Source organism: Mustela erminea, chromosome 1, assembly GCF_009829155.1.
Source record: "Mustela erminea isolate mMusErm1 chromosome 1, mMusErm1.Pri, whole genome shotgun sequence".
Classification (NCBI taxonomy): domain Eukaryota; kingdom Metazoa; phylum Chordata; class Mammalia; order Carnivora; family Mustelidae; genus Mustela; species Mustela erminea.
Genome location: NC_045614.1, coordinates 131,439,138 through 131,583,316, shown reverse-complemented (window position 1 = coordinate 131,583,316; position 144,179 = coordinate 131,439,138). Strand labels below are relative to the sequence as shown.

The following is a 144,179-nucleotide window of genomic DNA, read 5'->3' as shown; positions in this document are numbered from 1 at the left end:
AAAATGCTGAAAGAGGATTTCTAATATATATTTTTTTAAATCCATGTATGTATAAAACCTTACCAAAAGCAAATGAAGTGAAATTTTTGGAGGGAACTATGAATGGTGATTGTGATCTATCATTTTCTCTGGCTCTAAGCAGTCTGGATTTTTTCCTCCAACCACTCAATATCCAGAAGGCTCTTACATATCTTTCAGCCAACCTTACCTTTGTTATGGCAACAGATATAAATTAACAAATAGAGTTTTAAACCTTACCTAGTTGCAATTTTGTTTGCTTTAGTTAATTATCATTTGTTTCAGGATAATACTTGAGTTCTTATTATGTACTGTTGAAGGACGTTATTTTCCCTCTACCTTTCAACGTTTTCCTGGCTAGTCTGAGGATTAAATTGACAGTAGGCAGATTATCAGGAAAAAAGATCAAATTTAATTTTGTACATATGGGAATCCCACATACATGAGGGGTTCAAAGACAGCAAGGTCAATTCCTGAGCTAAGGAATAGGATAGGTGCCTATGGCTTTAACAGAGGGGACAGCACTTTACAGGACAAAAAGCAGAGCAGAGGTGTAGTAGTTAGATGTTTGCCCTACCATAGAGAAGGTTCACTAGATAAAATTTGTCTCTGTTAATAACTCTAATTCTGGAAAAGACACTTATTTTAGATTCTTCAGTTAGTTAAGGGAAGGGCAAAACGGTCTCTTGAGTCCTCAGGGTGTCAATTGCCTTTAGCTCAAAATAATGCACAGGCCAAAGTCACACATTTTTTAAAATTTATTTTTTTTTTATTTTTTAAAGGATTTTATTTATTTATTTGTTTGTTTGTCAGAGAAAGGGAGGAGAGATAAAGAGAGAGAGAGAGGACAAGCAGGGGCAGTGGCAGGCAGAGGGAAAAGCAGAGTTTCTGCAGTACAGGAACCCAGATGTGGGACTTGGTGCTAAGACCCCATGATGTGAGCAAAAGGCAGACGCTAAACCCACTGAGCCACCAGCTCCCTCCAAAGTGGCACATTTTGAAGCGAATGGTTTTGAATCCCTTCAGTACCCTCAACCACTTTAAGTACTCTGCAGAGATGAATAATACATGGTGTCTGAATTTAAGGATTTTAGTTATCAGAACAAATAAACACATAAATAAATGAGTTCATAAACAAATGATTTGGTGAAGTATATGTGCTAGCACTGGTAAAAGTCTTCGGGATATATGGTAGGTAATATAATTCTGAGCAGGTGATTAAGTTTTTTTTTTTTTTTCACTATTAAAATAATACTTGTGTATACCTTCCAAAAATTCATTAATGCTTGGCTCATAAATACAAATGTTTTATTTTATATATAATTTGTAATGCCTAAGTAATTTTTATTTCCTCTCAGTTTGTCATTCTGGAAGAAATCAGGCTGTCTTAATTTCAGAGTCATGAATATAGATTCATTACTGAGCTAGTTATAGTTTGCCCCCATTGTAAAACAAAACAAACAAAACAAAAACAGTGTGTTTTTATAGATCAGTTCTGAAAAACTAAATGTATATTATAATAGACTCATAGGAAGTAAAAGATGGCATCAGTCTTTGGGACATAAGAGATATGAATTAGTTTAGAAGTGTATCTAAATTGCGAAGTTTTTTTGGGTGACCAGAATCAACAGAGCAAAGCAAATTGTTAGAATATAAATGGCTGCTTTTGATGTAATGTAATAGAACTTAGACAAATGTAATAATTTTTTCTTAATTTTGATGCTTATAAGATGATTGAATATAAAAATTACTTCTATATTATGTCACAGTAAATAAAAAACTTAGAATATTAAACTTTATATGATGACCAAGAACAAATTTATTGGTGAGTTTTTATTTTCTTAATATAAAAAATTGATCTGGAATGTCTAAATCTTTGATGCTATTAATTCAAAGAAGCATCAGTGAACCAGATTCTGTTGTGCCAAACCTTGTCCCTCAATTTCCATTAGGCTCTTTAGGAAGTTGTGTGTATTTTTTGGAAATATTAAGACATTATTCTAAAATACAGCTTTAGTGTTTTGGCATTCTTTGGTTCACGGTCAAAGTTAATGCCTTATTTGCAACTGGAAAATAATTATACCCTATGAAAATCTGAATCAATAAGTATTAGAGAATAAAGAGTATTTACCTCTGAATGTAAGTACCAAGCCCAAGGTACATTATCTCTTTTCACAAAGTCTTAATATTATTTTATTGTTTCTCTTCTTGTTCTTTCTGCATTAGGTAAGGACATAGGCAAGGTACAGTCATAACATGCTTTGTCTCCAGTTTAATGGGAAAATCAATGGATACTAGTAATTTTAAGGATGTTAGAGACAACCATTGTCTTTGATAGAGTTCTTGGACTGAGACTCTACAACAAAAAGTAATTGAATATTAATATAAATCTCAAAAATGAGGTTTCATTTGACCAAATTAAACATAAATAATACATTGCTTAAATTATAATTTCTAAGTGTACTGGCCAGAGATATTAAAGCAAATGTTTATTGACTTTCTTGTCCTCGGGATCTATTGTGAGGATCCTGCATGAAAATAGTTGTCAGCTTCTTAGAATATTTTCTAACTTACTTCTGTAACAAAGGCTTTACCTTGTTTCTCTTTCCCTGTGTCTTTTCTTTCCCAAAATATGGAGATGAGGTCACTAATTTCATTATCTGAAAACTAGGCTGGATACCAGCAGAAAACGAAAAGCCCAATAAATAAGACACATTCATGGAAACATGCAAGAAATTGAGAAGGAAGGCCATGAGATCCATGTGGATGGCTTAAAAAGTCTTAAAGAATTCCTTAGTCACACCCATATTCTGGCAGTGACAAATAACCTCATCCCCTGATCTCTCTTCCCAGCTCCTCCATTCAGTGCACCACAGATTCCACCAACATGAACGGATACATCCATTCTGGCAGAAGCTGGTGATCCAAAAAATGATGTCACACTGTTCAACTGCTTTCCTTTCAAGGATAAAGAAATTCTCTGCTGGATCATCATGATGTGCATACTGCTTTCTGGTCTACTTTTGCATTCTTTAAGCATTAGGGAACACTGTGGACACCTGAATTGCTTCTCAAAGTTACACTGCCCTCTTCCTCCTAGGGTTGCAGTTCTTAGCAAGAGGCTACCTTTGTAATTAAGGGTTTTCCAGTATTTAATTCCTTTGTATAGTGGTCCAACAGACAGTGGGTACATGGATCCTGGGTAAAACCTTCACGTATAATTGTTGACTCATAACTGTTAGCTAATGCATTGCTGTCAGTTTTTGGTATTCCTTCTTCAACTCCCCAGTTCTACCTCATGTTTGGGACTAGTGTGGTTTTGGAAGATGGAGCAAAATACAGACAGTGCTTCCATCCGCTTCTTCTAAAACCACCTCAGTTGCACGGTAGCTTCAACATATTAGGATTATTTAGATATGGACCCAGATTTTGGCTCACTCATGCCTGTTACATATTGCCTTCGCAACAGTTCTAATTCTCAGTGAGAGAAGAATGTATATTTGTAACTATCACTACCAAGATTTTCTTGGCCTTTACAGTGGCTTCATATTTGTGTAAATGTTTTTTACATGTATTTTCTTTTCTCTGGTATTTTTATGATATCTACTTTTCTTGTCTTTGTACCAAACTTTCTTTCATTTTCTCTTATTAAATAGTGCACATTGGTTTCTTTTTCCATTCTGTGGAAACATTTCTATCAAAGGGATTAAGAAATTCTTTCTGTAAATGGCCAGAGAGTAATAGTTTAAATTTTGCAAGCCATAGCATATAACCTTTGTCACATTTATCCAACTTTGCCCTTGTCATGAAAAATGAGCCACAGACAATATGCAAATAAGAGAGCAAGGCTGTGTTCTAATAAAACTTTATTGACAGGAACAGATGGTAAGCCATAGCTTGAAGATTCCTATTCTATAACACATGTTTCTATGTAAGGAAAAAAAAAAAGAATTAAATTCTCAGGATTTTATTACCTTGAAGAAAACAGTTAGAAAACCAATCTCTTACCCCTGAGGGGGGTAAGAAAAATTTTCTTTTTACTGGGACATTTTGGATTCTCTAATAAAATAAACAAGAAAAAATAACAACAATGAGATTGCAGCTATATGACAAGAATCAAAGTAACCATAATTTCAAGTCTATTAAAGTCCACAAATGACAGTTATCACACAATGTACAAAACACATGCGACATCTAGTTGTTCAATTGCAAATAGCCTACATTTGTCAAACAGTTGCTCTGATAAACAAATTGTCTCACCAAACCATCATTATCTTTGGAAAAATTGATTTAAAAATATAAATAATCTTCTATTCTGCCACATTTTAAAACCCTTAATTTTTTTTTGCCTGGTTCCTACAAGGCTGGCTTTGAATTTTTGCGTCATTTGTATTCTAACATTTGTGCGGCATCAAAGTCTTCCAAGACCTAATGAGCTTTTGAATTACTCTGCAGGTAAAGAGTGACAGTGGGTGAATGGGACAAGGGGAAAAAGCAGACAAAAGAAAAAACTTTATTTCAGTATAAAAATACTTGTCTAGACAAAGATATATGGGTTATGAACATTGGGAAGGTATGTGCTATGGTGAATGCTGTGAAATATGTAAGTCTGATGATTCACAGACCTGCACTCCTAGAGCAAATAATACATTATATGTAAATAAATAAATAAATAAATAAGTAGAAATTATCATAATAAAAAAAAGAATTGTTATAATTGGAGTTATGGACAATTTAAAGAATGTATCTACCCTTTCTGTACTTGTTATTTGGTATAGTATATAGACGAATACTATAAATGCTACCAACTTAAAAAAGTAGGAAATCAAATTTATGGATAACAATGCATTAACTGTTGTTTAAAATAAATAAAAATTTCCTTGAAAATAGAATATTTTGGGACACCTGGGTGGCTTAGTCAGTTGAACATCTGCCTTTGGCACATGTCATGATCCCAGGGTCCTTAGACTGTTTCCAATATCAGGCTCCCTGCTCAGCAGAGAGCCTGCTTCTCACTTTCCCTCTGCTTCTTTCCCCGCTTGTGCTCTCTCTCTATCTCTCTCTCTCTAATAAATAAATAAAATCTTTTAAAAAAATGGATTTTTTTTCTAATTCTGCATCCCAAGTGCCTTATACATGGTAGCACTCATTATTAGTTATAAATGAACAACTTTACGGATTAATTTTTTATTAGATATACATCTCCCTTGATGGTGTAATTTGTGATTATGTAATATAATTTGAAAACTGCTTCTAACTTTCTCTATCCTGAATAGAGATAATATCACATAAATAAAAAACACTGATCCTACCCTTCCTTTCTACATAACTTATGTGTTCAATTCTTAGTGGGCATATTGCTCTTTGAATGTTGTATAAAAGAGCTAAGACCATTGTATCCAGAGATGAGCAATATATTGGTGTTTGCATCCAAATTATCATGTATTGTTATATGTAAAATTAATTTAAAAACCTCTTAAAACTACAAATGTTGAGCTGAGATAAATTTTAGTCTGGGCATAAAAAGGAAAGCCACAGTGACAAGTGATGTCACTGAGTAGACACAAAGGATGGTGGGCACCTAAGTGATATAAGTTTGGGGGCACTAGGTGAGAATTAAAGAGAGGTACTGAAGTATTTACATTGCATGACATTTCTTTCAGTTTTACAAATAGTTTTATCTAATATAATACATTTTAATTATCATTCAAGGAAATTGGAGAAGCTTACGTATACTCCAGTTATATATTTAAGGTCAGGAAATCACTAACTTGGTTCTATTGTTAACTTATTTGTGTTTCAAAGTTCCTGATGTTCTCTTTAAAAAAAAAAAAAAAAAAAGATCTTGATATTTTCTCTGAAGGCTAGAGCTTTTTAAGAAGAAATTTAGTATTCTAACAAGACATTTGTCTTTGTTTAAGGTCATCTTTACAACTTTGAAGAGAGAACATGCTGACAATTTATGAAGCAAATGTCGTCTAACTACCCATAGAATAGGGCAAACTTACATTACCTGTCAAAGCTACACTGAGAAATTGCAGGAAAAGACAACTGTACAGAGAATGTATCTATAGTCTTGTCATTTTTTCCCTTTATGCCGAATATACCACTAGAGAGTTAGAAAGAACCAGATTACTTCTCTGAATTGAAAATTATCAATGAGAAATCTAACAAAGATGTGTAAGTCATCATTTTAACTTATTTGAAAAGATAATCAAAGTCTTAATACATATCAATTTTAGTCATTAATCAAATGATCCAATTGGGGAAAAAAAAAAAACACACTCAAGCACAGTTTAAGTTCAGTTGGTGGAAGAATATCACAAGTGCCTGAAACAGTACTTGGATTTCTATAAATGATCAATACATATATAGTTGATCAAATAACTAATAACTAATCTACTCAAAAATTGAATGGGTTGGGGTACCTAGGTGGCTCAGTCGGTTAAAGCCTCTGCCTTCGGCTCAGGTCAGGATCCCAGGGTCCTGGGATCGAGCCCACATCGGACTCTCTGCTCAGTGGGGAGCCTGCTTCTCTCTCTCTCTCTCTCTCTCTCTCTCTCTGCCTGCTTTTCTGCCCACGGTGATCTCCCTCTGTCAAATAAATAAATAAAATCTTTAAAAAAATTGAATGGGATGTCTTATATGTTAGCAAAATTTCTTGTTGCTAACAGTTCTCAATACTGAAGGTATTACAGGAAATCTTGTATGACTGCCATCGGGTATGAAATATAAGGTTTTTTTGACCTGAGCCAAAGGCTAACTCTTAACCAACTGAGCTACCCTGGCATCTCAGTATAAAGAATTCTTTCACTGAGCTTCTATTTGAGCTAGATATCGTGTTTATTTTTTTTTCCTATTCTAGGACTTTACAGTTTCAGTAATAGGTTGATAATTCTGAATACATACAATCAGAGACAGCATTATATTCTGAATATATATGTAGAATGGCCATTTTGCTTATGGTATCAGTATCTAAACAGTTAAGTCTAACTTTCATGTTCAGATGGATAACAAAGAATAGGTAATTATGGTTGCTTACAAATAATCAAGAGCTACAACATATAAATGAAAAATTATTTGAATTATGTGAGTCCTTAGAAAGCATGCATTCTACTTCTACAATTTTGTGGTGTAGGAGTTGTATAAGGAACATACCCTACTGAAGGCTTCCAGCTGGATAAGAGAACAGGACTGTATGACTGACTCCTGGTTCACTGTTTTTTCCTTTTTTATTAGCATTTTCCTAGTGTATCTAATACATTTTATTACCTATACCGTCAAGTCTATATTTGAAACCTTTGAATAAGTAAATCTTTAGTGAAAACTGCATTTAAAAGTATATATGCTACCATAAATAAGTAAATCTTTAGTGAAAACTGCATTTAAAAGTATATATGCTACCATAAATATAGGCTACCATAAATATATATGCTACCATAAATAAAAATAAATATATTTTTATTTTGATGAAGATGAAGCAAAAGGCAATGGTAAATGAATAAGTATTATGACTCAAAGGTCTAAAAATGAAAAACTAATAATCACGTAACAACCTGGACCTTCAGCAGGTCAAGAGGCAGACTTGCAGACCACAAGTGACTGGATTCAGCACCTATGCAGGAATTAAAAACATCTAGTGATTACATGACAATGGGAAGGAATTCCAGCATCCATTAAAATCATGAGCATGAAACCAAATTCTAACTCCTCACTGGATACTGTGACAAAGGCACAACAGCTTTCAATTCCTCAAAACCAAACCATGAAAGGAAGAAAAACATTAAAACCATGTCAAACCCTGTGCATTAAATATCTAGTTGTAAAGGTTGCCATACCAAACACAGATGGAATGACAGTAGACTGCCTATTTAAATCATACAAATTTAACTACGTGTCTAATAATATTTCACAAAGTTTATTGAAGTTTATTAAAGGGGAAAGTGGCTTCCAAGTTTGTAACAGCTTGGAAGTGACTCAACTACTGGTCTATCTGCGGCTTATCTGGATTCAACATATCTTAGCTTGACTATATTATAGGTGTCATGATGCTATCTTATCTGTCCCCAGCCAGGAAAGTTTTTTTTCTCAAATTTCATTTTCATTGCTATTGTTGTTACATAGGTACAACTCTCTGTTTCTCTTTCTTTCTTCCTTCCTCTCTTCCTCCCTCTCTGTCTCCCTCTGTCTCTCTGTCTCTCTTTCTCTCTCTCACAAACACACACACACACACACACACACTCCCCCCCTCCCTCTTCCTCTCTAGTTAATTGGTATATGGGAGGGGTTTCCATAACATGCAAGGAACTGAGGGTCACTCACTGGAAACCATGAGCCATATGGTTGCCAAAATGTGTTTACCCATGCGAAATTAGAGACTCACATGTGAAGTCAAGAAGGCTTCCAATCAAAATTCCAATGTTTGAAGGAACTGAATGAAAAGTGAACCCTGGAGGAATAATTGTAAGTCACATTCATGTAATTTTCATAGGTTTTTTTTTTTTTTAATGCATTGCTTCTGGATTAGAGTACTGAGATTTGCTAAATGTTCTAATAGCATAGGGTTTCCAATCAAGTGCATGGCTGCCAACTCATTTTTAATGGGTTGTGGTCTGCCCCAGGTTGACAGATAGATGCTACCTGTCCCTTCAAGTGGTCTTGATAGTGCTACTGTGATGAGAAGTTCTGTGAACATTCTATCTAACATTGCCCAGGTGCAAACCCACTTCAGACCCTCATTGTGTGCCTCTCACTTTTTGTCACAAGCTTGCTCTTAATACCCCGAGTGCTTTAAAAACCCACTGAGTACTCATAGAATGTGCAAACCAAAAATGGTTGCTGCTATACCAATGGAACCATTCTTAGCCAATAGGGAATAGAAGCCAATAAACAAACAAATTAATACTCTCCTGTTTTGTGCACCAAGTAGACAATTTGTGATTGAGCTTCCACAGCTCATAGTAATGGCCAACATGGTGAAAAGCATCCTTTCTTCCCTTTTTAGTCACCTGTCACTAATTCTTATTCCCTAATGTCACTTCCCAAATAAACTACCTATAGCCCTATTTCTCAAGATATACTTTTGGAGATCTCAGCCTAAGACAGCCAAGATTTATTGCTCACAATCTTCACTGTGGTTAGGTAGGTCCTTTCTTAGCTGGAGTCCTCTTGCCAATCACCTACTGGTGAAAGCATACTCAATGTTTATCCAAGTGTGTTGTGCAGATCTTATCATTTTTTAAGTGTGCCATGACCTGAAAAGGTTCAGACACACTGCAATAAGCTATAAATGCATGATGGCTTGCTATTTGACTATAGGTCCCATAATTTACAAAGAACTAACCGAAAAAAAAATACAATTTATAGAATTTCATTTCCAAAAACAAAGTGCTCTTGGTTATTACTCTATGCAATTACGTTACTAATTTAGAGGATGATCTGGCTAACAGAGTAAGACAAAAGGAAATTGAGTGTCTAAGGCACATAGAGGAATGTAATGATAAAGCATGAACATTAATAAGATGACAGACTACAAAGTAATCATGAAACATTTGGATTTTAGCTTAAGTGTGACTTGGTATTACCTACCATGTAGAATAACTAGACCATAGCTTTTGCATTATATTTTAAATACTAAAATGAAAATACTTACTTTTTTGGGGGGGAGAGCTAACACTTGTAGCATAACCACACTACTTTCTGTTACCCTGTTTTCACTATTTATATGGATTCCTTATGCTTTGAAAAGGTAACTCTTAAATACTTCAAAATCACTATTGGCACACCTCCGAGTCATGTCTGCTTACATCAGACATGAAGTTCTATAAAATTTAACCTTCCAGGTTAAGAGCTTATAGGGCAATACTCCCAATTTTCCATTAAAAAAACAGTACTTCCACATAAAAAAACCCAAGTTTATATATAGGTAAATATTCTTTCTACACTGATCACTAGACTTTAACTAAATTTGATGAGAATTACATTTCCACTTAAAAAGGAAAAATCACTCTCATTGTATTCACAATCTGGTTTTATATGATAAGTCCGGCCAGAGCTCCCACTGCTCCTTATACAGTCTCTACAACAGATTATACATATATGTGTGTGTACATATATATACACACACACACACACACACACATATATATATATATATACCTATCTTTATTTATAATTACATGTGGATAAGTACATATATACTTGTGTGTGTTTAAAATACATTTATTTGTAAAACATGTATGTAGTATAATTTTTGTACATTTTAAAAGAAATTTTTGGAGTTTAGAAAAAGTGTATTTTCTTCTCCCCTAAGAAGAGATTGTCTTGTGCATTCCTTGAAGGCTCCTGCTAAGCTAGGTTCTTCTTTGTCATCTCACATGGGTTGGGTTCAGTGTGCCTATCCTTGATTGACATGAACACTGTGGTCATAGGGTATAGAATCATTGGGTTTGAGCAACTGCAGTCAAGAGCTGAGGAAATTCTGCCTTGTTTGACCCACTGAGGGCAAAACTCTGAGCTTATCTTTCATGTGGAAATTGATTTTGACATCAACCCCACTCTTTAAGTGTCAGATTTGACCCAGGGTATCACTGGAGTTTCCAGGGAAGTATTCTTTAGGTTCTAGTTTTTACAAATGAATAGTTTTCCAAGTTGCTTGGGACCTCAAAAGTGTAAACAGTCTGTTTACTTGTTCACTTTGCAAATTAGCAACTCTTATTGCTTTTACAAGCTTAGTTATCTAACCTAGAATCAAGGAGATATCTTTATCTTACTATCAAGCTGAAAAATGTCTTTCCCCTTAGATTAAGGATTAAGAGGGGCACCTGGGTGGCTCAGTGGGTTAAAGTCTCTGCCTTCAGCTCAGGTCATGATCCCAGGGTCCTGGAATCGAGCCCCACATTGGGCTCTCTGCTTAGTGGAGAGCATGCTTCCTCCTCTATCTGCCTGCCTCTCTGCCCACTTGTGATCTCTCTCTCTGACAAATAAATAAATAAAATCTTTTAAAAAATATTTATTTGTCTATTTGAGAGAGTGAATGAGAGAGGAAGCTGGAGGAGGGGTAGAGTGACAGGGAGAGAATCTAAGGCAGACTCCCCACTAAGTGCAGAGCCCTATGCAGCGCTCCATCTCAGAACCCAGAGATCATGAATTGAGCTGAAATCAAGAGTTGGATGCTTAAATTTCTGAGCCACTCAGGCACTTCCCCCAAATTTTGTGATCTTCTAAAAAGCAGTCTTTGGGTGCTCTAAAGTCACAAAGAAGCTCTTTTATGTTTTCTACTGGAAGTTTTATTCTTTTACTTCTTTAAATTTGTTTTAAAGTTTGGTTTATTTATTCAACAGAGAGAAAGAGCACACGTAGGCAGAGCAGCAGGCAGAGGGAAAGGGAAAAGCAGGCTCTCCACTGAATAGAGAGCCAGATGTGGGGCTTAATCCCAGGACCTGAGACAATGACCTGAGCCGAAGGTAGATGCATAACTGACTGATCCACCCAGGCGCCCCTTATTTTATTTTTCATTTAGATTTTCAATCCATCTGAAAATGACTTCTGTATGTGATGTGAGGTATGGGGTCAAAAGACCTTTCTAAAAAAAATACATCCTCTCCCTTTTACACCACATTGTTAGCTTTGTTGTAAATTAGGTGACCATATATGTATGGATGTATTTCTGGACTCTCTCTTCTGTTCCACTGGTCACTTTGTCTATCTTGAAGTTAATACAAAATTGTCTCACTATTAGGAAATAATGTATTCTGATATCTTTAAATTAGAAAATATAATAAAAAGGGGGACTTTATAATTTTTTGTAAAAGGAAAAATATGTTATGAAAATGAATATGAAAAAATAAATTTGTTATATACAATTTTTGTGTAGGCCACAATATATAGATTATTTTAACAAGTCATAAAAATGCAGATTAGTAGAAGTATTCTAGTGATATAACAATATTCTTTTTTTGAATTCAACTTTATTAAGATGATTTCCAAGTATTTTTCTGATGTATTTTAATTCTTTTGAACATTTCTGTACTTTTTGGCATGAGATATTACAGGTTCATATTGTAGTTTTCCTTGCATAGAAATAGGTATTTCTCCAATGAGATCAGGTTCTTTTAGGAAAGAAATGAATTTGGAAACAGATCTTGGTATTTTTTTTGATTATGGCTGCTTGGTGCTCTGTGGTCCTTCCAGAATGAGAACAAAATATGTATGTATGTGTGTGTGCATATGTGCATGCATTAACTATATGCATACATATACAAAAATATATGTGTATACATATAGATATATATAAAGGTACAAACACTTTCACACACATGCACATACACCTATGTGTATAATTTCACACTAACTCCAATTCCAATCCAGCACCTTGAGATTCATTCCAGATTTCCCTCTTCTCATGTTTGTAATTCCTTTTGCTAACACTGAGGAAATTGTCTAGAAATATCCAATATCTTTAATTTATTTTCTCTATCCCCCTTTATATAACTAATATCTGGCAACTATTTTTCCCACCTCATTTGGCTTCTTTCCTTACATGGGCCTCAAACCTCACTGTGCCTCTCTTTTTGTTTTTGTCATCTTAATGGTGCTAATAAAATTGAGGAAAGAAGAAAGAATAGAAGGAAAGAGAAATCCTATTTTTGGGGAGACTAGTTTTGGGAAACAAATCTAATTTTGCTTTAAGAGAAGATCAATGACAAAAAAAAATAAGAAAAGAGAAAGAAAATGCTGTAATCTGTTTTTTTATATCATGAAGAGGGATAAGTTCTTCCTTCTGATCTTTATTACATAATATTATTATTGCTTTTGGTAAGGGATGGCACAGGGATTACCAGTGATCCCATTTTAATCTTGATCTGATCATATTTTATTAAAAAGTATCACATATTTATCAGCCTCCAAAATACAATTTAAGAAAGATTATTTTTATGTGTTTTATAAGATCTCAAAATAAAGGTTAGTAAAGTGAAGTCTATATTTAGTTTATTTTTATTTTCTTATGCCCTCTAGCTGGAAATAAATATCAGCCCTCTGTCCTATAGAATGATATTGCACTTCTAAAAATATCTTCTTTCTTTTAGTTTCTACAATCATCATCCTGTCACTATTCTCACAAAGTTGAGTTATTAATCTTTTAGGTATTATATTAAACATTGAATAAGACATTAAATAGGCAGGGTATTTGACTTCAGAAAACATTTATTCTACTGAGCTCTTACATGCAATATGAGTATTATTAGATTAATATTAGCTATATAAGAAATGAATCCCCCAAAATACAGCAGCTTAAACAGAACATTATTTTTTTCTGTGAAATAATATTTCCAGATGAGTTTTCCTGGTCAACAGGAAGATTCATCTCCCCACAATCAGTTAAATTTGCAGAACTTCCTCAATCTTAAGCTGGCTTCACTTCGTTGTGATGGTCTCCGTTGGGTCAACCAAAAGGTGGATAGGTCGGGGAGCAAGTACATGTGGGAGGCTTTCATGGGGCAGAATTGGAAGGGGCTGATCTTATTTACTCTGTTCTCATTCCATTTTAGAACTCTGTTATGTGGCCCCATGAAAAAGAAAGGGGATCTAGAATATGTAGTATTGATATATGCTCAGGGAAAAGGAGAAATATTCTGGTGAATAGTTAAGAATAGCTGCCATAGCAATACATCGATGTATGAAAAGCAGACCTGCTTTGGTTGAGACACAAGTGAGCCATATGTGCAACTCAGTAGATATTTCCTCAGCCCCTTAAAAACATCGAAACAAATAACATCAACAACAACAACAAAACCTTCTCCAAAAACCTAGGTTTTCACAGAATGTCTTTTGGAAATTATTGCATGAAAATATACACATTTACTCAGCAATCTCATTTAGAACTCTATACTGTAGAAATAAAAACATATTTCAAAAACAGTTGCATTACAAATGTACCCATTGATTCAGCAATCTCATTTCTTGGACTACATACTATAGAAATAAAAGTATATTTTAAAAACTATTGTATTAAACACATACTCATTGTCTCAACAATTCAATTTCTGAGACTATACCAAAAAATGAAAGAATATCATGTTGGAAAGCCCTGTTCTCAGCAATTTGCTCTCTAGAATGTCTTCTGAAGTGGTATTTGTAGCAAAATAAAATGAAAATCAAACTAGAAAGAAAATGGGAATACTTTAATAGGAAGGTAACAGAAGGAATTCATAAATATTTTAAGACTGTGAAATATTATGTGGCTATTTCTTAGAGCTAATTCTAGTTGGAGTGTAGGAATTTCCACAATGTACTGACAGATAAGAAAAGCAAGATGCTGATAATTGTACATAATATGAGCTCATTTTCCTCAGGTAATTAGAAAGTAACCAATATTTCTAAGTGCAGAGGACGTGTGTGAGAGGGAGTTATAACACAAACAGAGTAAAATGTATCATTGTGTTTAATCTTTTACAGTTTTTACCTGTCACAGTGGGAGTAGATTGAGTACTGGGAGCAAGAAAAACATAAAGACCACATGTTTATTTTACCCACTGTAAGGACATTGATGATACAATAGATGAGATCATCAATGGGAACACCAGAATACACACATGGCAAAATTGCCAAAGAGACATTCACAAAAATTATCATGACGTGTGTCAGTGTGGTATGATCAAAGGTAGATTTTATTTGTTCCTTTTTAATTTTACCTTTATATGCTTTCTAATAAATGTATAAAGTCTCATAAAAAAACCTCTTTTTTATAGATTTTCTTTTTCTTTTTAATGCCATCAATATAAATAACGCTGGGTGACAAAAGGCCAGAGATGAAATTCAAATTAGAGCCTTTTTATTCCAATAATCCTTGCAGAATTCATGTATTTTTTCCTTGTTTAAAATAAGAAGTTCTGGCACTTCCTACAGTAAATCTCTCTTTGGGCCCACTGAGTTTGGTGTTTGGCTGGTAAGAACCTGATTCTGTGTGTGTGTGTGTGTGTGTGTGTGTGTGTGTGTGTGTGTGTTTGCTTCAGATAACTAAAATGCCTTGCCTAAATGTAGGTGACTAAGCCATATATCATAAAAATGCCAAAAATATGAGACATATTTTAACAACATTTCAAAGATGCACTTTTGTTTGCATTCATTATTTCATTTATTATTTATTATTTTTATTTTTTACTTTTTTAATTGAGGAATAATTGACATACGATATTGTATTCATTTCAGGTGTACAATATAATGATTCAGTAGTTATATATGTTATGAAATTGTCACCACAATAAATCTACTATCATCTGTCATGATACAAAGTTGTTAATGTTATTGACCATATTCCCTATGCTGTATGTTACAACCCCATATCTTAACTTGATAACTGAGAAATTGTACCTTTAAACCCCTTCACCTATTTTGCCACGCACGCAGTTTTAGTAATGATTCATAAGAATAACTTTTATACCAATACTCTGTTTGCTGATGATTTTCGAAGAACTTAATGACCCCAAGGGAAGACTTTAATTTCTCACTGTTTGGCAATACAAAAAAAAATGGTGTGTATGTACTTCTACAACTGTAAATAATTCAGATGAGTGTTATGACTTTTGATAAGGGTTTCTCATCAATTTTTTTCCATTTAAATATTTTTAGTACATTATGAATATGTTTTGGTTTCTTTTTACTCATTGTGCCTTGCATTGAAAAGAGATACACAACAATTTAACAATTCTGTAATAGATTATTACATTTTGAAAAGTCAACTCAATTTCAGAGAAGTCAAATTTATCTATTTGCCCACCCCTCTGTCAATCTTGTGATCTATTATCTATCTATTTATCTGTCTATCATCTATCATCATCATCTATCTGTCATCATCATATATCTGTCTGTATCTATCTAATCTATCTAATCTTGGTAAACACAGCAAGTTTCCTCTTTTAGGGCAACAATCTGATCGAGTCAGGGACATTTTGATGATGGCACTCCTGAGTCTGAGAAAGGAATCTCCTGATGAAGAGGTCAAGAGTGGTCAAAGAATTATCTAACTAAGACAGAATTTTAGACTATTTCCAAAGACTGTGAGGAGTTTTTTGTTTTGTTTTAGTTTTTCTTGAGAATGCCAAAGGGGTGGCAGATGTCTTATTATTGCTCCTATGGAAACCAATGTCACAAGAAGAGGTGGGGAAAATCTCCCCATGACAAACCTGGAAAATGTGGTGGAGAACCACTCCAAGTTGGAAAATTAAGTGCTTTTTTTTTTTTTTTTTGTAGTCATAGTCTTAGGTGGTTAAAGTTCTTGGAATTTTGATACTCAGAACTACATGAAGTCTATCTTAAAGAAACCACCATTAACTTTCTTTCTCCATTCTTTTTTGAAACCACACTATAAACTTGATCTTTTCAAACTATTACTTAAATTTCCCTTTATCCTTGTAACACACAGATAAAATCACAATTCCTTGGTATAAATTTTAAAGGCCAATATATATAGAAAATTTGTGATTCTATGCTTTCTCATTCATTTGTTCACTATTTATTGACCAATTGCTGTATAAAATTTCTTTCAAGTTTACAGAGGATCCAAAATATCTTCCTTTGCTTCTCTTCAACTTCTTTATATTCTATCCGAACTCTTTTCTGACTCAGAATTCCTCCTGCTTTTATATACTGCTCAAATCCCATGGAACTATTAAAATAAAAACAAATATAATTACCATTATGTTCATGATATGTTGTTAGGGGAAAATACTCTCTTTATTCCATGAATTATTACACATGTCACAGTTCTCTGCATTACTATTATTTAGGTATAAACCTTATCTACCCTATAAAATTACAGAATCTAGGTCTAGGGTCTGTTAGTTCCTCTCACATTGCCTCTAAAGAATTTACACTTTTATTTTCTTTTCTGAATTTTTAGTATTCTATAATATTTTGTTGTTGTTGTTAACTGGTAAATTTACCTTTTCCTCTTACCTCTTTTAGAATATAAGTTTCATGAAGATAAGGAAACTGGCTACAGATACTGTCCTATTTTTTACCCATGCTAAACAAAATGTCTGTCAAAAAAATATTTGTTGAAATACAGTTATTAAACTAATTGAAGACTTATAATCCATGTTTTACCAGATAAATAAAATATTTGTGTCTAGGGAAACTTGAGCTTTTATTTGACACTGTCAAAACCCTGCATCAAAATGTCTATTTGGTCCTTCACCTCTCCCATTACTAGTATTCTCATAGTTAAATACTGCTTAAATTCCTAAGGAATGTTGCAAGACTTTGGTAATATTCCTACAATTTCAGTTACCATTTTATACTTTAATTTTAAAATAATTTTATATTTACAGAAGAATTGCGAGGATATTACAGAGCTCCTGTATATCCTTCACTCAGCTTCCCGTAACAGTAATCATTGTACATTCATCAAAACTAAGAATTAAACATAAATACAATGCTATTAACTAAAACAGTGATTCCAACAGGCTTTCCACTAAGGTCCTTTTTCTGTTTCAGGATTTGGTCCAGGATAAAAGATTTACTTTAGTTAGTATGTCTCCTTATCTCCTCTAATCTGTGACAGTTTTTTGATCTTTCCTATTTATTCATGACCTTGGTACTTCCGAAGAGTACTGGTTATATATTTTGTAGAACACTCATCGTTTGATGTCTTCCAATGTTTTCTCATTAAAATTTAGGTTGTATTGGGGTGATAGATTTGGGGGAAAGACATAAGAAAGTAAAGAGGAGTATATACTTTTATTTTATTTATTTATCTTTAAAGATTTTATTTATTTATTTGACACACAGAGAGAGAACACAGCAGGGACAACGCCAGACAGAGGGAGTGGTAGAAGCAGGTTCACCCAGCAGGGAGCCTAATGCAGGGTCCAATGCGTCCAATCTTAGGAATCTGGGATCATGACCTGAGCCTAAGGCAGAAGCTTAACAACTGAGCCACCCAAGCGCCCCAGGAAGATATACTTTTAAATACCATCAAGTAACCTGTGTCTACATGAAAACATTCCAGAGAAATAGAATATATTACCTAGCCAAAATAGTGAAGCAAACACCAAACCTGGCAACAGCATGATGGTTTCAAAGCAGAATATGAAAACAAAAACTTTGCGACTCTGGTGGAGTTGTGTGTTTAACACACAATACAAGGGAAAGATGAAAGGAAACAACATAAAAAAAGTGTTAAGTTTTGAAAACCCATTATCATTAGTTTACATAGAAATAACTATCATAGTTTATCATAGAAATAATTTTATAATAACCCAGGTTTCAGAGCATTGTGAACCTTTATGCATTTCATGAATGTTTAAATAAAATTTCCACTAAAATCTTTTCACAAGTATTTAATCCAAAATTCTACTAGGAAACGAATTGGATTTTTAAAATAAATTTTATTTAATATATAGTAAGTTATTTTGGTCACTTGTTAAATATTTAAATGATTTCCTGAGTTGCAATTATTCAAGATAAACTAATTTATCCAGCTGCCAGCAGTTTGTATTTCTTTATAGTCATTGCATGTCAAAACAAGAAAAGACAGACAATATTGATTTTCCATATTCAGAATTAATTTCATAACAATTTGAAACAGTTGTGGTAATTTTAAATTACATACCTCATCTTAAGTTTTCAAATTATTTTAGATACATGTTTTAGAGACCAGTTTTCTACAACTTTCTTTTTTTTATAAGAAACTAAATTTGTATTTCTACAAAAGCCACTTTCAAAATAATACTTACATATTGTTTTTCTAAGTTATCTGCAAAGAGAGAGAGTTTGGCTTCTTTGCCAATTTTTTTTCCTTTTTTTTTCTTTTTTCTTTTGTTTATTTTTTTTTTTTTTTTTTTTTTTTTTTGTCTGATTGCCAAGGCTAGGACTTTAGTGTGATTGGGCTTTCGAAACATGTTCCAGACTTTTAGGGAAAAGATCTCAGGTTTTCCCAATTGAGAATGATATTTGCTGTGGGCTTCTCATAGATGGCTTTTATGACATTGAGGTGTGTTCCCTCTCCTACACTGTGAAGAGTTTTGATCAATGCTGTACTTTGTCAGATGCTTTTTCAGCATCTATCGAGAGTATCATATGGTTCGTGTTCTTTCTTTTATTAATGTATTGTATCACATTGATTGATTTGCAGATGTTGAACCAACCTTGCAGCCCAGGAATAAACCCCATTTGGTCATGGTGAATAGTCCTTTTAATGTACTGTTGGATCCTATTGGCTAGTATATTGGTGAGTATTTTGGCATCCATGTTCATCAGGCATACTGGTCTGCAACTCTCTTTTTTGATGGGGTCTTTGGTTTTGGGATCAGGGTAATGCTGGCCTCATAGATTAAGTTTGGAAGTTTCCTTTTTATTTCTATTTTTTGAAACAGCTTCAGTAGAAGCTTATTTCTATTATATTTTCTTCTTTAAGTATTATTATTTAAGTAGTATTATTTCTTCTTTAAATGTTTGGCAGAATTCCCATGGGGAGCCATCTGGTCCTGGACTCTTGTTCTTTTGAGAGATTTTTGATTACTGCTTCAATTTCCTTGCTGGTTATTGGCCTGTTCAAGTTTTCTACCTCTCCCTGTTTTAGTCTTGGCAGTTTGTAAATTTCTAATAAGGTATCCATTTCTTCCAGATTGCCTAATATGTTGGCATATTTTTACTCTAACATACTCTAGTATGTTCTAACAATTCTCTGTATTTCCTTGGTATTGGTCATGATCTCTCTTCATTCATGAGTTTATTAATTGGGTCTTTTCTCTTTTCTTTTGGATAAGTCTGACTAGGGGTTTATCAATCTTATTAATTCTTTCAAAGAACAAGCTTCTAGTTTTGTTGATTTGTTCTACTGTTCTTCTGGTTTCTATGTTATTGATTTTTGCTCTAATCTTTATTGTTTATATTCTCTTGCTTGGTTTAGGCTTTATTTGCTGTTTTTAATCCAGGTCCTTTAGGTGTAAGGTTAGTTTTGTGTATTTGGGATTTTATCACTTTTTGAGATTCGCTTGGATTGCTATGTACTTCCTTATTAGGACTGTCTTTGCTGTATATCCTGGGTTTTGGACCAATGTGTTTTTCATTCTCATTAGTTTGCATGAATTGTTTAAACTCTTCTTTAATTTCCTGGTTGACCCACTCATTCTTTAGCAGAATGCTCTTTAACCTCCAAGTGTTTGAGTTCCTTTCAATTTTCTTCTTGTGATTGAGTTCAAGTTTCAAAGCTTTGTGGTCTGAAAATATGCAGGGAATAATATCAATTTTTGGGTAACAGTTGATACCTGATTTGACCCAGTATGTGATCTATTCTGGAGAAAGTTCCATTGCACTCAAGAAGAATGAGTATTCTGTTGATTTAGGATGGAATGTTTTGTATATATCTGCAAAGCCCATCTGGTCCAGTGTGCCATTCAAAGCCCTGTTTCTTTGTTGATCTTCTGCTTAGATGAACTGTCCATTGTAGTGAGTAGGGTGGTAAAGTCCCCTACTATTAATGTATTATTATCAATATATTTCTTTACTTTGTAATCGGCCGCTCCCACATTGGGGGCATTGGTTTTTACAATTGTTAGATCTTCTTGTTGGATAGACCCTTTAAGTTGATACAGTGACCCTCTACAAATTTTATGACAGTTTTTAGTTTAAAATCTAATTTGTCTGATATGAGGATTGCTACCCCAGCTTTCTTTTAAGATCCATTAACATGATAAGTTGTTCTCCACCTCCTCACTTTCAGTTTGGAGGTGTCTTCAGGTCTAAAATGAGTCTTCTGTAGACAGCATATGGATGGGTCTTGCTTTCTTATCCAGTCTGATTACTCTGTGTCTTTTGGTTGGAGCATTTACATTCATAGTAACTACTGAAAGATGAATTCAATGCCATTGTATTCTCTGTAAAGTCCCTGTTTCTGTAGATGTCTCTGTTACTTTCTGGTCTATGTGATCTATGTGACTCGGGGTATCTCTTTACTAACAGAACCCCCCTTAATATTTCCTGTGGGCTGGCTTAGTGGTCTAAGTTATCTATTGTTTTTATATAGATACAATCCATTTAAAATTTATAATCATATATCTAATACATTTAATGTCCCTAATACCCAAATGTTATTTTCTTATTTTAACTATTTTTTTTTCTGTGAACACGAGGCTCAACTTCAAATTATAATGCGATTATATGACCCCATAAATATTCAAGATTAAGATGTTAGCTCTTTGAAAGTTCTCCATTGCAATAAACTACATGTCCCAGAATATGATTGTATGCTTATATCCATGTGTAACTTTAACTCTTTATCCAATAATGAGTAAACTGTCTTAAAATGTAGATTTATATGATTTAAAATATGAAGCCTAGTGTTGCAATATAAAGGACTCTGATTCTAGGAAACCTCACCTACAAAATGGGTGTGATATTCACACTTCCTACTTTAAATCATTTTTCCTACAACCTCTGCTGTCTAGACTTAGCATTTTTACAGGGTTGTTTTTTTTGTTTTTGTTTTTTAAAAGAGAGAGGGAAAGGGAGAGAGAGTATGCAGAAGCAGTAGGTGTGGGAGTTGCAGAGGGAGAGGGAGTGAGAGAATCTTAAGCAGGCTCCACATCCAGCACAGAGCCCCAACTGGGGTTTGATCTCAGACTCTGAGATCATGATCTCAGCTGAAATTAAGAGTAGGATGCTTAACCAACTGAGTCACCCAGAGACCTCAACATTTTTACTGGAATTTTTAGAAAAAGTGATAAAATAAAGACTAGAATCTTTCATTTAATTGAATTTACCCATAAATAATATATTTAAATCCTGCTTTTTTGCATAATTTATTTTAAAAGCTTGAAAATATTTCATAGATTTGTCTTTCATAAAGGTTTGTTGAGACCCAATTTAGCTCTATCTGCACAATTTAATTCTCCCAATGGAGCAGGTAACTATATTAAAACATGTGCATTAATAATTATTATCATTGTGTAATAATTTAAATCTTATACAGTTTTTATCTCTAAATAATGACATTTATATGTATAAATATGTATATGAGTTAAATATTCAGATGAACACCTTTTTTGATCCCCTTCCAGTTGACCATTCCAACTTTTCCTTCAAGAACTAATAGGTGATTTGTCAAAAAATTATTTTATATTTTATTTTTAACCCCAGTTTGCCTGGGGTTTCTGTAACTTTTAGAATCTGGACACTCAGATGAATAAGTGCATAAAATAATAGCTATCTTTTGTGATTAAAGAAAAATCTGTAATTCATGATTAGAAATATTGTTGACTGTTGATTTACCTGAACTTATTTCAGCCACAAACAACAGAAAAACCTACTAAAAGTGTCCTAAATAATAAAAGGTATATAATTTCACAATAGTAATTCCCAAGTGTTTAATCTGGATGGTTTGATAATGCACTTCTAGTATTGATTGCAGATATCTGAAAATCTCAGAAAAAGAGATAGCCAGGAAATCTAAAATTTTAATAATAACACTGAGATATTATTTAACTATTTCATTAATTCTCTTATTTTTCAGGGGCTACATTATATATGCTAACACAACTAGATGAAATGTACAAAAGGATGTGAGAATCTGGGCAGCTTTTAGCAAGTAAAAGTCTGAAAAGGTTTGCAAAAATGTGAAGTAATGCTACCTTTCACACAATTATTTTATTTTAGAATTTACAGTTATGACTCATAAAAACATGTTATTCATGGTAACATGTAATGACTATATTCATTTTAAATAAATTCATAAATAATATTTTAAAACATATCATTTTAAAATTTATTTTTTTAATTAAAATGCAGTTTAGAAAAAAATCCAGTTTAGTTAACATAGAGTATATATACAATCAGTTTCAGGGGTAGAATTTAGTGATTGATCAGTTGCATATAATACCCAGGGCTCATTATATCAAGTGTCCTCCTTAATGCCTGTCACCCAATTGCCCTCATTTTAAAATTCTAATATAAAAAAAAAAATACTGATAGATATAGTCCACAAAAACAAAAGCTCCTTGGAGTCCTTACTAATTTTTAAAACTATAAAGAAGTCCTGAGTCTTGGAATTTAAGAGCCACTGGCTTAATAATACAGATCATTGAGAGTTGGTACTTTTCACCAACTAGTTCTCTAATTACCAAAGGCATTAATAATTTCTCCTCCATGATCCTCTTTATAGTTAGGAATTTCTTCAGTAATCCCAGGTATCACATGCAGTTCTGGAATGCAGCAAAGAAGACAATCAATTACTCCTAAATTCTTTCTTTTATGAGAGAGGCAAAAGTTACTCATGTCTCCCAACAGAATTTAGTGCATGCCCCATTGGCTGGGAAAGGATAAATGACTATGTTAATCAATCACTCTCAAAGGGAATGACTTCACTATGGCTGAGTCCAACAGTCATCCATTTCTGGGTAGTGAGATCGACTTCCTGGAATTTTTGGTCAAGAGGAGGATGAATATTCAAACTCACTATGAATTCAAAAAACAAGTCACACTCTTAGTTTAGGGAATGTATGAAGATAAATTGAGCGTATCATTTACATTTGTTGTGCTAAATTTATTCTTGAAAATCAGGCAGATATTAGACACTGACCATCTCATACATGACTCTGGCCAGTCTTTGTCAAACTACTCCTATTCTGAGATTCTTGGTATTTAAAATTGTAACCTTTATAATTAACAATTAAAAAATTAATTAGGTAGTAAATGTAGCTGGCAAAGTGGGTAAATAATTTCTAAAAAGGTAGCTTGAAACAATAGTTTGGTGGTAGGCATTCAAATGCTAAGAGGTAGAAATTTCAAAGTAAAATTAAGTCCACAGATCTCAAGAGTTTTCAGTATATTTGAAAAAAGAATATTTTATTCCTTCCTTAAGAAATGAACCTTTTCCCAACATACTGAAAATAAAGTATATACCCAAAAGTCTGTACAGATTGTAAAACACTAAAAAGCAATATCTTATTATGTCTGCATTATAGTTGCTTATTTATAATTATGTTTATTGTTTTTATGTGTTTTTGTAAAGATTTTGTTTATTTATTTGCCAGAGGGAGAGAGGGAGAGAGAGAGCGTGCACAAGCAAGCACAGGCAGACAGAGTGGCAGCAGAGGCAGAGGGAGAAGCAGACTCCCGGCCGAGCAAGGAGCCCGATGTGGGACTCGATCCCAGGATGCTGGGATCATGACCTGAGCCGAAGGCAGCTGCTTAACCAACTGAGCCACCCAGGCATGCCTATGTTTATTGTTTTAATTTGATGTGATTCTGAACCTTCCAAAAGCATTGGACTGTGTGTTTGGCTACTAATCTTGGTCCTGTGCTAAATTTCTAGGCCTCCTTTCATAAAAAGTTTTGATCTTCATTTTCTAATTTGCATAATCTATTTATAAAATGATTAGATTAAGAAAAATGACACCTAAAATATTCAGAGATATTAAGCTTTCTTCAATAAATATAGTCTTCAATGTTTGCAAGAGCTATAATAACTTGACTTGAATTAGTTGACCTTGTGATTATTTTTTTCAAGAAGAGATTTAAAGACTACATGTGCTAAAGAAATGGTATTTTAGATGTCTGTCACAACTGATGTGCATTACAACTTCATAGGCATTTAATTATTTTTTTTAAGATTTTATTTATTTATTTGAGAGAGAATGAGTGAGAGAGAACATGAGAGAGGAGAAGGTCAGAGGGAGACTCCCCAAGGAGCTGGGAGCCCCATGCGGGACTCGATCCTGGAAGTCCAGGATCATGACCTGAGCCAAAGGCAGCTGCTCAACCAACTGAGCCACCCAGGCACCTGGCATTTAATTATTTTGTCTATTTTAGGTGTGGACATAACCTTTCTTGACAAATATTTTTTAAAATTCTTATAAACATTTGATATTCTTCTGAAAAAACATGGACTCAGTTTTTTAGTATAAAGATTCCAAGTAATCTACATTATTATTATAACATTCTTAATTTTTTTTACATTTTTGAAAAATGTAAATTAAAACTTTGGAGTTTTTTTCAATATCACTTCAAATATATTTGCATATATATGTCATATAATGTTCAAGAGACAGTGCTGATTCTCCCACTTTTCAGTAGACTATAAGCAGTAATAAGAGTTCTTTATTGGTAAGTATTATACATTTTGTTTTGTGGATCACACACATATAAGACTGAAACATTATCATATATCAGACTAAACATAAAATATTTAATGTTATCTCCAAATTAAATATCAATTTCCACCGTTGACAATATTTCAGAGTATCTCCAAGCATAATTGTGTTTTTGGTCCCATTTTCAGAATAGTTTTGATTCATAATATCCTCAAACTAGTCTCTCTCTCTCTTTTTCTCTCTGGTTGTAGTGATAAATCATCCATTGGAAACAAACAACAAATCTGATTTAAAATGGAAACATTATATCCAACTTATATCCCTCCAAAAGTGAGTACATAATAACCAGATAAATCAGTTATACAGTTGAATTGAATAGCAGTTATAAGAATTTAGTCAAATCAGTCAATTCAACTGTATTGGTGAAATAATTTATGATTTTTTCAATAAATCTGAAGTTTCCAATTTATGTTTAATTCTATCTCAAACATCCCCCATAGAGAAGTTGCTTTGCTGGTGGCAAGTTAGTATTACCCATATATTCAAGGGAATTAGTTCAGTGTGGTGATACATTACACCAAAATTAAAATTAAATTTCAGTTGTCTCATAATAGTTTTTCATAATCATCTGACAACCTAGTTAGTTAATATTACCAACATATTTTCTCTCCTGAAAGCCTAACAGGTGTTTGGTAGATTTTCTTCATCTGTTACAAATCAGTACTGATTCCAACTGGACATGTTCCATTCAATAGATGGACATTTTTTATACTTGTAGATATCCTGCACCTGTTCAAACAGTATCAGATCCAAACCTGTCTCCTTAGTTGATGCTGGCTGTTCTGTTCTTGACACCTGGCCCATTGGATCCACATCATTGTCTCTATAGAAGAGATTTATTATACACATACTTTTGCACCTGTCTCAAATTATCTAAATCCGTCTATGTCTGGCACAACATCAGCCTTTGTGGGGCTGTGGAGGGATAGGTTGACCTGTACTGAATCACTATTTTTTGTTTCATGACAAAATGATATATTAATTCTCTAAAAACTTTATAACTTTATCAAAATAAATTTTAGCTATGTTACCATTAGAAACTATCTTAAACTGAGGATTTCAAGCTTGAATTTTCTAATTTTCAGAAAAAAAAATGAGACATATTTTGAAGATTGAAGGGGTGCTTATTATATAGGCTGGGAATAAGTTGACCTCATTACCTTTAGTGCATCTGTGATAGGGAAGATAAACCTCCTGGGGTGCAGGGTAGGAGACATGCATTTTTGTAGTCCATGAAAATTCAAGTTAGCCAGTATTCATCTCCCTGGGAGGGAAAGAATGGAATAAATGGAAAGAACAAAAATGAAAGAGAGACGAATGAGTTCTAGGTCTTCTACAAAATGATATTTGTGGTTAATATATGTATTTTTCTCAATGAAACATTAACAATTCTGAAGACTTGACTATTTTATCATTGTTTGGATGACTCCTTTCTTTGCTATGAAAACTATGGGAATTGCAAATAAACGTTAGGTGCCTAAATTTTTGGCTTTTCTGTAAATCAAAAGAGAATTTTGTTTCATAATAATTAGTCATATAACCAAAAGTGATTAAAAAAAAAAGAACCCACTTTGCATTGTCACAAAATAGATTAGTTTAGTTTTTAAAAGAAGGATTCCATTAAAAACATGACAAAAGTCCAGTTTTAAGAAGATAATTTCAGTGCCACAGTTCTGAATGTTCTAAATTCCTGAAAAATAGTAGAAGTGATATAATGAGGAAAAACAAATAGGCATATCATCAACGAAGTGAGCTGATAGACAATCCCCAGATACCTGAGAATGTAGGTGGATGTTACCAAAATATCAGTGGGGGTAGGACTAACTCAGGATCAGCATGTAAATCAGGAAAATAGTGAGGCATGAAAGGATATTACTGACAAATTCAATGAAACAAAGACTCTGATATTATCAACAAATATCTACAATAAAGAGGACCCAATTCTGAGTGGGTAAACTTGCTCAGTTGAACCTAGAATGATAGGTAACACTGACAGAAATCCTTCCATGGTATGATTTGAGAGTTAGTCTCTCTCTTTCTCTCTCTCTTTCTCACACCCACACCCACACACTATGTCTGTTGTTAATTAAGTGGCTATGTATGGATAAAACAGTGCTGATGTTGCATAAACCTCTGAGGATGTTAGAGATATTCAACAAATATTTCCTTCTAGAAAGCATTTCCTGTTGAGACAAAACTCCTGGGAGAATGAACCACAACTGAATACAGCAGGATTACTAGGGATAAGGAAGAGAAAGTTCAGATAGCAGGGAAAAATGTAGACTCAGAAGAAGTAGATTCCAGAACATACTGTGACCACTATACAAAGTATATGAAGGTGAAAACACTAATATGGAAGGCAAGTAGGTAACAAAGCTGAAGACAGATTGTTTGTCGCAGGCTTACTTCTGAAAGAAAGAATGGGGGCTACGCAAGGCTTCAGGATAATAAAAGAAGAAATCTTAGAAGAAGGAGGATGAGGAAGAGGAGGAGGAGGAGAGAGAGAGATGAGAACATACTAGCTTGGTCCATAATCTTTGCTTCTTCAGGAAAACCAGACTCAAACATTGAGCAAAAAAATAAATGAAATAAAATGCCATATAGGTACTATAAGAAGAGAGATGTCAATGAACCAAATAATTTTGTTAGAGATAATAAAAACATTCTTATTATGTGACTGTAAAACACATGTTAATTGAAAACTTAATATTTTAAATGAATAGAATTCATTAATAAAAAAGTGAAAGTTTGAAGAGCAGTATACATCACATAAACTCAGAGCAAGGTGGCCAAATAACAAAAGAATGTTAAATAAATATTAGAACTTAAGAAAACTATTCTAAAAGAAATTCAGAAATGAGGACTAAATTAGAATAGAGCACATATAGACTTCTGAAAGCAGTGTAAAAAAAACAGATTAATATGTAGAAAAATAATGAAAATATAGAGATCTAGAGAAAGTGAAAAGGTTTCAAAGGAAAGTTATATAAGAAGACACATAAAGTCAATTATGTTTAATTCCAGCCACCATCCCCTTTCCCCACAAAAAGCACCCTCCTTTCCCTAAAATGTGCAAAAGAAATCAAAGTAAATATAGAGAATTAAATTAGGAGAACTTCTTGTATTTCAGAAATATGTTGATACAGCATACTGTCTACCTGGTATAAATAATAGCAAGTAAATAATAGCAAATATTAGAAACAGTTTAAATATGCATAAGAAATTGATTGAATTAGCAATAACATATCTGCCCATACACCAAAAGAAAAGGAAAATACATCTATTTGGTAATATGGAGTGGTTTCCAAAATTTTTGAGTGAAAAAAGCAACTTTAGTTTCTCTCACTACATACAGATCAGTACATATGTAGGTAGATAATAGAAGATAGATGCCTGATAACTTTCTGAGTCTTGCTGGATAAATGGCAAGAAAGTTGAAGAAATAGATATGCTTTTTCTTTATTTTGCATTTATGTGTGTATTTGTATGTATATATAATATAATATATATAATATATGCACACATATATTATATATATTCATTGTATATTATATATATTCATTATATATTATATAATATATGTTATATATTATATCCATTGTATATAATCTATATAAAGAGTATATGTATTTGTATACATCTGTATCATCCAATTTTTCCTAATATTAATATAACTCATAGGATACTTAACCAAAGTAAGAATTTAACATTGGTGTAATACATAATTTTTAAAGATATTTTTTTAAAAAACATTAGAATAACAAACAGTGCTATTAAAATGGTTAACTATAGTGAAAGGGAAGAAAAGAGGATGAGAGGGAAGGAGACCCTGAAATAGTAAAGTGGGGCAGTTTTCAGGTTCTTTAATTCCCTGATGCATTATCACACCACTCCAGTATGCTGAATTGATAATGCTTCTTGGATGATTTTGTACTGAATTGTGACAGGCGAGAGTTCAGAATCACTTCCCTGTGCTTAAGGGTTAATGAAGACTATAGAAAAAGTATAGAACATTGAAAATTATATCTGTTCTTAAAGGCTGACTGTATCAATACCACAGAGAACTCTGGCCACTACTCAGAGGAAAAAAAGGATTTTTATCTTGTCATTGATTGTTGGTTTCCCGTTACTTCTACTTAATGGAAGATTTTGAAATGCACCCTGAACACCTACCCCAAATACCTTCTCTACAATTTGCTATCTAATGTTTAGAATCTGGTACTTAAGCCTATCCACCAAACCTTGAAACTTATACCTGAAGCATAAACATATTTGCCTGTGGCAAATATTTAGAGTACTAACTTGATAAAGACTTTAAGTTTTATGATGTGTATAAAATATGGCATATTTAAATATACATTTCTGAGGTTAGATATTATTCTCAATAATCATTAATAAAATATTTAATAATTCAACTATTTAAAATAAAAATGTTCTGAAGTACTGTTTCTTTATTAATAGTAGGAAGAACTAATATATGCTCACAATCTTATAATAACATCCTTGAAAATTTAGCTAACATCAGTATTATTGAAAATCTTTAAATGTGGATAATTGCTATTGTGAATGTGCCTGTACATTTTCAGTGTCATATACCAGTTTTTAAAAGATCTATGCTTACTTATAAAGTGGTTTTGCCTAATTGTCAAAGCAGCACAAATTCTTTTCAGGAAATTCAGCAATACAGCCTGGAAAAGTTCAGTAATATAGGCTAAGAAAAAAAAAATCCACAATTAAGTTATTTTATCTTTTAGAGACATTTTGTAATTGTCTGGTCTTTAGTAAACTATTTAATGCATATGAACCTTAGTCTAGTCACTTATCAAATGGGATTAGGGATTTAGTATCTGCCTCATGGAGCTGTTGGGATGATCACATGACACAACTCAAAACACTTGCAACACTATGAATAAAGAATGTTACTGTTATATCCTTATAATCTTTTCTTTCTATTTCTAATTTCATAATGTTGGGATCCTAACATACATAATGTGTTTTTTTTTCTTTTTTCTTAAGATTTTATTTGTCTGTCAGAGAGAGACAGAGAGAGAGAGAAAGCACAAGCAAGGGGAGCTGGCAGGCAGAGGGAGGAGAAGCAGGCTCCTCACTGAGCAAGGAGCCTAATGCAGGACTGGATTCCAGGATGCAGGGATCATGCCTGAGCCACAAGCAGATGCTTAAACGACTGAGCCACCCAGGTGTCCACATACATATTTTGAACTCAATTTTATTCATCTAATTGCATTGCAAAATTTTCTACACATATATAAACTTTAAAGTAAAATATTTTAAGTAGTTTATTTTTTAGAGCAATTTTAGGGTCACAAGAATATTATTTTATAAAAGTCTATTGTGTGGAAATTACCTAACAAGACAATTCAATTCTATAAAGTAGATAATTCATGTTTATCTTTGTTCCATTGTAAATATTCCTATAATGATATTGTAAAACAAATAGTTCTGTGATATTCTCTGATTATTTACCTTAAAATGAGTATGTATGTGTCATATGACTGGGTCAAAAGTAGTGAGATGAAATTTCTTTGTTTTGTTTCTTTCACCAAATGCTCTTCCATAAATTTGCATCTGTATGTACTTACACTTAAATTATCATTCTTTTTTTTTTCTAAATTGGTTGTTGAACAAGGATATATGGAATATGCTTTGTGTATTTACTGATCACTGATATTTATTTTTGGTAAGCTGATTAGTTTATCTTTTGGGGGCTCCTTCACAAATTTATTTTAACTATGGAACTCATTTAACTTCTATAAGAACACATTCACATCAAACATTTAGATCTTTACCATTTAACTAGTTGCTAATTGTATGCCACTGATAATCATTTCAGAGATTTCCCATAACATTACTAAATGGAGAGGCTGGAAATTAATTTTCCTTTTTACATATTAATCATGACTTACTGCATAGGATTTCTTTTAATATATATGATAAAAAATTTTACTGTAATTATTCTACTTTAAAAATTTATTTTTAAGTATTTTTTTCCCGTCTTAGGAAATGAAAAGTAGGGGCACCTGGGTGGCTTAGTCATTAAGCCTCTGCCTTCAGCTCAGGTCATGATCCTGGAGTCCTGAGAGCGAGCCCCACATTGGGCTCCCTGCTTGGCAGGGAGCCTGCTTCTCCCTCTCCCACGCCCTCTACTTGTGTTCCCTCTCCCGCTGTGTCTCTCAGTCAAATAAATAAATACAATTTAAACAAAAAAAAAAAGGAAATGAAAATTAGGCAAACTTTTACAATATTTCAGATTCAGTGAACAGAGTAGGGGAATGCCCTTCTTTTGACTTACTTGGGGACTTCAATGAAACACATACAAATTGGAAATATGCTTCTTCCCAACAGCCTTTCTGCCTACCTAGAAAAAGGGATTTTTCTATACATCTCCATTATGTTTATTTATTAAAGGAATGCATTTACCCAAAATTCTTTTTTTTTTTCTGAACGACTTTCAAACCAGACTTTCCTGAAGACAAAGACTTTCCCTTGTAACTAGGTCAGCAGAAAAGAGATGCTTGCTTTAAAACAAACCAACCAACCAAAACAAGAAAAACAAACAAACAAAATAAAAGCTTTTGAATATCAGCCATTTTAATTAAAATTAATTCAACACAGAATCCTTAGCAGTGCTATTTCTGGGAACACTTATAATAATTGTAATTATTTAAAGAAAAAGAAAGAAGGAAGGAAGGAATGGAGGTAGGAAGGAAGGAAAGAAGGGAGGGAGGGAGGAAGGAAGGGAAGGAAGAAGGGGAAAAGGAAGAGAAGGAGGAAGGGAGAAAGGAAGGAAAATGTCTTGATGTTAATGTGTGTCCTAACCATTCATGGGGGTTGGGGGACAGGGTCAATTATTTCTTATCAAATTATTGAAAGTATTTGACAATGACATTTATAATTTTTTTTAATTTTTTATTTTTTATAAACATATATTTTCATCCCCAGGGGTACAGGTCTGTGAATCACCAGGTTTACACACTTCACAGCACTCACCAAAGCACATACCCTCCCCAATGTCCATAATCCCACCCCCTTCTCCCAACCCCCCCTCCTCCCAGCAACCCTCAGTTTGTTTTGTGAGATTAAGAGTCACTTATGGTTTGTCTCCCTCCCAATCCCATCTTGTTTCATTTATTGTTCTTCTACCCACTTAAGCCCCCATGTTGCATCACCACTTCCTCATATCAGGGAGATCATATGATAGTTGTCTTTCTCTGCTTGACTTATTTCACTAAGCATGATACGCTCTAGTTCCATCCATGTTGTTGCAAATGGCAAGATTTCATTTATTATAGGTTACATAACACAAAAATAAGCTATACAAAAATATGCAGCAATTCTATATGACATGTCTCTTAAAATTAAGGTCAGAGGTCACTTTAAATATACATAAATTTTTAAGACATTATATTTATTTATTTATTTATTTAAGAGAGAGAGTGAGCAAGAGAGAGAGAGAGAGAGCATGGGCAGGGGAGGAGCAGAGGGAGAGGGAAAAGCTGATCCCCCTGCTGGGCAGGGAACCTGATGCAGGACTTTGATCACTTGGGACTCCAGAATCATGACCTGAGCAAAAGACAGACTCTCAACCACCCAGTTGCCAGTCACAAATTATTTTTACTGTCTAAGCCATACTGGACATATTCTAGAAATTTTAGTCAGAAATTGTATATCAGAGATTGATTATCTAAATTTTCCCTTTAGGGATCTCCAGGTTTGAGAGATAACAAATCTACTGTAAGTTACCTTTTCAATAAAGCATTAGGTAGACTTGACTTCTCAGCTTATTTACTTCCCTTTGGAAGTGTCACCCTTTTCTGTACGCTTAGATTCCATTCACCTCTATGTTATATGACATATACATATTTTCCAGATGCATGATTTTTTATCTATCTATCTATCTGACAGAGAGAAACAGAAACAGAGAGATGCTAGCTCAGTGCTTAGAAAAATTTGGGACTTAAGAAGTAGCACAGAATGACTTGGTGTGCTAAGAACAAAATGCTATGTTACTTGAATGAAAAAAGTTCTTCCTATTATTTACTGAACATGGCTGAGTGGCTGAGTGCTCTTTTTTTTTTTTTTAAGACTTTACTTTGTTCATTTTAGACAGAGACAGAGAGCGGGGAGGGACACAAAGAGGGAGAAACTATCTAAAACAGGCTCCATATTGAAGGCAGAGCCCAACATGGGTCTTGACCCACAATGGTGAGTTGGTGACCTGAGTTGAAACCATGAGTCTGTGTCAAGGGGCTTAGCCACCCAGATGTCCCAGTGCTCGTTATTTTCTAACAGTAAAACAGTCAAGGAGATAAGTAAGTACAGCAAAAGATGGTAACCAGAAATAATCAACAAATTCTCAAAACTAAAAATAAAAGTGGACACTCAATGTGAAAATGTCCTCTGATGGATTATATAACAAGTAAATTATCAGAAATAACACTATTGATCATAAGTACATTATATAAATGTTTATAATCCTTTCTTATGAAATATGAGAAATATCTTTCAATTTTTAAATATCCCTTGATTATGTCCATGCTGATAAATACTTATAGTAAGAATGAAATAATTAGCAAAATATGGGGACCTACAGAGGAGGAGAAAACTCATAACTGTACTTAAATGTACTTAAATATTTACTAGAAATGTGGTTTGTCCTATTTAGTATGGAATCCACTGGGCCTAATGGAGGCCTGAATGACAAACTTCACAATTTGAAGAAACTATTAAAAGGTAAATTTCAACTCATCTATGAAAATACTTGTGACTCTAACGAAAAACAGGGACAGTAGTATAGCCAAAAATCATTTTCTGTCTTGGAAAAATAAATAAGGATTATAAGGATTTCAAGAAATAAGATGAGTAGGACAGAAGCAAAAGGACAATTAACAATTTTTAATTATTAATAATCCTGGACAATTAACCAGAACAAACTAAAATTTTGATGTCTGAGGTAATACAAGAAAAGACATCATAATACTGATGCTGCTCAGAAACCCCAGTGCAGATTTATCAAATAAGAATTACCCAGCAGAATTCTAATTTGGAGAAACTGATTTCAATGAGCATTATACTTAGACCTGGAAAATAACAAATGCTTGATTATATTGTATGGTGCCAAGATTTAGTTTAATCAATAGTTCCAATTAACTTGGTTAAACTTGAATAGTACTTTTCTCTTAATAAAATTACAATATAAGATTGACTGTTAAATCTTTTATCTCATTTGATGTGCATCAATTTATTTCTTTGGAGGAAACCCATAATAAGAAGAGTAATGGATATGGGTCCTAGATGAGGCATGTGTGTGAAGCTGGTAGAAGCTCATGTGACCACAGTCACAGTCCTGCAGCAATGGGGGTTAGAGAACTAGATAAGCAGTAAGTATAAAATGTTTATGTAAATTGATAAAACGGGAAAGGCCTCTGAACCCATAGAACTTATAATCAAGTGGAGTAGGTAAGAAAATAAAGACTAATCAAATGAAAAGATAATTAGAAATTGTGATGACTGCTATTGACAGAATAACAAAGGGGTATGACTAGAGCACAGTAGGAAGAGAGTTAATTTGATAGAGTCATCAGCAAAGATCTATGGAAAACTCCATTAAAGCTAAAACATGGATGATTAAGAGGAAGCAAAGGAAAAAATATTTTGCAATCTATCAAGAAAAACATAAAGGAAACCGTGTTTCTAAAATACCCGCTTGAGAGTAGAAAAAGAAATACCCAGCTCACCCAACAAACAGATGATGAGTCATTATAGTCATTCTATCGATTCAACCACCAGTGTTGCCAAGAAAAGGGATCCTTGAAAGATTTATACAGTTGTTAAATCTCTATCATATTTTTCTTGGTAGGCAATAACTGTGAAATTTCTTTATTAAAGAAATGAAAATATATGAACCTTATACTGAAAACTGAAAATAGTTGAAACCATAAATTTTGTTTTTAACATTGATGGCAGGAAGCATCTTTAAAATGGTAAATTGTGGGGCGCCTGGGTGGCTCAGTGGGTTAAGCCGCTGCCTTCGGCTCAGGTCATGATCTCGGGGTCCTGGAATCGAGTCCCGCATCGGGCTCTCTGCTCAGCAGAGGGCCTGCTTCCCTCTCTCTCTCTCTGCCTGCCTCTCTGTCTACTTGTGATCTCCCTCTGTCAAATAAATAAAAATTAAAAAAATAAAAATAAAAATAAATAAATAAATAAATAAAATGGTAAATTGTTCATTGAAATTACAACAACAAAGGACCATGAAAGCTGGAAGAGAAGAAAAAGTATTTTAAGAAAAGACAGTTAATTTACTTGCATATAACAGAGAAATGAAAGTGGGGGTCTCTTTTGATCACTGACACATGAAAATTTGACAGATTTCAAAATAGAATCTGACAGTGCTAGAATAACATTACTGAATTTTGGTGGCTAAATTAATTAGATTCTCCTTGGGAGTATAGATTATCTTTGCTTTCTAATATCTCAGTATGAAAGATTTAATGCATTTACTTGGATAAATTAAATTTAAGATAACAAGTAGAATGTTTGAGCCAAGCCGAGGTATCATTTACCAAGTAACAAATCATAAATTTAGACTTCAACTTTTTGAAACTATGCTTTATAGAACGCTGATCTCTTCCCTTCCAACCCTGGAACATCTATCCCTGGAACATTTTATTGTACAGGAAGAATTGTCTTTAAAATCTTCCCAGGTGGGGCTCCTGGGTGGCTTAGTCCACTGGACATCTGCCTTTGGCTCAGGGCATGATCCCAGGGTTCTGGGGTGGAGCCCCGCGTCCAGCTTTCTGTTCAGGGGTAAGCCTGCTTCTCCCTCTGGCTGCTCTGCCCCTGCTCTCCCTGCCTGTGCTCTTTTGAGCTCTCTCTTTCTCTTTCTGTCAAATGAATAAATAAAATCTTGAAAAAAAGTCTTCCAATAAAGTTACCAAACTATCAAATTTAAATTAGTAGCAAATGTTTTGTTCAAACTTTAAGTTGCACTCTCATTCTGATCCTGTAGTAGTCACTTTTTAACAAACACAATTATCATGGAAAAATGTATATGTGTGTATATACACACACACACACACATATGTGTATATGCACAGACACATATGTAAATATAATCTTTATATATATCTTTATATATATACACATCTATATATACATTTTATAAATAAAATCTTATAGATATGAAATATTTTATTTAGTTATTTTTGAGAGAGATAAAGTGAGTGCAGGGTCAGATGGTGAGGGAGAGAGAGGAAAAAAATCTCAAACAGATTCTGCACTGAGTGTGGAGTCCCACACAGGGCTTGATATCAGGACTTTGAGATCATGACTTGAGCTGATATCAAGAGTCAGGCACTTAACTGAGTGAGATATCCAGGCTTAGCCCCAAATATATATATATATATATATATATTTATATATATATATTTATATATATATATTTATTTATTTATATAATGCTCACAGCAAATTTATGAAGTAGACACCATTTTTAACTTAGTTTTACAGAAGAGAAAAATGAGGCAGAGATGTTCAGTAACTTCTCTATTTTGTTCTGCTGTGTCCTTAGAAACTCTAACAGTGCCTGACACAAAACACTTGCTTAAAAATTGTTGCTGACAGTAACTTTTGACTGATCAACTCACTTTTTTATGTGTCAGTCTGTAAATGCTAAAGAAAAACTCATGGTTTTAGCTTCTTCCCACAGTATACCCACAACAAAGCCTTCTCATTTTGTATTCTCCTTTTCATATATTCTCCATTTGGTATTCTCCTTTTCATATACATATATTCACCATATTGGACCTGATCTGAAAAAACACTCATTCCTTCCAGCCAAAAACCTGAGTCACCTTTTAGTATTTTCAATATCTTATGCCCTACATCTAATCGATTTATCACATATTCAGTAGTTTCTTCTTTTAAAATACATTCAAAATTTGTTTCTTTCTTTCCATTTTTATTGCCACTCTGGTCCAGGCCAATATCTTTAATTTCATAGAGTAACAATAGTCTCGTGGTGTCACTCCTTCAGAACATTTATTCTGGGGTGCCTGGGTGGCTCAGTGGGTTGAGCCTCTGCCTTTGGCTCAGATCATGATCTTAGGGTCCTAGGAGGAGTCCTGCATCAGGCTCTCTGCTCAGCAGGGAGCCTGCTTCCTCCTCTCTCTCTGCCTGCCTCTCTGCCTACTTGTGATTTCTGTCAAAAAAATAAAAATCTATTCTGTCCATTCTCCTCACATCTACCAAGCTATTCTTTTTAAAACATCAAACAGAAATTCCCCAGAACTTCAAATTAATATCATGATTTATGAACTATGCACAATTTTCACTTTGTTTCTAAAGAAGCATTTCAATTTAACATGTCTGAAAAGTAACACCTAGACATTCCCCTTAAACCTGCTCCAGACTTTATTCTTACCTTTTCTGTAATATCCCCCTCTACCATCACAATAAAATTTGCAAGTCATTCCCTGTGGGTCTATTCCCTATTTCCTGTTACTGTTAAATTTCTTTGTAAACCATCTATACCTTGTCAATAAACTAAATATTTTTCTCATTTATTGTATTTATTATCTACTTTCTCTCACTTAACATCTACATAGACAACATTCTCCAGTGACAAGAATAGTTCCTGGCACATGATAGTACTTGATAATCATTTGTTGAATAATTGGATGGATCATTTAGTCATGAATAGTCTTACCAGATACTGTGATATTCTGTGCCCTTTCTACCTCTTTAACCTAGTCCAGTGGCATTCTCTTTTCATTTTCTATAGACACCCATGTATTTACTCTGCTTGGTGATTCCTCACATGACTGGGTATGTTTAAAACTCTCAGGATTCAATCTAAAGTTCATAGTCTCAGAGAAGTCTTCCTATACTATCCCATTAAAATATGTTTCTACTCTGCATCACTAATAATCCCTAACCAATATCCAGTTTGTGTCTTTCATAATAGTTATTACAATCTGTAGATTTTTTAAAAAAAATTTTTCTTGTATGTAATTCTTAACTCTTTCCCTAACAGAATGTATGATTCTTAAGGGCATGAGCTACCAAGTTTATCATTTTACCTTCAGTGATTGACCTCTTGCCTGAAATACAACTGGAATAAATTTGTTGGAGAGGGAGAAAGAGAACTTTATTTGTTTGTTTGTTTGCTTGTTTGTTTTTTATTAACATATAATATTGGCTCCAGGGGTACAGGTCTGTGAGTCATTAGGCTTACACATTTCACAGCATTCATCATAGCACATACCTTCCCCAATGTCCATTTAATACTTATCTCTGTAAGTTGGAGTTATTGGAGGCATTTCTAAAATATTGTTTTTCTATTTAAAATTATCTATATTTAATTGATCTACTTACTATACAATTTACACATTTAAAAAGACAGTGATATTGATTATAAATATTATATTTTTCATCATTTTCTGGGTCTTCTTCACACCATGTATATTTGGAAAACTAGTTTCTAGGCAGGTAGATCCTAGTACACTGGGCTAGATCTACTCTCAAGCAGAAACCAGCACAACAGTATGGAGCAACAGGCTCTTACCAGGCTTTATTCTTGGCAGAAGTCTTGCAGCTTTTGTCCTTGTAGATCTTGTTGATTGGTACGATTTAAAAAAAAAAAAAAATTTATTTAATTTACTTTTTTATTTATTATTCATTTACTTTATTTGCTGTTTTCTCCAAACAATTCCAGCATATTCTTAAAAAAAAAAAAAAAAAAGAAGGTACACGTTTTATGTGACTTAAAATTCCCAAGGTTATTTCCTGCTGTTTGGCAGAATTCTGATAGGTCCTTTGCTCCTTTTCCTCTTCTTCCTCCATTCCCCCCCCCCCCCACTTTCTCCTATCTTTCTTTAAGGGAAAAAAAAAAAAAAAAGTATAATTGACATGCAATGTTATATTAGTTTCAGGTTTTCAAAATACTGGTTTTACAATTCTATTCATTATAAAATGCTCACCACATTTAAGCATAGTTACCATCTGTCATCATACAATATTATTACAGTAGTATTGATTATATTCCCTATGCTGTTCTTTTCTTCCCCAAAACTTATTTATTTTATAACTGGAGGTTTGGACATCTTAATCCTCTTTGCCTATTTTACCCATCCCTCCCACCCTTTCCTTTCTGTGGCCCACCAATTTGTTTCCTGTATTTGAATCTGTTTCCTTTTTTTGTTTGTTTGTTTGGCTGATTTTATTTCACATTCTACATTAAGTGTAATAATATGGTATTTGTGTGTTGCTGTCTGACTTGAATCATGACTTGTTTCACTTAGTATTATACCTTCTAGATCCATCCCTATTGTTGCAAAAGGCTAGATTTCATTCTTTTTTATGACGAGTAATATTTACATATATTATATACGTGTGTGTGTGTGTGTGTGTGTGTGTGTGTATCCCATTTTCTTTATCCATTTATCTATTGATGAACTCTTAGGTTGCTTCCATATCTTGGGTATTATAAATAATGCTGCAATAAACATAAGAGTACATATATCTTTTCAAACTAGTGTTTTCATTTTCTTTAGGTACCTAGCAGTGGAATTACTGGATCATATGATATTTCTATTTTTCGTTCTTTAAGGAAACTCCATACTGTTATCCACAGCGACTGTACCAATTTACATTCCTACCAACAGTACATAGGGTTTCCTTTTCTCCACAGTTGTTATTTCTTGTCATTTTGATACTGGACATTCTGACAGGTATGAGGTGATATCTCATTTGGTCTTAATTTGCATTCCCCTGCTGCTGAGTGATATTGACATTTTTTCCATGTGTCTCCTTACTTCTTTTTATCATAAAGTTTGCTCTCTGTGGCCCTTTGGTGGTAGCAAAGAGACAACCCAATCACCCATGTTTTAATATATGAAGTGACAACCTCTTTGCATAACCCAATTTATTTATGAGGAAAAGCTCATTTTTCTGAACAGGCCTCATTTCTCTCTTCACTAACCTCTTTTGTAATTCCATCAATATTTTCACCACTCCTTGCAAGTGTTCATGATTTAATATGATATTCTCACTGTTTTGCTCTTTCACTAGTTTTTATAAAATCACTTTAAGTATTATATCTCATTCCCATTTCACACTTTGTTTTTTCATGTGTCTGGTATGATGTGTCTGCTTATTTCTCAGACATATATTTCCACTCTGAATCACTTATGACAAAAACATAATTCCCATTCAATTTCTTTTCATAGCAAAAGTACAGAAACACAAAAGAGCAAAAGGCACATCTTTTAACAGTTTACTCACTTTGCTACTATGTGAAAAGACAAACAGTTTTGTGTATAACATGAGTTAAAAATTCAATACGATTTAATTTTGATATGGTTTATTTAAAACATAAGAGGATTAACACAGCTCATTTTATATGCAAAGAAAAATTGTAGATGACTATTTTTGTCTTGTTTTTCAAAATAGAAAATGCTCCAGTTATCTGTTCTTTGCATACAAAATAAAACAAGAACCCACCATCAACATGTAGTTTGAATTAATATGTTCAAAGGAAAGGTAATATATTTTCTTGAGTGTTATAAAATAATTGAATTTTATTTTACTACATCTAACTAGCAGTTATTGAACAGTAGGAAAATAATTGAAATAGATGCAAAATAGCTAGATTTTAGTTTATTTGCTTATTCAACATATTTGTTGTTGTAGTTGAACTGCTTTGTTTTTTGTTTCTACTGCTGGTCTGTTCAGACACCATGTTAGTTACTAAGGTTGTGAACTGAGCAAGATATAACATTCTTAGGCCTCAGTTGTTACCCTTTGACTCAAACGTTTACTTATTTATCTCCAGTATGAATCAGTGATTTACAAGATATCTGGCCAAGACTTGATGTGTGGAGACCTGTGCAGTGTCTGATACTTTGCTCTGTTTATATGGTAAAAGTCAGCCAGTCCATTTCATTTACGCTATCAGAAGACAAAAGATTCTTAGGTCTGAGAGGAGAGACTTTCCTATTCATAACACAGCAAGAAACATGAACTTCACACATCTGCGTTGGTTGACCTTGACTTGCACAAGTCCAACAAGGGCTTAGCACAGGTGGATACTATAACTTCAATGGGTTTGGGTCACAGCTGAGGTGAGGAAACTCCCAATCTTTTAAACAATGTGCTGGCAAACCTGGGAAAATTGGGGCTAGAAAAAGATATTATTGTTATCATCTTTACTTGGAAGGAAATATATCCTGTACCCCAGAAAGGTGACATTATCTCTATCATTTAAGGTCATTTGCTATACAAATTCCCTTGTAAGCATAATCCAGAATATAACCTGATCCAATACTGCAGAAATATCAGAAAGCATTGTCCCTTACTACATTACTTCAATAACATGTTTATTGACAATGAGGTGTTCACAACACAGTAAATGTGAAAAGAAAATAAAAGTGAAATAAGTTCGGGGCACCTGGGTGGCTCAGTCAGTCAAGTGTCTGCCTTCACCTCAGGTCATGATCCAAGGATCCTGAGATGGAGCCCTTCACATCAGAGTCCTTGTTCTGTGGGGAGTCTGCTTCTCCCAGGCCCTCCCCCTGCTCATGCTCTCTCTCTCTCTCTCTTTCAAATAGATAAAATCTTTAAAAAAGTGAAATAAGCTAATAGTCTCTTATTTTCTTAATTTTGTGTGACTTTATACTTTCTGAAAGTTAAAACATCCTTAATATTTATGTAATCAAAGCTTCCTTTTCATTTATGATTTCTTCCTTTGGTTTTATTCTTTTAAGTTTTTTCTTTACATTATAGAGTTTAGAAAAACTACTTTGGCTCTAGAATTTGGTTTAGTTTTAGAATAGCCATAAAAATATCTATATAATTTGTGAATGTTAATTGAAAGAAACTAATGCATGGAATAGAAACAAAATTGGGAAAGGCAGCAGTTTCATCTGTCAAGACTTGGAATTATAATTAAAAATTAATGTCAACATGTAGGTGAATTATATTTTCAAAATTAGAATAACTTATTGAGTTATTCTCTGATACATAATAAACTTCAGAAAAGATAATGTGAAACTTATAAGAATCTGTTTCAAATAAGTTAGGGAATGTTTATAAAACTTATTGAATGGGAAAAACTATATATTATCATATCTTAATTAAACAGTTAAAACAAAGAGAAATTACTGATATATGTGACTTTGAAAATCCTTTGAAGTTATGAATTCTTTAAACTTTTCATTCAATTGAGGAATAAGTAATGAAAAAATAAAAGAATAATTTAGGTTTGCCTATTTTTAATTGTTTTAATATCTTTTTCAGTATGAGTATTTAGCTAATGTCCTTAATTTGTTGTATCCAAGAATACATAATAGTCTTCTTAGTGCCAGACATACATTATCCTTAATATCTATTGCCACATCCTTATACCATAATTTTAACTTAGCTGAAAAATAAGAGAAATATATTTGTAAAGAATATTGATGCAAATCAATATGCATTAAAACATAAAAACTACTCCAGGAAGCCAAAAGTGACTTCTAATCTTCCTTAAGTATAATTTTTAAAACACTTCCTTCCAGTGTAACATAATAAAAAGATAAAAACATGCTCCTTTGAAGTCAGAATATTTCTAAGATTCATAAATATTTCTAAACAAGTAACTTCTATCTAGAATGATTATAATTTTTTTACTCTTTAATTTGGAAAATTTCAAATATATACAAAATTTGAGAGAATAGGGTAAGAATTCCCATTAACTCATCAATGGCAATATTGTTTTATCTATACACCTACTTATTTCCCTCCAGATTTGTCTCATAATAAACCCACATATCATTTCCTTTTATTCATAAATATTTCGCAAGCATAGCTTTGTTATTTTAATTGAAACACTTTGAAATTTTAAGTATTAATAAAGCAAGAAACAGGAGTAAATGTAGTCAAAGTTGTTCAAATCAGGTATTCTTTAAAATTATTCTACAAATATTAATCTGTCAGATAATGCATCTATGAATACATTAGATTATTCATTAAAATATATGCAAAGAAGCATTTGTGAAATTCAAAGTCTTTAAAGAATTTGAATCTATTAAGGCAAATAAAACCCAGATAAATGAATAATAAAGTAACTTGAACTAGTGGTCTAGATTACTTACCTGATAGAATATTAAGGCAATCCATAATTAATTGAAATGGCATATAATAAATTTGTGGGTTCAAAGAATATAGCACATGGTTTAATCAGTATTAAGGAAGAGGAAAAATAAAAGTAAGATGCTACCAGGTAGTTTCGATAATGCATCACTTACTTACCTTTTTGAAATAACTACCGGGATTTTCATGAATATTAGCCATTACATTAATCTAAATTCACATTTAACTTAGTTTCCTTTGTTGTTCCATTATGCTTCCTTTGTTCTCTTATAGTGCTCTACTGAGAGCACACTCTCAAAAAAATACTGGCACAGGAATTCACCTCTACAGATCTGCTTTTAGACACCATGACCTAAAAGTACCAGGAGAGGACCAGACAATAGATACTAAGGATGAGAATCTGAAGTTGTATCATTCTCCATCTATTTCTCAATAAGGAGTCCATCACTCTATCCACCAGTACCACATCAACAGGGGGAACATCGGTAATACCTGCCATGCTGTAATAGTGTAATTATTAAAATATATATCTGCCTTAAACTGAGAAGATTATTTTAAAATCTTTGCCTCTATAAATTTAGCCAATGTGCCCTTGTTAGAAAATAACCACCCCAACTTAAAGACTCTAAAGAAGACTTAATTGTGGGAAATGCCTCAAAAGTCAGTTCTGACTTCCTTAGAATTTTCCCTATGTTTCACCCTGTCAACGAGACAATAGTAGGGTGAGCATGACCTGACGGGGGAGTTACAAAGCATGCTAAGATTTATAATCCAAAGGAGCTGCAGGCCATGGTTAACTAGTACTGGAATAATCAGTCTTCTGTTAACAAGTTGATTACAACAGTCTATCTACCTACAACAGGCAGCCATTGATCCTCCCAGGGATTTTTATATATTTCAGATGTGCATTTAAATCTACAACTAATTATTCTGTTGTTTGGTAGCTCATTCTTATTTTGCACTAAACTCTTCCACCCACATTCCCTACAAAGAGGAGGAGCCCTTCTAAAGAGCTCAGTTTAGCTCTTCCTACCAATGCTCGGCCAATTGAAAGACCAGTTTAGAAACCAGCCAACTGGAACATGGAAATATCATAAAGGTAGAAAAATGAAGGGGAACTGAACTGGTCAAAGAAGAAAGTCCCTGTGACAGCTGGAGGACAGACAGTTTTACCAAAAGTGAGAAGGGTCCTGGAGAATTGAATCTTACATGCAGTGAGGATTGGCTGCTCTGGGTTCCTAAAGAAATGCTGTTCCACTCCACATCTACACAGTACATATATGATGCTATCAACTTTTGTTCAATTAAAAAAGACTATCTTTTTAGAACAGTTTTAAGTTCATAGCAAAATTGAGAGAAAACAGTTTTAAGTTCATAGCAAAATTGGTACAAATATGCCTGATACACCTCTGTTTACCTCTACTATGCATAGCCTCTCCCATTATCAGCATTCTGCACCAGAATGGTACATTTGTTAAAACTGATAAACCTACATTGACACATCATTATCACCCAAGATTTGTAGTTTATATTACCATTCACTCTTGGTATTATACCTTCTGTGAGTTTGGACAAAAGTATAATGACATGTATCCGCCATTATAGTACCATACAGAATAGTTCCACTGCCCTAAAAATCTCTGTGCTTTGCCTATTCAACTCTCTCTTACCCCAAAACCCTGGAAAACACTATTCTTTTCACTGTCTCCATAGTTTTGGCTTTTCTAGAATATTTTGTAGTTGAAGCCATACAGTATGTTGCCTTTTCATATTGTTTTCTTTCAGTTAGTATTATGCATTTAAGTTTCTTTCATGTTTTTTCATAACTTGAGAGCTCATTTCTTTTTAGTGCTGAATAATATTTTATTGTCTAGGTGTGTCACAGTTTGCCCATGTGCATACCTAAGAACATCTTGTTTCCTTCCAAATTTTGGCAATGATGAATAAATCTGTTATAAACATCTGTGTGCAGATTTTTGTGCGGACATATGTTTTTAATTCATTTGGGTAGATATCAAGGAATATATATTCTTATATGTTCAGTTTTGTAGGAAACTGCCTAGCTGTTTTCCCAAGTAACTGCACCATTTTGCATCCTCATTAACAATGAATTATTGTATCCACATCCTTGTCAGCATTTCATGTTGTCAGAATTCTGGATTTTGACAATTGACAATTCTAATAGGTGTGCAGTTGTAGTTCATTGTTTTAACTTGCATTTCCTTGCTGACATATGATGCAAAGCATTTTTTCATACACTTATTTGTTATCTATGTATCTTCTTTGGTGATATGTCTGTAAAGGTCTTTGGCTCATTTTAAATCAGACTGTTTGTTTCCTTCTTATTGATCGAGTTTTAAGGGTTCTTTGTATATTTTGGATAACAGTCTTTATTATATATTTCTTTTGCAAGAATTTTTCCCAGTCTGTGGCTTGTATTTCATTCTTTTTTTTTTAAAAGATTTTATTTATTTTATTTGACAGATAGAGATCACAAGTAGGCAGAGAGGCAGGCAGAGAGAGAGGGAGGAGGAAGCAGGCTCCCTGCTGAGCAGAGAGCCCGATGTGGGGCTCCATCCCAGGACCCTGGGATCATTACCCGAGCCGAAGGCAGAGGCTTTAACCCACTGAGCCACCCAGGCTCCCCGTCTTTCATTCTTTTGAGTTTGCAGAGCAGAAAATCTCGACTTTAATGAAGTCTAGCTTATCAATTCCTTCTTTCATGTATTGTGCCTTTGGTATTTATGTAAAAAGTCATCACCAAACCCAAGTTCACCTTGATTGGTTTTTTCCTTGCTCTGCAAGTTTTAATTTTGAAATATTGGCCTTATTACTTGAAATTTCTCAAGTGTAAGAAGAATTTTTTATAATAATTTTATTTTTAATTGGATGCATTTTATTTTTTACTAGGAGGAATAAGAAATTGAGAGTGTCTATGATGCTCTAGCATCTAAATATATAAAAATATTAGATGGACCATTTATATAATTAGTCAACAATTTTGTAAAAAGCCAATTTTGTAAATTTTTATTTAGGAAAAGCACTCCAAATGGAGGCAAAATAAAGTTTCTTGAAAGTGTTTGGGCAGAATAGAGATGCAACTGATTTAAGAATATTTCTTTTTAACAGCTTGCTTTAAGCTTGTGAAATACCTCACCATCTATAAACTGATACTCTACTAAAAATGTTAGAATCTATAGAAAAATATAAATTGAAACTATCAACCATTTAATTTTGTTTATCTTAAAATACATTTTTGAAGAATATTGCTAATAGTTATGCAAAAATAATTAAAGATAACAAAGCCATGTTGAAAAAAATTTATTTCTTTAGAAAAATGCCATCCCATGATAATAGAAACAAAGTAGTTAAGGAGCCTACAAAAGTAAATGAATATTTACCAAAAATAATTATTCTATTCATTCAAAATTTTAATGTTAAGCTAATCAATATGTGGAAGTATGTGTGTATTTGTTGGTATGTGTTATCTTTTGGACACAAACTTATTTTTGCAAATAATTTTTAAAAAAGCACTATACATCCAATAATATAATAAAATCAATGTGTTTTCAATAAATCAGTGTTTAAGTATGATAAATGTAATTTATTATTAGTTCCCCTTTCACTATGATAAATTGTTCATTTACCTTACTCATAAGAAACCACTAGTATCATCTGGATGTGAACTTTTTTATTCTTTTATATTCTTCATCAGTATTCTTTTTTATTCTTCATCAGTATTCTTCATCAGTATTTGCTGAATATTTTCTCTCCATTTATTAACTTTTTTAGGTACACTGCTAACTGTTGGATTTAAGCTTTCAAAAGTCCAAATCACTGTAGTATCTGTGTTTCCTTATTTACATTTTGTAGCATTTTCTAGACTATCTTGTAGCTATGACTAAGAATTTTGCCTCTAGTCTTTGTGTCTTTCTTGGTTTGATGAGCCACCTTAGAATGTAATGTATTACTTTCTGTAAATTAGAACATAATTTTGTTGTTACTTCTGCTAATAACTTATTATCTCCATAGTTAATCAAAATCCAGGTATACTAATTAGAGTCAATCCTCCCTTTAGGAGGTTATGGCTCTAAACTGGAGGATTAACAGCAGAGTTGAAAAGAATTGCCTTAATTTCCCATGTAAACGCAAACTTCCTCTGACAGTGCTCAACAAAATGGCTAAAAAGCATGTGGTAGCATGGTGAATTAATGCATATATTTCTCCATCCTTCCTTTCCTACTGTAGCCACATTAGGCATAAGAAAAGTTATGGAGAAAATAGGGACGATCTCTGATTACTCCTGACTTCTCTCAGTTGGCAGATTCTGTCCACCTTTGCACTGGCCACATTTACAGTATTATGCAAACAAGTAGTAGGTAATATGTACTCTGTAATTATCAACATTTCTTATTAAAACACTTCTTATTGATCCCTGAAATATTTTATGATTTTTGACTTGCATAAATAACTCTTGGTTTTACTAAACTTCAAAGTTCCCAGTTTAGTATGTCTAAATAAAAACAATGTGACAAGAATGGAAAGCATTTCCAATTAAGTTATAATAACCATACCAATGACAGCTTTTAGTATTGTGATAACCACACTGAATTTTTTACAATAAAATCTATCTTATAAATTTCAAAAACTGGAAGGAAGAAAATGAAAAATTCTAGTAATGCTTTTATTAAGGTCTATATAGAAATAAATACATATCATGAAAAAATCATTGGCCGTTTTGACCTTTAAAAAGTTAGGATTTTTGTATCTAGTTGAAAATTGTGTGAGTTAAACATTTGCATGCCCTTAACTTAGAAAATGATAGAAATTGCTTATAAATCCACTGACAGGAGAGGAGTGATGTCGCATATAATAGTGGAGTAGGGAGATTTAAAGGTATGTCTCTCCAACAAAGAAACCATTGAAATGAGAAAATAAATTGAACAGACTATTTTGAAACTCTGAAGTCCAGTTGAACACTTAGAACAACTGGAGCATGCTGGGTGAAGGAAAAGACCGTCATTCTCAGGCATGAGTGGTCCTCATAATCATGCCATCCGTCCCTGTTTCTCAGCCCCATATGGACCATAGGGTGAGTGGTTCAAGTTTCTGGAGCAGCTGGCTGGTGCTCCCTAGACCATAGCAACTTTCCCCTCTAGCATCTATGGAGAGATTTAGAAGGCCAGTGCCCTTTTATTCTGTTCCCCTTTCTGGAGCCAGACATCTAAGAAAATACCTGTTAGGTTAGTTGACCACAGATATAATGAAAGAGAAATTTCAGTACCTCGCACAAAAGAAGAATATAAAATTTTCAAAAAATAGTTCAGAAAAGTCACAAGTGGATTGCTGATTTCTCACGAGCAGGAATCAACAATCTCTAAAGAGAGGGAGAACCAGATTTTCAGTTACTGCATTAAAGTCTCTTTAACAAATTGTGCTGGGTAAACCAGATATCATGCAAAATAATGGAAGTGGGCCTTTGACTTACATCATAAAAAATTTAACCAAAAATGAACCAACTACCTAAAAAAGAATGAAAAACTATAAACTCATAGGATAAATCATAGGAAAGAAAATCTTCATGACATTGGATTTAGTAATTTTTTTTTAAAGATTTTATTTATTTATTTGACAGACAGAGATCACAAGTAGGCAGAGAGGCAGGCAGAGAGAGAGGAGGAAGCAGGCTCCCCGTGGAGCAGAAAGCTATCCCAGGACCCTGGGATCATGACCTGAGCCCAAGGCAGAGACTTTAACCCACTGAGCCACCTAGGTGCCCCAGTAATTTTTTTTTTTTTTAATGTAACACCTAAAGCATACCAGAGAAGTAGAAATAGATCATTGGATTTCATCAAAATCAAAAACTTTTGTGCATTAGAGGACATTATCAGTATAGTAAGAAAGCAACCTATGAATGGAAGGAAATATTTACAAAGCATATATATTATCAGAGAGTAATTACCAGAATATATAAAGAATTCCTAAAACTAAACACCACCACCACCCAAACGAGCAGCCTGATTGGGAAATGGGCAAAGGATTTGAGAAAATATTTTTTCCAAAGAAGAAGTAAAAATTGTCAGTAAGTACATGAGCATGCAAAGAACATAAGTAGTCATTAGGAAGATATAGATACAATCCTAATGACATAACACTTAATCCCCCAATAATAGCTATTATTTAAAAATAATTTGCTAGTGGCAATGTAAAATGTTGCAGCTGCTAAGGAAAAGTTTGACAGTTCCTCACAAGAAAGTTAAATGTAGAGTTACTGCATGACTCATCAATTCCACTTCTAGATATACACCCCAAAGAATTGAAATTAGAGACTCAAACTTATATTTATACATCAGTATTCATAGAGGTATTTTTCATAATAGCCAAAAGATAGAAATAATCCAAGTGTCTATCAAACGATGAATATATAAGTAATTGCAGTTATATACATATAATAAAATATTATTCAGCCATAACAAGAAATGAAATTCTGATACATGCTACAACATGAACAAACCTTGAAAACATTATGTTAAGTGACATGAAGCAGACACAAAAGGATAAATACTGTATGAGTTCACTTATATTGGTTATCTCAAATTAGCAAATTCATATAAATGGAAGGTAGAATAGAGGTTACCGGACGCTGGGAGGGTAGAATATAGAATGTTACTGCTTAAGGCCTACAGTTTCTATTTCTGGTGATGAAACAGTTTTGATGATGCTCATACTACACCATGACTATACTTAATGCAACTAAACTAGACACTTAAAAATGGTTACGGTAATAATCTTCATATTATTTATATTTTCCCACAGTAACAGCTAACTGATAAGTTTATATCTAAGTTAACTAATAAGATAAGTTTAACTAATAACTTTATATTTAACATATGATTATGCATACAGATTTCATGAGGCAAATTATTACCTTTTAAAAAAATATTTAGCAACATGACAGAGTTTTGGAGTTCTTTGCTATAATGATTATACCCAAGTAATTTCAATTACTTAAGTAAATTTAATAATACAGGCTTACTGATATCTTCTACATTAAAATAGTAAAAAAAAAATTCACATAAAGTATTATTTTAGAACCATTTCATAGAGTACTTTGAAATAGAAACCTGAAATCTATATGCCTTCCTTATAAGTAACAGGAAAAGCAAAATAATGACATCCAACAGAGATTTCTTAAATGGCCCCAGAGCACTAGTAATGTAATCTTCATATAGATGGAGAAATAAATCTTTGGAAATTGATGTTATTCAAAATAATTATTTCCTGCCTTAAAGTTGAGCTCATAATATAAAAAAATCCATATAAATTTTTAACGTTACGCATTAGTGGTTTGATTTTTCTCATTATATTTTACAGTATAGTCACAAGATAATCAGTTTGTATAAAGAAATGTATTCTTGATAATACTTTTCACAACTTCGATTCTCCACCATTAGTCTACCATCACTAAAATGCATTATTTTAAACTTTACTTTTTAAAATACATTTGAGAGATGAATATTACCTACCAGGCATAAAATACTGCTGTATAATAATAATACAGACCTGGAAATCATCATTTCTATTGCATTTACTTATAACAGGACAGTTTTATCTCTTTACTTCTATAATATATCGTGCTAATATTCAAAAAATGAAAAAAAATAGCGTAAGCTTTAATTCTAACAAATCAAATAAATATCACTTGATTTTAATTTAATCAAGTCATTTAAACTTTCTTGTTTTTTTAAATTTCTTTTAATGAATGAGACTCTGAAATGAGCTTTATAAAGTCTTTAATATTATATTTCAACTCTTTATTATAAAATCTAAGGGTTTGTTTCTGTTATTGTTGTCTGTGTGTTTTTTTTTTAATTTTTTATTTTTTATAAACATATATTTTTATCCCCACGGGTACAGATCTTGCCATTTGCGACAACATGGATGGAACTAGAGTGTTTGTGTGTTTTTAATGAGCAAATGATGTGCTTTTCTACTGTGACAGGCAGATGGTACTCCAAAAACATCCCACTGTAAACCTCAGAAACTATAAATAAAATGAGATTGTGTTATGTTGAGTTACAAATTGACCTTAAGATAGGGAAATTATGCAGATGGGTGTGGTTTAATCATATGAATCCCTTTAAAAGCAGGGAGCTTTCTCAAGTTGATGGTAAAAGGGGAAGCCAGAGAGATTCCAAAGGGGAGAAGGACTCCATATGCCCTTCTTGATTTGAAGATGAAAGAGACCACATAAGAAGAAATGAGATGGCCTCTAGGAGTACTTAGTGGCCTCTGGCTGAAAGCCAATAAGGAAAAGATTTCAGAACTCCTACTGCTAAAACTGGATTCTGCTAACATAACTGAGCTTGAAGTGGGTTCCTGCCTAGAGATTCCAGATAAGCGCCTATTCTTGATTTGGGCCTTGTGAGACCCTGAGCAAAAAAAAACAAAACAACAACAAAAATGAAAACAAAGAACAAAATAATCCCTCAAAAAGAAAAAACAAAACAAAACAAAAGAAAAACAAACAAACCCGGGATGCCTGGGTGGCTCAATTGGTTAAGCAGCTGCCTTCGGCTCAGGTCATGATCCCAGCGTCCTGGGATCGAGTCCCACATCGGGCTCCTTGCTGAGCAGGGAGCCTGCTTCTCCCTCTGCCTCTGCCTGCCATTGTGTCTGCCTGTGCTCGCTCTCTCTCCCCCCACTCTCTGATAAATAAATAAAATCTTTAAAAAAAAAAAAAAAAACCAGCCAAACTCACTGAACATCAGAGCTAGAGAACTGTAAAGTAATAAATGGATGTTTTTTAAGATGCTAAATTTGTGGAGATTTACTATGCAGCAATAGAAAATTAATATGCATACTTCTGAAAGACATACATGAAGTTGCTTTTGTGATTATTAAACTTCCAGGTCATCCAAAGGGCAAAAGATGCATGCCTCATTAGGTCTAGTAGGTAAGGTAAATGGAATTGCCCTCTGAAATTAAAATTGTGGAATCAAGAGTGATATGCCCAAGTTACCTTAAAACAATGAGTTATAAACCTTTGGATATAATGTAAATTTAATAGAACCATCAAATACTTTTCTCAGAGCTAAAAAATAGGTTTGCATATATAGACACAAAAGTTTGTACGGAATATCAAGACTGATTTTGAGACCTTTTCACTAAAATGACAATTACAGAACCCACAGAGAGATTGTAAAATAGTTTAATGTATAAATCTAATCAGAGATAATTAGATCATTTAGAATAATAGGTAGATAAAGTCCACACACATTTGAAATGGTTCCAGAAGCAAACAAGAGCAGTGTCTACTTGACCATTGTCCAGAAGCAGGTTTTCATGCAGGCTGGTATAAAAGTATCTGACAAATGTTGCTATGGTCTCCAACTATTAGAACCTCTTGGATTTTTATATTTGATTTGTTAAACCATCTCTCCTTCTCCTTATTTGGGGCTCTAAAAACAAACAACTGATCATTTGTTTTCCAGTGTAGCTTATTTAAAAATCCATTATAAGCTAGTCAGACTGTTCCACCTATCCAGTATCTGTAGGAGTTAGATACCTCACATCATAATTGAACTGTTTTTCAAATTTACCTCTAAGTCTTTCTTAGCTCTACCAACAGAAATTATCAATACTTAGCTGGAACAGCTCGGGGCGGGGGTGGTTGGTAATGAGACTGAAGTTTTGTCCCGTAAGTTGAATGTCAGGTTGGACAGTAATTATTCATTAAGGCACCAGTATGATGACCAGGAGGTCTCCTCTAGGTGACACTTCTATTTTTGTGTGTGGGTCTTCTTGAATTCATATAAATTTAAAGAAAGTAATACTTAAATGTGTGGTATTAAAAATAATATATTTATTTGGTGTTGACATTAAATTTTGCTATATAGGACACCATAGCTAAGGTTAAAAAAGCCAGGAATAAATTCATGTTTAGAATGGTTAACATTCAAAGGGACTAATTTAAAAGGTGGGCTTCATTTACAACCTTTGTCTAAACACCTTACGCTATTTTCTTTGACACTATTGAAAACCTTTCAATATACTACCTGCAAACACTGAGAACTTGCTGGAGAATTAATGTGCAGTATACTGCTTCTCTCTCTCCTCCAACACATCCCTAATGCTTACTCTTCCCTCTCTTTCTTCTTCCTAAAAAGTCTACATTATGAAAGTAAAATTTGTCTCATATGTTTGAATAAATTATTCCAAGTGCCTAATCAATCAATAGCTAACTAACTTTGGGGCTTTAAATAATTACTTTGTTAAGCATGATACGCTCTAGTTCCATCCATGTTGTCGCAAATGGCAACTTTGTAATCTAACTTTCACCAAGGATAGATTTCCATTTGAGTTTGCACTATTTTTCATTTTAAGTATATAGCATTATTCATATTAGTTTAAATGGGGGTGTAATATAAAGTCATAAAATCTTTCACTAGGAAATATTGTTGTATTATACTGTTTTTAACACATATGTGGTGTATATTCTCCATGATTTTATATGTAAAATGTTAGTAACTCCTTTTTTTTTTTTTTCCAGTTTGTGTACTCTGAATTTCTCTTAGTCTATTTTCCTTATGCTCTTTGGAAGAGCAGAAGTTCTAAATTTTGAAGATATCTGCTTCATCATTTTTTTGGTCTTTTATAGTTTGTGTTGTTTGTGTCCTACCCTAAGAAATTTTTGAATAACTTGAAGTCATAATGATATTTTTTTATCTTTTTTTTTTCTAGAAGTTGAACAGTTTTTTGGCTTTTGTGTTTAGGTATATGATCCAGTTTCTACTTAATTTTTGTATATGATGTAACCTCTCTGTTTCCATTTTCCTTTATGTATGTATGCTGTATATTTAATCAGGAACAATAGAGCAACTATTTTCCTGTGAGTGAAAAATTCTGTATACATAACAGATCATTTTCAAATTACTAAGTCAAGGGACACCTGGGTAGTTCAGTTGTTAAGTGTCTACCTTCTGCTTGGGTCATGATCCCAGGGTCTTAGAATTGAGCCCCATATCGGGCTCCTGCTCAGTGGGAAGCCTGCTTCTCCCTCTGCTGCTTCCCCTGCTTGTGTTACCTCTCTTGCTGTGTCTCTCTCTGTCAAATAAATAAGTTAAAAGAATAAATAAATAAATAAATAAATAAATAAAATTACTAAGTCAAAAGTGTCTCAAAATGGTTGAAGAAAATAAAACTTCCCGAAATGTATTTAGTAGCACATTTCTTTCATGGAGTAATGTTTTGCAATTTTTTTGAATAGCAATAAATTTAAATCCTAATAGAATCATTTCTTTGGTGAACATAATTCATGAAGATTTATAAGAAATGTAAAATTCATAGATATCACTTTGCAATGAGATATTTCAAAGCCAGAAGGAGATATTTCATTGCAGAGGAGGAAATGGTGAACTGTCCTAATGAGCATAGTTCAATTTTCTTCTAATTAAAGAGGCTTATCAGGGAAGTTCCCACCCAATAGCTGTGATTACCACCAAGGTAATCAGTCCATTTACTAACACTGTGAAAGTGAAATAATTTTCCAATCTTAGTGATAACATAAAGCTATATTTCTACTAAAAGACAGGGTAGTGAAGGTTTTCATGTTATTTTGATACCAATAACTACCTGCTCCCCTGGTTCCATACTCTCTTTTTAGGAAATGTTTACCATCTGTCATCATTCTCTAGAAAAACAAAACTAGTAGAAGATAGATGACAGAAAGGTAGATAGATGGATAGATAGATAGAAAAAGCAAAGAGTTCTTATCACAAGGATTTTTTTTTTCTTTTTGGCTTTTCTTCTTTTTATTGGGCCAATATGAGATGATAGATGCCAACTAAATATAATGCTGTAATCATTTCACAGTATATGTAAGTCAAATCATTATGTCTTATACCTGAAACTTAGATAATGATGAATGCCAATTATAACTCAATAAAACTGGAATAAAAGAAATTCTCTCTAAGGAGGAAGAAACCAAGATATAAAGCTTTACTTCTCTTGTCTGCGTCTGGAGGCTTTGGCAGTTACATAAATCTGTCATTCAATAAAACAAGTCTTTACTTGCCAAAATAAAAGAAAAGGAAAATAACAGGTCTCCTGGGGTATTCTAAATACTTTAAAACTATATTAATAATATATTACATTAATTACTCACTTCATCCATATTTTATTCATTTTAACTGATATCTAGGTAATGGCAATTATTTTCCATTAGCAATAAAAATCTAGGTTCTGAATATCTTTTCTCTTCTAGAAATGAAAACTTATATTTTCATTAAGACATTAAGATATCACTCTTAAACCAGGGTTACCACTAGTTGGTTTATCAAGGTTTTAATAATTGGCATTTATTAAATATCATAAAAAGGAAGTTCTTTTAAGATTATAATACAGTGATCTAAAAGATAGAAAAAATTTCAGCTTTAATCTCAAAGGACAAATCAATGTATAGTTACTGAACTTTGAATATTATATCAATTTTATATGTTCTACACTACTTTCTATGTTCTAATATATTTATTAGGGAAGTGAGGACTACTTTAAATGGCTTTTCTTGCTGATAGCTTTATTCAAAGGTGACTCTAAGCAAAATTAGACTAAAGTTTAATTGAATCAATAGAATATTTTTTTTTTTTTTGCTGTTTCCTAATCTAATCCCCTTCCTCCTCTCCAAAGCATACTCCAGTTTAGACATTCCAGCTAGATAGAGCTAAGTTTCCATGTCACTCATAAGGGCCATAATAAATTCATAGTCACCTTGACACAGTATATCTAAGAGATACAAATACTGAACATATGATTTAACATATGATTTAAACATATGATTTAAAGACACTTAATTTGTAAAGTTTTGGGGAGGTTATAGGTAGAAATGGATTGCAAAATGATGAAATGCCCTGGTCTTTCAATGATTCATAGCAACAGTGTGAAACAAATATAAAAAGGTGCACTGTTTGCTTGTCTGCTGTGTGGAATGGGAGAAATAACACTTTTCAGTCACATGACATAGTGTCCTGGTGCATAGCAACTGTTTAGTACATGATTAGATAAAGATTAATGTACCACTCTCATTTTCCCCTCATGTCATTAGAGTTGGTCATGAGATTTCGTTTTAGTCAATGGGGGCTAAGGAGGAGATTTTGTCAAGCTAGTTGTTTTGTCTTTAGGTTTTCATGGTTGTTAAAAAAGAATGACACAACCTATCACAACACTGTCCCAAACAACTAGTTTCTTTAATGGAAGAAAAGACAAACACTCCCCAATGTACACAGCTAATAACTGCAAGAGCAAGAATTAGTCTAGGTAATCTACCTCTGGAGACATCATGTCCCAAGTTTGGTGTCTGTGATTTAATAACAGATGATTACTTTTTTCGAACCATATAGCTTTTTCTCTCCTCTGACAGTCTGATTTGAGTTAGATGGATGTTAAAAAGCCATTTCAGGGGTGCCTGGGTGGCTCAGTGGGTTAAGCCGCTGCTTTTGGCTCAGCTCATGATCTCAGGGTCTTGGGATCAAGTCCCACATCAGACTCTCTGCTCAGCAGGGAGCCTGCTTCCTCCTCTCTCTCTCTCTCTCTGCCTGCCTTTCTGCCTACTTGTGATCTCTCTCTGTCAAATAAATAAATAAAATCTTAAAAAAAAAGCCATTTCAATGGTGAATTATTTTTGGAAAAGAAACCTTTATAAACTTCAGTTTTAAATAAATACTTGCAAGTCTAGTATCACTGTTGTGAAGATAGGATTTGTTCTACCAATAAAATCTCCTAATAAGCAAGCAGTACAAAGTAAGATTCACAGGAAGTGTAATGTAATTAGTGAAGACATATTGTCAAACGCTAAGCTGAAAAATTGCTATGTTCCAAAAAAGTAAAAAGATACTTAAACATTTGCATAAATGTTTTTATATTTGTTTAACTATGAGACTTTTCTTAACCTTACAAGTATATGTTAGTGCATTTTGCTGAAAACTTTAAAGGAAAATGCATTAAGTTTGATGAAATGATCATGTTAACCTCAAGAAAAGGAAAATTATAAAGCCTATTTTGGGAGACACTAATAGTTAAAACTATATCAGTGATAAGAATAGGTTGCTTTTTAATTGGAAAATTAGATATTCAAGTAATGAAAAGAAATTAGAGCTTTCTTATGACACTGATTTCATTTAAAGCATACTGATACAGTTGAATTTTTGCCAAGAATAATAGTTTTTGATGACTATGACTATTACCTATAGATTATAGTGGCATCCAGCTGAGAAGTATTATAGTTATTACTGTTGTGTTATACAGAAGTTTTTGTGTTTGACTTGTTATTTTTAAGTTTATGGAAGTAAATATTGCCTTTGGGAGTTATTATGGGTGCAATCTTAATGACACTAAACAAATTTAGACTATGGCTTAATGGGGTCAAAACAGCCAATAAACTAATTTTATTTATAATAAAAATCAGTTATTATCATTTGTAGAGACTTAATGAGGCCCTCATGGTCCTTTTGTGACCACTCTTGTCCTTCATTCTGAGTAGTTGTTGCCAGGATCTATTGTAAAATATTTTTAGTATCATCTCTGTTATGGATGCAATTGTGTTTTCTCAAAATCCATGTTTTTTTTTTTAAGATTTTAATTGAATTTTTTTTTTTTATTTAACAGAGAGAGAGAGAAAGAGATCACAGGTAGGCAGAGCAGAAGGCAGAGAGAGGGGGAAGCAGGCTTCCCACCGAGCAGAGAGTCTGATGCAGGGCTAGATTCCAGGATCCCAGGATCATGACCTGAGCTGAAGGCAGAGGCTAAACCCACTGAGCCACCCAGGCACCCTCAAAATTCATATGTTGAATCTTACCCACCAATGCAACTATATTTGGAGATACGGCCTTAAAGAAGGTAATTAAAGTCAAATAAGTTCATAAAGGTGGGGCCCTAATTGAGTAAATATCCTAACAAGATCAGAAAGCCACACCAGAGATCTCTTTTTGTGCGCACAGAGAAAAAGGCCATGTGAGGACACAGCAAGAAGATGTTCATCTATCTATAAGCCAAGAAGCAGGATCTTACCAGAAACCAACCATGTTGGCACCTTGATCTTGAACTTCAAGGCTCCCCAACTGTGAGAAGACCATTTTTTGTTGTTTAAGCCACCCAGTCTGTCTATCATATTATGGTAGTCTAACAAGCCTCTACAACCCCTGAATTAATCTAGGTAAATGAATAGAGTACTATTTTGTCAAAGTGATATCTAATCTGGGTTGGAATTGATCTCACTGAAAATGATAATTATTTTGCTCATACTCAAGTTATAACACAATGTTAAGAGGTTTACTAATTATGAACTTAGATATTTAAGAGCCTTGGATTTACTAATTCTTCTGATGTTGCTGATATAGTCAAAGACTTTTTGAAGCTAGACTTGAGGCAAGAATCATCTCATGGAGACTTGAGAAAAATACAATGGACAAATCAAACGTGTAATTCACATTGACTTCCTTCTAAACTAAATTCTGACTCTCTTCCCACTCCCACTTTCCGAACCATTGGTATAAACCTAAAATGGTTACAAAAGAAAATCCTTAAAATAAAAATAATTCAGAAAATGGGCACATTATGGTAAAGGAGGGTGTGAAGTGGGTGGAGTCGAGGTATTAATAAATTTAACTTATAGTAAAGGAGACAGTTTGGGATGATTTTATGTGAATGAGTTCCAGTCTCTGATTTTTTTTCTTTATTTTTTCAACTCGAAGAGCTGATCCATCCACATCTTTTATTATTGCCATCAGCCTTCAAATTCAAGGTCAAGTTCTGATCAGCCTTCCAGAGCTTCTGCTAGAATGCTTGCTACCTAGAGCTTAGGGGAATGTGTCTGTATTTGCCCACAGTATAGGGACACAAGCTAATAGTAGTTCACAACTAATTTGTTTTCCTGTCAAAATGCTTAAATCATATATTTTAGGGCACCAGCAAGAAAAACTAGGAAATAAAAACTTAGGAAAAGTCAAGTGGATATGCCTATTTAGTTTCCTACCCTATTAGTATCTTCATTATATTTATCTTAAATATTTCTATGCCTTCCTATCTACCTCTTTTCATAAAATCCATAGTTAAATTATGATTTGTCATAATCAAAAGTCTCCCTGTCTCCATTTCTGTTCATCTTTATGCACTGTCAAAAGTGACCTTCATTTTTTTTCTTTGAGGTTAGGAGACTCTGGCTCACATGTGAATTTTCCAAAATAATTGTTTATCTGTATTTTGAAGAAAAAAAATGCACTCCCAGTTCTCAAATTGTTTTTAAAAAAAAACACGATTATCTATTTCTATCATTCTATTATCAAAAAAAAAAAATACTTCTAGCTTTTGGTAATCTAAGGGTGTTTTCCATTGCCATAGAATCATTGATGGTTTTATCTAGGACTGGCAGATAATTTTCATAAAACATGTATTGTATTAAAATAAAGATTTAGTGGTTTTATTAATGCTTGCAACCATTCCAAAATTTTAGATATTTGAACTCTGTTGTACTTGTTATCTGTTTGTCATTACATTAGGTGTTGGGGTACTACAAACGGGATAGATGTGTAAAGGTGAAAAATAAACCTAGTAAATAGGTGTTCTTTGCATAATTGCTCATAAAGTGAAAAACCGGAGATAATCTTAATGTCTATCAATATGGAATTATTATTTTATATCCAATAGAAAATACAAGGCAGTGCTTTAAAAATATATATAATTCCATAAATGTAAATAAAAACATACTAAGTGACAAAAGAAAACTGAACATTTTTAATGTTTATCCCATTTATGGGGAAAAAAACTTGACAAAATTATTTCTATGTTTGTCTGTGTGTGTATTTATGTGTGTGCACATGTGTGAGTATACACATATGATTGTAAATATATTAAAAATTATTGTTATAATACTCCATATAACTAGGAGGGAATTTTAAAACTCACAGTGACTATGAGAAATATCACACAATCTCACGTCTCCAAAAAGTAAAAATTAGAAAACTGAGTTTGAATATGTTTATAGCTTGATGTACAAAATATATAATCCTATGTCATATTTATAAATGTTAGTCATTATATTTAAAATGCTACAAGTATATAATTGTAACACAATATCACTTAGAACAGGGCGCCTGGGTGGCTCAGTGGGTTAAGCCGCTGCCTTCGGCTCAGGTCATGATCTCAGGGTCCTGGGATCGAGTCCCGCATCCGGCTCTCTGCTCAGCAGGGGGCCTGCTTCCTTCCCTTCCCCTCTCTCTGCCTGCCTCTCTGCCTACTGTGATCTCTCTCTGTCAAATAAATAAATAAAATCTTTAAAAAATATATATATATATCACTTAGAACATATTACATTCTATAAAGTTGTAGTTATCTGTATTACTATTATCAATAATTTTTATCAGATTTCTTACTGATATTTATTAACAGAAAGAATATTTATTGTTTGATGGCAATTAAAAAAGCAATGTTACAAAACAAACTTATTAATTAGTGTAATGAATAAAGTAAATAATTTATCCACTTAACATTATTCATTGGGTAATTGCTTAGGAATTACTATTTATGCAGACTTACAGATATAGTTCTTTTAGGGAATCAAAATCAAACTTTGATGCATACATTTGTCATTTTCTAATAGTCTTATTGAGTCTGTTTGATGTTGAAACAAAAACAGTAAAACCTAAAAATATCAGTTAATTGAAAAAACGTTCCAACGCACATATTACCACTTGCTACCTATGTGAAAATCTTTCCACAAAACTCTTAATTTGTTAAGTTCTGGTTATTTTTTTTAAATTAACTTTAGTTATTATAGATCCTTTGAGTTATAAATTAGAACAGAGAAAATTCACTATAATCATGTTGTCCTTGACATACTTAGGCTATAATAATATTTTATAAGGCAGGTTTGGTGCACACCTTCCTTGATTATTACAAACAAGTAAATCAATGAATTTTCACATAATTGTATAACTATTGTCAGTTACTGCTGTTCCAGTCAAAATGATTGTTGCAGAAAGGCTGAGCTTGTTGCAAATTTTACTCTTCAATTTAGTGACTGGGACCAAAAAAGTCATGTTTTTTTTAGGTCCAAATTCTTGAGGTTTTAATGAAATCAAGAAACATTTCATAAAATTTAACTTATTATGTCTTAACACTGTTAGGTAAACAGCACTACCCATTTTAATACATAGTAAACAGAAGCATGGGTAAATGACATCTACATGTATTGGCAAATTGTTTAATTGTGTCATATATTAAATAAAATCTGCATTTTCTAATATTAAAGAATCCCCTACTTCTAACTCCGAAGTAAAGATGTTCATTGAAAATTTATCATAATATTTATCGAAGTAAAAATATTAAAAAATTTGCTTATGATTCTCTTTCTGTAAGGAACAACCTCAAATAGCAACTTATTTACTCATCTGCTTGCTTTTCTCTGAAGAGTTGTCTTTTGTACACATATGCTCATATCACCTCCAGGATGTTAACCCCAAGGGAAATATAGCACCATGCAGTGGAAAGAAAATTAGGAAGGAGTCAGGAAACTCATAGCGCTATGAAAAAAGTTGAAAACTCACAGAGTGGGTCCTGGAGCTGGACAGCCTGGAAAGAAACTCTGGATCTGTTAAGAAGTATACATGTGACCCTGAGCAAGTTACATAACCCTTATATGTTTCTTTCTCAGTTTCTTCATCTGAATAATGGATATTTCCATAGGTTGACTGTAAAGATTATATCAGTATCTTATACAATCTGCTGAGAACAGCCTCCTGGCTCACAGCAAATGCTCCGTAAATGTTAGTTAAGACTACCATTAATTAGTCTGTGTGTCTCAAGTTTCTCTTAAAAAAAATTGTTAATCTAGAGAACATTTAGCCATTTACCACATTAAAATGGTTTGTTATAAGAGTCAGATATAAATCTGCCTTTGGAATAATATTAGTGGCTATTTGCCTTTTAAGATTGTCTTCGAACAGTCCTTATTTATTAATAGCTAAAGAAACAACAATGAATGTACCATAGAATATAGGGATTCTTAACCCCAGATTACACTGGAAGCACTGAAAGATATTTTAAACTGAGGGTTTGGGAGGGGTGGGGGATGGAGGGTTGGGCGAGTCTTGTGGTGGGTATTAAGGAGGGCACATATTACATGGAACACTGGGTGTGGTGCATAAACACTGAATTTTGGAACACACAAAAATTAAATTAAATTAAATTAAATTAAATTTTAAAAAGTGTTGGGCACCTGGGTGGCTCAGTGGGTTAAGCCTCTGCCTTCGGCTCAGGTCATGATCTCTGGGTTCTGGAATCGAGCCCCGCATCAGGCTCTCTGCTCAGCGGGGAGCCTGCTTCCTCCTCTCTCTGCCTGCCTCTCTGCCTACTTGTGATCTCTGCCTGTCAAATGAATAGGTGAAATCTTAAAAAAAAAAAAAAAAAAGTGTTATTATCCACGCTCTCTGCCAGAAAAGTTAAATCAAGATACAGGGATGGGACTTGAGTTTGGCCATTTATTAAAGATTACTAAATGAGTAATTCTGAGTTAATCTAAAAAGATGTGGCATTTTTTCTTTTCATTCCTCTACATTTTTTTTTAATTAATTTTTTATTTTTTATAAACATGTATTTTTATCCCCAGGGGTACAGGTCTGTGAATCACCAGGTTTACACACTTCACAGCACTCACCAAAGCACATACCCTCCCCAATGTCCATAATCCCACCCCCTTCTCCCAAACCCCCTCCCCCCAGCAACCCTCAGTTTGTTTTGTGAGATTAAGAGTCACTTATGGTTTGTCTCCCTCCCAATCCCATCTTGTTTCATTGATTCTTCTCCTACCCATTTAAGCCCCCATGTTGCATCTCCACTTCCTCATATCAGGGAGATCATATGATAGTTGTCTTTCTCTGCTTGACTTATTTCGCTAAGCATGATACGCTCTAGTTCTATCATTCCTCTACATTTTTATTCCTCCCATTAAATTTGATGAAGAAAAATGAAAATACCTATATATAAACTGTTAGCATGTTAATGACAAATTGACAATAAACAAAACAAATTCAAACAATAAAAGAAAAACAAAGTTGTTTTTTGTTTGTTTTCTAACTACCCAGTGAAAATATTTACTTAGGTTTCTGAGATCTTTCAGGAATCTGGAGAGAATTTTTTACATGTTCATGTTCATTAAGATTCTCTTTCTTGGACTTTTCTGCTGCAATTATTAAAATCCTTCTTTTATAATCTCATTCAGATCTCAAAATTTCATTTTTACCCTTATTAAGTTAATCATTTATCAGTGTATTTGTATTCTCATTTAACATTTCAAACACCCTTATGAAAATCTCTGGAAATCCCTGACACCGTCAATTTGGCATTTTCAATACAGAATTCATTATCATCCCTCCAAAAAAGCTTCAAAATCCAAATTTCTCCATTTCCAGTAGTAGTGCCATTCTTTCCACAAAGTAATATATTAGATTAATTAATTAATCATTTAAAAAAAGTTTATTTAGTTATTTGATAGAGTGAGAAAGCAATCATGAGCAGGAAGATGAGGGCTGGAGGGAGAAGCAGACCCCCGCTGAGCGGGAGCCTGATATGGGGGTGGATCCCAGGACCCTGAGATCATGACCTGAACAAAAGGCAGGTTAACGGACTGAGTCACCCAGGCTGCCCAAGATTTAATCTTTTCTTATACTCTCCCGCATGCTTCTTGAGTTTCCAAACTGAACTTCTTATACAATTGGACGTATTCTGTTTATTAAGTTATTTATTACTTATTTATTATGCTTGTGATCTTTTTTATAAAGAGCAATTTCAATTTCAAATAACAATGTACTGATTTGTCTATGCACTTATTTTAGGAAGATTTTTTCCCCCCAAATTCTCTTATTACCTTTGTTGTTGTTGTTGTTGTTGTTTAACTCTGTTTTTTAATGTGTGTATTTTAACTTCTCATGCCTAATAACCCTTATAGCAATAATTTTGCAGCTTTGGAACAGATTCATCACTGGCTGTTGTGTGTGCTAGAAATTTTGAAGATTGACTATTACATGCACCTACTCAAACATCTTCATTCGTTCCTTATTCATCTAAGGCTACTTTTGTCATTATCGGCATTTATCTGCCCCCTAAACAGTCAAAATATTCACTAAACTGTAATCTAAATGGTCTATTTATTAATCTTTCAAACTCTTACATTTTTTAAACATTTTGTTTAATCCAACTGAAAAGACAACAGAATGTGTTTATTTCCTTAAATGACATTCCTTTCCATCATCTCCAATTTTACATTAAAATGTTATTGAGGGCTGGGATTAAGTTTTATTCTACTTTGTATTCTCTCAATGGTCTTATTAAGAATAATATTTAATTTGCTCAAAAATATATTGAATATATACTGGTACAAAATATCTATGGAATCTAAAATATACAGGAATGATATAGTTGTTAAGGCAATTTGCAGATTTTTCTGGGGAAAATACTCTGTAAGCCATAGCATTTGAAAACTAATAAAGGGGATTCTGTAGGTATAAAGAGAACAATTTTATAAGTAAGTGATAGAACGGATTCCTGGTCCAGAGTGTTTTCCAATCCAAAACAGCTGGCTCTAATTCCCCACTTTTTTGTCATCTGAAATAACTTTAGTGACCACAGTATACAAATACAGCATAACCAAGAAGGGCTATGCTTTAAATACTACTTTCAACCAGAGCATACCTCTATGCTAACTCATAGGCTCAAAATCTGGTATAAAATTTTTTGAAATAAAAAATTGCTTTAGAGAGAAACTATGATTTACAACCTGTCTCAAAAATGGTTTGTGCGGTGAGAGTAGGAAATAATTAAAAGACAGCATTCTACTGGATATTGTATTCATTATTCAAAAATACCTCACAGAAAACCAGGAGCAGCAATGGCATTGGTCTCTTCTGCTCACATCCAACACAGAAAGTGTTAAGTAATGATTTCTACCCGTAAATCTTCCTATCCTGCTTAAGCTGATTCGAGATATCAAGAAGGCTTTACTCTTTTTCTTTCTCAGCAATATCTCTGCAGCAGTTCTGGATCATGAACCTTGATTGTTAAAAACCATAAAAATAAAAAGACAAAATATCCATTTCAGTTTAGACAGTTTTGTGGAAGAGCAGGTGGCTGATAAAAAGCCCCAGTCCTTGGTGTGGAGGCAAAAACAGCAGTTGAAGAGCAAAGAGCACCCTTTCCTGTGGAGTTTAAATTAAATTCAGATTTGTTTCAGCAGGGCCTTAATGGAATCTGTATGACTGGGGTGCTTCGGCTTAGCTGATATCTCCGCATGCTTTTGCTATAGTGAAGGCTATTTAGTTATTTTGTACACTCGATAAAATGGTACTAGTGATAACCAACTGCTGTCTGTATTAATTGTATGGTCATTTGTGATCTTGGGCTACAGTTCTTAAAGGTGCAAATTATAAGAAAAATACAACATTAGTACTGCTGGAGTTGCTTTTTGTATTTATTGCCAGCATTCAGTCTTTGCTGTTTTTACTTTTTCATTCACAACTGCCAATCCCACGGGCTCGCATCCAGCTAAATGTCCACTGCCTGAAGAAGCTCCTTCTGTCAATAATTAAGGAAAATTCTGCCTCTGGAAGAACTGCCGTGGCAAAGTGGATAGAGCAGCCTCTATTAACACAGTGGTATTTTACTGGTGGTAACTTTTAATAGATGTTCCTTCATGTTACCACAGAGAGGGGACTCTAGAAGTAAAAGAGGGATGAAAATGTGGCACATAAGAAATCAGGTAAGTTATTTTTTAAAAAATATCCCTTATTTCTCTCCCTTTTACAATAACTCTTCATATGTTTATTTTCTCTCTTTGGTATGAATTGAAAGCTATCAGCATTGTAGAAGTATCAAATGCTAGGTCTCCCTACCAATTAAAGTGTTTGCACTGCAAAAGCCGGCCATGTGATGCCTTTAGTTTGAGGCAGTATAGGGATAGGCTTGATTCCACTGCCTGTATCCTCTGGTATGTTTTGAGCAACACGATACAGACAAGAAAGGGTATGCACACAAGGGTATTTAATCTAGTAATACATATTTTTGCTTTGTGGAGGATAAAATACTAAGTAGAAAGTTGTCCATTCTTATTTGGAAAACTTAAATCACAAAGGTTATGTAATTTGGGAGGTTTATCATGAGATTCCCTGGCTATTGCACAGTGGAAGAGAAATGACGTGATAATGTATTTTACATGTGATGTAAGTAATGATCTCAGAATATGTGTGTTTATGGCAGTTTGGTGGTCATTCAATTGAATCATCTTGGATGAAAACAAATGAGTGAAATTACAGTGAATATAATAGAAGAAAACTGAAATAAAATGAAAAAATTACGAAATCAACTGATTGATAATTGGGAGGCTGAATACTGATAGCTGGTATTTATTAAAATTGCTTTCACTGTTTACAGTATTTCAATCTTCAGAAATAAAAGGGTCCACCCTAGGTGAAGCAGTCAGGAGCCATCTGAAGAATCTCTTCTGAATAATTTTATTGTTGTTATCTGTCTCTATTGACGGGCAGAGTGCTGGTACTGCCACTCTGCAAGGCAGAGGTTCTTTAGCTTTGCCAAAGTGAACGTGATAGATAGGCTCAATAAAATTTTAGAGATTGATGTAATGTGAGACTCCTCTTATTGTCTCCAATTCTCCCTCCCCAAAATAAGAGCAGAAACTATTTTCTGTGCTCAATTTAAAAAAAAAAAGATTTTATTTATGTATTTAACAGAAAGAAAGACTGACAGTGAGAGAAGGAACACAAGCAAGGGGAGAGGGTGAGGGAGAAGCAGACTTCCTGTTGAGCAGGGGGCCCCATGCAGGGCTCTATTCCAGGACCCTGGGATCATGACCTGAGCCGAAGGCAGAAGCTTAATGACTGAGCCACCCAGGTTCCCAAGTGTGTTCAATTTTTAAAGATAACTTTTTGTATATAGTCTCCATATAGAAGTCACAATCATGTGGGGTACCTGGGTGGCTTAGCTGGTTAAATGTTAGGTCCTTGATTTTGGCTCAGGTCATGATCTCAGAGTTTGTGAGATCAAGGCCTGCCTTGGGCTTTACATTGAGCATGGAGCCTGCTTAACATTCTCTCTTTCACTCTCCCTCTGCCCCCTCTCCACCTCCTTCTCTCTTTCTCTGCTTCCCACCAAAAAGCCATAATCACACAAGAAACTCTTAAAATATTAGAACACCAAAAGATCTGTATTTGTTTATTGAATTGCTGTCACTATTCCAAGTCCTTATCATCTATGCTTACTACAGGCTTCTTTCCATTTCCATTTCTCTAGGCTTTCAAATTTACCCTTCCAAAATAGGAAATTATTTTCTTCCTGGTACATTTCCAATGTGAACTGTGTTGTCAAGATGAACCAATTCTCACTGCACTTTGCAGTATTTATCACGTGTTCTTTTATGTAGAATAATGAAATAAAGACATTTCAAAATTACATATACATATTATGTCATAAAGTAATTTAAAATATTTCTATGTTTTTCTTAGAAATCAATAATTTTTTAGAATATCATAAAAATAAAATTTTATTTTTCTATTTCTATTATAATAATGCCTCACAACTTTGGTATTATTGGTTTTATGACTCTTCAAAATATAAATGTATTAAATGTGAAATGGTGTTTACATATTTCTTTTAAGTAAAAAAAAATAAATTTTCAGCAGAATATGTGCTTCTAATGCAGCTATTTTTTTGTTTATTTGTATTTAAGGTAGTCTGGATAGATAAATATCTAAGTGATAATGGAGATTGTCTATGGGTATGCCTCACTTACTCTTAATTACAAATATTTATTTTTTTGCTGCATTAATACATTTATTTTGTAATAACAACCTAACCATGATTTTTAAGAGGGAAAATTACAAAGGGGTGGGTTTGAGATAATTTGCTGAAGGAGTCAACAGTTTTGAATTTTCTGAAAGAACCAAGCCTCTTCTAATGGTGTTTGTGCGAAAGATACAAGGACTCTTAGCAAGCCAGGAGCCCTAACACTTGAAGGAGAACTGTTTCCTTAAAAAAAAAAAAAAAAAAAAAAAAAAAAAAAAAAAAAAGGAAGCACAATGCCCTTTCCCTTTTGCTTGATGGAAAATGAACAATGTCAAGGAAATGGTCCCTAAGAAAGTGATACTCAATTATCAATATCAAATAGGATGGAAGGGCTTAGAAATAGGACATCTGTGCTACTTTCTTAGCTACGGAAGGAGAAGGACAAGTGGATGAGAAATAACTATTCTTTGTGAGACTTGGAATCCGAGAAAATGTTGGTAGAATTTTAGTATTTTAGTGAATGATCTTGTCCTAGTCCTTCTTTGTATGTTTCTCCCTTGATTCATATGGCAATGATAGACTACTGTGAACATCACCTTTAAGCTTAGGTGGAAATGACCTAAATCAGAGGTCAAATAAGTTTCTGTTAATACAGCTCCAAATTCATAGTAGAAACCACAACTTTTGAAATCAAGTTGTTTGCAAAAGCTTAGCATTTTAAGACATAAATACACATATGTTTATCTGAAAAGATTATCATTAGCTATCTTTAACAAATAAAATTCTTGGTAGATATTTGTATTAGTTTGCTATTGCTATTTTAACAAATAACCAAAAACTGGGTAATTTAACGTAACACAGATTTATGAATATTTGAAACTATTTTACTAGAGGTCAGAAATCTAAAATGGGTTTTGTCTAAAATCAAGGTGTCACCAGGGCTGTGTTCTTTTGGGGGGGCCTCTATGAGAAGATTTGTTTTCTTGGCTTTTCCAGCTCCTAGATCCTGCCTACATTCGTTTGCTTGTGACCCTTTTCCATCTTCGAAGCCAGCAATGGACATCAGAGTATTTTTCATAAATAGCACTCTGACACTGAGTCTTCTAATCTGCTCTTCGTCCTTTAAAGACACCTGTGATGACATTAAGCTCACTGAGAAAATTCAGGATAATATCACTATTTTAAGTCAGCTGATTAGCAACATTAATTTTACCTGGTACTTTCATTCTTCTTTGTCATGAAACATAATGTATTTGTGGGCTTTTGGGATTAGAACAAGGACATATTTAAGAAGCCTTTACACAGCCTGTGCCTACAACAAAGCCTAATGCAGAATTTCTGAAAAGATCTCTAAATTCATAATGGCCACCAGGATCTTTGAAGTCACATTCTTATTTACAGAACTTGAGCATTTTGAGATACACACACACATACTTGTCTTAAAAGATTTTCTTTAGCTGTCTCTAACTATCAAAAGCTAATCCTTGGTAAAGTTAGGCTGTATTAGTTTCATATGGATGATGTAGCAAATTATCACAAACAAGATACCTTAAGACAATAGGAATTTATCCTGTTAGAGCTCTGGAAACCAAAAGTCTGAAATCGAGGTGTGGCTAGGGCTATGCTCCCTGCAGTTGCTCTAAAGGAGAAGCTGTTCCTTGTGTCTTACAGTTTCTTATGGCTTCTGGCATTCCTTGGTTTACATTCATATCACTTTAATCTCTACCTCTGTCCTCACATTATCTTCTCCTTTGTGAGTGTCTGTCTAATCTCCCTCAGCCCTCCTCTTATAAAGATACTTGTGATGGCATTTAGAGCTACTGGGTAATCCCAAATGATTTCATTAGTTCAATATATTTAACTTAATTATATTTGCAAAGACTCTTCCATAAGATAATATTTGCGTGTTTCAGGGACTAGAATGGAGACATTTCTTTTAGACCACCATGAGGTCATAGTATATACAATAGGAAGAAATTAGAAAACATGAATAAAAGTGTCAGAACTAATTTCCATCACACAAAGAAGAGATAAAGTCAATTTCTGGACCAAGCTCTAGAAGAGCTTGAAAGTTAAAAGAAACTAAGAAAGTGATAAATTTAGATATAGAATGATGTTCTAGAAAGTGAAATAATCCATGTGTTATGCTGGGCTAAATCCTAAGTGATAGGGAGGGAGGAAATAGAAAACCAGGATAGCCTTAAGGATCGCTTAATGTCTAAGGACTATAATTTTTGCTTCCTAAGAAAAAGTCTGAGAAACTGTAAACCTCTCAGAGAAGTTTAAACATTTGCCTTGTTGCCAGAACAATTGAAAGATAAGGAAATGAGGTACCAAGTTAAATAAAAACTTGGTGGGATAATTAAAAAACAACTAGATATATGGGCTTAAAAACAGACACATGAAGTTTTGGCTTCCCAGAATAGTATATAATAGTACATTTAAATTGTTCCCCTGAGAAAAACTAAAAATTGGCTATCTGTTAACTAAGTCAATTTGGAAAATCATCTTGTTTGAAAAGAGGATAATGCAGAGAGAGCTAAGTAGAGACAAAAACAGAAAAGCAAGAGTTAACGGAAGCATTAGTGATTCAAAGGCAGCACAAAACTTCCCTGACAGCCAAATACCAGAAAGGATTATGTACATTTGCAAAGTCCTGTAGGGGACAGAAGACCATAATGAACCATATGTCTTATTTCCCTGGATACCATGAAAATACATGAAGCTCTGCAAATTAGGTCCCTACTGAGCCGAGAGGTAGCAGGAGAAGAAGGAAGGAAAACCTTGCACTGCGTTTACCATTAGTTCAGAATGTTACACTCCCAAACATGAGTGGAAAATGAACAAGCAAAATAAAATTCACTTATAAAAATATAAATTTTCATTCTTTTTTACATCTCAACTTTGTAAATGTGTAATTTATACACATTGCACTTGTAATCCTACATTTTCCAGTCAAGTTGTAGTGTGGGTTATGCTAGAATGTTTTCCTTGTGAGAAAACTCACTCATTGCCAAAGAACCCATTTTACCTCTGTCTGGCTTTATTCTCTTAAAATAACCTTAAAAAGTATATCTCTGGTTGCTTTTATGTAACACAGTTAGAGAAACTTAAGGAAAGGACAGAAAAGGTCATATACTTTAAAGATCACTAGCTCTACCCAATAGAAATCAAATCTTCAGGATTAGTTAATGGTGTTAACTAATGGTGTATATTTGCTATTTTGAATGTGTGTATGAACTAATTTTGTCATTTCTGAAGTCTTTTGTTCTTCACTCCAAAGTAAGGTTAAATATTATATCAAGATTTGAATATTGATTCATATTCTCTATTAATATGCCTTAAGCAAAAATCACAGCCAGGGAAGATCTACTATTGCATTTGTATTTCAATGCATTTCTATCTTTAATACAAGAGTTTGTGATAGTTTTTAGTATTTGGTTTTTCTTCTGTTTTAGAATCAATCAAGTTCACACAACATTTTTAATTTTCTATCTGTTGCAGCCTTCTGATTTTTACTCTTGCCCCTATCATACATATTTTATAACTAAACAATAAACTCAGGGGAAAAAGAATATTTCACACCTATCTTGTTGAAAATTAAACAGGCATTCTTTGCACACATTTTAGCATCTTTAGTGTGTGGCTTTACACTTTTAGTTTCCCATGAAAATTGTCTTTTACGAACCATAAATAGCATTTGTTACATAAACTAAAATCAGAACATTTTAAATGGCTCAAAGCAATAGCAGGGCTATTCTTCTCTTATTTGGATATGTAGATACATATATACATATTCAACCTGTAATGGTATTTAGCAAATTTGGTGTTTTAAATGAAAGTGTAATTATATATTTTATTATTGTAAATTTAATACAATTATGTATCAATGTGGGGATGTAGGAATATGTATAGAGGAGTTATTACATTTATAAAAAATATGATGTAGTATATATTATAATAATATATAAATTGCAGTCTATGATATATAAATATATAAACAATTTATATAAACAAAATAAATTTTGAAAGCCAGAAAAATAAATGAAGAAGGGGAGCCTGGGTGGCTCAGTCATTAAGCATCTGCCTTCAGCTCAGGTCATTATCCCAGGGTCTTTCTTGGGATGGAGTCCCATCCCCCATCAGACTACTTCCTCAGTGGGAAGCCTGCTTCTTCCTCTTTAACTTCCCCTGCTTGTGTTCTCTCTCTTGCTGTGTTTCTCTCTGTCAAATAAATAAATAAAAACTTTAAAAAATAATAAAAATAAATAAAAAAATAAAGAGTTAAAGAAGTAGTTCCAAAACTCTTTACTGAATGTACATAATGAAACGTTCCCAAGAGATTATTCCATTGTGTCTATTTTAACTATGTGTAAGGAAAGGGGTTGTGCTTGTGCAAAGATAGCGATGTTTGTGTTTATTTATATATTACAATGATAGGCCTGGAAATAACTGAAGTCTTCCTTAGCTATTAAACCATAACAGTTTATCTTATTTTAGTTATATTTTGTTTAGAAATTAGAGTTTTTTTCCTACATAATCTATGATTATAACAGAATTCTTGTAAAAACATACATCTTGAATATCTTTAATGATTTTGAAGTAATATTTTTATATCAGTATATTTATTATGGACAAGGGAAACATAACTTCTGATATGCCTTGAAGGACTTATATTCTCATATCCCCTAGACACTTTTCTTTTTCTCACATTATTAATCTTCTCTCAAATTTTATAAGTCTAATCACATTATGTTTGTTTCAACAGAATATTACTTTTAACTATATCTTTAACTTCATTTCATGAGATGGAGTTGGCTTGGGGATGCAAAAGGTCTGATTGGGCATATTGAAGCTTCCACTGTGACTATTGCACAGAATTCACCTGGCTACCTTCTGCCCCACCTAATTTATTTCAGGGAAGTTAAAGAGGTCATTTGTGTCAAAAGCTCTTGATAGTTTTAAGTTAGGTGAATTGAGACTTGATCATTGGATTTACCAAGAAAGAAGTTAGTGGGAATATTAAAAGGGGATTTTTGATAGGAATAGTGGATGGAAAAGCCTGATTGAGAGACTTAAGTCAAAATAAAAGCAAGGTAATAGGAGATATTGAGCATAGGAAATTCTTTAAGATTCTTTTTCTAAAAAGAGCAGAAAAATGGGGTTTCAGCAAAGGGGTAATATATGTTCAAGATAGGTTTTTAATTTTGTGTGTCAGTTTGTTCATTTATATAAACCATACACACACACAAACTTTTTTCTATGGATTGATAAATCCAAAATTTACCTATCTCCAGGTAGAGAGGAAAAAATATATATATACGGATAGAAAATGACGTGATTGCAAAGGTGAGAGGTTGGATTTGTATGGACATGTGAAAGGACTGACTTTAGAGTTTCCAAAAAAAAAGGCAATTTCTGTGGGAAGTTAGTGTCCTGAGGAACTTCTGGAAGATCTCATTTAACATCTTCTGTTTTGCCAGTAAGATAGGAAAATTAGGCTATATCAGCTGAGAGTATGGAAAGAGAAGAAATATTAGAGGCTCAAAAAGAGAAAATGAATGAAATAGTCATTCAGAAGGGACAATAAATAGAATAAAACCATATTGCAGCAATCCTTTGTGGCCATCAGAGACCACTCAAAGCTACAAGTCATGAATTAAAGGGATTCCTGTCAGCATTGTTGTACATCTTAATTCAGCTATTTCAACTGCACAGGGACAAACATTCAGAAGGCAGCAAAGTGACTGGAGCTAAAAAAATTATAATAATGGACTGTGAATTTCGAGTCAGGTAAAGAGGAATATGAGAACATGAAGATAGGAGTTTCAGTGAGGTCAAATATAATTTCTAACTAAGGATGTGCTGTTATCAGATTTGTGTTTGTTCTTAAGTACAATAATCTGTAAGACTGTGAAATATACCATTGGATTTGTAAAATGGTGAACCCTGTATTCTGGACCATATAATCTTCATAGCTAAGGTCTCAGTTACTTATAGACCCAGAGATTTCTGAGTAAATTTTTAGTCTTTTTCCCCAACTCCCAAGTGGTTGATCAGATAGTGTTTTAGCAATTGTAACATGCCAATGAACTCTGGCATTTAAGTTAATAAGGTATAAATGAAGACATAGCTTATTCTCTGAATGGTTGTAACAGCCTGCTGGGTTTCATCAATCATGAAGCAGCTCATGTTGGGACTAAACATCAAAGAAAAATATCAAAAACAAAAAAGTGGTGAAGAAAAGAAGGATGTTACTGCTTTTAAGTGTGTATGGGAATGTATTTGTGACACTAAAGTGTCAGGAAATAGCATAGGAATACCTATAGAATGTTTGAAAGATACCATAATTATTTTCTTCTAAAAGTAATGACATTTTTAAAGATTAAATTTCTAGCCCATTATTATCTGAATACAGACTAAATTGAGCAATTCTGTAGAATTAAATTTATGATAACAATAATTCCATTTACATAGAAATGATTTCATTCTTGGATGATTTCTATTTTGTATGTTAAGTAATATTTCCATGAAAGCCTTGTTTCAAATTAAGGTTTTGTCTCAGAAAATATGAATTTTAAATGATATTATTTAAGAGAAACATACTTATTTTTAAATGCTTTTAAGAATCCTCTCCAGATATTAAAAAAAAAAAACTTTCTTTAATAAATTTCCTTATAGGATTTAACAACATTATTTTTGTTTTAAGAAGTCATTTACAATCTACCTCACTTTTCTAATAGAAAAATAATTTCTTTGTGCCTTTAAGTCAAGTTCAGTTTCCAAACTGTAATATCCTTAGAAAAATACTATCTTATTTCCCTGTACTTATTCATCTAACATAATGGAGAATTGAGAAAATTTTCAAAAGGAGATCAAAAGGAATCTAAAACACACATAATATCACTTACTAAACAAGATATCCCACCTAAATTATATGTTGGTATAAAGCATTGCTAACAATACCTTTATATTGAAATTGCTCTACCAAGCCACAAAACATTTATTCATTAATCTCCATTCATTCATTCAACAAATATCACTTTGGGTAATATAGTAGAGATGTAACATACACAAAATGGTGAACAATTATAGGGGCATAGACTATAGACATGAAAATAAGGTAAATATGCTTCCCTTCCAGATGGTGTTATTAGATTATGTCTGAGAAGTTTTTTCCTTATCTGCTACTGCGGTCATGTAGCAATGGTTTGTCAATAATTAAAACAGGAAATTACAAACTCAGAGCTGTATTTGAAAATAAGAGTATCTCTGTGATTTAAAATGTAAAGTATTGAACAATACAGATTAGTCTGCTGATCTCTAGCTTTTGAAAGCATGTAGATGTGGCAAGAAGTACAGAGTAGTGGAAAATAAACATTATTCAGGACAGTATTTTGTGTTGGGTCAGAGTGAGAGTTTGAGACAGAAGGCCTGAATCCAGGAACTGGGGTGGGGTTCCCCATCCAAGCTCACATCTAAAGGAAATGTCTTACTAATGACTCTTTGAGCAATGACTTATTTGAAGCCTTATACATGGGAAGGTAGAAACAACAAAAATGTAGCATTAAATCCAGGAACTGGTCAATTCACTGGTGGGCTTGCTCAGTGGATCTAATTTATTTTCAGTATCTCCATCACCACATCAAAGGGGAAACAACCAAAACCTTTAAATCTTGTTCAAACATGTAGACTTCAGAGACCAAGAGTAACCAAACGCAAAACTATTATATAAAGGTGAATGTAGAAAGAGGGCAAAAAGAAGAGGATAATAAACTTTCTACCCATGATGAAAAAAATTAAAGTTTATGAAGACTTTGAAGAAACACATGAATAAATCTATTACCAAAACCAAAAACAGATACATAATTTTGACAAAATTAATATGATATATCAATGAAAAGGAAACTTGAAGTAAGTATGGTTAGGTTTCAAAAACCAAAAAAGGAAAACAGATAATCTAAAAGAAAGCAAAACAAAAAACAAAAACAAACAAACAAAAAACGCAAAACAAACCAAACAAACAATAAGAAACTCAAGAGGGGCACATTGGTGTCTCAATTTGTTTAACATTTGACTCTTGGTTTCAACTCAGGTCATGATCTCAGGGTCATGAGAGGAAACCCTGCATCTGGTTCCATACTGGGCATGGAGCCTGATTAAGATTCTCTCTCTCCCTCTCCTTCTGCTCTTCTTTCTCTTTCTCTATTTCTCTCTAAAACAATAAATTGTAAAATATAAATTATAAAACAATAATTGGTAGAAATAGAAGAAGTAACAATGGATATGAAAACTATCAATTACTTATCATGAGAAAAAAAAAAGATAGTCAATAGAAAACAAAAGAATATATCTGTGTGTATGTGCGTGTGTGTATGTGTGTGTATATATATGTATATATATATGCACATGTATATATATTCTTTATGTTTTTAAGTAGTGGTTCTTCATTTTAATTATATATATGTACACTCATACAACTATTCATATACACATATGTGTTTGGATGTACATATTTGTGTGTAACTAAAATGCAGTTGCTAACACTGAAGAGATTAGGAGTAAATGATATTAATTACATCTGTAATAGCATGTTTTTTTTTTCTTTAAGGTTCATTTATTTATTTTAGAAAAGAGCGAGAGCTTGAGTGGAGGGGTAGAGGGAGAGGGAAAGTATCTCAAGCAGACTCCATGCTGAGTGAAGAACCTGATTTAGGGCTCAGTCTCATGACCTTGAGACCATGACCTGAGGCAAAATCATGAGTCCCTTGTTTAACCAACTGAGCCACCAGGTGCTGCTATAATAGTATATTTCTTAAAGAAAAACAAATCTGAGTTTCTTAAAGAAAAACAAGTCTGAGGCAAAATATCAACATTTGTTATAGTATATTAGTAGTATTTTAGTAGTGCCACAGATTGTTTTACTTTATTATATTATCCTATACAGATATTTATATTCTTGAAATTAGAATTTAATATCAAATAATGAAATAATTAACACAAAGTGCATTGTTAGTGATTTGGATGCCTGCACTTTTTTTTTTTTTTTTTTTAAAGTAGGGCATCTATACAACTTAATGTTTTTATAGGCAATTAAAGCTTTGGTATGAAAATAATCTGGGACAGTGAAAGTTTAAAATTATATATGTGCATGTGAGTGATTGTATTGATAAAAATCTCATTATTTTATAATATAAATGCATTATTTTCAATGTATGTGCATACTGATGTGTAAATACATGTATACACACATATGTTGACATAAATATTCATATATTCACATTTATAATGCATATGTATGCATACTATGTAAATAAAAATATATATAAAAGAGAGGAAGACAGAGAATTAGCTCTGACTAAGAAAGCAAAAACCTGCCCTTTCAGTCATCAAGCAGGGATGACAGACACAGACAAAGCCAGCTTTCCAGTTAAAAAGAAACAATGTTTTCCCAAGGTCACTCAGAAACTTTCAAGTATCATAGCAATTTCTTCTTGAAGTAATTACTTTTTTATTCTCTGCAAAACTTTGTTCTCTATCTCCAAAATGAAAGACTATTTGAAACTCTGTTGTTTGAAATTACATCAGTATAAATGTAACATACTTTCATTGCCTGGAGGATCTAATTGGCTTTGACACAGAGAAGCAGTCTTGATTTCCAATCCAGATGGAGAATGTCATATAAGGGTTTCTAAACTCACCTTTCCACATTTATCGTAACTTTGTAGTTTTCAAAGAAAGAGAAGCCTGGGCTCCCCTTGACATTCAAAGCTGATACTGATTCATTCACATATAGCTTACTTTGATTTAAGCCTATCAAAAGCATTTAAATTTTATCTAAACTCCACTCTTCCTCCAAACCTCATGATTACTTCACCTTTTCCAGTTTTGAATGAGATTCTCCTAATGGCTTTAGAGTGGTTCTTCTCTTTGCTAAGGGTCAATAAACCCAATTTTCTCAGACAATAGGTACAATAGGTCTTTCCTTGATAGTCTTAAATTGATAGTGTTAGAAATAGATAGATAATAGGTAGATAGGTAGATAGATGATAGATATATAATCACAGCCTCATTTATTAAGCAGATGCAGACATCTTTTAAAAATATATTTATTTATTTAAGTAATTTCTATATCCAGTGTGGGGCCGGAACTCACAACCCTGAGATCAAGAGTCACACATTCCTAAGACAAGCCAGCGAGATACTCTGCAGATGCAGACATCCTATTAGTTCAGTAAATGGAGTCAGAAGAGTAGAAACAAATATTGTATTATAACACAGAAGATAGTTCAACTTAAAACTCTGACAATGTAATCCTCTAAATTAATAGGTTTAAAAGAAAAAAATTATCTCAAAAGATGCAGGAAAGCACTTACTATATTCAGTATCCATTCCCAATATTTAAACAAAAACAAAAACAAAAACAAACAAACAAACAAAACAAAAATGTATTCTTAGGTAACTGTGAATTGAAAGGAACTTCATTAACGTAATTAAGGCCATAAAACTAATCAACTAACCAAACATCATTAATAATAGAAATATTATAAAATAATCAAATATAACTGTAAGACATGGATACTGTATTTTACTGTTTATATTATTTATTGCTCTGAAAAGTGCCAATAAGATAACAAAAATTTAAAGATACATAGAATGAAAAAGAGAAAAATTCCAGTATCTATATATATGACAATTTCCATGAAAAATTCCAGAGAACTTTAAAAAAAATAAGAGTATGGGATGCCTGGGTGGCTCAGTGGGTTAAGCCTCTGCCTTCAGCTCAGGTCATGATCCCAGGGTCCTGGGATTGAGCCCCACATCGGGCTCTCTGCTCAGAGGGGAGCCTGCTTCTCCCTCTCTCTCTGCCTGCCTCTCCGCCTACTTGTGATCTCTCTCTGTCAAATAAATAAAATAAAAATCTAAAAAAAAAAAAATTGATAATATTTGGGATGCCTGGGTGGCTCAGTTGGTTGGATGACTGCCTTCGGCTCAGGTCATGATCCCGGAGTCCCGGATCCATCCCGCACTGGGCTCCCAGCTGCACGGGGAGTCTGCTTCTCTCTCTGACCTTCTCCTCGCTCATGCTCTCTCTCACTGTCTCTCTCTCAAATAAATAAATAAAATTTTTAAAAAAATTGATAATATTTATATATGTCAATAATTGAAAACATTATTCAAATAGAATAAAAATATATGAAAAGTAAATCTAAGGATGCTTAAGATCTTTATTGAGAACAATACAAAACATTTTTAAATACATGCATTATATGAAAAAATAGATGTTGGTTTTCTTATAACATCTATAAATTTGAGGAAATACTTATACAAATCACAAATGTATTATTTTTAATAGAACTTAAGAAGCTGGTTCTAGTTTTCATGTAAGAATAAACATCCAAGAATGGCAAGATAATTTTGAAGAATAAAATATGAAACTTTCCCCATCAAATTTTAAGATATATTATAAAGGTTAGGAATTATAACAATGTCACTCTAGGAGTGCCTGGGCGGCTCATTTAGTTAAATGTCTGCCTTCTGCTCAGGTCATGATCCTGGAATACTGGGATCCAGCCCAGAGTGGGGTGTCCCTGCTCAGAGAAGTCTGCTTGTCCCTCTCCTTATGCCCCTCCCCCTGCTCCTATGTGCATGTGTGCTCCCTCTTTCTCTCTCTCACTCTCTCCTCAAATAAGTAAGTAAAATTAACCACAATGACATGAAAGTGTCAGCATAGAATAACCACAAACAGACCAATAGTACAAAATAAAGAATGGAGAAGCAGAACCACACATTTATAGAAACTTGGTTAATGCAAAGGTGATTTTACAAATCAGTAGGAAAAGGGCTGACCACCCAATAAATGATGCTGAAAAAATTGGCTTTTAGAATTTTTATGAGGATGACATACAGCTGATCTCCCTTTAATATGGATCTGGTTTTGTTTAGAAATGAAACATTTTACTTTGTTCTCCTTTCTAAATCTGATGAGAACTGCAATATGTGTCCATGAGAGGAGTGAAATGCATTATCTGTGGGACATGTGAAGTCTATATTTACTCTCCAGAACTTTTGTGAACTATTATTGAGCTTGGATCTCTGCCTGTGCTTCAAGTTGCCAGGAGTCTGAGCTCCAGATGGGGAGATCATGGGACATTACTATACTTTGGATTAGGATTTCAGAGCATTTTACAGTAGCTTTAAAAAAAAAAATGACACTGTAACCGTTGCACTCATAAAACATGATAGACAATGAATTTTTCAGAAGAATGCCCTGAAGCCTAGGAAGGTATAATTATTTGCACCATTTGGTACAAGTGTGGGTGAGAGAATTTACAGTGCTTTGTCTTCTGAGTCTATTTGTTTATGTACCAAACTAAACTAGATATACTATTTTTAAGTACCTATAATTTGAACAGGAAAAAAGAAGGCCGTACACATCTGAGTGGGAAGAAGGATGGGTGCACAAGCGAGAAGCTTGCCTCCTGAGTTTGAGCCTAGAATTGCTAAGAGTGGGACTATGTCCTGGAGAATTGCAAGGTGGAGTGTCTGGATGCAGATCAGGAGCAATTCTGCCATCTGGAAGCTTTAATTCCCTGCAGCTAGACACTTTTAAAAAGCTGTTCATCCCTTACGGTAAACTTAGCATTTCTGCTGTTCTGGCAACAATGCACTTGGAGTGCAGGCTGCCTTTGGCTATTAAGTTATTCTTGTCAGATTACCTCTTGTCCCAGACAGGCTGGAGCCTGTGGAGTGGGGTTCATACTGGGTGCAGCATGCAGGGATCCTTGCCAAGGTCAGATAGAGCTGGGTACCACTCACAGTTGCATTTTCTGGAGATGTGGGAGCAAGTAAAAAGTAACATCTTGGGGAGAAACCACAATTCTGTGCAAGAAAAAGTTTACAACCAAGCTTCTATGAATGGGGGAGTAAGAGAAGTAAAATTAGGGACAGAGATTGAAAATCTAATTATCAAGCAAAAGAATTGAGACTGGGAGAAAAATGAAAAGAGCATCTGGTGCTTAAACACAGATTGTGGAGCAAAACCTTCAGACTGAAAGAGTAGCATTGGGAGCTTTTAATAGGGCACTCATGGCCTCAGGGATGGAGGGAAAGGAAATCCTCTAAAGTAGAGACAAAGTCTGGATAATTTGTACTTCAAAATATTTAATTTAAAAAATATTTAAATAATCTCTTCTATTTTATGCTTATGGAAAACTATGATATATACATGCATATATATATATGTGATAGTAATGACAAACATATATGATGATTATGAAATAAATAGATATGGGAAGATATTACAAATATGTTATTATAAAATCTCTGACTTAAAAAAGCATTGATTTATTTAGGAAGTCGCATGAGTGAATGATTTCCAGCTGTGAATAGGCAGTTAGAATCTAATTAAAAACAAAAAAATAACTATAATGAATAGGAGACTTGAGATATTCCAAGCACATTTGTTTATCTAATTAATTAAGGATAGTAAAAAAGTGCTTTGAATTATAGAGAAATTTTCATCTTTAAGACATACAATGTTTGAGTATTTTAATTGATTTGTTCCCTCTATCAGTCAAGATTTTTAACTGTCAGCCTCAGATATTGGCTTTGGCTAATTTAAACAGAAAGGAAATTTAACAAAGCAAAACTTGGTAGCTCACGCAAACTTTGGTACATGTCCAGAATCAAGTTTGAATGCTATGTAGCCAGGAGTAATATCTAAAGTTGCATCACCTGGAGCACCTAACTGGCTCAGTTGGAGGAACATGGGACTCTTGATGTTGGGTCATGAGTTAGAGACTCATGTTTGCTGTAGAGAGTACTAAAACAAAACAAAACAACAACAACAACAACAACAAAAACACTAAAAATAAAAGTTGTATCACCTAATAGTCCTTTACCATAAAGACATAAAGAGTCCTTTACCGGTGTTCTTGAGAACAGACCCTGCAAAGTGCACCTCTGTCATCAGTACTCTGGATGTCGGGAGTGTTGCTAAAACCACTGCCAATACTGCCACCTGTATGTGGTAGAGCTGCCTTCCCTAATGCAGTCCTCATGAGACTAGCTTCCTCATGTCACTGCTTTTTGTATTTCTAAGTTATTAGGTACAATAATTAGTGAGGTCCAGGTCATGCATCAATATCTTGACAGCTGGTTTGCCTAAGAAAGCAAAAGATCAGCAGTTTACTAGTCGGTAGTGGAAGTGGTGGTGATTCACAGTCAATGACTCTAAGGTCTCTTAATCATGTACACAGATATGACTTAGCTATTTTAATATGGTAGAACTAAGAATCTAGTTCTTTTTATTAAATATATATAAATGGATTCATTTTTTAATAAAAAAAAGTAGTAACTATGTTATGATGACAGAAATTTTGAGTCTGGAATGGTGATCACCAGAGACTTTGAAATATAAATAATATGATGTGGGTACAATCTTAGAAGATTGACATGGTCCTCTAAATTTGCAAAAAAAAAAAAAAAAGTCCATAATTAAAAGACATTCCTTCTTCCTGACACATATGGTTATTGGATTTCTCTAGACTCTCTAGACTCTTTGTAACTACATACATTACTGGCATAATGCTATATGTCTGAGAGCTGCAGGTCACTGAATGACCTCTAAAATAAAAAGACCCACACAGGCAGAAAAAACTTTCCTTCAAAGAGGAAGTTAAAAGTACTGATATTATCTTTTTATATTCTTTTTTGTACGTAAGATCTGATAATATGATATAATAAAATATAAATATATTCTATGAGAGTGAATTCTATATAGAATGTATCCACATAAATAATATGTAATTTAATGTATAATATTGTATATTAAAATAATACAATAAATTTTAATGTAAAAATACCATATATTCATACTAAATAAATAAATAAAACATCAAAATTTGCTATAGTCAACCAAGAAAAGGTTTTCTCTTGATATCAGACTATCCACACTTAACTTTTCTGACTCAACTTATGGAAACATCTGAATTTAATTTTTTTTAATTTTTAATTTTTTATGAACTAGGTAATATATTTTTATCCCCCAGGGTACAGGTATGTGAATCGCCAGGTTTACACACTTCACAGCACTCACCATAGCACATACCCTCCCAGTGTCCATAACCCCACCCCCCTTCTCCCAACCCCCCTCCCCTCAGCCACCCTCAGTTTGTTTTGTGAGATTAAGAGTCACTTACGTTTTGTCTCCCTCCCAATCTTATCTTGTTTCATTTATTCTTCTCCTACCCCCTTAACCCCCCCCTTTGCATCTCCATTCAACAGATGAATGGATAAAGAAGTTGTGGTACATATACACAATGGAATACTATGCAGCCATCAAAATAAATAAAATCTTGCCATGTGTGATGACGTGGATGGAACTAGAGGGTATCATGCTTAGTGAAATAAGTCAAGCGGAGAAAGACAACTATCATATGATCTACCTGATATGATGAAGTGGAGATGCAACATGGGGGGTTAATTTTTTTTTTTAAAGATTTTGTTTATTTATTTGACAGATAGAGATCACAAGTAGGGAGAGAGGCAGGCAGAGAGAGTAGGAAGCAGGCTCCCCGCTGAGCAGAGAGCCCGATGCGGGGCTTGATCCCAGGACCCTGAGATCATGACCTGAGGTCAAGGCAGAGGCTTTAACCCACTGTGCCACCCAGGTGCCCCTGATTTTAATTTTTTAAAATATGTTTTGAGATAGTTTGTTCTTATTAATGATAGAGCAGGATAAATGATAAATGTCATGAGCTTTATAAAATTAGTACTTATTTTCTTCCCAGAGTCTATGTACTTCCCTAGGATAAGCAGAAATGTTATTTATCTTGACAACTCAGGGTATTGAGTCTCACAAATAAATACCTAGCTAATTTTTGTATAAAAAATAAATCTTAAGATTATCTGGGTGGCTCAGTCATTAAGTATCTGCCTTTAGTTCAGGTCATGATTCCACGGTCCTGGGTTTGAGCTCCACATCAGGCTCTCTGCTCAGCATGAAGCCTGCTTCTCCCTCTCCCACTCCTCATGCTTGTGTTCCCTTTCTCGTTGACTCTCTGTCAAATAAATCTTTAAAAAAATATTAAAAATAAAAATAAATAAATAAATAAATAAACCTTAATTTATACTTAATTTAGGAGTTAATGTAAAGTTTGATAGGGAAACATTAATTAATTCATTATATTAATATTAATAAACTTATGCATTAAATATCTCAATATTTAATTTTAATCAAGAGATTAAAATATTAAAATTATAACTTCTAGAACCATTAACCTCAATTATTAAAAAAAGAAAAACAGTGTTACCTATCAGGAAATTACAGGATTTAAAATGTAACATCAACTACTTGATTCAAACTATAATCATTTAAAACCTGTAAATTTAACCCAGAAACAAAGGATCATGTATTCATGGAGCATTGTCTCACTCTGCTTGTAGCTTATATTACAAGGAAAAAGGAAACAGGAAAAAGAAACAAACAAACAAACATATTTTAAAGGTTATTACTGGAAAGCAATGCCAACAAACATCAGTGTTGATTTAGAAATTTATGCACTCAACATGGGAGTACCCAATACATAAACAATTAATAAAATATTAATAATGAGCATAAAGGAACTAATTGATAATATAATAGTAGTAGGGGATATTAACACCCCACTTATATCAATGGATAAATCACCTAAACAGAAAATAAACAAAGAAACAATGGCTTTGAATGACACACTGGACCAGATGGATGTTACAGATATATTCAGAACATTTCATACTAAATCAGCAGAATACACATTCTTTTCAAGTGTACACAAAACATTCTCCAGAATAGATCACATATTAGGTCACAAAACAGGCCTCAACAAGTACAAAAACATTGAGGTCATACCATGCACTTTTTTTGACCACAACACTGTGAAACTAAAAGTCAACCACAAGGAAAAGTCTGAAAAGATTACAAAAAAATGAAGATTAAGCAATATGCCACTGAACAATGAGTGGGTCACCAGGAAATCACAGAAGAAATAAAAAACACATGGAAACAAATGAAAATGAAAACATAATGGTCCAAAATATTTGGGAGGCAGCGAAAACAGTCCTAAGAGGGAAATATATAGTAATGCAGGCCTACTTCAAAATGCAAGAAAAATCTCTAACACCTAAAGGATCTAGAAAAAGCTTAACACTTAAGGGAGCTAGAAAAAGTATAAAAAACAAAGTCTAAATCTAGTAGAAAGAAGGAAATAATAAAGATTAGAGCAGAAATAAGTGATCTAGAAATAAAAAAATAATATGGATCAATGATGTCAGGAGCTGGTTCTTAAAAAAAAAAAATGATAAAAATGATAAACCTCTAGCCAGACTTATCAAAAAGAAAAAGACCCAAGTAAATAAAAGCACAAATGAGAGAGGAGAAAAAACAGCCAAAACCACAGATACACAAACAATTGTAAGTGAATATCATAAAAAATTATACGCCAACAAATTAGACAGCCTTTAAGAAATGGACAAATTCCTAGATATATATATAAGTTACAGAAAATGAAATGGGAAAAAATAGAACACTTGAACAGACTGACTGCTAGAAAAGAGATTGAATCACTAATCAAAAGTCTCCCCAAAAATCAAAAATTCAGAGCCAGATGTCTTCATGGGAAAATTCTACCAAACATTTAGAGTTAATACTTATTCTGAAACTATTCTAAGTCATAGAAAAGGAAGGAAATCTTCAAATCCATTCTACAAGGTCAGTAATACCCTGATATTAAAACAAGATAAGGACACCATCTAGGGGTACCTGGGTAGCTCAGTGGGTTAAAGCTTCTGCCTTCAGCTCAGGTCATGATCTCAGGGTCCTGGGATAGAGCCCCACATTGGGCTCTCTGCTCAGCCGTCTTCCTCCTCCTCTCTCCCTCTCTGCCTGCTTCTCTGCCTACTTGTTATCTCTGTTTGTCAAATAAATAAATAAAATCTTTAAACAACAACAACAAAACAAACCAAACAAACAAAAAAAGACACCATCTATGGGTGCCTGGGTGGCTCAGTTGATTAAGTGACTGCCTTCAGCTCAGGTCATGATCCTGGAGTCCTGGGATTGAGTCCCCCATTGGGCTCCCTGCTCAGCAGAGTCTGCTTCTCCTTCTGACCATCCCTCTTCTCATCCTCTCTCTATCTCTCATTCTCTCTCTCTTTCAAATAAATAAATAAAATCTTAAGTAAAAAAGACATCATCTGGAAAGGAGAATTACAGGCCAATATCTCTGATAAACATGGGTACAAAAATTCTCAACAAGATACTAGCAAATTGAATTCAATAGCACATTAAAAGAATTATTCACAGTGATCAAGTGGGATTTATTCTGGGCTACAGGAGTGGTTCAGTATTTACAAATCAATCACCATGATACAGCACATTAATAAAAGAAAGGATAAGAACCCTATGATCCTCTCAATAGATGCAGAAAAAAACATTTGACAAACTATAGCATCAACTTTTGATAAAAACTCTCAACCAAATATTCTTATAGGGAATATACCTCAACGATGAAAAACCCACAGCTAATATCATCCTTAACATGGGAAAACTGAAAGCTTTTCCTCTCAGATCAGGACAAGTTAGAGATGTCCATTCTCACCACTGTTATTTAACATAGTACTAGAAGCCCTATCCTCAACAATCAGAAAACAAAAAGTTATGAATGGTATCCAACTCCACACTAAAGCACCAGAATTTCACTATTTGCAGAAGACATGATTTTCTCAGAAAACATAATTCCACCAAAGAACAGCTAGAACTGACACATGAATTCAGTAAGGTCTCAGGATAGAAAATCAATGTACAGAAATATGTTGTATTTCTATATGGCAATAATGAAGCAGCAGAAAGAGAAATTAAGGAACCAATCCCATTTACAATTTCACCAAAGACAGTAAGATACCTAGGAATAAACCTAACCAAAGAGGTGAAAGACCTGTACTCTGAAAACTATAAAACACTGATGAAAGAAATTGAAGATGACAGAAAGAAATAGAAAGACATTTCATGGTCATGGATTGGAAGAATAAATATTGTTAAAATGTCTGTACTGCCTTAAGCAATCTACATTTTTAAAGCAATCCCTATCAAAACATCAACACTATTTTTCACAGAAACAGAGCAAATAATCCTAAATTTTTGTGGAACCACAAAGGATGCCAAATAGCCAAAGCAAACTTGAAAAAAAAAAAAAAAAAGCACAGCTGGAGACATCACAATTTTAGACTTCAAATTATATTACAAAGCTGTAGTCTTCAAAACAGTATGGTACTGGCACAAAAAGAGACACAAAGATCAATGGAACAGAATAGAAAACCCAGAAATGAACCCACAATTATATGGTCAATTAATCTTTGACAAAGCAGGAAAAGAATATCCAATGGGAAAAAGCTTATTCAACAAATGATTTTTGGAAAACTGAACAACACATGCAAAAGAATGAAACTGGACCATTTTCTAACACTAAACACAAAAATAAATTCAAAATGCATTTAAAGACCTAAATGTGAGACCTGAAACCATAAAAAGCCTGGAGGAGGACACAGATCGTAACCTCTTTGACACTGGCCATAGCAACTTTTTTCTAGGTTTGTCTTTTGAGGCAAGGGAGACAATAACAAATAAACTCTTGAGACTTCCTCAAAATAAAAAGCTTCTGCACATCAAGGAAACAATAAACAAAACTAAAAGAAATGGGAGAAAATATTTTCAACATCTCTGATAGAGGGTTAGTATCAAAAATATATAAAGAATTTATAAAACTCAAAATGCCCCCAAAATAATCCCATTAAAAATGGGCAGAAGACATTTTAAATATTTTTCTAAAAAAGACATACAGATGGCTAACAGGCATGTGAAAAGACGCTCAACATCACTCATCATCAGGGAAATACAAATCAAAACTACAATGTGCTTATCACCTTACACCTGTCAGAATGGCTAAAATCAACAACACAAGAAACAACAGGGGATGGTGAGGATGTGGAGAAAAGAGAACCTTCTTTCACTGTTAGTAGGGATGCAAATTGGTGCAAACACTCTGGGAAACAGTATGGAGGTTGCTCAAAAGTTAAAAATAGAACTACCCTATTATCTATCAATTGCATTACTAGGTATTTACCCAAAGAATACAAAAATAATAATTCAAAGGGAAAAGTACACCCCAATGCTTGTAGCAGCATTACCTACAATGGCCAAATCATAGAAACAGCGTCCATCCACTGATGAATGGGATAAGGAAGTTGTGTGTAGGGGAGCCTGGGTGGCTTAGTCAGTTAAATGTCTGCCTTCAGGTCAGGTTATGATACCAGGGTCCTGGGATCCAGTCCTGCATTGGGCTGCCTGCTCAGCAGAGAAACTGCTTATCCTTCTCCCTCCCCCCCCCACTTCTGTCCTCTCTTTCTCTTTCTCTCACACTCTCTCTCTCTCTCAAAGTAATAATAAAATCTTTGAAAAAAGAAGTGATATGTAGATAGGTATATGTACATATATGTATTCCATACATATAAAATAGAATATTACTCAGATGTAAAAAAAAAAAATGAAGTCTTGATATTTGCCAAGATTTAGATGGAGCTAGAGAGTAATATGTTAAGTCAAATAAGTCAGTCGGGAAAGACAAATCCATGATTTCACTCATATGTGGAATTTAAGAAAAAAAAATAAAGAAAGGAAAAACAGAACAAAACGGGGAGTAGACTCTTCACTCTAGAGAATCAACTCATGGTTAGAAGAGTGGAGTGGGTGGGGGGATGAGTTAAATAGGAAATGGAGATTAAAGAGGGTACTTACTATGATGAATGCAGGTGTCATATGACGTATTGAATCTCTATATTGTACACCTAAAACTAACATAACTAACATGTTAACTAACTGGAATTTAAATAAAAAATTTAAAAAAAAATAAGATAATCTCAGGATTTAGAATGTAACAGCAATTACTTGATTGAAACCATAATCATTCCTACCTCAAAATTTAACCCAGAAACAAAGGACCAATGTATTCATGAACATTGTCTTTCTCAGCTTGCCTCAGGGCTTCTTTGCTCCATTCGCACCTTATAGAATTACATTTAAATGAATATAAATGAAAGAGAAAAAAACATATTTTAAAGGTCATTAGCAGAAAACAATGCCAACAAACATCACTATTGATATATGCTTCTGGTGACCAAAATCCTATATTCTTGCAAGGCATAACTAAACTCTATCCATCTTGGAAGATTATTCAGCCCATTTTATAATGTGAATAGGAAATGTTGGGTACTCAAATAAACTCTACTGACAAAAAAAAAAAAAGGTTGAAATCTATAAATAATGTTTAGTTTTTAACTTTGGCTTAAAATAGACATATTTATTTATTTTGATAAAGTATTTTTTTCCCTTTCTTTCTTTCTTTCTTTCTTTCTTTTTCTTTCTTTCTTTCTAGATAAGCATTATGCCCAACTTGGGATTTGAATTCATGACCCTGAGATCTAATAGAACAGTCTACCAAGTAAGCCAGGCAGATGTCCCTAAAATTTAACTTTTTTAAAAATTTTTAAAGATTTTATTTATTTATTGGACAGATAGTGATCACAAGTAGTAGGCAGAGAGGCAGGCAGAGAGAGAGGGGGAATTAGGATCCCTGCTGAGCAGAGACCCTGATGCGGGGCTCGATCCCAAGACCCTGGGATCATGACCTGAGCTGAAGAAGCTTTAACCCACTGAGCCACCTAGGCGCCCCTAAAATTTAACTTTTTAAACTAAATTGTCTTGTTCTTTTTTAAAATTATGTTATGTTAGTCACCATAAAGTACATCATTAATTTTTGATGTAGTGTTACATAATTCATTGTTTGCATATAATACGCAGTGCTCCATGCAATGAGTGCCGTCCTTAATACCCATCACTGGGCTAACCCATCCCCCTACCCTCCTCCCCTCTAAAACCCTCAGTTTATTTCCTGGAGTCCATAGTCTCTCATGGTTCATCTCCCCCTTTGTCCCCCCCCCCCTTAATTTTTCCCTTCCTTCTTCTAATATGCTCCATGTTAACCAAATTGTCTTCTTTATATATTACACATTTTATATGTTATGTTTATATATATATATATATATTCTTTTGTATATTACAACTATGCTTAGAATATTCCAAAGTATAACTGAAATGTTCACAATGGATTAATATCGTACATTTAAATAATTAAAAGTATGATATTCTATTGGAGCCAAACATATTATTTTGGCTTGATGGAAGACATTTACAACCCTCGTTCAGGGTATTCTATTAAATCCCATTCTATGATTTCATAATTATGATGCTTCAAAGCATGGTGATATATGTTGATATAAACATGGTGATATAAACACTTCAGGGGGGTTCACTACTGTCAATTTAATTCCTACACCAGAAACCTCTTGTTAGTAGTTGTGATTCTTCTAATGGGTCTGATTAGTTTACTTAAAAAATAAAGTTTAAAAATTGGATTGTTCTATCTGAGGTGGATCTTTTCTCTTACTTGAGTTCATAACTAACATTTTTAGCGGGTGACAAATGACAGCATTGTTTTAGCAAATATTTGCATTCATATCAGGGACACAAAGTCTCGTAATTGGCTGATACATATATACTATTAAATTGGGTTCTTCATCAAAACATGAAATTTATCTTAATAGTATAGTGCAAAAGTGCCATTTGGATTTAAGAAAGGTAGAAGCTAAAAGTAGACGGATTAATATCTTTAGTTAGCAACATTCAGATACCTGAAGAAACTGAATCAACTATCCAACATATTTCAGTGAGGCAGAAACAGGTTTTGTTTTTTTTATTTTTAGTTTTTTTTAAAGATTTTATTTATTTATTTGCCAGAGAGAGAGAGAGATAGCGAGCGAGCACAGGCAGGCAGAGTGGCAGCAGAGACAGAAGGAGAAGCAGGCTCTCCGCCAAGCAAGGAGCCCGATGTGGGACTCCATCCCAGGACGCTGGGATCATGACCTGAGCCGAAGGCAGCCGCTTAACCAACTGAGCCACCCAGGCATCCCCAGAAATAGGTTTTAAATAATTCCTGTCACCAAAACAAGAGTAACATTTGAACAAGATTGAGGTAAATGGTTTAAAATTTTAATGAAAAGTAAAGTTACACAGCAGTAATGATTTTGTAGCCCATAGATTTTAGTCTTAGATCAGTTCTCTATACAGACAGGTGAAAGGGACCCTTATTGTGGACCCCATGCTTTAAAGGCATTGTATGTCACAAACACATTTGCAAAAATAAATGTCAAATATGGACGACACTTGAATTCAGATCAGCTCTAGCATATCGTGTATTAAAATAATAAACATCTCCTCTCATTACCAACATCATTACACCCCAGGAAAATGTGGATCCACAACTTCAGAGCAAAAAGTGATAGAACTAATGCATCAAAGTATGTAGGTTGTGCTGCTACTGAGTTTGGAATCAGACACTCCTTGTGAGTGTAGAGGGTTTGAACTACAGAAGCATTTAGGTAAGAGAAAAGACAAATTTATTATCTGATTTTTCTTCTCAGCAGGATGAAATTGATTCTTATGAAACAAAACAAAACAAAATGTCACTTTTCAGTTAAACTTAATGTTCATATTCCTGCTTCCTTTTGTGTTTGCAGTTTGTTGGTCTGGAGGGACTCAGAATCATGTGTGCAAAGAGACTGAGAAACATTTTGCCTTATTGTACAAATTGCACAATCCTGAAAATTGAGTTGATAGATGGATCAATCTAGATAAAGGATTGAAGAACTATGATACTGATTCTTAATATAATCATCTACTGCACATTGAGCATTAGAGTTGTGAGTAGTTTCATTTCTTACCAAAACATGTAGTAAGACTTATAATTGGATTTTCGAAAAGTCAATTTTAAATATTCAATTTTAATGATTTTTACTTTAAAAATCTGAATTTTGAAATTTAATTTGGATAGCTTGTTTTGAAGAAAAATCTGAAGAACATATAATTTTATTTTTAAAATTCTTAAGATTACTTTATATTCAATTTATATATTTTAAAACACAATTATATTTTATTTTCAACTCATTAAGATCATTATTGTTAATCGTGCTTTAGTCAGCTTTTCTCTTGTCTTTAGGGTCCTAACCTCTTTTTCATACTTGCTGTTATAGAATCCAAACTACAGAGACCTCTCCCTCTCCTTTTTCTTAAAACGTTTATTTTTTTTATTTTTTTTTAAAGATTTTATTTATTTATTTGACAGACAGAGATCACAAGTAGGCAGAGAGGCAGGCAGAGAGAGGGGGGGGAGCAGGCTTCCCTGCTGAGCAGGGAGCCCGATGCGGGACTCCATCCCAGGACCCTGGGATCATGACCTGAGCCGAAGGCAGAGGCTTAACCACTGAGCCACCCAGGCGCCCCTTAAAACGTTTATTTAAGAAAACTTGCAATTGTGAATTTTTCTCTGTCACAGTTGAGATGTAAATCTCTTTTAAAAAATCTCTTGCCAATATCACAACCTATGACTTTCTCAAGGACCTGGGAACCACATCTTTGAAATGTAATCATCAAGGAAGATAACACCCTATCTTCCAGTCTCTGTGGGAGGATAGGGGCCCACTTCCTTTGGCATCAAGCTGTAGAACTACCTCTTAGTGTGAATATATGCAAAAGTTTACTTCTCTTATGGGTAAGGATAATTAGCACACACAGTTAGCCAAGATCTCCTTACCCTTACCCTCAGCTCTTTAGGACTCTCTAGCTCTTTGTTTTAGTGAAGTTGAGTACAGACTTTGTTTTCCTCTTACCAATTGTAAAAGCCTTGAATAAAATTTTCCTTGCCTGTTTAACTGTGCAGTGCAGTTTTTGCTTTGACATAATCATTATGAGCCCATACATGAACCACAATAATTAATTTTAATTGTATTTGATAAATTTGATGATTACAACCTCATTCTTTTATTTTTCATTTTGTCATAATGAAGTTCTACTCACCAAGATAGAAAGCATATTTTATTTAAACTTGTTAGCATGATTTATGTTTTTAAAAATTTACACATGTAAAATGAAGTCCTCATGCAATCTGAAAATACTAGATATGAGTCCTTCAGAAAACATCTATGATCTTTTATGTATGTTTATCCATGGATTTGTTGGTAATAGTGTCATTAGAAAAGCCTGATCTTGAAGGATAATTTAAGAGCCATATGTACAATTTATGTAAGGGGATAAGATTTGATTTATCCAGAAGTTATGGACAGGTGTGTAGCTTTATTGCTGAGGAAAATACCTACAATGGACTGCTTCCCTTATCTTCACAAAATGAGCACATTAAGAAATAAAGCTCTGTTTTTAATTCCAAAAAAAAAAAAAAACAACCTGTGGTTTCAGTACAAAAGATGCACACTACAGTACATAAGTGAATTTGAATAGTTTGAATATTAAGATTTGTCCTATTCTATTCTTATCAAAACGGAAATATTATATACTTTGTTCAAGTCAATTCTCCCCATCTATTGGTATTATCTGGATTTCCTCCTAAAATAGTATCAATATTATTCCAATGTCCTACCCAGAGAACTTTTTTGGATGTAAGGAAGATTAAAAAAAAGAACAAGGAGATTTTATAGACATTCAAGCAACTCAAAAAATGGAATATGACATATCATATAATTGAGGGAGTTATTACATCATTCCTTTCATATAGTTAGCCTTTGAAAATTACTCATAATAACCATTGCTCAAGAATGCATATTTTTTGTTAAAATTGAAGCTCATTAGTGTGATTCACAAATGTTAAGATATTAGGTTGTGCTCTAGTGACTAACATACATCACCGCATAGGTATAAAACAGAAACAAGGAAAACCAGGCTGTCTTTCTGGTATATTATGGAAAGGATTCCACTTCCAATACAGATATTAGTACTTTTGATGTAGGGTCATTGAGCACAACAGTCAAGAAAGAATTCTTGAGACATTTTACAGTACAAAAGGGTGCTTTTTGTTATAGCACAGGGACAGGACGTATGTCCAAAAAGTGTGGTGCTTTGATTGTGAGGAGTTACTGATACCGTAGTTTTTAAATTCATGGGGGGCTAGAGATAATGGAAGTCTCTCAAGAGATTTCCATATGTTAAAAGTTATAGCATCCTGAAGGTCTGGCTATTGTCAAGGTAAGGTTCCTTTTAGTCTCTAGTAAAGCGTTAATATTAAGACAGCTGTGAGTTTCTTGGAGAATATCACACTATGCATTTCTCCAGTGTTTGTCATGGGCTACAAGTTGTAAGGAAATTTAATTTGATCTACCTCTGTTATTATTTTCATAGTATTTAGCTATAAGAATCATTTTTATACTATTAATGATACATTCCTTAGATATGACTGGTTAAGTATATTGCACATTTATACAGAACTTCTGGTCCATAGAATAACTTATAAAACAATCTAACACAGTGCATTTCAAATATTTTCTATGTGGATAATGTGTTTCAGAGTCAGTTCTAACAAGAAAGTCATGCATTTTATAGAAACTTTCTTTAGATCACCATATTAAAAATGGTTTCTTGGTCCCAGAATATTTTTCTAAAATTGTGGTCCCTCAGGGTCTTAACATAATGTACCAGGATAGATTTCAAAAATTTGCATAAACTTGGAATATTTTATTATTAAGCATAAGATGCCTGATGACATCATGGAAGTGGTATCAGCTTCAACCAAACTTATATTCAGAGGGAAACCTTTGTAAAAAAAATAAAATAAGATGCCATTAAAATCACAAAAATGTCTTCAAGTTCCTCTTAATTTAATTGTCTTCCTATCAGTGAGCCTTTGTGAGTATCTAACTCTTTGCAAATTCCTGGCTAGGCCACAGGAAAAGAGAAAGAGGTGTAGATCTTCTGTACTGTTCTGTCGTTCACCAATTTTCTGTTAGAATGTTAAGCCTTCCTGGGTTAACAGAAGATTTTTTAGCATTAAACCTCTGTATGTTTGGAGTTCATCCTCTTTGTATTCACAACATCTTCAAAATCATGTGAGAATTAATGCCCATGTTATACCACAGAATTCTAAAATAAAAATTATAATGACAAATATATGTGTCAATACAGTAATCACTTCAGAAGGAAAAGATAAGTAGACATCAAATAGCTGCTATTATGCCTGTTGAAAGATTTACATATATAGAAAAAAAAGGAATATAGCGTGAGAGTTGAGCACATTTAATATAGCGTGGTCTAGCTTATATGAATTCTCCCTGCCTGTTCCCTGATCTGTAATATGGAAATAATAGTAATTTTGTTTTGGTAGTTTTGTTGTGAGGATTAAAGCAAGTAATACATGAAAAATAGTAGCAAAACTGCCTGGTGAAGCTATTATGTTATGGGTATTTCATAATGTGTTGTAATATTAATGAAACTGTGGCAAGTTATTCAAAGTAGAAAATAAAAAATAATCGTGTCTATTACGTATGATATTCTTTGTTGATAGATGTTGTTGTTGATAGATGTTGTTGTTGTAGATAGATGATGCTCCCATTGTTAAGCATCATCTTAAGTATGGTCTTTGGTCTCAAAATGAAGCTATGAAAAATTTTATTCTGTATGTCTTTAATTGTGACTTTTTTTTAAGATTTTATTTATTTATTAGACAGACAGAGATCACAAGTAGACAGAGAGGCAGGCAGAGAGAGAGAGAGAGGGAAGCAGGCTCCCTGCTGAGCAGAGAGACTGATGCGAGACTCGATCCCAGGACTGTGAGATCATGACCTGAGCTGAAGGCAGCGGCTTAACCCACTGAGCCACCCAGGCACCCTAATTGTGACTTTTTGATATAAGCATTTTAATTCATGGCATTTTGAATTGTTCTCCACTTCCTTTAACTGCAATTGAAACTAAATTAATATAGAATTCTTCCTAATGGTGTCACCTTACCAAAAGGGTTCTCCCATAAATAAAATACAGGAACACATGCCACATCTGCACAAAGGAAAGTAGTTAAGGGAAGTAGAAACTGTACATGACTTACTGAAGCTGAAAGTCCCCTCAATTTCATGACTATTTGAGCATGAAAATTGCTTAAAAATATTTATGGTTTCAAATGAATAGATTCTACTTGGGGATGTAAGTTGAGGCCTAGGGAACCTTAAAACTTACTGAAGTTTATAACTAGCAGGATCTGTACTAGAAGAAAAATAAGGTTCTATGTATTTATTCTGAAAGTTTGATTTAATAAACAATGCAGAAATTTGAGAATAAGTGTTAAAAATATTTAGGTTTGAAAGAGCTATCTTATATTTACATTTGGTATGCATTAAGTTTATTTTGTAAAGAGGCACCTGGGTGGTTCACTTGGTTGAGCATCTGCCTTCAGCTCAGGTCATGATCCCAGGGTCCTGGGATCAACTCCCACATCGGGATCCTTGTTTGGTAAGGAAACTATTTCTCCCTCTGCCTGATGCTCCTCCTGCTTGTGCTCTCTGTCTCTCTGTCTCTGTCAAATAAATAAATAAAATCTTTAAAAAGTAATTTTGTAAATATCATTCTTCAAGACAGTGACACTGAAAATGTATTACACACACAGACACACACACACACACACACACAGAAAGACACATATTCTCTTCATAAATAATTGCCAAACATATAACTAGAGTTAATAACAATGAAATAAAAACATGGGAGATTAAGAGAGGCAGGAAATATAAATACAAAATATTTTGAGATTGTTTCCAAAATATGAAAGTCATTGGAAAAGGCATAATGTGAGGCCTTATTACCAGTGATAATTACCCAGTGAAGAGTGTAATTATTAAGCAAATAAAGTATCTAAAGACAAAAGGCAGTTGGTTTGAGGACTATCACATGATCTCTAACAATAACAACATAAAACATCTAAACAGAGAGAAGCAAAATAGGTATACAGAATGTCTATTAGGTAAGCATGGTATACATGCATTAACTTGTATACAAGGAGTTTTTAATTCATAAATATTGTGCTACTGGTGGTCAGGAGAGGAGAGAAAATATCCCTATTGAATTTCTCTATAATTAACCTCTTATTAATGGTGCTGATATAACAACTCTATAATGCTAGACATGGAAGAAAACCAAGCAATACATTTGGCTTCAACCAGTCAAACAAGAGAGGGAAAAATCACCAGAAGAAATAAATTATAATTCTTTGGGTGGCATAGAAACCATGGTTATAAATCCTTATACAATAAAGATAGCATATACTGACTCTATCTTTACTATGATACCTTTGTTTAAAAATGTGTATGTCTCCATTACCTTTAAGGGGTAACTTTGCTGGACATAGAATTCTAGAGTTTCTTCTTCTTCTTCTTCTTCTTTTTTTTTTTTTTAACTTTATTTATGCCACTTGCTTCTTGTGTGTATGGCTTTTTTTTTTTTTAATTAACTTACAGTGTATTATTTGTTTCAGGGGTACAGGTCTGTGATTCATCAGTCTTATACAATTCACAGCACTCACTATAGCATGTACCCTCACCAATGTTCATCAACCTAGCCACCTCATCCCTCACAACCTCTTCTACTACAGCAACCCTCAGTTGGTTTCCTGAGATTGAGTCTCTTATGTTTGTCTCCCTCTCTGGTTTCATCTTGTTTCATTTTTCCCTACCTTCCCCTATGACCCTCTGTCTTGTTTCTCAAATTTCTCATATCACTGAGATCATATGATGATTGTATTTCTCTGATTGACTCATTTCGCTTAGCATAATACCCTCTAGTTCCATCCACATCATAGCAAATGGCAAGATTTCATTTTTGGTGGCTGCATAATATTCCTGTGTGTGTGTGTGTGTGTGTGTGTGTGTGTGTGTGTGTGTGTATCTCACATCTTCTTTATCCATTTATCTGTTGATGGACATCCGGGCTCTTTCCATAGTTTGGCTATTGTGGACACTGCTGCTAGAAACATTGGGGGCTCATGCCCCTTTGGATCACTACATTTGTATCTTTGGGGTAAATGCCCAGTAAGGCAGTTGCTGGGCCATAGGGTAACTCTATCTTCAACTTTTTGAGGAACTTCCATACTATTTTCCAGAGTGGCTGCACCAACTTGCTTTCCCACCAACAGCGTAAGAGGATTCCCCTTTCTCCACATCCTTGCCAACACTTATCATTTCCTGACTTGTTAATTTTAGCCATTTGGACTGGTGTGAGGTGGCATCTCCTTGAGGTTTTAATTTGTATTTCCCTGATGTTGAGTGATCTTGTCTCCTAGCAAGAAGTCTGCCATAATTCTTATTCTTGTTTCTCTATAGGAAAATATCTAGATTATTTCAAAAATGTTCTCTTTGACTTTGGTTTACCTGGTGAATTCTTTTTTCCTGGAGGGTAGACTTTTAATATGAAAGCTCTGGATTTATTTTTCAGTGATTGCTTTTCCTCTTTTCCTGCCAAAGACATGAAGGGATCTTTCTCAAATTTTCCCAGTGAGAAAATGGTAAGCGTCCTGGAGGTAAATCTCACTAAACTGTGGCAAAACCCCTAAAAGTTTTCTTCCAGAAAACTAAAAGTCTTCTTCCAGAAGACTGGAAGTTACATCTCAATGGGCAAAGAAAAATTACAATTGTAAGTTACTAAAATAAATGTCCTAACAAAGGGATATCAGAAGTATATTGTCAGGAAGACTCTTTAAAGTTAGTCAAGCTGCAGGGAAATTTATCTTGGTCAAGGCCTAGACGTAAAAAGGAGTTCTGGTGCTTGAAGCCAGAGAAATCCTGAGTTCAAGAGTGAGGGAAGGAGAGAGGGTCTTTTAAGGATATTATGGAATTTTATTGGGTCGCCTTCAAAAGTCTTCTAGAAAGGCAAATAAAAAAATGAACATTCAACATGGATGGAACTAGAGCGTATCATGCTTAGTGAAATAAGTCAAGCAGAGAAAGACAACTATCATATGATCTCCCTGATATGAGGAAGCGGTGATGCAACATGGGGGCCTAAGTGGGTAGGAGAATAATAAATGAAACAAGATGGGATTGGGAGGGAGACAAACCATAAGTGACTCTTAATCTCACAAAACAAACTGAGGGTTGCTGGGGGGAGGGGGGTGGGGAGAAGGGGGGTGGGGTTATGGACATTGGGGAGGGTATGTGCTTTGGTGAGTGCTGTGAAGTGTGTAGGCCTGGCGATTCACAGACCTGTACCCCTGGGGATAAAAATATATGTTTATAAAAAAAATGAACATTCTTTATTACTTTAAATACAGTTTGTTGATTTTTATTATTTAAATGTGAGTTCATTTAAGGACTAAGTCACAAGGACTCAGATACTTATTCCTTATTTGTATATTTCAGAATCTGTGGCAGATTTTGAAATGAAAAGAGAGACAGAGATTGATTGATTGATTGTTTTGTGGGTATGCTGACTAACCTTCCCATAAACCCACCAGGATTCTCTTTCTTTTGTTATCTGAGCTACTTTACCATTCCTAAATTGTAGATTGTTGATAGCAATAATGATAGCTGAATTATTCTTTCTGACATGCATACAAGTTATTTATTTCTGTTTTAGGGAAATTATTTCTACCTCAACCCAATTTTGCATCTATGCATAAGTTCTTTTTAGCATCCTTTATCTCTCTCACTGTGTGTGCGTTTGTGTGTGTGTGTGTGTGTGTGTGTGTGTATGAAAATTTTGGATTCTTTGAACCAGCTTTGACATCTTACTAGTCTCCTCATAATTAATTAGTTAAATAAAATCTTTAACAAGTTTTTTTTTTAATTTTTATTTTTATCAGAGTCACAGTTATACCCTTTAAAATTAATGCTTTAAGAGTTTACAAGTAAAGAGACACAGGAAAATATCAGACAGCAAAAATCGAGAATATTCAAAAAGTTTCTCATGAGTTAAAGGAATATGAACTACATTAAAATCAAAATTCTTGTATTAGAGTTCTGGAAATCAAGGGGTACAGTATAAATTGTGAGAAATAATAATTATGAGCTAAAATTCTTTATGTTGAGAAAATCTTTCTTTTATTTAAAATGTACAGGTTTTAAATGAAAATTAGTTAATAATTTTAATGTCATGATTCTTGAGAAAACATTGATACAGAAAGCTCAGACTACCCCAACACAGAATAAAATTTTAAATTCAAATTTTGACTTTTAAAAGTCATAAGAAAAAAATTGGATGAACAAATTTAGCCTTATGTCTTAAATACTTTAAATAAGTTTGTCCTGGTGTTTTGGTATTTTGGTATTTTCATCATAATTCTTTATTGTTTCAACTTCAAATGTAGATGTGGATGAAGAAACTTTTCAGAAAAAGATCGTAAGTGAAAATTTAAATTGATCAATAGACTATTATATGATTTTTAAAATATCATCATTAAATGTTAACCTGTCAAAACCCACATAAATGAAACTAAAACTACTCTAAATAAAGTCTTAATATAAAAATCCACATAAAATATTGGCTATCTTAGTTGAAATTACAACTTATAGTAAAATAACTGTACATGGTTGGGCTAGATGTTCACTTTTAAGTGAACAATAGCATACTAAAGAACCTAAATATTATGAGGAATTAATAAAAATTAGAGAGTCTGGGCCAGATGCAATAGTAACATAGCAACAGAAAGATATTGTTCTGGGACAGATTTATAAATCTTGAAGTACCATTTAATTCACTAAGCTGATAATTATAGTGTGCTTCATGTAGTGACAATCTGAAGGAATTAATTTAGGAGAAACTAACATGTAGCCAAAATATCCTGAAAGTGTACTTAGTCATATGATTTTTCAACTAAGTTTAGCAAATTAAAACCATAATGCAATATAACTATATCCTTATTAAAATGACTAAAATAAAAAATATTAACTACACCAAATACCAGTAAGGCTTCAGGATTCAAATAGTGGAAATAGCCTACATAGCATAAGGTGTTCATTTCTTCATATCATTTTTCAATAAAAGAACAAAGGCTTCTCAGGGAAATGACTAATTTAGGGCTGGAGTAGGAAAAATACAAGAGGAGACTATAGCAAACTGAGGGCTAAAATGTAGGAAAATGCTAAATAAGTAAAGAATACTTAAAATGTCCCCGTGGCCAAAGCTGAAACAACTTAAGTATAAGATAAGAATAGTTTTGGATTAAAGCCCTTAGAGTAAAATAAATATCCATGAGTATATAATGATATAAATAAATGACTCAACAAATATATATATATATATATATATATATATATATATATATATGTGTGTGTGTGTGTGTGTGTGCGGAAAATAACAAATCTTTCTTACAGAAAAATTTCAAATAAAAATTGTAGAAGAGTTGAAGAAAATAGAAATTCACCAGGAAAACACCATTGTAAGAACTGACAGACAGGCAAGATTCACTTGTAACTACTAAAATTAATGGAATAAACTTAAGGGAAGGTGGGATATTTACATAGCCTTAAGCTCTCTCTCCCAGCATATTAATTTTTGTGATGATTTTAACACATGTCCGCAAATTCTTTGATACTCCTCCCTCTTGAAGATAGAGTTTAGTTCCCATTCTCTTGCATTTGGGCTGGATTTAGTGACTCTCTTCTGATGCGAAGAGTATGGACAGGAAAACAATAGTAACTTTTACAGTGGAGAAATCTGACAGGTACAACGTTAACCAAGAGATCGATGTTAATATTACCAATAGTCAAGATACAAGATATCATGTACTTTCTGATATGATGTCATGAAAATAGCATTTCACCTATGTGACATTATTCCCCCAAATCTACAAAATCCATTTAATCATGAGAAGACATCAGCCAAGCCCAAACTGAGGGATATTCTGCATTTTTTCTGACTACTAATCTTCAATTATGAAAGAAATTGTCAAGTTCTGACTGAGTAGATTAAGGAAACCTGATGATGAAATGCAATATGGTATCCAGTTGGTTCATGGCTCAGAAAAGGACATTAGTAGAAATGTTGGTGAAATATGAATAAAGAATATAGTTTTGTTAATACTACTGTACCATTGTTAGTTTTAATAAGGAAATGCATATGTAAAATGCTACCTTCAGAGAAAGCTGGGTAAAGGGTATATAGCAAGTACCTGTACCCTCTTTGCAGCTTTTCTTTAAATGTAAAATTATTTCATAACAAAGAGTTCAAGAATATAAACAATCTAATTCATATCCTAAGACATTGAACAGGCATCTTTCTTTATATTTTGTTTGTCACCTCTGTTTATGACTAAATAATGCTTTATTAGTTAACACTCTACAAACATAGATGTCTTACTCAATTACCTAGCTCACATAGAATGTGTAATGGCCACGTAGGGATAGATTTTGTTCATTCTCTCTTTATCTTGCCATTTTTCAGCATATATAAATTTGAAGTTTAGAAAAACTTCATCTGAGTAAATAACAGAATGTATTTTTGGCGCATAAGAGAAAGCAATACATCTACAGAATGTTCATGTTGGTTTGCATGGGTATGTGGTACTTTAGTGCATGCTGTGAAATTAGCTGAGTTACTACAAAAGGTCATCTATCATCATTCAATATGAAATGTGCAAATCTAGAATTAAAGAGTCTTACTTAAAATTTACATGGGAATATATGCAGGGATTGTGATGTTTTCTAAATAATTTCAGTAACATCTACTTACTATTTTAAATCAATTTTTCATGGCTATTGGTGAGATTATGAACATTTTCTGTCCAATGGGATTACCTCTGACAATAACATAAATGGAAAAAAAAATGGACTGGCCTAATATTAACGTGACCAATACCATATAACTTAACATATTCTGAAATTTTCTAGTTACTCTTGAGGGAGGGTGTTTAATAAATGAGTATGCTTAGACAATAAATGAAAAGAAATCCTCTTTCAGGTAAAATGATTTTTTTTCTCTAGTGTTTGATGTAGGATGATGAGCCTAATCATATGCTAAAAAATATATACCTCTTTATAAAAGCACAAATGGTGAACAAATCAGTGTGGTCTTCCTTTCTGTAGAATTCATGTCTAGTGGACAATAGAGATGAAAGAGAAATTAAAAATTGTGTAATTGTAAAATTAATACAATTTTGGAAAGAGCTAGCAGAACAAGAGGAAAACAGGGCTATAATACTTTGAGGAAGTGGACCCGGGAAGCCTTTTCTATGAAGGTGTTAATTAAGCAAAAACATGAATAGTGAAGAAAACCCAGAATGCCAAAACTGCTCCAGACAGAGGTTAGAGTATGTGCAAAATTCTTCAGTGAAAAGAGCGTAGAGTATTTCAGGAAAAAAAAAAAAAAAAAGACAATGTATATAAATTGTAGTATGTAAAGAGAAAGTGTTGGTAAGGAGGTCTACTAATTAATTTATTTATTAGGTCTTTCATTCAACGGATATTCATTCACTAGTCAACCAATTTTTGGAAAAACATGTCTAATACACCCCTTTGAGGGGCACTTGGGTGGCTCAGTGAGTTAAGCTTCTGCCTTCAGCTCAGGTCATGATCTCAAGGTCCTGGGATTGAGCCCCGCATCAGGCTCTCTGCTTCTCGGGGAGCCTGCTTCTCCTCCTCTCTGCCTGCCTCTCTGCCTACTTGTGACCTCTCTCTCCCTGTCAAATAAATAAATAAAAATCTTAAAGAAACAACAACAAAACAACAACAACAAGAACAACAACAAAACACCCCTTTGAAGGACTTATGATATGGTGGGAAAGAAAAACAGTAATCATATAGTCACACAAACAATTATAAACACAACTAGTTGATGACCAGATCTTATGAAGGAAAGGCTGTTTTGGGGCCTACAGCAGGAGTATTTGACACAGGGACATTAGGGAAAGCTCTAGGGAAGTGGAAATTGTGCTGATATCTTAAAAATTAGTACACTTCATTTGGTGAAGCCAAAATAAAAGCTTTTTCCAAAGGGAAGAATAAAGATATATAATGACTTTTGGTGGTAGAAGATACAGGAAATCCAATGAAATAAAATACAGGAAGCTGAAAGATAGCTAGAAAAGGCAGACATAAAGAGTAGAGTGAGGAGAGTTTGTATGACAGGAGTGAAGAGGAAGGTTGAAGCCAGGCCTTTATGGCTTTGTAGGCCTCAACAAAGAGGTCCATTGTTATGGTAAGAGCCATAGGTAGTCTTTCTACAAGAGCAATTCATATGCCCTGATTAAAGTTTAATAAATTTTAGTGTATAGTACAGAGAAAAGGTAAAAAGGGTTTATCATGGGTGCCAGTAGACCATCAGGGAATATTGAAATATCTTTTTGCAAGATGCAATGGACATGCTAAGGTTGCAACAGGGAATTTGGAGAAAGGTGGTAAGACTCAAGATAAATCTATTTGAGGGGGGTAGTATAGGTAAGCATAGAAGATGATCTTATGATTCTATTTTAAACTTAGTGAACAACAAGACCCCATTCATCAAGAAGGGAAAGTCCGGGGGTGAGGGGAGTGTAAAGCAACATGTATAAAAAGCAGATTAAAAGTTCTGATTTGAGTTGACTGTGAGACAATACAGTTCAAAATTTCTCAGCTCACACCCTCTTTTTTTTTATGTCTCAGCTCAAATGCCACCTCCACAGAAAGTCTTCTGAAAATTCTATCTAAAATAATTCTGGCATCACTTTAACTACTTAAAAGTCTATGACATTTCCTGATATCATGTTATAAACTTTATTGTCATTTTCCTCCAGTAGAGTTTAAACTCTGTGTGGTCAAGTACATTGTCTGCTTTTTAAAAAATATATAAAATACCTAGCACAGGTATAGATAGTATACTTATACTAGTATAGGTAGTTATATGGTAGGTAATTTAATATATGTGAGTGAATAAATGAATGAATGGATGGATAAATGCATAACAAGTAAGTGTAATTGGATAGCACAGTCTAACTTTCAGGTATAGAGAGATATCTTCTTTTACACAAGGGTAGAAAAATAGCCAACAACTCTGTAACCAGAATTATACCAACAGAACAGTTATTGCCTGTGTCTGGAGGGGACTTAGATCAAGTGAGTAAGCAAAGGTGAGAAATGTTGTTACTGTTCCTACAAATTAAATTCACAGAAGAAGAAATGATGATTTAGTCCTAACTGTAATGGCATCACTATTTCTATAATTTGGGTTTGAGTTAAATTTCTGTAATTCAGTTTAGGTTAAAGTAATGTGTATGACTTGGTCTAAGACTCTAATGAGCCAAACAATCTTGTGGAAACCCAAATTCTGGGTTTCTATTGGATGGACTTTATAACTGGAAAGGGACCCCTTGTTTCTCTAAGAGTCCTAAAATGGAAAAACAAAATGTGATACAAATACAATACCAATATTTTACCCAATGAACAAGAAAACAGTAATCTGTACAGATAATTTGGGCCAAAATTCTGGCATTTGAAGGTAAGAATGCTTATTTATTAGTGGTAACAAAATTAAAACGGGCAAGCTTTCTGATGTTTTTTTTGGGATCATGTAACTAAAAGAACTGATCGAACGGTATTGCTGTACTATACACTTGAACATAAAGGTCGAGCAAAAAAAAATTTTAACAGAATTTTGTAAATTCTGTACCTGAGATGGACTATGAAAGTAATCGTTAGCGGAAAAAGAGGAGACCACGCTTGGATCTTCTTGACCAACTTAGCAGGAGAGGTAATATAATCGGAGTCTTGAAAGATCAATAGGAATCCACTGAAGGGAAACAGTGTAGAGCTTGCGAAAATTTATGGAGGCATAAAAACCTTACACACTCAGAAAGTCTTCAAATATTTGTCAGTGTAGATGTGTTTGAGGGATAGCTTGATGTGAGTCTAAAAAGATAGGAAAGCATTGCTTTAAAGGGTCCAGCATGCTCTGTTAAATACAATGGATTTACGCTTGACGAAATATGGTGTCATCATTCAAGGTTTCAAAATAGCCTGGCAGGATTAAAAAGTTCTTCTTAAATATTGCCATTGAAGCAGTCTTAATGGCAGAAGAATTAAATTAATCATACCTTAATCCTTAGGGATCTAGTAGGGGAATCCCAGAGTATTGACTGGTTTTATGGGGGAATCTGAAGTTCAACTTTAAAAAATAAATTCATGTAAATAGTAAATATTCCAATCTACTCCATAAACAGTATATTTGCAGATTTTTACAAATTATAACACTTAAACTCCCTTGTAAAAATTGTTCTGAAGAAGAGTTGAAAGCCCCAGGAAAAAAGGCCTCAGTTTATCACCTGGCACTCCAATACGTAACTACTGGGGGAAACAAAGACCAGTTTAAAACACAGGACCACAGTATCAAACTGTATCAATTTTATATCAGTAGTGCGGTTTGACATGTAAAGATTTTTTACTCCCAAAATATGGCTTCTAGAGTGCTGTCTATAGATTTGATGGTATTTTGTAAAATAATATGCTTTGGTATTTTCATTAACTCATAAAATATACCATATGATTGTAAAAAACAAACAAACAAAAACCCCAAAAACAAACAAACAAACAAACAAAAAAACAGGACCACACATTTAACTTGACAAACAGAAAAAGAGGTATGCTTATGTTGGTAAAAAAGCTATACATAAGCATATGTAGGCAACTGAAACCAACATAAAACAAAACAGAAATAACAAAGACAAAAATGTTTTTGCTACCAAATTAACACAGGAACTATTGTGTGTGGAAAAAGCTACCTGATTTGAATATTGTATCTATATATCCCTATGCCATATGTGGAAAATTACATTTTAGAGATGCTTTCTTTAAAGTATTTAATTTACTTAAAGCTATATTTTTTAAAATTGATGAAACAATATTTTTTAATTGTATGAAACAGTCTTTCTCTCTAGTGATCCTATATTTTATTACAAAATGTCTTTGAAATTTTAACTTGCCATGTTTACATTTCAAGTACTTCTAAATTCTTAACTTTGAGGAGCATGCAGTCATAGCTAATGGCTATGCCTCCATTTTTACTGCAAATACTAAAGTAAGGGGTGATTAACAAAAGCCTTGTTATACTTCTTTTTGCAATTACATTTCTCTTTCCTGAGAAACAGAAAATGTATTGAAAAATAATAATAAATGCACAGTCTCATTTTTGCCACACTCTTCTTCTACACATGAAGAGTTTTTAAATTCTCCATAATATTTAATTCAAATTTATATACTATCTGATACTTGAGGTTCTATGTAGGTCTGAAGTCTTGTGATGTTAAGATATATATATATATATATATTATATTTAATGTGTTAAAACACCTTTGATTTGGGGCACCTGGGTGGCTCAGTGGGTTAAGCCGCTGCCTTCGGCTCAGGTCATGATCTCAGGGTCCTGAGATCGAGTCCCACATCGGGCTCTCTGCTCAGCAGGGAGCCTGCTTCCCTCTCTCTCTCTGCCTGCCTCTCCATCTACTTGTGATTTCTCTCGGTAAAATAAATAAAATCTTTAAAAAAAAAAAAAAAAAAAAAAAAAAACCTTTGATTTAATGGCTGAGAAAGAAATCCCAAGCAGTGTAAATGAATATCACCAAGTATAAACAGATGTCTCCCTCATCATCAACATTTTCTTTTGATTAGGGTAATGTCATGATCCTCATCTTCTAATCACCAAACACTATACTCTCCACATACCCCATACTGCTATCTACAGATTCTTGCATGATATTTTTGCAGATACCCTGCAAAGTTGCTCCAGACCAACCCTTACATACTCCAGAATAGTCCTCTCATCCCATCTGATTCACAGAAAACATACTTCTCACCTTCTTATTTCTCAATTTAGTTTTTTGGGACAAGTTCCCTCCTTTGTATCATATCCCTTTTAGCAGAATTTCATGGAGGTATGCTTGTGTGTCTTCATGCATATGTACATGTGGATACAGTGAGAGGGGGATTGTCGGGTGCAGCCTCACTTTGCCTCCAAAGCAACATCAAGATCAAAAAGTCTACCCACCATCTGACTTTTCCACATTTGAATCACTCATGCTAATTTCCATTTCAGGAACCTCTTTTCTTTCCAGGAGTCCAGGATCATTCACAGACACCCTTGGGGAATCAGGAGCCTAAGAGAAGTTAGATCTAGCAGGGTGTATTAGTTATATAAACAAACAATTGCATCTGAGATCATGAACATTATGTCAAAAGTATTTGTTGAAGGAAAAAAAAATAAAAAGATTCATTTGTTAAGAACACAAGTAAAGGAGAAACAAATTTTGCCCACAAGAATTAAGATTTATTTTTAAAGCATCATTTGACATTTTATAAAATGAAACAGTAAAGGGAAAGAAATGAGGGTGGTGGGAGGGATAAGGTGGCTGGGTGGCGGACGTGGGGGAGGGTATATGCTATGGTGAATGCTGTGAATTGTGTAAGACTGATGAATCACAGACCTGTACCCCTGAAACATATAATAAATTATATGTTAATAAACATTTTTTAAAAAATCAGAGACTCTCAAAAAAAAAAAAAAAAAGGAAAGAAAGGAATACTAAACAAATAGAAGAGCAAAGACACAAACAGGGAAATTTGTAAGTTTAGAGAAATGGTTCTCAAATTGGTCCACAGCCATCAACATCACATAGTAATTTAGAAAGGCACGTTATCAAACCAGTCCAGATTTCTTGATTCAAAAACTCCAGGAACAAGGATTAGTAATTTGTGAATTAATGTGATCCCCAGATGATTTTGAATCATGGGGAAATTTGAGAACTACAGAGTCAGCCTAAAAACAGTCACAACTTCATATATAGTAGTCTCCCCTCCTGAAAGTGGGATACGTTCCAAGACCCCCTGCAAATGCCTGAAGCCGTGGGTAGTACAAAACCTTATGAGTACTATGTTTTGTTTTGTTCTTTTTCCTATACATACATACCTATGGTAAAGTTTACTTTATAAATTAAGCACAAGAAGAGATTAACAACAATATTAATTGAATAGAACTATTATACTGCAATAAAAGTTATGTGAATGTGTTTTTCTCACTCAAAATATTTCATTTTATTATACTCACCCTTGTTGTAATGATGTGAGATGGTAAAATGTCTATGTGATGAGATGAAGTGAAGTGAATGACATAGGCATTGGGAGAAGACATTAGACAACTATTGACTGTCTGAAGATGAATTAAAAGGAGAATCAACCATCTATTCCTGACTGAGGTTGACCAAAACTAACAAAAACATGGAAAGTGGGACTTTGGATAAGAGGGGGCAACTGCAGCTTAAATGTAGGCTATAAGGATGTACTTTGAAGACAGGTGTGGATTTTACCCAGCAGGCAATTAGAAGATATTTGACGTCTTAAGCATAAGACTGACATGTTTGTAACAGTTTCAAACTCATAACCTTGATGACATCACAGATGTTTAATTAGGCTGGTGAAGAAACAAGAGCACCCATTGGGGAATGAATAAAGCTTGAACAAGAACAAAGGCAGAAATGATGAAGGGTACAGGATAGACAAAAGAGAAACTAGAGATGTAGAATTTCCCAGAAAATGTGTAGTCTTTCAACAGGATTTTCTGGAGACAGCTATACATTAAAGAAAATCAAATACAGGAAATTATAAGAACCTGAGCATGTCTGATGGAGGGATAAGTTTGCTTGAAGGAGTTTTGTGCTACCCTACAAAGCAAAACTGACATCTTCCACTAATAGCAATGTGCAATGTGTAATATGGAGAAAACAAACCAGAATCGCTGTCTTGCGCTCTGACATTTTCCAATCTGGACTGATGATATATGGAGCTTCCTTTCCATGATGTCACATCTTGTTTTCTGTCCATGCAATTCTAAATGTAGTATCATTGTTTTCTTTTAGTGGGAACCAATATTTATGCATCCATTTGACCAAGAAAGATAAAGTACTCAAACATGTTCTCCAATGCAGTAATGTAAGTGCCAATTATTAAATTGAGGTAGGTGAGAAGAAAAATATAACTAAGTTATTCTACTATCTAATAGACCATTGTGTTACTGAAATGTCTTTTTTAAAAACTGTGACTTGTTTGGTCATCATTTAACTCTAAAAAGACAAAAAGTTTCATTTTACCCTCATTTCAATTTTCTCATGCAGTGTGAATCATTGACAAGACATTTTGGTGCCATCCAAATAAATTCATTGTCAGTATTTGGACCATATAATCTAAGGATGTACTTGCATTTCATCAGTGTAACTATTTTTGTCACAAAAAGATTGAGATTTCGTTTATTTTTTCCTACCCACTTCACAAACATTTGCTCACATTAGAAGCTTCAGGAAAATTCTTTAAAAGTCATTGCCTTACCCACAAGTTGCGTCCTTTTCCTTTTCCCTTCTGTTTCTAGCTGAAATATGGACAAGACAACTGGAGCTTCAGAAACTATATGGTAAATGAGACTACATTGAAGATGAAAATCATAATGATGAAAAGTAAAGATAAAAATGAAGTGGACCCTAATTATTATGATTCTTCTTCAACAGATTTGGATTGTCTAAGCAGCCCTCTTCTTACAAGAGAAAAAAAATCTTATTTTAGTCACAGTTATTGGGGTTTTCAATTATGGGCAGGAATGCAGACTGGGGATACATTCAAATTAGCCATAAGATGGTCTAGTGTATTTGTTTCCACTATTTCTTCTTCCCTTTTTTTTTTTTTTCCTTTTTTAAGATTTTTTAAAATTTATTTTAGAGAGAGAGACTGAGCAAGCATGATTATAGAGAGGGGCAGAGGGAGAAAGAGGGAGACTCTCAAGCAGACTCCCTACTGAGAGAGCCCAGTGGGTGGGTCTGGATCCCACCAGTGAGATCATGACCTGAGTCAAAATCAAGAGTCTGCAGCTTACCCAACTGAGCCACTCAGGTGCCCCTCCACATTTTTTTTTTTTTTTAACCGTACTCAGTCAGGTATTCTGGTATCTAAGTACTTTATAGTACCTTTCTTTATCATAAAACATTATATCATAGGTATCTTTCTATGTCAGATTATTCCACATCACTGTTTACAGTTTCACATATTCATTGTAGTTTATTAAACAACTCATCCATTGCAGAATATTTCTCCCTTTTTGTCACTATTGTTAAAAACAGCACCTGAATGTATCAGATTTTCAAATTCTAGTCAGCACTGTGTACTATGAAAAAATAACAGTAACTAATTGATTTAAAGCAATTCAATCAAATGAAGATAATGAAGTGAATGTCGGGTAACTTTTTCTATACAGAAACGCAGTATCTTGAGTGAGTCCTCTCAAACCTGGCCAAACATAACTGGGCCAGTAAGAGTGGTAAGCACAAAAAATGGATGACCATGATTGTGTGATACGAAGGCTCAATCATGATTTTGATGGTACAAAAGCTCATTTTTACGCTTGTAGGATTCCACCAAATACTGGAAAAAAAAAAAAAAAAGAAATATTTAGGTGAGACTGTTCAGACACAAATTTATTATCTTGTGTTATTGCTTACCATATTATGTATGTTTTGAAGTTAAAATAGCCTTAATTTGCACAGGATATATTAAATCTTTTGTTTGTTTTGATAGTTTATTTTTTTTTTAAAGATTTTATTTATTTATTTGACAGAGAGAAATCACAAGTAGTTGGAGAGGCAGGCAGAGAGAGAGAGGAGGAAGCAGGCTCCCTGCCAAGCAGAGAGCCCCATGCGGGACTCGATCCAAGGACCCTGAGATCATGACCTGAGCTGAAGGCAGGGGCTTAACCCTCTGAGCCACCCAGGCGCCCCACGTTTTGATAGTTTAAATGTAATGAATAAGTCACTTTGCCAATCGTTCTTGGTTTCAGATTTTTTTCATCACTACACTGGCTGCCTCATACACATAATGTGATGTTGCAAAATGAGAAAACTGACAAGCGAGTAGAACAGACATAATTGCTTGAAATTTAACTTCAGAAAGCAGAAAAATTTCCCCAAACTTCAAAAATGTCGACTTCTTTTGGTACATCATTTGTTGTTATACTTGCTTTGTTTCATTTGAAAAAAAGTAATGTCTTTTATTTGTGCCAGAATCATTTTTTTCTGCCACTGCAGTGTGCACATCCAGACAGATGCAAACACCTTTCAGTAAGGCTATTTTAACCACTCCAAAAAAAAAACGGATCTTTCTCTGATAACACCATACTACTAATAACTATTGCCACTGATGTGGTCATCAGACAACATTGCTTTATGTTATTTATTTTATGTTAGTTTATTATATGGATTCCTTTTATTATTATTTACCCTTTGTGTTGTTATTTAACATTCTGTTAATTTTTTTTTATATTGAAGTGTGTTATATTTATATTTCAAGCATTCAGGGAAAGTCTTGATGACCAGAGGGTTGTATATGATGAAGAACTTAGGGCTTACAGTGGATATAATTTCTCTAAAGTTTGCTAAGATCTGAATACAATCCCTAATTCTTAATGCTTTGCTCTCTCTCTTCAATGCATTTAAAATTGTTAAAATAATTTTTAATATTGAATTATGTACCTCCATCTGATTATTGTAACCTCCATAAAGTTACAGATTTTGTTTTCTACATATTAATTATCATAACCCAGTAATTAGCATAATATTTGATACAAAGCAGGCAATAAGTATATATTTTTTTCAAATAAATGTATAAATGATGGGAAAATAAGGGGCAAAACTATAAGGAACTAATGCAAAAGATAAGAAATAAAACAAATGTCATAGAATACAGATGAGATAAAGTTTGTCTTTATGTCTATCTTAGTAGAATTTGATAATAAAATTTCCCAAAGCTGGAAACTTAGAAATACTAGTTTTGTATTACTGGACTTCTAATTTACCCTTTAAGTTGAGCGTTCATAGGAACACAATAAAATATCTTCTTTTTCTTCCAACCAAAGCATACATTTATTAAATAGGGTCCTGTTTGATTTTATATTTCAATAGTATGCAGAGCCATATGGAGATACAGATTCAGAGAAGTTTGGCAGTAAATGTTTATTTAATAAGTAGATGAATTTGGGGGTACCCGGGTGACACATTAGGCATCTGACTTAGTTTCAGGTCAGCTCATGATCCCAGGGTTGTGAAATCGATCCCCATGTCAGGCTCCACATTCAGCTCCAAGTCTGCTTGACACTCTCTCTTCCTCTCCTTCTCTCTCTTCCCCCGTGTGCACACTTGCTCTTTCTCTCTCTAAAATAAATGTCTTAAAAAAAAAAAAATAATAACTAGATTGGGATGGCAGGGTGCCTCTGTCAGTGAACTGGCTGCCTTCGGCTAAGGTCATGATCCCACAGTGCTGTGATCCAGTCCCACATCGTGTTCCTTGCTCAGCAGGGAACCTGCTTCTCCCTCTCCCTCTACCTGCAGCACCCCCTGCTTCTGCATGTGCATGCGTGCCCTCTCTCTCGATCTCTAGCAAATGAATAAATAAAATCTTAAAATAAAGTAAAATAAAATAATAAAAAAATAAGTAGATGCATTTTCTTTCTGATTGAAGTAGTAAACTGCTGCGATCTTCATTATAAAAGTACTACTGTTTGCCCTATTTATATATATAATTTCTACTGCTTCTGATGGTGTTTTACCTTTAAATGTATTTGAGAAATCAAACACAGTTTGGTATTTACATATTTTCATTGGATCCATACTAGTGTTGTCTTAGGCACCTTATTGTTTTTGTAAACAAAGTTGCCAATAGTGGAGTGAACGGCACATCCTGAAGAAGCATTTGCAATTTAAAATCATTTAATAATGAATGACAAAATATCTTTTCATGGGGATTATATTATTGTGATCATGCTGTCTCCAGCAACACAGTATTAGTTCTGATAACCTAATCAATCTCTGCTGTGAAAGTTAATATACTTAAGTGTTACAGGATATAACCTCTTTGTGCGTTCTTTTCTTGTATTTACAAAGCACAAATCTGAAAACATAAAAGAAACTAACTATTTATGCCAAATTGATATCTGGAAACTTCTAATGGTTTCCAACATTGCCTTTCAAAGTTGACTCAGTAGTCTTTTTTTAGTCACAAGTACTAAGTTGTATTATACTATTCATACACAGCTGTCTAGGCATCCTTTGGCCCCATAGCATACCCTGGTATGAATAAGCAAATTTTGCCAAACTTTGAGTTTCTCTTCAATAACTAGCTGGATGGTCTTGTGGAAACCGAATTTGTGATCTTGGTCTAATGAGCACAAGATTGTAATCCAATGAGCCAAAGAGTCTTAATCATCACTTTCCATTCTTACATGGATTTCTCTAATGCATTTACTCTAGATAGGGCTGGCCACATTGAACTTCCTACGGAAATAATTGGCTGTTAAGAAAGGAAACACTGACTGATATGTTCCTTACATGTTTAAGACACTATTTGTAAATCTTTCGTGGACTTTGACAAGTCCTCAAATAATAAAAATGAATCAGTTTATCATGGAGTCTCTATGTATTGACATATTAATGGTGTAAAATACACTAACAGAAATAAAAGTTATTATTCATAGTCTCATGATTCAGTTTTACCATATGAACCAAAATAATAATGGTGATGAAAAGCATACAGATCTCACAACTAGAGAAACAGTGAAAAATGAAACTGACATAAAATCACTCTACTCTTAAGATCTATAGCAGCAGTTTAAGGCAGTATTATGAGTGAGTATGGTACTTTAGGTATTAAAGTATTCTAAAACGTCTTCATGATAGTGTAGGCAAACATAAAGAGGGGAAATGAAACAACAATAAGACAATGATAAAACAAGAAAAGTTATTTTCTCCACAGTCACTTGATTTTTTGTTCCCACACATGATAAAATCAAAGCATACATCTATCGAATTTTATAGAACCAAATTTTGAGTAACATAATTGTCCAAACGTTTGAAAAGTGAAGTAGGAGTTTAGGACTTCAGGGAATATTTGGGTTGAGGAGCTAAATAATTCTAATGGGACAAAAATTTGAGTTGAGAAAATTTCACTTTAAGTTTACCCTATTCTAGAAACAAATCAAGCACTAAAAAGTCTTCTTAAAGTAATAAAGTGAAGAGACTTAGACATTTCCCAAATATGTCATAGGAATGCTATTCATAATGTATGAACTAAGGTCAGAGGCAAGCTCCATTTAAACTGACTTTAGTGATATCAAAGTCAGTGTTTTCTGAAACAACTATTTTATGGAGGCGCCTGGGTGGCTCAGTGGGTTAAGGTCATGATCCCAGGGTCCTGCGATCTAGCCCCACGTCGGGATCTCTGCTCAGCGGGGAGCCTGCTTCCTCCTCTCTCTCTGCCTGCTTCTCTGCCTACTTGTGATCTCTGTCTGTCAAATAAATATATAAAATCTTAAAAAAGAAATGAAACAACTATTTTATGAATGAACCAACATTTTGTGCTACTGATAATGTTTCTTTCACTGCATGTGACCCAGATTCCCAAGAGAAATATCAAGAATTAAAGAGGGTTTTTTCCCAGATTATGAAGAAAATGGAACCAATTTATTTGTGCTGGTGACCAATACTCAGATGACATCGATAATGGGGTGACCCCAGAGATAGAAGACATTTATGAAAAGTTTTGTTTGAAATCAGAGTGTAAGCAAAACAGTAAAGCTAAAGTGTGACATGTAAGTTTTATAAAGCAGTTTAGGTTATGTCAATTTATCAAAACATAAGAAAGCAAGAAAATGTGTCACACTTATACCAAATTAAGGATGTTGAGTTATGTTACTAATGTATGCAATTTTTAATTCTATTTAATCCTATCTGAAATATGAACTTTATTCCCTATAACTTAAAATGAGCATGTACATATATAATGGTTTGTTACAGTTAATTCTTCTTTTGGCTGTAATAAAATTGATTTCAAAATTTTATTGTTTTTCTGTGTAGAAAGCATTTTTTTAATTAAATTCAATTAGCCAACATAAAATACATCATTAGTTGTAGTGTTCAATGATTCATCAGTTGGGTATAACACCCATTGTGATTTTGAAATTTCTGAAGACTGCCTAGCAGCCTGGACACCAGAGTAAACTAACTAGAGTCTCATAACTGTTTTATTGCAAATGGTACAATGTCCTCCAACTATTTAAGTCTCAGTTTCTTTTTCTGTATTGGGGAAAAGATTAAAAATACGAACAATAACAAAAACTAATTATTAGATTTTTCTATTCATTAGACAAATAATAAACTGAATGCCCATTTAGTGTCAGATATTCTTTTTTTTTTTCTTAAAGATTTTATTTATTTATTTGACAGACAGAGATCACAAGTAGGCAGAGAGGCAGGCAGAGAGAGAGGAAGGGAAGCAGGTTCCCTGCTGAGCAGAGAGCCTGCCCAGTGTGGGGCTCTATCCCAGGACCCTAAGATCATGACCCGAGCTGAAGGTAGAGGCTTAACCCACTGAGCCACCAGACGCCCAGGAAGTTAACTCCATTTTAAATAAAGAATGACTTACATAGTCTTGGAATTATATTTTGGGGATACAACTGATGGCAAATTGAACTTAATGATGTCTCAATGACAGGGAGAGTGAAAAGTAACACTTATTATTAGAATTCTAAATTCTTGCTCACTTGATTCTATTAACTTAATATTCTCTTTAATTGCATTTGTCATTTATTCTTCTCAACTTTTTTTTTTAAGTTTCTACATAAAGAAATACACAATTGTATAGGTATGTATTATTTTGCTGTGGCTGCTATAACAAACTACCACAAACTACAGTCTAAAACAGCAGCTTGCTATCTTACAGTTCTACAGAAGTTAGAAACCTGACTTGGGCTACACTGAGCTAGAATCAAGGTGTTTGCAAGGCTACACTCCTTCTAGAGGCTCTAGGGCAGAATCTGTTCCTTGCTTTTGTTAAAAGTTACATGTCAAATGTGTCAGAATTAAATGTGGGAAAAATACCTGATACCCTTTGAAATAGCTGGTATCGGTAGCAATTTGTACGTAATAAAATACAATTTTACTCGTGTGTGTGTGTGTGTGTGTGTGAGAGAGAGAGAGAGAGAGAGAGAGAGTGAGTTCAGGACCATCTTGTCAGGATAGCTGGTAGATATTTCCCCATAAGTCAATGTACTTTCAGATAACGCAAAAGTCTTCTCAAAAGTAAACAGGAAATGGTAGCACTAACCATTTTAAACTCTCAATTCCACTTCTTTCTCCCTTGATTGCATTACAACCACAGAATGTAAGCCCTTCTCTTTCCTTGTCAGAACATACACCTAGGCTAGGACAATTAACACTCTTCAGCCTGTTTTCCTGCTTAACTGCAATTAACAATTCTTTTTTTTTTTTAAGATTTTATTTATTTATTTGAGAAAAAGAGAGAGAGAGTGAAAGCAAGCATGAGAGGGGAAAAGATCAGAGGAAGAAACAGACTCCCCATGGAGCTGGGACAGTACCCGTAATAGGCTCTATCCCAGAGGTTTTATGGCAGTTATATAAGTAATCATTCACTTATGAAGTTCGAAGAAACTTTTTGAATAGATTGTTTTTGGAGGGGGGAGTTACATTTTTGAGAGATATAACAGGCAAGTGTGAGACACTGCTTGCCATAATTTAAGAATGAACACTTTGGCCAATGCAGACTCTGCACTGACATTTTCTTATTTATTCAAAATTCAAGAATTTAAGAGCTTCCTATGGTAAAAAGTCATTTAAAATTTTTAGGGAAGAGAAAAGATTTCTATCACTACTGAAAACAGAGACCCAAGTCCTGTTTTCTATCACTACAGTTACACTTTTCTTTTTCTCTGACATTTTAATGGAAGTGTACAGAAAATAGTATTCAATGCAATTGCTTTGTAATGCTTAGGATTTGGGGGAAATTAAATTTTACAGGTTTCTTTATGTTTCTGTCATATTCATCTTCCTTCTTCATAATTAATTCAGACTTGCCAGTAAGCTCTCTGTTATTTTGCCTCTCTTGAGAGGTTTTTGTAATGATAAAATGGAAAATTTCTCAAGGTAAGCATATGCAATTCAAAAAAAAATCATCTTGGAAAATTAGCATTATATCATGTATTATTTTAAGAGTTTTCTTAGGAATGACCTTCCATTTAGAAAGAAGAGATCACGTATTAAACATTTACTGAGAAATTAAGTTTAAGCAGAGAGGAAAAGGAAAAAAAAAATCTAGATTTAGACATAGAGACTGGATTCGATGAGCATGACAATGACTAGTTATTTCAATGTCAGGTTTTTGTATCTCATATAATTTATAAATGCATATAATTAACAGAAATCAATCTTTGTTATGAAATAAAACAAAATAATTATAATAGAAAAATGGAAAATTAATTATTTCACTAAAGAAGTTATTTTAAATTGGACAATCAAGTATTATATTATTATAGGGGAAACGTTATTTATTTAATGTCTATTTCTGAGTCACAAAATATTTACTTAATATCCAAATTCACCATATCTAAAAATAAACAAAAATCTACACAATATTTGATTACCTCCTAATCTTTCAAAAAAGACTTATATGTGCCTTTCTGAGATTCCTAATGCCCCAGAAGGAGAGGAGTCCTTGCAATTTGGGATGTTTTCACCTTCACTCTCATGGCACATAATAAGATTTTTTTTTTTTTTTATCCCAAGTAGCTGTATACAAAGTTAGGAAGTGATAAGGCAGAAGACTGGTCCCAAATGTCATATTTTAAAATTAAAAGATCTCCTTCAAATTTAGGTCAAAGTTTTTGTGATTTGAGTCTCTCATGGAAAATTTTACATATGATATTACAAAAAGGTTGAAGGTCTGCAATTATATCCAAAGCAAAGGTTAGCCTAAGGCTAAATTGTATTAAAATTTTTTTCTTGCATAAAGTCATGACACACTTTGTAAGTTGCATTATGGTATAATGGTGTCACATTTGGACCAAGAAATTTCAAATTGAAATCAATGGCATCTAAACTTAAAGCTAACATTTGTGTGAGTCCCTTCATTTAAAAATAAATTGTAACATCTTACCTTATTGTAAAAGTTGAGGAATATTGACTGAGGTCCACCAAATAGTTTTCAGATTTCAACCATAATCTAAGTAATTTTACAATTCCACTGAAAGAATGTGTCTTAAATCTTTTGTGTCCAAAATTATAAGAGGCATCACCATGGGAACACAATTCTAAGGAAAAGATATTTCAGAGCTTAAGAAGTCTGAAGAGTAAATGTCAGAAAATAATAATTTTGGGATTCTTCCTTTTTGAAGAATTCCATATATTTACATGAATATTTACACCTATTAAATAATAAGTTACAAATATTTGCAAAAGTACTTTTATTTATAAGTAAACTTACTTGCTTCATCCCAATAATACATATAAAATATATCTTCACTGTTGAGTACTTCTGAAATACATATAAATAAAACTTGCATTTGTATAGTGCTTTTAAATTTTCAAATAACTTTGAAATATATCACAAATATTTTTAGAATTGTTTATCTTATATATGGAATGTTAGACATCATATACTCATGCTACCTTTGATCACATACCTGTTTGCTTGTTAAAGAGACACAAAAGCCACTTCAAAGTAGAATCTTAGTGCTTGGACCTGTACTCAATAATTTTATTTTAAGGCAAAACACAAAAGGGTTCTCTTGTAATGTAATTCTAACCCTAACAAATTCTTCAGTTCTCTAAAATGGATTATGATTATTGTCCTACATGTACAAACTTCATTCATTTCAATAAACTGACAGTCTTTGGAAGTATAAATTCATATTCATAACCTCTCAGCAGACCTTTGTTATTGCATTTTTTTAAGATTTTATTTATTTATTTACAGAGAGAGAGAGATCACAAGTAGGCAGAGACAGGCAGAGAGAGGAAGGGAAGCAGGCTCCCTGCTGAGCAGAGAGCCCGATGCAGGGCTTGATTCCAGGACCCTGGGATCATGACCTGAGCTGAAGGCAGAGGCTTTAACCCACTGAGCCACCCAGGCTCCCCTGATACTGCATTTAAAAAAAAAAACAAAACTTTGTTTTATAGTAATGGAGAAATTTATATTGAAGTACCCTGGGAATTGCATTAATACAAAAACCTAAAATACAGATTAATTCACTTGAACACACCTTAAGTATAGAATAATATAACGTTTACATATCAGTGTAGGGAAAACATATTTTCTAAAATTGTAAGAATCTAGCAGAATGACTTTCTAATTTTTTTTTTTTTAAGATTTTATTGATCCATTTGACACACAGAGAGAGATCACAAGTAGGCAGAGAGGCAGGCAGAGAGAGAGGAGGAAGCAGGATCCCTGCCAAGCAGAGAGCCTGATGTGAGGCTAGATCCCAGGACCCCGAGACCATGACCTGAACCAAAGGCAGAGGCCTAACCCTCTGAGCCACCCAGGCGCCCCCTTGCTAAATTTCTTTTAGTGAATATGTGTTAATAAGAACATAAACAAAGGACTTACATTATGCAATCTTTACCTATTTAGAATTTTAATACTTTTAGAAAGTGTTCAGCACAGTTCTACTAAATTTTTTGTTTGTAAAAATACCATTGGATGGGCATTATATTTTTGTTAACAGCAATATATAAAGACTATTATGTCAAAGTACATGCTTTTAGTCATGTTACTTAATATTCACAGACACTTTAATTCTTTAGATTTTGAAATAGTATCCTTTCCTTGGAAATGCTATGTGAACTCTATTAAGATAAAATGAAAAAAAAAAAAAATCTCTGATAGTCCTCTAGGTAGACATGATTCTCAGATTACTTCTTCTCTCTCTCAAATAAGTAAATACAAACTTTGGGGCTCCTGGGTGGCTCAGTGGATTAAAGCCTCTGCCTTCAGCTCAGGTCATGATCCCAGGTCCTGGGATGGAGCACAGCATCTGGCTCTCTGCTCAGCAGGGAGCCTGCTTCCCACCCACCCCCCATCTGCCTCTCTGCCTACTTGTGATTTCTGTGTGTCAAATAAATAAATAAAATATTTAAAAAATAAATAAATAAATAAATACAATCTTTAAAAAATAAAATTAAAAAATTAGTAAACTAGAAAAACACGTTAATTAAAGCAACAAGATTGTTAAATGAGAGAGGCTATTACATGAGAACTCTTCAGTCTAGCATGATACAGAGGAGAGAAATTTCAGATGACTCTACATGGAAAAATAGCAACAAGTAAAGCCATAGTATGAACCTGGGTTTGGCTTATCAAATCTCTGACCTCGAAACCTAAAATAATGCTTTGAATGAGATGTTACAAAAGAAAAACAAAATAAAACTGATTTGTGTGTGTGTGTGTGTGTGTGTGTGTGTGTGTAAAGCAACTTTTTTTTGAGGAATATGTTTCTTATGCTTAGGAGAATAATGTGAAACATTCTTTGTGTTTTAACTCAGGTTGCACATTGTCTTTGGTGAAATCACAGATTTTTCAAAACACACTCAATTTATATTGTTTTTATTTTTCACTGGGCAAATCTACTATAAAACATTCATAGGAAAAGTAGATGAGATTAAATCAAACAACCTATTTATAGCACATAAATTATCATGATTTGTTGATTTAAAAAAATTGAAGATTTTATTTATTTATTTGACAGACAGAGATTACAAGTAATTGGAGAGGCAGGCAGAAAGAGAGGAAGAAGCAGGATCCCTGCTGAGCAGTGAGCCAGGTACCATGGGGATGCAGGGCTTGATCCTAGGACCCTGAGACCATGACAGAGACCTTAACTCACTGAGCCACCCAGGTGCCCCATGATTTGTTGATTTAGAAAAGTTATTGCACCCCGGGGATAAAAATACATGTTCATAAAAAAATAATAATAATAAATAAATAAATAAATAAATAAATAAATATTTTTATTTGTGTAGCTCAAAAAAAAAAAGAAAAGTTATTGTATCCTTATTAGTTTCTTGTTTATAAAAAGTAAAAGATTAAACAAGGCTTAATGTGAAAGAGTCAAATGAAATGAATACTTCCTATAATTATTCACATCACACATTTATTCAATAAATGTTTGAGAGCTTACTATGTATAACATACTACAATTCTTTAGGGAAATGAAGATCACAACTCAGTCCCCTTAAGAATTCTTAATGAGAAATTTTGTGTTCTTCAATTACTAAACACTTTTCTTTAATCTGAATGATCTGGAAAAAAAATGCCTCCAGTCTTGACTTTGCATTGCTTATGTAGATACAGTTTCTGTGTCCTGTGTTTTTCTAAAAGTCTAAATTCCTCCCTGGTAGTATTTTGGCATCTAGGGCAGCAAATCTCTTCAGTTCACAAGGGAACACTTGGAATGTTATTGCTGCAGTTCATTAAGTATTACCCTATTGGTTTGGAGTTAATAGGCTTTCTAAGCACCTAAGTCACTACCACTGAGGAACTCTGCCCATAGAAATGTTTACACATGGATAATGAGGTTGACTGTTAAAAGGTCAGTTTGTCTTCTGATCACAGGTAAAAAGGAACAACTAAGCATTGGTTCGAAGGAACAAATTGTGGATTTTTGACTTGTCATTTGAGGAGTGGAACTGTTTTGATTCATTCCGGACTGTACAGATAATAGGAATGTTAATAATAAGAATAAAAGGAATAATATAAATATCGACTCTTTGCAAACTTATTATTTACATTTGTTATCAAAGTATATTGTATTAAAAGTCACTGTTATTGAAATAGGTTAAAATATGTTAACGGCTCGTAAAATCTACGCTATTTTAACTCTTGTTAATGTTTATCCTTTTAATGTTTACCCTAAAATATTGGATTATATGGTAAACAAAAGCTAAGCTAAAGGTGGCTTTAATACTATGTAAACACAGTTCTCTATCTAGTTTTTTATGAAAGAGTACAGAAGGAGGGATGGAGAGAAAATACATAATATTGCTTTGCTTGGCTAATAACAGGCAGAAATTATTATTTGAATTGAAACTTTTTTTTAAAGTTTAAATCAAAACAAAATGCTCATATTTGGTTTTTGAAGTATAATATTGCATAAGGTTTCTTATAAAATATACTTCAAAATATTTACTTTAGAGAGAAGCTCGAAAAGGTTGCCTCTCTGTAATTACTATCATCCATCTACTTATCCATTTGCTCATTCAGTCAACAAATATTTATTAAACATCTACTATATGCCAGAAAGTATTTTTGTTTTATTAATATTAGAGATGTAGTTGTGATCTTGAAAGACAGTTTCCTGCTATCTTGCTACCTACATCCTAATGGAGAACCTGAGAAGCAAAATGATATGAAAGAACGAGTGAATAATTAATGAACAAAGTTGGAGGAAACAAAGTAATATGATAAAGAATCACGGCATGTTAATAGTGAATGGGAAGGGAGGGTCTCTGAGAAGGTGATGTTTTCACTGGACTTAACGACGAATAGGAGGTAACTATACTCAAATCTAAGGCAAGCACATAGTAGACAGTTAGGCTTAGTAAGTCCAAAGACCTTCAATTAAAACAAGCTTGGGGCTTCTCAGAAACAAAACAAAGAGAAGTCTAGTTTGAACATAGGAAAGAGAGCAGGCCAGTGTCCTAAGAATGGAGGTTACAAATAGGCATAAAGTTACAGTTATGCAAGAAGAATTAACTCTAGGTATCTGCTGCAAAACACTGTCCTGTAGTCAAAATAATGTGTTGTATACTTAAAATTTTGTGAAAAGGTAAGTCTCATAGTAAATGTTCTTACCACAATAAGATTAAATTAAATTAACTTGGAAAAAAAAAAAAAAAAAGGTTGAAGAGTAAGGCAACTCCTGCAGAGTCCTGAAAGTCAAGGTAAAGTGTCTGGATGATACTTAAATGCAATAGGAATCACTTGAAGATTTTAACTTGGAAGTGACATAATTTGGTTGGAATTTTTAATAAACCTTTCTGACTGCTGGGGAATGGATTACAAGGGAAAGATGGATAGAAGCCAAAAGACTAAAGACAAGAGTCAAAGAGATCATTTAGGACTTTAGCTCAACCACCTGTGACCATTTCCTGAAATAATCAATATTTAAATAGTTGCCTTGATTGAGTTTGAATGCTAACACTATCAAATTTGGAGCAATTACTTTGAAAAATAACATAAAGAGGACAAATAAAGGAGTTCAGTGGCAATGGAAGCTTAAAATCATGTAATAATAATCACTTTTGCACTTTTACCAGCGTAAAATCTTAAAGATTTAAGTGGTAAGCCCCAAACACATTTTTTTAAAAATTCTATCTTTAAAAATTAATATATTGTGGATGCAAAATTCAAATTCAGAGCACCCTAATCTAATATATCTTTAACTGCTTGGATGGAATTTATTCAAGAATAAAGTTTGGCTTCAAATATTCCATAAAGAAATAATGGTTCCTAATATCTAATGATATATCAGTTGATCTCTGAGGATTTCATGCTTCTAAAAGTTTTACAGGAAAATTACCAGCTGGGAACTAATGCCCTTCAAAGGACATATTCTGATCGTCAGAAGGCACTCAATTTTTGTGCTGAACCAACCTCATTTAAAATATTCTCTTCCTAGGAGGTGTCCAAAAACAGCTTTGGAAATAAAGAATACAGTTGTCAACTTACCCAGGTTAATTTTCAAAATACTCAACATTTGAGAAATATTGTTCTGCTTCACATTGACTTTTTTTAAAAAGGTTATTTAATTATTTGAACAAACTGGAAATACTGTATTTCATCAGCTTTGTAAAGAAAGCTAAATTTCACTTGGCAGTTCTACAATGCAATTTTGCCACTTCCTTTTTTTTCCCCAAAGATAATTTCTTCTGTCTTAAAGCTAAAAGTTCAAAATTTGAATAAATTTGCACTTTGACAATAGGAATTCTTTTTAATTTCCCCCCAGCTTCTAAAGACCCAGACCACTAACTTTTCATGATGTACCTCTTCACATCAAAGTGGCAGATTATTCAAATGTGATTCAATCTGAAAGCAGGAGTTATTTTGTTAATGAAGTTTATTGAAATTGCAGTTTTAAGATTGTTACAAATATTAACATGTTTCAAATCAGACTGTTCATTTTAGCTTGAAATCAAGCTAAAATGTGGCATTATTGTCATTTATTGCAGGGAAACAACTAGTGTAGTTAGGGTGCACACCCAATCTTTCAGAGCTAGCCCACAATATGACCAGTCTTCAACCAAACGCTAATGTTTAAGAGGTTCACTGTATATAGCATTCTCTTCCTAGGTATCAGAGACCATGCCTGGCCTGGCCATCCTTCTGCTTGCATATAAAGGCAAATTAGATAGAGCTTCATGGAGAAGAGGGAAAGAAGAAGAAAAAATAATCTAGAAGGTGTGGTAGTAACCATAGAAACCCAAGTTACAAGTAGTAGTATCCCTAAGAGAAAGAGGTACCAAACAAAAATGAATTCAAGCCCATTTCACTATTCCTAACCTTTATATAGCATAGTGCTGAGGTTGGGATAATGTTTGAATAGCCCTTATGCTTTCATCTGCCTGGGTGAAATTTCCATTCTTCGATTTTAATTCATTCAATTTAAGTTCGTATGCCTTGTTAAAATGAAAAAAAAAACACAGGGATGGTTGGCCACCATTAATTTTTTTCCATAGAATTTCTGTTAAATAGTTACTTTCCTACAGATGCTTACAAGGGGAGACAAGCAGACATAAATTTGAATCTCTGTTCTTATTCTTACTAACTATAGCATTCAATAGGATTGATCTTTAGCTGAGTTTAAGTTTCATGATATACATCAGAGACAGAATATTCATTTATAGAATGAATCAAACAATTAAATGTTATCATACAGAAGATCCAGAAGAACTTGTTTAACATAGTAGATGGTCAACATATATTAGTTGAGTTTGTTTGACGAATGCTGGTGATATTTAGAGCATGAAGCTCTGGGAAGAGGCCTTTAGAGGGCCTATGAAGTGAGCATGATGAAACCAGGTGGAGTCTGTGGATTATATAATACAAATACAGAAGTCCATGACATGAGCATTATAGCACAAAGAAGATGAAAAGTATTGCATGAACTCAGTTCAAATTTTGTCTTGGGGCCATGGAAAAAATTAATATTAGACAAGAAAAGACAGACTTTCTTTGTTTTGTTTAAATTGAAGCCTGGCCCATAATTATTGGAGCCATCTCCTAATTTTAGAGGTTGTACAAGTATTTTGGAGGCTTAAATTTCGGTCTGCAAATAGGAAATTACTTTCAGTATTCATTCTGTTGAGTGATGATATCCTCTTTTGTCTGAGATCCCTTGGTGCCTTGAACAGCAGCAACGCAGCCTCTATGCTATCCTTGAAGCTTGAGATATTTGTTTTCTATTACTGACATAACAAAGCATCACAAATGAAACTCAAAATAATGTGTATGTATTGTCTCACAATTCTGTAGGTCAGCACTCCAGTTTGGCTTGGCTGGTTTTCTTACTCCAAGTTTCAAAAGACTGAAAATATAGGGCATCAGTAGGCTAGACTTCCAGAATGTTCAGTAATAGCATGTCCAAACACATTCAGGTTATTGGCAAAATCCAGCACTCTGTGGTTGTAAGACTGAGGGCTAGTTTCCTTGCTGGCTATCGGCAGGTGGATCCCCTTAGCTCCTCGGGCAGTCTCTCAGGTACTTGAACACAGCCCTGAATCTGAAAGCCAACTAAGTTTGGCTTTGTTCTATTTTCTTTTAAGGTCTCACTAGATAGGACTCATCCAGTTAACCCAGAAACAATCTCCCTATTTTAAGATAGGTACCTTAATTATATCTGCAAAGTCAAAGTTAAAAAAAAAAAAAAATTACATCTGCAAAGTCACTTTATAGCAGTACCTGAAAGAGTCATTTGGTTGTTAAGTAACCAGGGAACAAGAATTTTCCTGGACATCTTTAGAATTCTTCCTATCACATATGAATACCTTGAATGAGGTTGGGAACGTTTCTGTCTAGGGTTTACTTAACCCACTCACCTGCACAACTAGTTGTTTTTGCCCTCCTCAGGAGCTCTTCAAGGAGATCAAAGTCTCTGATATTCTGCTAACCATAAACTTCTTTATTCTCCCCAGTCTGTAGGAATCTATCCCTTCTCTCTTCTTTTCTTTCCTCTCTGGCTTACTAGGCATAATCTTTTCATTTTGATAAGGCTACTATAATCACTATTAGTGATGTACTATAATCACTATTAGTGATATATCTTTAGTTAGTTTGTGTTTTATATCTTCTTAAACCCTATACCAACCATTCCCTTGAGACATGAAAATACAAAATTTCTGGCTCTAGTCCTATAATAAGAAATTAGAAATAGAACCAATACAAGTTAATATGGCATTAACAATTTATATTGAAATTGATTTGAAGTGATTGTTATATTGACAGCATGTTAATAGTTAAAGAAATACGTGGCATAACTAGGATCAACAAAACAGGTACATTCAAAAAGTTAATGGTAAGATTAGGGAAGAGTTAGATGCCTGTTTTAGCTTACTATAGCTACCATAATAAAGTATCACAGACTGAGTGGTTTAAAAAAAAGAAATTCGGGTGCCTGGGTGGCTAAGTAGCATCTGCCTTTGGGTGGTGTCATGATCCCAGCGTTCTGGGATTAAGCCCAGCAAAGGGCTCCCTGTTCAGTGGGAAGCCTGCTTCTCCCTCTCCCACTCCCCTTGCTTGTGTTCCCTTTATCGCTGTGTCTCTGTCAAATAAATAAATAAAATCTTGAAAAAAAAAAAAAAGAAGTTCATCAACTCCTAGTTCAAGAGGCTAGAAATCTGAGATAAATTCTCTCGAAGGAACTACAGAAAGATCTGTTGCAAGCCTTTCTTCTAGCCATGTGGTAGCTCCTTGGCTGTACCTTCAGATGGTGTTCTCCCTGTGTGACTGTCAGTCTCTGCAGCCAAATTGCCCCTTTCTGTAAGAACACGGGTCATACTGGACTAAGGCTTACCTGCATGACCTTATTTCAGCTTGCTTATCTCTGTAATGACCTTTTTTCAAAATGAGGTCTATTCTAAGGTATTGAGGGTTCGAACGCAAACATATCTTTATCTAGGGGGATTAAAATTCAACCCTTAACAGTGGCTTTCTTTACACTGAACACAATATGCTATTATTTACATATTTGCTTTTATATCACTCTAGGTATTTCACAGAGAGTATGTGTTCGCAGATGAAAAAATGGAGCTTTCTTTTAAGTTCTGCTCCTTACCTGCAGGAGTCAAGCTATCTTACTGTTGGGAGTAAGGTAGGAATGGAGAGACAATTTGAGGAAGGCTGGGCATAAAGCAGTCTAATGGCAAGCTCCTGGCTTGCTCTCCCTGACAACATTCTTCTGGGATGATAAGACAACTCAATAACATTGCCCTACTATTGCAGTTTGGAGGGGAGCCCAGAGAGAGCTGGCAGCCAAAATAAATATTCATACCAAGTTCCCTATAAGAAGGGATAGTAATAGGGGCTCCTTTATTTGTATGCGTGATGGTCTTAGAATAAGTAAAAGTCTCACTGATTAGAATGATGGTTTTCTCTTCAAAGCAAAGTGAAATAATTATAAAAATAATTTCTGTGACAGACATTTTCGAGAGGCAGTGAATAGAACTTGCTTTCATGAGACCCAGGTAAATCCGCTGTGGGTAGAAAAGTGAACTGCTCCCGGCTGCTTGCTCATGGCTAAATGGAAGGTGCTAACTGTCCCAGATTTTGAATCCAAATGTTCTGAATGCAATAACTCTACAATCCCCACTGGTACTCCTTCCATCACCACTCATCTCCTACTTAGAGTATTGAGAATATGTGTTTATTGTCCTTCTTTCCTCCAAATGTATTCCTCCTGAAAATGATATACAGGGAAGTCAGAATAAGCTGCTCACAACACAGGCATGAGCACCTCTCAACCTCATAATAATTTTTTAGTAAGTAGTCATAGACCTACCATTTTGCAACCTTGTTCATATCACTCTTCTCTCTAGAATACTCTACTTCCTTTTCTGTTAACATACATCTATGCAATATTAAAAATTCAACTCAAAAGCCAGCTCCTTTCTTTGAATTCCATAGACAAATTTAAGAATTCACTTCTCAGATGTTGCCAGAAAACCACTTAATTGTTAACAATACCTTGGCTAAGCTAGACAGGAACTTGGATTAGAGAGGCATGTGGGCTTACATGGTGTCTAGGAACCATTTGGGAGCTGATTCAAATCTAACCCACAGTTGGAGCTTAGAAATGCATATACCTACCTAATTTATTTGAAGAATACAAGGAGCAAAAAACAGTGACTCTGTGTGTGTGTGTGTGTGTGTGTGTGTGTGTGTGTGTGTTTCCCTCCATGGTGCATATTGCACATTGCTATAAGTAAAAGAAGGTCAGTTCTATTTGTAAAGTAGCGCAAAGTTCCTTCAAGTGACCTTATCCCCCCTATCAAAATGTCTGGCGCTTACAATTTCTTGTGTTGGAATTGCTTTGCCAAAACTTTGTCTCCAGAAAATCCTTCGGAAGAAATACAAGTTATATGAAGAAATTCCACATCTGCAGTTCCTCTTATATGTGTCCCCTCCTTTACGTTCTTCCTGCCACTATGGATGCTAAAGCTTTATTCGTATCCTACTGATGGTCTCCAGACTCCATCAAACAGATTAAATGTCAACAATACCGACAGAGCCATTATTTTAAAACTCTCATGAATGTGTCAATCTTATGCTTAGGACAACACGTATCTCCCAATTGCCTACTGAATAAAACCTAAACCTGTTTTCAACTTACAGCTGTATGACCTACATTGGAACCATACCGAATAGTTACTCTTTTTCAGTCTTGCTCTGTAATTCTCAAAGGATACTTCAAAAACATGTGGAAGCCGTGCTTATTGGTCAGATTACTATTCCCCACGGCTAGAGTTTCTCATTCAGTAGGTCTGGAGGGGGCCTAAGAATTTGCATTCTCAACAATTTACTATATACTGTTGATGTTTCTGATCCGGGGGCACAATTTGAGAATAGTTTCTTTAAACATTTATGTCTCCATGTTCCTTGCTGCTTCCATTACCTAGCCTCGCTTTTTTATCTACGTTTTAATTTTTTAAAATGTCAAATGGCACTTTCCTGAAAAAAGAAACCCCGATTGTTTCCAAATAAAATTTTTCCTTTGTTTCCATAACCAATAAACCTTTTTCTCCTAAAACACTTTGATACGTACCTTGATCATAATAATCATTTGCTCATATTCCAATTATTTGTTTACATGTAACTACTGCATCTTACTAGATTTGAACTTCTCTTCTAGGCAACTAAATCCCTATAGTATGTCCTGCATCTTGTACAAAGCAGGTATACCCTATAGATTCATTAAGTGTATGGTTAAATAATTTGGTGGGAGACTAAATGAGAGAGAGAGAGAGAGAGAAAACCAGAGTGAGAGAAAGAGATATCATACTAGTACTGTAGCATCGATTAGGATGGGTTAATTTATCAAAACTGCTTAGTAGAGAATGAAAAAATTGAAGGAAAAATCCATCTGATTTTGGAACAAGATAGAAGAATAATTCTGAAACAAAAAAGGTTTTAGGTAGAGATGGCCTGAGTAATCCCTGACATATAGAAGTCAGAAAGATAATGATAGAATCTGAGTCCACTAGGACAATTAAAAAGAGGGTAAAGAAGGGTGCCTGGATGGTGCAGTCAGTTAAAAAAAACATGCAACTGTGTCCAACTCCTGGTTTCGCACAGATCATGTTCTCAAGGTGGTGAGATTGAGCCTTGCATTGGGCTCCGCTGCTGGAGATTCTCTCTCCCTCTCCTTATACCCCTTTTGCTCATGCTCTCTCTCTTTTTTCTTAAATAAATAAATAAATAAATAAATAGAAAATACATAAATAAAATATAGATAGATGGTAGATAAAAAGACGGTTAGAAGATAAGTAAAGATGCACCTTGCACTACTTCTAAATAACATGTACCTGCAGAGAGTTAAGCAGTCTGTGCAAATATTGTTAAAAGTTAGTCAGATTCTCCCCAGATCTGAGTTCCCAGATCTTCTTATTGCAAGTTGAACTACCCCTATTATACTTTTTCATTATGTACCCAGCTCTCACCATCAATCTCCATTGCTCCAGATTCAATGTGAGACTTCAAACAGACTAACTTGAATGACCCAGCCGTGAAAGTGAAAGTGATCCTTACTTGAACTATTTTCTAGGCTTACCATGCATAGTAGATAGGCAAATTTGCAGAATTTGAAAACTGATCATTTAGGGAAAACTACTTTGGAAAAGAAAAATAGATTTTTTTTTATCTTAAAGTTAAACTTGGAATAATTGGTTGCTTATGATTTACAGTTAGAATGTTTGTCAATAAATTATTAAGAAATATTATCCTTGCAAAATATCATTTTGTTACATCAAATGATGTGGTACAAAAACAATCATTGTGTTTTTCTCAGTCAGTGTTGTCAGTTATTCTAATGTTTTTCTTCATTCACCTCTAATGATACAATAAAGCTGAAGCCAATGATACAATAAAATTGTGGAGAACATATTCCACTGCCAGCAGCATTTTTTACTTGATCACTGGACTTAGACAATCTTTTAAAAATTTTTAAATAAAATTGTAGATTTCTTTTGCACCTATTAATTCCAGAATGGATCAGTTCAGTAATAGCTAGTGACTTTAAATTTCCTAGGAATCACAGCCAAAATCTAGGTCATTGTCTGAGCTTAAGTTTTAAAAATAGAAAAAGCTAAAAAAGATCAAAATCAGAACAAAATTCTGCCCCAAAACACCAGTTTCTATAAAGGGTCTTCTCTCTTATTTAAACAGAATTCTTTCTTGACTGTATCAGGATAAAAGATAAAACCTGTTTTCCCCACTTTCAATGCAAAGAGTTAATGTCTTCAAACATAATTTATTGTTTATTCTAAGAGAGAAAGATATCTGACAAACAAATGTAACTGCAGTATTTTGGGTGCATGCATGTGTGTGGGCTAAGGGAAAGCAGTGACATTTCTAAAACTCCTTTAGAAGTTACAAATCAAAGTGGATTCAGGAAAACAGTGAGTGTGAAGTCTATTCTCTACATATATTTCCTGTGTGAATTTGAGAAATCTTAAATTTTCTGCACATCCATTTCTTCATCCATGAGATGGGATTAAAAATGCCTACTTCGCCTGTCTCATTTGTGGAAATAATAATGTAAGTAACGCATCTGACAAAAATATTAAGAAGAAATTTTATAATCACTATTATTGTAGTTGTTGTTATAACACACCTTTATTTATTTATTTATTTATTTTTTTTTGTGACTCCTCTACTATTTCTGCTAAGCCCAGCACCAAAAAGGTTAATTGGAGTTCTTCTTAATCATGCTATCTATTAGCTAATGCTTGACTTGAGAGACTTGAGCCTAAGAACTGCAAAAAGAACATAAGCCATATGAGATATCAGCTATTTTAAAAGTGCCAAAGGTCAGTTTCCAAATTTAAGGGTCCAGTTGTTTGGTAATTTCTAAAGATGTAGAGAACTGGATGGAAATAATGTCTTAGCAGTAATCAGAAATCAGAGCTATCACTAAGCTGATATCTATTTTAGGGCACAGGCATGAAGACAATAATAGGGGGACCTCTATCTTGTTAAGCCAACCAACAAGCAAAGAAAGAATGTAGCTGAGTGAGACTTGCAACATTTAAACTCATCATGTGTTTTACACATTCCAGAAATTCCCCCTTCCTAGCTTAACTCTTTTGGATACACATTTGATATTTATTTATGCCTGAATTTATTTGGCTGAAAATAATTTCTGGAAAAAATGGTAAAAATTTAACTATGATATAGGTTGCCATGAGACATATCCATAGATACAATTTTTCCTTTTTCTTCTTCATTAGCTTCATTTTCATATAAATAAAGTACTTGCTGAAATAGCAGCAAAGTTAGAATGAGCATATAAGGAATACCACTGCATCCTTTTAAATCTCACCTACACTATCAGAATAGTGAGTTAGGACACTAACAGGAGCTGCTTGCTTGGGTTCACTAACCAATTAGGCATACCATTATAATTTGGCTTCTATGTTCCTTTAATTAGTTGGAAGAAATTCTTACAATAACAATTATCTTTTTTCTTTTCTTTTCTTTCTTTTTTTTTTTAATTTGAAGAGACTGGAACTCAAATATTCAACACATATTAACTGGACTTTGCTATAGCTATTACGTAAATCATCTTTTACTCTCTAAATAAACATGATGAATGGGATTTTCATTATTTGTACATGGTAGGCTCCTGGATGAAAATACAGGGTCAATAGTGTCTAAAACCAGAAAGAACAGTAGTAATTTTGTTTTGTTTATTTATTTATTTTTCTATCTATCTATTTTTTAGATTTTTAAAATTTTATTTATTTGACAGACAGAAATCACAAGTAGGCAGAGAGGCAGATAGAGAAAGAGGAGGAAGCAGGCTCCCCACTGAGCAGAGAGCCCAATGTGGGGCTTGATGCAGGCCCCCATCCCAGGACCCTGGGATCATGACTTAAGCGGAAGGCAGAAGGTTTAACCCACTGAGCGACCCAGGTGGCCCAATTTTGATTTATTTTTATTTAGCTATCTGATAGGTATTTTGCCTATGGTTTGGACACATTTTTTTTTATTAAAATGTGCCTTTTAATTAAATGTGCCTTTTAATTAAAATGTGATTTTTAAATCACATTTAGTTAAATTCATAATGATTTTTTTTTTTAATTTTTAAAATATTTCATTTATTTATTTGACAGACAGATAGAGAGCACAAGTGGGCAGAGCTGCAGGCAGAGGAAGAGGGAGAAGCAGACTTCCCGACAAGCAGGGAGCCTGATGTGGGACTTGGCACTGGGATCATGACCTGAGCCAAAGGTGGATGCTTAATTGACTGAGCCACCCAGATACCCCCAATTCATAAGGATTTCAATTCAGACAAAAAAACCACTCCTTTGTAACAGCAGTATCAACAAATCCCTCTAACTTAATTGTTCCATGCTCTGTTTCTAATGATATAACTCAGAGTAATTCTAAAATGGGGAAAGTAATTTAGTCTATAGGAATGAGGGGATTAAGCAACAGATTTTTTAAAATTTTGCTTTCCATATGTCAGTCTTTTAGATTTTTAAAGCTATTTCTAAAATAGCTATTTTTTTCCTGTCCCAGGAAAAATCAGTCTTACAAACTATCTCCTTGACTTTTTCCCTTAAACAAAAAAAGGCTTTATTAAGATATATTTTACATACCACAAACTTCAAATATTTAAAGTACATTTATGCAGTTGTTCAACCATTACTATTACAAACTCAATAATATATGATTATGAGTACTGTTCCATGAAATCTTAGGTCTTTTTTAAAAGCTAAGAGAATAAAGGAGAGCAAATATATATTTACAGAGTTTATATGCTAATCTTTGTATTTACCATTTCAGGTTTTCTTCATTTTTTTTTTCCCCTATGGACTTGATTTACCATGTAATGTTATTTCCTTATTCCAATGTAGCCTCATTCTCATCTTCTCTTGTTGTTAAGAATAGCACAGTTTTATAATATATAGGTCCAACAATACAATCTCATAGCTACTTTTTATGTAATTAATTTCTAAATCACATAGGAGAGGGAAGGAGAAGAAATACATAATTTTACTGTGCTTCATATATCACCTATATAATTGCCTTTATCAATTTTTGGTATTTCTTATGGATTTGAATTGGTCATTGGTGTCACTTTTTTCTGCCTGAATAATTTGTTTGGTGTATTTGTTAATACACATGTATAACACCAAAAAATACCTTGAGACTTTTCATCTACAGTGTCCTTATTTCATTTTCATTTTTGAAGAAAGATTTGCTGGACATATTTTCTTGGTTAACAGGGTTTTTTTGGTTGGTTGGTTGTTTTTGTTTGTTTGTTTGTTTCAGCACTTTGAAAATGGCATTCTGATGCCTTTTTACATTCATCATTTATAATTATAAACCATGTCTTTATTCTATTGAGGTGACCTTGTTTGTGTCAAGTCATTATTTTCTTGATGCTTTCAAGATTTTGTCTATATTTGGCTTTCAACCCTTGCACTCTGACGTGTCTAAGTAGTTCACCCTTTGCAAGTATGCATTATGGAGTTTCTTGAGTTTCTGGGAAATGTAGATTAATGTTATTTGTGATGTAATGAAATTTGTGATGTTTTAGCCATTATTTTAGTGTATTTTCTCTTACTTTTTCTTCTCTCTTCCTAATAATAATCCCATTATGTGTTTGCTGGTACACTTAATGGTGTCCCACATTTCTCTGAGGTTCTGTTTGTTCTCATTCTTTTCCTTTGTATATTTCAGATCGCTTAAATTCTAATTCCAAGTTTGCTGATTCTTCCTTCTGCCAGCTCCAACATACTATTAGCCATTCCAGTGATTTTTTACTTTCCATTATTGTAATTTTCTGGTTTGGAATTGCTATTTGGTTCCTTTTAATTATTTTTCTCTTTATTAATATGCTTATGTTCACACATAGTTTTCCGGTTTTCTTTCATCCCTTGTCCATGGTCTTTTCTATTGGATCTCAAGTAAGATTTAAGAAAGTTTATTTAAAGTATTTGTATTTAAAATACTTTTGGGGAAGATTCTGTAAACTCATTTTTGAAAACAGGATATTTTTGATATTATAATGTAGTAAATCATGAAATCAGATGCTCTCCCTTCCCCAGGATATACTATTGTTGATTTTTAAGACTGGAGTTGTACCTTTGTTTAGTGACTTTTCCAAACTGTTTTTCAAAAGTAACATTCCTTGCCATGTAAGATCACTGAAGTGTGTTGTGCTATCTCAGCCGTCACCCAGTCATGTGTCATGGTCTTACTTAAATGCCTGGAGACAAAAGAAAAAGAAAAAAAGAAAAATACTGCTTTCCCACTATTTGCAGCTTGCCTTTGGATTGGGGGTTCTTCAGTGCTAAGCCAGACAGCTGAAAACTCTGTGTTTGTCTTTCCCGCCTGTCCTTGTAGTTGCCACAGATCCACCGGGGATACCTCAGGGTTATTTCTGAGCCTGCATCCACCCTGGGCATGCACACTGCACTCTGTGCGCTGTTTTATGTGTTGCCCCTTTTCAGCCCTTACCACTGCAAGAGACTCCTTCCTCAGACTCCACATTTCCTGGGCTTTTGGATCTGTCTGCTGCTTGCTTCATCTGCTGTCCCCTTCCTTAAGTAGGCATGAGCAGAATAGGTCTTTAAATTTTTCACCAGAGGTTTTCACAAACACCAAGAAATCCACAGCAATCCAGGGGGTTGGGGAAGGATAATAAACGAAAGATCAGCCTTTGTGCCTATCTCTCAGGAAACCAGACAGGTCACAACACACAGTCACAGAATTTTAAGAACAAGGTCCATACTAATCTTATGGCACCAGCAAACTACACCTAGAAGTGAGGGCCACCATCTGGATAGCCACCAGTTCGTGGGGGAATGGGAAGGCAAGCTGTTGAGTGAAAATGCCACAATACTCTCTGACTGAAATTCAACTGTCCTTCTCTTCATTAGGCAATCATTTGGTTGCTCTGTGCTTTGAAAGAGATGTCAGAAATCCAAAAAGTCGATTTTGTCAGTCTTTGACTGCTTATGCCCCCCCTCCCCCGCACCGTGGAAGGACTGATTCTTTGAACACCTTACTCAGTTATTTTCTCTGATGTCACTTTCTCAAATTAGCATTTACCAATTTTTGCTGGCATTAAAAATTCAGCTGATATTTTTGCATTGATCTTATGTCTAGGAACTTGCTAAAGTTGCTGTGAATTTTAATATTTTTTTCTGTGTATTTTCATTTCTTAATATGATCTGGGAGTAGTTACAGGGTTTTTGTTGTTGTTGTTATTTGTATACTTCTTATTTTTTTAAATAATGTAAATATGGGCAAATTATATTATATTCAATTGTATTTTCTCTTTGGAATGGGAAGTGAGTTATATACCTATAAGAAGTGTGAGAAAGGGCTGATAGGACCATAGTTTTAAGATAGTTAGAGACCTAGAGAATGTGCTAAGTTGTCACTATGAAAAATCACCAAAAGAAATGAATAAAGAAATGTAAAAGGATTTCAAGGAAGAATTTAAAGTCTAGTAGAAGAAAAAGATCATGAACTTATTTTACTACTGAAATGCATACTTATGAAAATTTTCCAGCAATGTTCAGTTGCCCCCAAATATAGACTAAGAAAAAGTTGGACCAACATTAATTCAAACTTTATTCTGTGTATGTGGTATCGGGGAATAAAATGAAATATAAAATGCATTCAGTGAGGTATATAAAGTGAACAAATCTCAAATGTGCAACTCAGTGTTTTTTACATGGGTTTATTCCTATGAACCGTTACCTAGGTAAATATAAAGCATATCTTTATAACCCAGAAATGTCTGATGTGCTTCTTTCAAGTTTACTCCCAGTCCATCAGTAATCATTCTAGTTTCTCTCACCATTGATTAGATTTGCCATTTCTTTAACTTTATATTAATGGAGTTACACATTATGTATTCTTCTGTGTCTGATTGTTTTTAGTCATGAAAATATCTGTAAGATTCATCCATGTTGGCTTGTGTATTAGTGGTTTGTTTTTAGTGCTGTGGAGTATTCCATTATGTGAATGAATCTATTTATCATTTACTAACTGATGGATGAATTTGTAGTTGGCAAGTTCTCTGGGAAACAAGTACTGAGACAGAATTGATGTGCAAAAAATATATTGTGGACTAATCCCTGAAAGAAAAGAGATGGAAAAATCATTGGACTGTGATCTCAACCAGCACAAAAGGGAAGTTCCAAACAGAGACAATCCATTTAGTAGAACCCTGCATTGCCAAGAGACAGGTAGGTCCTTAGTAGTTCATCAGTTGGGGGCTGCTCCCAAAAGATTGAAACCTCGACGACTACTGCCTTGCTCATATATTGGCTGGATATTGCTCAAAAGAGACTTCAGAGACTCGAACTTTGCTCAGCTAATTGCTAGGGCTACCCTGCGAAGACCATGGCATCAGTGTAAAAGCTGAGACATATTCTGAAGGCCAGGCAGCAAGTTTTTGTTTGAAGTTGAATCTAAGCAAGTGTAGGTCATTTCACTCCTCCCCTCCCCACCCCCAGTTTTGACTTTGATGAATAAAGCTGAAATGAGCATTATTATAAAACATTTTGATACTAATCAATGATTTTTCTTGGATAAATGTGTGGTTTATAGAGTAGCTGTATATTTATCTTAAAGAAATATTGTCTGTGCCAACTATAATAATTTAAAAATAAGGAAAGGAAAAGAAAAGAAAAAAAGAAAGGAAAGAAAAAAAAAGGAAAGAAAAGAGAAGAGAAGAAAAGAAGTACCATCAGTTTTTTAAAAGTGGTTGGACCAAGTTTTCTAACCATAAGAAGTGTATAAGTACCTGTTGCTCTCCATCTTCAGCAACTCTTTGTTTTGTCAGTCTTTCAATTTGTTCCTTTGTACTACAATTTGCTTATCCATTCATCAGTAAGTATTTGGATTTCCTGTTTTGAAGAAGTAACTTTGCTACAAATATCCTTCTATAAGTATGCTGGTTTGTATGACAAATATATGTTTAGATTTTTAAGACAGTACAAAACTGTTTTAATCATATTACTTGTATATTTTACATTTCTTCTAGAAATATGTAGAAGTTCCAGTTCTTTCATACTCCTTTCAAAATTTGGTATGATTAATCTTTATAACTTCATCCATTCTGGTGGGTGTGTTATGGTATCACAGTATAATTTACATTTATATTTCTTAATAACTAGTGATGTTGAACATCTTCTCATGTACTTATCATTTATATTTATTCTTCATTAAAATGTTCATCAAAATCTAGACCATTTGTAATTGGGAATCTTAGTTTTTTTATTATTAAATTGTAAAAATTTTTAAGTATGTTGGACACAAGTTTTTTGCTAGATATATTCTATATATATTCTCTCTATATATATTATTTATATATATATGTATATATATCTCTCTCAAGTGTTTTCTCCCAAATCTATGTCTTGCCTTGTCATTATCATAGCAGTGTATTATGAAGAATAATTTTAAAAATTTTGATAAAGTATAATTTACTGACTTTTACATTTTATACGTTCTTTGTTATATATCTTTGTGAAGTCCAAGGAACTAAGATTTTTACCAACGTATAATGTTTTATAATTTCAAATCTTACATTTATATTCAAGGTTCATTTTGAGTACATTTTTGTGTATTGTATGAGGTTAGGGACAGAAATTATTTTTCTTTATTTTTAAAGATATTACTATGCGATTTTTCTCCCACTTCTTATTTAAAAGATTATCCTTTCCTGGTTAACCTGTTTTGAGGGTTTTAAAAACAATCAATAGACCATATAGGTAGGGTATATTTTCCTTTGCTCCATTGCTCTACTTATCTTTATTTATAACAATATTCTAGTGTCTAAATTATATAGCTTTATAATAAATCTTAAAATCAGGCAGTGTAAGACCTGGACACTTGTTTTTCTTTCCTGTCATTTTGGTTATTGGGGACCTTTTAATTTCCATACCAATTTTAGAATTTTCTTGACTTCTCATATGAAAATAGAGCCTCCTAGAAAAAAAGAATAGAGGTTGTTGGGATTTTGATAGGGATTATATGAATCAATATATCTGTTCATTTAGGATATTGACAATTTAGCAATATGGAATCTTTTTACCTTTGGACAAGATATATTTATTTCTTTAGGTCTTATTTAATTTTTCTTACCAATGTTTTATAATTTCATTTTATAAGTATTTAACATTTTCATGAGATTTATCCATAATTAATTAATATTTTGATGCAATTATAAATGGTATTTTTAATAAACAGTATTTTAAAACATCAACTTCCAATTGTTAATTGCTAGTATACAGAAATATAATTGTTTTGTAATTGATCTTTTATCCTGCAACATTGCTAAATTCATATATTACATTACATATATACATATATTAGTAGCTGTGTTTGTAGATTCTCTCTGTATTAATGACGAAGCCACCTATAAATAAGGAGTATCAGTTTGTCCTTTCTGACATAGATAACTTGTATTTATGTCTCTTGTTTTATTGCCCTGGCTAGATTGTTCAATAGAAGTGGGAGAGTGGAAATCATTGCTGTGTTCATAATCTTAGGGGGAAAGTATTTAATCTTTCACCATGACACATGATGTTTTATGCTTTTCTTTGATCATATTGAGAAAGATTTCTTCTATTTTAAGTTTGTGAAGAGATTTTATTTTAAATGAATTTTAATTTTCTCAAATGTTTTTTCTGAACCTATTGACATCCTCATGTGGTTTTTCTTGTTTTGTCTGATAACATGGAAAAATTCACTAATTAGTTTTCAAATGTTAGACCAGCTGCACATGGCAGAAACCCTTGGGATAAACCCCAGTTGGTCATGCTGCATTATTCTCTTTATACATTTTACAGCTGAATGGTGAGATACCATGATGTAACAGGCCAAACATTGAAAGGGAAATGAGGTTATATTAAAATTTCAAAACTTGTGCCAAACTCAAAATTAGTTACATGTAACTTAGGAAACGAGTAAATTATCTTGAAAATGACATATTACTTATTACTTACAAGATGTTTGAAAGTGCAAGTATAAGTCTTACACAAATAAATATAATGATAATAAGTAGAGCTTCGAAGCAAAAGCCATTTCAGTATCCTGTTGCATAGCATACAAATGCGCATGCTCTAGCCCCTGAATTCCACCATTCCTATACGTTGGCTAGACTAAATGTCATTGTATAGATAACATTTTGATGGGAAGTGGTATTTGGTGACCAGAAGCCCTGGGAAAATAATTCTTTAAATTATATCATCTAAATATTTATATGTAGCCTATTCTAAACAAGTTTGAGGAAAAAAGCAACCAATGTGAAAAAAATACTAAAAATGTCTCAGACAATAAGCAAAGCAAAGAATTAAAGACCTAGTGATCATATAGTGTGAGAGAAAGAGAGAGTGAACATTCTCTCTCATCACTCTGTAATCAGTTTCTATAATAAAAATTATTATTTTTTTTGGTCTATCGAAGTGTTTTTCCCCTCTCATGTTATTTGTCCCCAGATACACATCTTCGAACATTTTATTAAGTACCCTGCCTGTAATCTCCCTCTTTATGCTTCTGAACAACCAAGCACCTATATTTTGAAAACGTACACTTGACTCACCACTTATCAGCTTCTCCAGTGAAGTCAGCGCGCGAGCAGTCGCCCCGCGGATCCCACGGTTATTGTTATGTCATGTGCAGACAGCCTCTCCGCGGGGGCTGCCATATCCCTGCCAGTTCCATGCCTCTGCCATTTACTTCTACTGATTTTACTGCCAAGTTCAGCGCTCTGAAGAGAGAATAACCAGCCATGAGCAACATGTACTTTTTTCTGCAGACTGACAGGGCTGTGTTTTAATCTCCTCTTGTGTCTCATAACAGAAGCTTTTATAACGGTTTTTGCTGACTGTCAGACTATTCTAAGCCACTGCTCACTATCAGTGAGGGGGAGAAGACTTCAGAATTATTTACATTTGCTTGACAAGAAAGATGTTGAGAATGAAATGTACATATGGTGAGAAGCGAGGGTATGCTTTAGAATTGGTATTCCAATTCCAAGGGAATTTTTTTTCCTTTAAAATATTGTACACATATGGAAGGTTTTTTTCAGTACTGAAGGAACACAAATATGGTATACCCATGACGTGGAAGGGATGGTTTTTAAATTGCTAATTGTGAATTTTTCAAATCTTACATAAAAGTTTAAATAAATCATCCTTCTGCTACTCTAGGCCTGACTCCAGCAACTCACCAGCCATCTTTCTTCTTCTGACCTTTTTACACAACCAGCCGAGAAACCCATTCTCTTAAATGTGTAGAATTAGATATTGGGAAGAATACTGAAAATGATTTCGTATGGTATATGGTACTGTGAAATAACTGTTTATATCATTTTTAAAGATTTTATTTACTTGACAGAGAGAGAGAGCATGCATGCACGAGAGAGACAGAGAGAGAAAGAGCACACACGCAGGGGGAGCAGCAGGCAGAGGGAGAAGCGGGCTCCCCGTTGAGCAAGAAGTCCCTGCTGAGCAGGGAACCCCAGGTGGGACTGGATCCAGGGACCCTAAGATCATAACCTGATCAAAGTCAGAGGCCTAACTGACTGGACCACTCAGGCGTCCCTATGTATTTTTTAACTTTACCATATTTTCTTAGAAGACCGATCTGTGAATCCATCTTGTTTAAATATGGTATCAAACCTCCTCTAAGCACTGACTTACTTGTTGAGACTGGTGCTATAACCTGGTTCTGCCACTAATTTTGAGAACCTACAATTTGACCTTTAGGTCAGCAGTTTCTTTAGGAAAATGGGAAGTTTGAAGTAGATTAAAAGTTATAAATTCTGTATTTATCCTGCCTATCACTCATATTATGAAAATAAAGTATTCTTTAAAGTAAAAGTGCATATAGAATCTGAACTAAAGTATGTCTCGATTACATCTTTTTGTGTAATAAACCACCCCAAAGTTTAGTGAATTCAAACAATTTGTTATATCTGATAAATCTGTGGTTGCATAGATGGTGGTTCTAGTAGGGGTGTAGGCTGAGAGGCCAAGTCTAGAGGTATGATTGGGAACTCAAATGGGGGCTATTGATTGGGTGTCTTGTTTTCTGTGTGTGAACCTCTCCTCTTGGCTGTTTGGGCTGCTTCATGTTATGATGGTGGGTTGCCAAAAGAAAACATCATAAGAGAATTGTCCCTAAGTACAAGAATTTGTTAGTTATCAATACTCTACTTGTGACACACTTAGAAATATCTCATTCGGCAAAGCTACTCACATGGTAAATTCCAGAGTTATTATGGAAGATGATTTCATAATGACATGAATAGCAGTGTGATTAATTGGAGGACATCAAAGTAATGGTGTATAAGAAGTCTTTGGGATAACTGGAAACCCTACTTAGACTACATAGAAGCTGATCCATTTAAATGGCCCTACATTCTCTAAAATCTGTTATCACCCAGCCCTCTTCATTGATATATATACTTACTTGTTTTTGTCGATTTTTGAGTTGTCTAAATGACCACTGTACTAAATGATTGTAAGAATGTTGATAATTCCTGGAGTATACACTATTAAAATTACCTTTTTAAAAATTCAACATGTAATGTATTCAGATACTTTATAGGTACTTTATACTTATTTTTATCAAAACATTTGTAATACCAATAAAAGATAATTAAAGCCTTAAAAGAGCTCAATTTTCTTGATTCTTTACCAACAAATTACTTGTACATGAACTAAAACAACCTACTTTTTTTCTGGCAGTCACGATTTCCAGTGACTTATTTTTTAAAATCTGACCTATCCATCTATGTATGCCAAGAGGACAAAATCAAAATGTGAAGCTCAATTGAAAATGTATTTTTCCAATGTGTAGAATTTGCAAACATATTTTTATATTTAATTTACTCAGTCTTTATTTTTGCTATGTAGTGAACTCTACATAGTTTTGTACTATATGGGATAGAGCAAAATACATTGATATTAAAATAATCATTTAAGTTTACATAATTTCCCTTGTAAGTAAGCAAAACCATGAATCAGGTTCACTTAAAATATAATAATAGTCTATTGTATCACTTGATGGGAAGTCCAGGGTTATGGTTGTGATCCAAAGCTGCCTTAAGTGACGAGCTAGTAATGTTATCAAAAGCATAAAAAAAAAAAAAAGTATATAGACTCCATTTCTCAATTGTGCTATCTTTATTGTTTGCTTTTGCACTTTGTTAAGCCTTCTCTTCTTTTAACTTGTTGATCAGAGAGGCATTACATATGCCTTAATGATTTTCAAGTGGAAAAAAAAAAATGGTTCTCTTTTTCATGTATTTCTTATTTTGCAGCAAAGAAAATTTTCCCAGAAGACAACCAGTACACTTTGTTTCCATTTTAATTGCCAAGAAATGGCTTTTATTGCTATTCCTAAGCCATGTAGTAGCAAAAGGAAAGAGAAAGAACACCATGAGTGACTTAGACTATCATTTGGGATGAAATGGATCTTAGAATCAACTACTATGGCTATTACCATAGAATAGCTATTTTTTAT

General features: G+C 33.7%; 1 long non-coding RNA gene across 2 annotated transcripts; it reads left to right on the top strand.

The window, feature by feature from the left end:
* The first annotated feature begins 65,969 nt into the window (after positions 1–65,969).
* Positions 65,970–112,215, top strand: LOC116601061. Of its 2 annotated transcripts, none has more exons than XR_004289911.1 (3): positions 65,970–66,117; positions 109,943–110,015; positions 111,904–112,215. It is a non-coding gene; the product is annotated as an uncharacterized LOC116601061 (long non-coding RNA). The 2 variants fall into 2 exon arrangements; XR_004289910.1 differs by having other exon boundaries at positions 109,943–110,039.
* Positions 112,216–144,179: the final 31,964 nt, after the last annotated feature.